Source organism: Atractosteus spatula, chromosome 5 (assembly GCF_055471065.1).
Source record: "Atractosteus spatula isolate fAtrSpa1 chromosome 5, fAtrSpa1.hap1, whole genome shotgun sequence".
Lineage (NCBI taxonomy): Eukaryota > Metazoa > Chordata > Actinopteri > Semionotiformes > Lepisosteidae > Atractosteus > Atractosteus spatula.
Window position 1 is genome coordinate 17543426 of NC_142710.1, and position 144179 is coordinate 17687604.

Genomic DNA, 144179 nt, shown 5'->3' on the forward strand with positions numbered 1-144179 from the left:
GTTTTGTTATCCCCGAGATTTGACCAGCCCCAAAGTTGCCCATGCTTTGGATCAGATTTACGGTGATCCCCCGTATAACAACACGGCAAGGTTTTAGAAAAGTTTGTGAAGTTTCTGCCATTTGTGTTCCCTCAAATACGTACACCTTTTGAAACTTCGTGTTCATGCTCTCTAGAACATTAATTGCCCTGTGCCCATTAAAAGGTTGTAACAGTGCGATCATTAGAGATAGTTTGACTTGTTACATCGCCCACATATTATCACCATGGACTGCGTATAGAAAGCAGTATATGTTGAAAGGCATTTTTAAAGGCTTGCAAATTGGTTTGGCCATATGGTCTAACAGGTTTTTATGGTTGTTGCCTGTTACCCTCCTTAAATTGATTTTTGTCCCATTTTTTTTTCTGCGTCTCAACTAATGGAAGCGAAGGAGTGGAATCAAAAGCACCCGTGAGACCTTTTTTCTAACGAAAAGGAGCAGTTTGAAAATGTGCGGTGGGTCACGGGCTGCATGCTGTACTGCCCCCACCCTCGTTTGCTCCCGCAGACGTCTCTCAGGTACTGCTGGAAGAGCCTACATATGCAATTGACTGTGCGGAGCTCTTGATGACCACATTGGCCGATGTTCGCTTATGATAAAGGTGACGGGGGGGAACTCAGTTTCGCTGCAGCACGCCTTCTTAGACATTCGTGCTTTTCTGGTCCTCGCAGAAGTTGTTAATTTATGCTGGGAAGTTTTATTTTATTTTTGTTAGTCAAAACGATCAGAAGTACTACGGCCAAGATACGTTAAAGTCAAAAGAAACAATTTGATTAGAAAGGAGCGCATGGGTCCTGTTCAGAAGCCCATCTATTATAGGAATATTAGGCTGCTGTAACTAAACACTTCTGGGATGTCACTCGAAGATCTTTTAAACAGGTTTTCATGAACCCAAAACTGGTTTAGTCAATTTCACTCTGAAGACATATTTCGCGTTTTGGAAGGAAACGAAATAGCAATACTATTTCAAATTAGACTCCGTGTTTCTGCTGAAAAGACTAGACTGTCAGCTTCTACTTAGGAAAGACTTCCAAGTGAAGCCGGGTTCAGACCGATCATGCAAGGTAAGACTAATGATTTTGTTTAATGCTGAAGTATTAGTCACAAAATACCATTTGTTAGACTGAAAAAGGAGAGACAAATATACAAGCAACATTCCGATCCTGTCATGCATGTTAAACGTCCGTGCTTTGCAGCCTGCAATTTCTCTTAGGTCCAGTTAGTCTAAATTGAAACGGAGTTAATTTTCCTGTGCAAGAGAGTTATCGATATAAATTAATATATTTTTTTTAAATTACAAGAACTTAACAGCTCCAGCGCTTGTGTCGATTAAAACCCCCAATTTGAGAATGCTCTACCCCGAAAGCGCTATGTAAAAAATGATTGATTCATGGTAAAAAAATACAAATGGTTGAACAGATGCTAATTTCCATGTGGCATTATTGATTTACTCTACGTTCCTTGAGTCTTACTAGAATTTTGCAGGTAAACAACAGTTCTGAAAATGAAATACAGTACTGTATTAGAATTGTGAAAGTATGGGGAAGACAGTATTTTCTCCGAGTACTGGATGTTAAGGTGATAATAATTAGAACAACTCCTTACAATTAAATAGCGATTTTCATTCCAAACTATGACATAGCGACTAAGTGCAGTGCATTGAGCAGTTCTCACACCACGCACCAGAACTGATTTCGTAGATTTTTTAAATGATATGCTTCAGGCGAGCGCTCATTCTGTCCGTCCTCTCGGATTAAACCCCGAACCGATTGTTCTGAAACCTTGAAGAATTTCTCACATCTATGACGTAACACCTTTTTTCAAGGAAAAAAAAGATGTTCCGTTTATATTTAAGCCTCCTCTATATCCATCCCCTCAGTAATAACAATCGTTTCCTTTGCCCCAATACAATAGTGTAACGCAACGGGGGCTCAGGCGGGCGCCCTTGCCGCATTAGGTCGGCCCCGCACCGTCCGGGGCTCGAACCCGGGACTCCCGCGTCACTCAGCAGGGACCCAGCCCGGTGAGCTAAAGAGAGATCTCTCTACAGCCCAGTAGCTGTACTCCTGCTATCACAGGGAAGGGCGGTGACGTCACCTGCTCTGGTACGCCGGCTCTTACACAGTACCTGTCGGCCGTAAGCGTTACAATAGGATTAAAAAAGTTTTACCAAAAGAGAAGAAATACAGACCTCGAGAATAATTGAATTCGTGCGTGTACTTCATCAACAGTTACTATCTGTTTGTGTCGGAACTTTGTAAGGACGCCCCATTTTAACTCCGGGAGCTGTGGAAAGAAACGTTCCAGTTAGTGGGGATGTTCAAAGCACACATTACAGAGTATTGATCCATCCTTTCTCAGAAAGCCAGCTCTGCTGGTGAGGACCAGGGCGGCCATGAGCTCATAGCAATAGCGTACCCTGGTGGACCTACAGTACCAGTCAGTCAGAGGGCACACACACAGAAACACCAATTAACCCAGTTAACGTTTCTCAGGGAGGAAACCAGGACTAGGCATGCAGACTCCACAGAGAAGCCCCCCCCTCCCCACCCAGTATGGAATTGAACCCAGGGTCCAAGAGCTGGGAGGCAGACACCACTGTGCTGCTGCAATAGAGCCCCCAGCAGAAAATAAAAGATAAATGGGACAGCATCATGAGGAGCAGCCATCAAACATCGTACTGCTCACTACCTTACATTGTATTTGTGAACATGTAAACCTTCTGACTACCCTGTGAAAAAAATCCATTCACAGCTATTTTTCTGGCATTAGTAAAAAAAAAATCCACAACAGCTAATTAAACTCTCAACCACATCATGTGTTATTGCAGTGCAGTGTTAAGCACCTTCCTTTAGTGGTCATCATCCTCCCACTTTGTAGAAGACACTGTTATTATGGACTGCTGTGCCGGGTTCTGTTTTGTGTCTGGATGTTCAGAGCATATTGGTGCAAAATGCTGGTCTTGACGTTTGGAACTTCAGCCTCAAGGGAGAAAACTCTGCTTTGCTTCTAATGTATCACACAAAATTTCATAATCCATAGAATGGAAAGTTTTTTAAAAAATCAAAGACCATTATCTTTGGCAGTTTCAGAATGAACAGAACTCAGTGAGATAAAATGTGTATCTTTGGAAAAGCTTCCCGTAAATCCTGACTAATACTTAGTCATTAAGCTGTTAACTATTAAATAACTACCCTGTTTATTTAGTATAATCTGATCTTTTTAATATTTGGTTATTGCCGAGACACTGGTTTAGGCATAGAACAGCTGAAAGGGAAAGTCCAAGACCGGAAAGCGTGGCGAGAGATGGCCTATAGAATCGCCGAGAGTCGGATCCGACTGACCGGATAACATCATCATCATCATTGCCGAGAGGATGTGGACTGGTCGAATTTACAACTTTATTTTTTCTAAGAGTGCAGTCTAGTTCCTGCTAAATTCTAGTCATCAGTAACTATATTCATAGTAATAGCTAATTTCATAGTGGATGTAAATTTGCATTGGCTATGAAAACCTATCGCAACAGGAATGTCAGGTAGCCTGGTGATTTTACTGGAATTCAGACCACATAGTTGTTTATATACAAAATCATCACCTACTTCTTGTAGTTTGAAACTATTTATTTTGCTCACCAGCTCCGATTTAATATTTGTATATAATTTACTCATACAGTCAGCCTTAACTACATGCCTTGCTTCTCAGAGGTGAATTTGAAGCAGGACATTCAAGGCATTAGTGCACCTCTATGCCTTCTGGTACCTTAATAAGAAATGCAGTGCAGACACAACACAAGCAACCAAGGCCATGTATCATGGGAGGTTCTGTGTGCATTGAATCAGTCAAACAAATCTCCAGCTGTCTGAAAGACTCTCTGAAGCGTTATGGCAGGCTGGAATTTTGTTGCGTTTCATATCCCAGAGAATCAATATACAGTAAATGCACTTTGAATAGGGAGAAATTGTTAGCAGTGGATGCTCAGCTTGAAACACAGTGCCTCTTCAAGAACACAGATTTTCAAACCTCTGTGGGTTTATTTGAAATTGGTAATCAATTCTAACCTCCCTTTTGTTTATCCATTCTCTAACATTCCTCTTAATGCAAAACAGTCCTCTTTTAGACAGAGTAATACTTGTACATTTATCCCACCAATACATGAGCTTCCAATGTTCTATAATTGTATATATTTGTAAAAGAACAAGTAATAAGTTCATTCCATGCTGAAAAAAAGAAGAAAGAAAACACAACGTTTCGGCCGTGGAGCCTTCTTCAGGTGTGAGAAAGACAGGGCAGTAAGCAAAGGTAATGTAGTGGGAGAACAAAGGCTGGGAGAGAGGAGGAGTGAGGGGCGGGAGCAGGGGACAGAAAGAGAGGCCAATCAAGAGGTGTGAAGTCAGAATAGGTGTAGAGAGGTATGAAATGAAACTTCCAATGAATGGAGAAAATTTAGATGAGTAGTCTGTCGTTAAGAGAAGGGGGAAGGTGTGATCCTAGCTGCAGGATAATTCTGGTTTTGGTAGTCTTTCTGATGTATGAGTTCGGAAAACCATCTTTGAGAACACAGATGGAGAGATTAGAGTGGTCGTGGCCGTCAGAGGTGAAATGAGAAACAATGGGCTTGGAGAGATCTTTAATCTTCACAGCCCTGACATGTTCTCTGAAGCGGTCTCCGAGTCTCCTTCCTGTTTCTCCAATGTAAATGGCTGGGCATTTACTGCAAGAGATACAGTAAATAAGGTTGCTGGAGGTACAAGATGCTGTCTGGGTGATCCGGAATTGTCCCGACGGGCCTTGAATGAGTGTGGTGTTAGATGTGTACTTGCAGGTGATACAGCGAGCTCTGTTGCAAGGGAAAGTGTCTGGTGTGGATGGTTGCTGAGGGCGGTCAAGGGAGCTGTAAACAAGAAGGTTGTGCAGATTAGGTGGTCAGCGATATGAGATGATGGAGGGATGGAGGGATCATCCTGTAGAGTGGAAAAGTTGTTGTTAATAGTCCTGGGGATAGGAAGTGTGTTGGGGTGGTAAGGAAGCACCAAAGGAATGCAGTTGTTACAGCGGGAGTTCCTGATTGAGTTGATGGTCCGTGGGGTGTTTTTGGCTCGGGCAAGGGCACTGCCAATAACACCACTGGGGTATCCTCTGTTGGTGAAAAAGGAGTACGTTTTGAGGGCTTGGTTCTGGAAGTCAATGTCGTTGCTGCATAATCGTCGTAGCCGAAGGAACTGTGAAAAAGGGAGAGTTTTTAGTGTGTTTGGGGTGAAATGAGCTATACGGGAAATAGCTGTGTGAATCTGTGGGTTTGTAATAAAAAAAACCCTCGCATGCTGACGCAGCTACCCACCTGAACTACTGTATATTTGTAAAATACACCAATATACCCACTATGTATAATCACTACTTATGACCCTTTCTGGAGCACTTGAAAGCATCAGAGCACATAGACTCTAACACACTGGAGATTTAAAGATATTCCATAACAATTTAGACTTTTTATTGTACAGCGGGTTAAGCCATGTAGTAATAATACAATTTTCATCTTCTAAATTATGAGAAATGTTGATTTTAAGAAAAAAAGCTTTTGTGTGGCACTGTGTATTTAATCATTATTAAATTACATTACATTACATTACTACATGCAAGAATTTGTATTTCTTATATTTGCTATAAAACTCATGTTTTTTACATTTGTAACCTGGGACTTTCCTTTCTCACTTGTTGCTGACCTTTTATGTTTCTTAGAGTAAGTCACATGGCAGTCAGTCTATGGTTTTGCAGTAGCTTAAAGTATTTTTAAGGGTGGTCATCTATTGGAGACATTACAATATTTTTTTTCCGACAAATTAATAGCTTATTTTCTGAATAGAAGGCAAGGATGAGTGTGGGTGTTGGATAATTCTGCTCTATTTGTTTGGCTCTTTGTGTCTGTGTGAATTTAGTGGACCACTTAGTGCTACGATGAGTATAGCTGTGGGTTCTTCAGAAATCAATATTTCTGTTTATGGGTGCTTCGTTGAGATGAACTGTTAATCGAATAAAAATAATGTGTTGTAAATGACTTGGTTTTGGTCTGTACAATTTTAATTGGACGTAATTTCCTGTAGAAAACTCAGAGGACAGTACTTTCACTCGCATCGTATTGTATTAAAAGAAACAGACATCTAGGAAGCCCCATTCACGTTAAAAATCATTCAACAGACACATTCTTCTTTAACAAGACAGAAATCTATTTTAATTGATCAAGTGAACCCCTTCTGTCATTGCTAGTATAACTGTGTATGACTGCCAACAAAATGGCCAAGAAAAGTCTGGAAAAACGCATGCGGTCCATCCCCTTGTTTTGATAGATCTGCTGAGACACAAACAGTATATGAATCCAAGCATTTAGATTCATTAACTGACTTTCATCATTTTCACCAAAGAATCAATTACCAATGCTGAACTTTTTATGAATATGAGATGTTTAATCCATCTATTTTATGACAGGGTACAAGAGATTTTAATTTCTTTTATATATATATATTTCTTTCTCCCATTTCTATTAGTTTGAAATGAAACCACAGGAAACAAGCCCAGTGCAATTTTCAGCGGGACAATTTCTAATTTAAAGTATCAGCCAGTCCTAAAGCCATGAAAAGACTTTTACTAGGACCAGTCCACCAGTCACACCCCACATAATTTCCCCAGGTACTGACCTTTAATCCTGATATCAACTGCGATTGTAATTGTGCAATTCCAAATGTAATTTTAATTGTGATTATTTTATGTATTTCGTAAGCTGAATCAGCAGCAGTCCAGTTACATTTTTTTCCAAACCCAGTTGAAGAATCTTGTCATCCGATGAATGTACAAATTCTGCTGTATTTAATATTAATTTAACAGTAGTTATTTGTTTAATATTATAATTAGCATTACAATAAATTTCATCCATCCATTTTCTAACCACCTTATCAAAAACAGAATCCTATCCCGACAATCAGCAGGCCCAAGGCATGATAATACCATGAATGGGATGCCAGTCCATCACGGGGCACACACAGACTGAGACACACTCACACCAGGGGCAGTTAACCCAGAAACCAGTTAGCCTACCAGTATGTCTTTGGACTGTGGGGGGGAAACCCATGTGAACACAGGAAGAACATACAAACTTCAGGCACCCCAGGAATTTAATCCAGGGCTAACCACTGTCCCACTGTGCCACCCCAAAATAAATCAATAACAACTAATACCATAATCAGAGACTTGAGTCTCAGAGTGAATTACAGCTTAATTCAGTAACCTGTGAATTTGTTATTATGAGCTCTGTGTAAGAGCACATCTCAACAGGATTAATCCTTCCTGGTTTCCTCGTGTTTTATTTTCAGATTGAGCTCCAATTATGTCATCATATTCTCATCTCTATCCATGTGTGAGACCCCAGTCTAGACTGGCCACAGTGCCAAACTTCAAGATGAAATCAAGCCTTCCCGAGTTAAAGATATGGAGAAATTTCTGCCTGTTGAGTGCAGGAAATGTCATTAAAACGTTATTGCTTAAATTTGCTGTGAAAGCTTACAATCAATCAAATTCTAATTTGTTGTGTGACATTATCATATATAGAGAAACAAATATAGTTATTAATCCCTGTTTTGAAGTGCCTGTTTGTTGTGTTTTTTTGTGAGTGACTTAAAATACCATCCATTCTTTATCAGAAATGATCTTGTCCTGGGGAGGGTCACAGCAGTTTAGAGCCTGTCCTGGAAGCACCGGGCACGAGGTTGGACTAAGTGCTCATGGCAGCTCTAGCCCTGAAGGGGGCGCCAGTCCATTGCATGGTCACAGAGACAGGAGAAATTTAGAGCAGACGATCAATACTAAGCAGCATGTCTTTGGATAGGGTGGGGGCAGGGCACCTGGAGAAATTCCCATGTGAATATGGGGCGAACATGTAAACTCCACACAGAAGGCACAGAAAAACATGTGAGCTGGGTAGCAGCATTTTTAACCACTCTGTCACTCTGCTGCCCTTACAAAGCCAATCATGCAAAATACAAACAATTTTTGTGGACCATTTTAAAAGAAACTGAATTTTACTCACATTCCAAATTTTATTTATCAAAATAATTCGATGACTACTGTGATCTTTCATAACCATTAGGAGCTATAATCTACTATCATGTCACCAGTCCAGCGAACACACCGTTTAAAGTGTTACTGAAAATTACTCCAAACAGAAACAAAATTAAAGAACTTTCCTATAATCACCAAAAGTACCAATACTTTGCTAAGCTCTCTGCTTGTTATCAAGCACCCTCTTTCTACTGGGTGATAATAAGTGCATTGAATTTTGCTTTTGCCAGGAAATTAGCCCTGTACTCCATAGTGACATGTCTTTAACATCTATTCCCAAGAGCTGTAGTACTCGAAATCATTGGATGATGTAACATTCTCTTTTTACAAGTGTTTTTTTGTACAAATGCTGACAAATATGAAATGAGGAATTGCGTTATGGGATCATTTAATAAGAAAAACAATCTGACTATCAAATGTAACAAGGGCTTCAAGTTTTTTTTGCTGTTGTATCAATAAGTCTATTTTATTTGCCCTTGCAAGAGGGCTCAATAAACACTTAGAGCACTTGTCATAAAAAGGATTTCTGTGCTATGTACCCTTGTCAGAACATGTTTTTTAAATGCTGAAGAAGAAATTCAGTCACAGGCTTTGTAATGTGAAGATCTTGAAAAGAGATCAATGTGAAAGAAAGTTCAACACAAATAACCCATGTCCTGTAAACTAGATGTAAGAATATGAGAGTGTTGTGTCTATGTATTTCCTGATGCAGATAAATTCATATGTAGCCTTTTCCTTTAATGGACTAGAAAGATATTTTAATCTTGTTTTTCTTACAGAAAAACTGTTGCATCCAATCACACTATGCCCACATAAAACATTTTAAATTTAAAAAGATGTATTGGAAATTAATGCAGTATTTCTTTTTTTGTTTCTTGTAGGGTTAACTTTTTCTCCGTCTCCAAACACCAGCTCTCTGGACACCGAAAATGGACACACTAATATTTCTTTGCGGAAGATAGATAATTACACTTATTCATCTTATTACCAGCACTCTCCTCCTGTAGCAACCATATTCATTTTTGCCTATGTCCTCATTTTCTTTCTGTGCATGACGGGCAACAGTCTTGTTTGTTTCATTGTGTTAAAGAGCAAACAGATGAGAACAGTCACTAACATTTTTATCCTGAACCTAGCCATCAGCGATCTGCTGGTGGGAATATTCTGTGTGCCGACTACCCTAGTGGACAACTTGATAACAGGTAGGAATGGCATCAGAGACCTATTCATACTGTATATATATGCAAACTGTTTCAACAATTGAATAGGACAATAAGAAAATAAGCAAGGTTTCAACTGAGAGGTGGCTATTCAGTCTAAATTGCCTATTTGGTTTGCAACGGGCTTATTGCTCGTCAGTCACCTAGATTTTTTTATTATTTTAATAAAATTGAATCATACAGCACAACATAGCTAATGCAATCTGTACACCCAAAATTAAACTCTTTCTACTCTTTAAACCCATCCCCCATCGCACACAGTTCCAACCCTCAAATCCCCCCTTCCAGACTTCTAAAGGACCTCATCAATGCCATCGGTGACCAGTGGTAAAAATGTAGTGTTACACAGTCATAAGTACATCAGCAACATCATTCCATCCATCCAGATGTTTCTTGTAGACTCACTGGATTAGCCTTCAATAATAAGGCTAAGTAACACCCAAATCTCTTTGTGTAAAGTGGACTAAATGCACGGATCCTCATATGTTCGACTTGTCCCTGAGTACTTTTTCAAGTCTAATGAGATTCAGTTCCTTTAACCAGTCTGTATGCAACATTCCTTTGGGGCATTCCTTGTCATTCTTTTTTTAATGAATCAAGAGCAGCCATGTTTTTGTAATAATAATAATAATAATAATAATAATAATAATAATAAAATGCTTACACTTATATAGCGCTTTTCTGGACAGTCCACTAAAAGCGCTTTACAGGTAATGGGGACTCCCCTCTGCCACCACCAATGTTCAGCATCCACCTGGATGATGCGACGGCAGCCATAGTGCACCAGTACGCTCATCAACTATCAGTGGGGAGGAGAGCAGAGTGATGAAGCCAGTTCAGAGATGGGGATTATTAGGAGACCATGATTGATAAAGCCAATGGGAAATTTGACCAGGACACCAGGGTAACACCCCTACTCTTTTTGAGAAACACCCTGGGATTATTAATGACCACAGAGAGTCAGGACCTCGGTTTTACGTCTCATCTGAAGGACGGTGCCTGTTTACAGTATAGTGTCCCTGTCATTATACTGGGGCATTAGGACCCACACAGACCACAGGGTGAGCGCCCCCTGTTGGCCCCACTAACACCATAATATAATAATAATAACAACAACAAAATTTCTGTTGATTTAAATTGATACCAATTTGATGTTTTAAATCTTTTTTTATAAAATCTTGCTCAGAATCAGTTTATGTTTCATTTTTATGTTTTACTTTATTCAGATGAGTATGATACCATTGCGTTAATCACTTAAATACATAAATGGTTTTACCTTCTCCCGCCCTGTGGTGTCTTCATGTATTGCGGCTGGTTTTTAGTGCTGTAAAAATGAAGTGAATTTATACTATAAATCCTATTAAATATTAAGGAGTTTTTTAGTATCTTTGCTTACAGGCCACTTTACAACAGAAGTACAAGTACTATATTGTATTGTATATAGTAAGATGTACGCAGACTTTGCTGTTTTTAAACAATAGCTAAAGAAAGATAAAAGTAAACAAACATACAATGGTAACAAAAAGTTTGTTTAATTCTCACTGTAACTGAGAAAGTAAACACAGTAATGCAATGAAAGGAAAGTAAAGGTACAGAATCTGCTTAAAACGGTGTTTGCACTTGTTCAATATGCAGTGCAGGCATATTGCAGAGTGTGGACAACATGCATGATTCTGTATGCTGGTGCTTACAGAGAGAGTTGGAGCCTTTGTCCTGTAGCCAGTGTCCTGTGAAACATAGTCTTAAAGAAAACAATACCAGACACTGCACATCAAGAACTTTAATTTTAACTGGCATTAAAGCACTTCAAAATGAATTAATGATAAATCTTATGGTAATGAAGGATTAATCTCTAAATAAGTGATGACACAAGGCTGATCTGGCCTGTCTCTGAAGTCCTCCAGGAGTTCAAGGGCTGGAACCAGATTCCTAAAGCCCTGTGTTTGTATAGTATCACACCCTCATTCTCATTCTGGCTCAAATTCTCACTCTTACACTCCCACTGTCGGTTTTTCTCACTCACACACACTCTCACTCAGACTCAGTCACATTCTCACTCTCACACCCTTGACCCCTGCTCACACTTTTAGTTTCACTCTCACTCAGACGCTCTCGCTCTCAATCAGACTCACACCCTCACACTCTCTCTGTCACTCTCTCTTATACACACTCTCACTCTCTCATTCACACTCACACTTACACTCTCACCTCTCACTTAGATTCCCTCACTCTCATTCACTCTCCCTCACACTCTCACTCAGATTCACACTTACACTCTCTCCTCTCACTTAGATTCTCTCACTCTCTCATTCAGACTCTCACTCACATTCACACACTCTCACACTTTCACTCAGATTCTCTCACTCTCTCTCATTCACACTCACGCACATTCACACACTCTCACACTTTCACACTCTCACTCAGATTCTCTCACTCTCTCTCATTCAGACTCTCACTCACATTCACACACTCTCACACTCTCACACTCTCACTCAGATTCTCTCACTCTCTCTCATTCACACTCACGCACATTCACACACTCTCACACTCTCACTCAGATTCTCTCACTCTCTCATTCACACTCACGCACATTCACACACTCTCACACTCTCACTCAGATTCTCTCACTCTCTCTCATTCACACTCACTCACATTCACACACTCTCACACTCTCACACTCTCACTCAGATTCTCTCTCTCTCATTCAGACTCTCACTCATATTCACACTTACTCTCACACTCTCACTCAGATTCTCTCACTCTCTCTCATTCAGACTCTCACTCACATTCACACACTCTCACACTCTCACTCAGATTCTCTCACTCTCTCTCATTCACACTCACGCACATTCACACACTCTCACACTTTCACACTCTCACTCAGATTCTCTCACTCTCTCTCATTCAGACTCTCACTCACATTCACACACTCTCACACTCTCACACTCTCACTCAGATTCTCTCACTCTCTCTCATTCACACTCACACACATTCACACACTCTCACACTCTCACTCAGATTCTCTCACTTTCTCTCATTCACACTCTCACTCACATTCACACACTCTCACACTCTCACTCAGATACTCTCACTCTCTCTCATTCACACTCACGCACATTCACACACTCTCAGACTCTCACTCAGATTCTCTCACTCTCTCTCATTCACACTCACGCACATTCTCACACTCTCACACTCTCACTCAGATTCTCTCACTCTCTCTCATTCACACTCACGCACATTCACACACTCTCACACTCTCACTCAGATTCTCTCACTCTCTCTCATTCACACTCACGCACATTCACACACTCTCACACTCTCACTCAGATTCTCTCACTCTCTCTCATTCACACTCACGCACATTCACACACTCTCACACTCTCACTCAGATTCTCTCACTCTCTCATTCACACTCACGCACATTCACACACTCTCACACTCTCACTCAGATTCTCTCACTCTCATTCACACTCACGCACATTCACACACTCTCACACTCTCACACTCTCACTCAGATTCTCTCACTCAGACTCTCACTCATATTCACACTTACTCTCACACTCTCACTCAGATTCTCTCACTATCTCTCATTCAGACTCTCACTCACATTCACACACTCTCACACTCTCACACTCTCACTCAGATTCTCTCACTCTCTCTCATTCACACTCTCACTCATATTCACACACTCTCACACACTCTCACCTCTCACTTAGATTCTCTCACTCTCTCTCATTCACACTCTCACTCATATTCACACTTACTCTCACACTCTTACACTCTCACTCAGATTCTCTCACTCTCTCTCATTCACACTCTCACTCACATTCACACACTCTCACCTCTCACACTCTCTTACACTCACTCAGATTCTCTCACTCTCTCATTCACACTCTCGCTTCAATCTGACTCTCATTCTCACTCTTACAGTCTCACGCACTCATATACATTCACATGGTCTCTCTCACTCTGTAAATGATTTCTCATTGAAGTAGTGTTTTTTGTTTACTTTGCTGTAAAAGAAAACATACCCGGGTTCTAGTGAACATTTAATTTTAAAATCTCAAATTTTGTTGAAATTTAAAGCTCAAAGGAAAAACAAACTATGTTAGTTAATTTAGTAGTATAGATAATATGGAATTATAGAAATTAAGTTCTATAAGGTTCATTTTAACTCTTGCCTATATTTGTCTTACCAAACATTATTTAGATTATGCTCTTTGATGTGGAAAATCACATTACCAAAGAAACAATGCAGTATATTCAATTCTTGAATCCTTGAGTTACAAAAGGATCATTTTAATTAATTCATTTATGTTCTTTTATAATGGAATTTAATTATTTTGTGTGATTTAGCTGAAAAAGGACTTGGCAAACAAAGAGGGTTAACTTAAGTGACAACACTGTAATTAGTTCTTTTGGGAACCAGACTACAAATGCACATATACAGTATTTTAGAATTAATGAATTGTTGTGGAAGGGAATTTCAATTATAACTGATCTTTTGGAAACAGCATATTAGACTGCTCTCCGTTTGAAAGAAGTCTATTCAGCCGTCACTTGCTTTCAATAACAGTGCAGGTTTAAGAAGAAGAATCTCAAGACTGCCAGTTAAGAATGCAAAAATAAACTGGATATTACTCTTCTAATGCTGTCCAGTCACAGGGATACAATGGCAGGGGTTTGAAAATTAATTTATCCTGGAGATCTCTTTTCAAAGCTGACATATAATCAGTGTACAGAATCACCTCAAGAAGGACATTATCTTTTGCTTAAACAGGAGACACATATGCAATGAAAATCAAATAATGTATGTAATCAGCAGCCACATCACCCTGCAACTCACAACTGGGAACCCACTGAAGCTCAGCAGGTGTGAGCCTGGTCAGTACCTGGATGGGACACCTCCTGGGGAAAGCTAAGGCTGCTGGTGGAAGAGGTGTTAGTGGGGCCAGCAGGGGGTGCTCACCCTGCAGTCTATGTGGGTCCTAATGCCCCAGTATAGTGACGGGGACACTATACTGTAAAAAGGTGCCGTCCTTTGGATGAGATGTAAAACCGAGGTCCTGACTCTCTGTGGTCATTAAAAATCCCAGGGCATTTCTCGAAAAGAGTAGGGGTGTAACCCCGGCGTCCTGGCCAAATTTCCCATTGGTCCTTACCAATCATGGCCTCCTTATAATCCCCATATGAGTTGGCTTCATTACTCTGCTCTCCTCCCCACTGATAGCTGGTGTGTGGTGAGAGTTTTGGCGCACTATGGCTGCCGTCGCATCATCCAGGTGGATGGTGCACATTGGTGGTTGTGGAGGGGAGTCCCCATTACCTGTAAAGCACTTTGAGTGGAGTGTCCAGAAAAAGCGCTATATAAGTGTAAGCAATTATTATTATTAAATACAGACAGGACAGACAGGACTCTGACATAAACATTGTAGACAGGAACACATGATGCAAAGTGCAGATAGTGCAAATCACAAGGTAAATACATAATACAATATATACAACACATTGGAGGGATTTAAACCCTGTTTCTGGAATTGGAGTGGGTGCAAGTAGATTGCAAGGTGTTGAGGAGCCTGACAGTCTGCGGGAAGAAGCTGTTCGAGAGTCTGGGGGAGCTAGCCCGTAGACTGCGATATCTTTTCCCAGATAGTAGGAGGGCAAAGAGTTTAAGGGAGGGGTCATCTACTATACTGGGGCCCTGTGTATGCAGCGTTTGTGAAAGGTGACAGAAATGGAAGGTAGGGAGGCTCCAATGATCTTTTCAGCTGTTTCCACAATTCGTTGCAGGGTTTTGCGGTCTGAAGCGTTGCAATTCCCAAACCAAACAGTGATGCAGCAGGTCAAGGTGCTCTCAATGGTGCTTCTGTAGAAGGTGGTAAGAATGGGCACCCTCCTCAGTCGCCACAGGAAATAGAGATGCTGCCGTGCTTTCTTGGCTAGGGAGTTGGTATTGAGTAACCAAGTGAGGTCGCCTGTAATGTGTACACCAAGAAACTTGGTGCTTCTAACTGTCTCCACAGGGGAGCTGTTGATGTACAGTGGGGAGTGATCAGCGTGGGCCCTCCTGAAGTCAATGATTATCTTTTGTTGTGTTTACATTAAGAGATAGGTTGTTGTTTGTGCACCAGTCCAGTAGTTGCTCCACCTCCTCTCTGTATGGTGACTCATTGTCGTGTCATCGGCAAACTTGATGATGCAGTTGGAACTGTGCTTGGCATGAGTCATCAAGGTGAACAGCACTGGGCTGGGTGGTGCTCAAAGCTGACTAGGCTACACCTCTGTAGTTTTACTGAGCAGAATCTGCTTCGTCCTTTCCCCAGGCTGGCCGTTCAACAACACCGTCTGCAAAATGAGTGGCCTGGTGCAGGGAGCATCAGTGTCCGCTTCGGTCTTCACACTGGTGGCCATTGCGGTGGAACGGTAAATGTCTGCTCCCCTCCTCACCCCAGTAAAACCCTTTACCACTTACAGAGATTGATGCCACCATCAAATCACCCCTTCAGGTCGGGTTATTCAGTGGAAAGTACAGCAAAGTAAAAATGTTCAAATGCAGGAAATGATGATGTAAGTATGAATTCCTTTGCCAGTGATGCCAGTGATCTATAGGCGGTGTAGGAAAGATCAACTTCTAGCAACTTCTGTTCAATCTCTCCTTGCGTGCTTACGGAAAAAGCATTTCTTTGCCGACAACCACCGCTGTATGTATTGTTGTGCATTTGATAAATAAACCTTGATTGATTGAAAATGTCCTCTAATTCCTTTCACCTGTGATATGTGGAAAGACACTGAAAATGAAATGGAGAAGCAGACACAGGAACTGGTAACCAGATAAATATCTGTTTTAGGAGTATGCAGGGATCATATTTATATATAGCAGATTGATTTAAATATAGAGGAATAAACGCCCTCCAAACAACAGATAAAATTGAATGAAATAGTGCTGCTGAACATCAAGCCCACCTGGCTTCTTTGGTTTTCAGTAAGTAACTGATCCCAGGATCTCATCCAACTGTCCTGTGAAAGAAGCCAGAGGATTGGCTAAAACAACATGGCAGAGTCATTTGTTGCAGTCTTCTGTAACCCTTTGTGTAAAAAAGGGGTATCTGGTTGCTTTTCTCTGGACTGCAGAGCAGCAACATGTATGTTTTTGTATCACAGTGATAGGCATGGTACAAAGTTGTAAATGAGTTGCGTAGATGTTTGCAAAGTTTGAAATTATGGAAAGTGTGGAGAAAACCACTGAAACATTAAAGGATTAAGGTGAAGGATTAAGATGAAAAAGGTAGGTTAAAAGCTGCTAATTTGATGGATTTTGTATTGCAGACACATATCCTCTTTGGTGCATAATGAGATGGTGATTAACAACATCTGAATCAATGGAGGAGTCTTCAAAGAGTTTGGGAATCACCATGAGATAATGCGTCTGCCATACAAAGTTTCAATGAACAAACAGAAGACCATCTAGTATTCTGTGTGATCTGCTTTTCTCTGTGGGGACCCAAGCTCCAGAAAGGGAAAATTAAGGCATCTTTGAACATTGATTTGTATAAGAGCGCATAATAACTTTTAACGTGAAACAATCATCTCGTATTAATCATACTCTTCTTTAAAAGTTCTGTATGAAGACTTTTATAAACTGTGCTGCAAGAATATTTTACTTATTCCAGGCTTGTTGCATAAAAATTATTTGCATTTCAATTTAGTATTAAGTTCTATTATACTTTGAACTTGAATGCAAAGTATTCAAATGATAGACACAACATAAGATTAAGCAAAACAGAACGAACAATGGGAGAAAATTAAGAATGCTACTGGACTGCACATTCTGATGTATGATTACTTAAATGTCTTGAAGAAAAAGACAAAGAGCTGCTTTTCAGCATAATGAAGTGGAAGTGCCCTGTAAGTCTTTTGTGTACTCAAATGTATTCATCTCTTTTATTTTCTCTCTTGTAGTTTTCGTTGTATTGTCTACCCTTTCCGTCAGAAACTCACATTGAAGAAAGCCATCGTCACCATTGCAGTCATCTGGGTTCTGGCCGTAATCATAATGTGCCCCTCCGCTGTCACCCTCACCGTCTCCAGAGATGAGTACCACTTCATGGTGGATAACTACAACCACACCTATCCCCTGTACACATGCTGGGAGGCCTGGCCAGACCAGGGCATGCGCAAGATCTACACCACCGTCCTCTTCTCCCACATCTACCTGGCACCGCTCACCTTGATCGTCATCATGTACGCCCGGATCGCCGTTAAGCTCTTCAAGTCCCCAGCCCCCCTCCGGGATGCCCACTCCGAAGACGGCGACGGGCGCAGGGTCTCCAAAAAGAAGATCAGGGTCATCAACATGCTTGTGATCGTGGCCCTGCTTTTCACGCTGTCCTGGCTGCCCCTCTGGTCTCTAATGCTGCTGACTGACTACGGCAACCTGACCGCTCGCCAGCTCAACGTGGTGACCGTGTACATATTCCCCTTCGCGCACTGGCTTGCCTTCTTCAACAGCAGCGTTAACCCCATCATCTACGGCTACTTCAACGAAAACTTCAAGAGGGGATTTCAGGCTGCCGTCAAGTTCCAGCTCTGCTCTCTGGAATCGGAGCACCGGGAGACGTATAAAAGACGAGCCAGTGGCAGGGAGCATAACCGTATCTTTGTTGAGGTTCAGCCCAACAACTCCGACAGCCGGAAGAGGTGGAGGGGGGTGGGGCTATTTGGTCGAAAGATTAGCAGGGTGACCCATCATGGGCTTGTGGTGGAGAATCTGGATCAGGGTTCCTCAAATAATGGTTGCAGTGTTTCTGCATGGGGAATGTAGGAGTCCTCAACTGACTTAAGGGTTTTCTGTTAGACCACCACAGTCTTATCTAAACTATGTCAAGAAACGGAGGCCTTGAAAGGTTTCCAGTTCCATGTGGTGTCGCTCAAGGCCTAAATCACCCTCTTGTCGTGTCAAATGCAGATCCAAACAAAAATGGGCGTGTGTTTCCCGATTTGGTAGTTGAACAGCATTACCTGCCCTGCCAGCTCAGGTGTTGAGCGGGGGAAAATAAACACATTTTTTTTGTTAAAAAGACATGGCAACAGGAGCAAGAAAACAGCTCTCTGACCACGGTTAATAAGTGACTTCTGTGCCTGCTCTCCCATGCATTAATTTTCTTAGCAGATGCTCCTGTCCAGGGTTGTGTTAAATGTACAGAATTTACATTAAATGCAATGGAAATAGTGATTGTGCCAGGACACACTGGAAGAGTAATGCTACGCTAGGGTCACACGAGGAAGAGCAACCATAACCTTCAGAAGGGGAGGGGCTGCCAGGGGATATCCTGATTTCAGGAGGAACAAGAAGGTCAGGAATTAGACTGAGACGCAAAAGCGGAGATGATGTCAGTTTTGCTAGAAGCTGATTGGCAGATCCTGCAATGATCCAGGGCCCGGAAATTGGAGAAGACAGGGGAAGAGGAAAGGAAAACAGGTTTAGGGGGGACTCAGTCAGCAGGGGAGGTGAGTTCCAGAAGAGGATAGGGAGACAGAGGGGATTCGACTTGCCCTGTGGCAGTAACAGTTGTGACAACGTGGCCTGACCTGTCTGTAGACTCTTCTTTTACCATGACTGTGTCAGCCAATCGTAACAGAAATTTGTGCTTGAGAATCCTCAAGTCAGTGCTCAGTAAAACACCATGACAGTCTAACCTGTAACCCTCACCTATGTGCACAAACTTCACAGCAGCACTCTTTAATTTTCCAGGTTGAAAAACCTGTGTGTATAGAAATACACTGTTTCCTTTTACCCACCAATTTCAAAGTTCAAATTGTCCAGTTGTCCAAGGTCCAGTGTGTAACTTGTGAGAGATTTTCCAATTGTCTGCTGATTTTTGCTTGTCCATGATAGAAAACTTCAGTCAAGCCTGAATCAATCTTCTACTGAGTGACAGGTGGGCTGAAACGTAAAAGAATAAGAAGATGGGGGAATGCAGTCCAGGGCACAGGTGACAGATCTCATTTTAGCTACCAATGCTGCCACGTATGCAACACAAACAGTAGTAAAATATGAAAAACACCAGCCTTGTTTTTTATATCAAAGATTGTGGAGGCTGTGGGTTGTTAAGGGGGTTCTTGTCCCAGTGAGGGAAATATTATTAGCTGTCTGTTAATATGAAGGAGTGACTCTGTTATGAAATGTCAACTGTGTGAAATGTCAGAAAATGTGAGATATTGCTTGATTTCCATGAATTACTCCTTAAAGTACACTGACCAGGGTCAGTTTTCCCAGAAGCCTCATGCCTAAACTAATGAGAAATTGATGCAGAGTTCATCCTTCTGAAGTTCTCTGTTGAATTTTACTATGTAGTTGAAAAGAGCTCTAAGAATGTAAGCTGTATTCTGTATATAATTCCATATATTATGCTATTGAAAATCTTGTTATTATATTTTAATGTATGCATCTGTGTAGACTTTGTTTTGTTTTCGTTTGGGAGTTTTCAAGGCACCTAAGAATTTTGTATAGTTGTATAATGTGTATCTACCAGATGCCATTTCTGTGATTTTATTGTTGTTAAAGAGTTTCTTTTAAAACAAATTCACCAAATTATTGTAAATTAATTGTAAATTGTTCATTCTAAATTATTGTAATGTATTCTGTAGTGCAAAACGCTTACACATCTTAGGCACAATCGTAATTTCCGATATATTTATTAGCGTCAACAATTTACTCAAAGACACCACTAATGTTTTCTATTATTATAACACCTTTGGCTGTTATTTAAACAGCATAGTTTAGGTGAGAACAGGCCAAGCCTGTCATTCAACATATTTCATTCACTTTGATCAAAATCTTCTGTAACTTCTTATGATTAGGATTAATCTACATTTAGGATTAGGACTGCTACAATTCCTAAAATTTCAGAATATGATCACCATAGAACTGTTTCTGCATAAAGAATGAAAATGTTGTACAAACAGAGCAGAACATTTCAAAATAAGACTATGTACATTACTGAATCAATCTTTCCTAGGAGTCACCACTAAAAGTGTAATTTCGTTTTCCTATAAAATCATTGCTGATCCCATTACTAAAGAAAGATCTGTTTCTCATTTTATGCTGTTCTAAAAATACGCTGTATATGTTTATCTCCATTATCTACAGAAGGAAGTAAAGACTGCAAACTATATGTTAATAACTTGATTGCTTTTGTTGAATATTGTCCAAAAGCTTGAGACGCGTGAGTCCTGTATTTCTAAAGAGAAGAGCAGTGTAAATCAATGAATTCCGTTGCTAAATTTCTGTGTTTTGTAAATAATGTACTTTGTTTCAATGGACGTGCACAGTAAAACCTAGAAGACTTTGTGTGATTGGTGGTGATTTGTTTCTTTTATTAAGGAATCCGCAGTTCCACTCCTAGTTAGCACCAATAACTACACAATGATGAGAAAGCAACACTTTTAAGAAGGACCGTGGCATCACAAGGGGAAAAAGTCAGAGTGTGGGCATGACTCTTAATCCTGGTCTTAATTGGTTTATTGCTAACACCCGGGAGCCCATCTGTGTGTCTGCAGCACAGACTGTAAACAACAGCAACACGATCTATTATTATCTGTCACCTGAGACGCGTGAAGACGTCAGTGCTAATGTGTACATAGACTCGGACCAAACGGGAGAGCTGGGTCCTGAGGCTATGATTTCTCTGATGTTTCTTAGTATTATTTCGTAGTCACCGTCAAGCTGGAGTCCATGGCATTTCTGAAAATGTTCGCAGTAGTAAACTTATTGTTATGCGTTTTAATTTTTGTGGGAAAGGACTGCAGAATAGCAAATAGGTGCGATTTGTTTGGAAACACTTGTGTAAAACTGGATTCTAATAAAAGCTGTAGTGCGGATACAGTTATATTGAAATAAAAATAAGACAATAAAATAAACGCAGAATGGATGCATTTAGATTTACATGCTTTCTCTTTTTTCCTTATTTGTGTTTATGTTGATCCTTGGTTGTCTTTAATCAATTATCTGAGCCTATAGTCTATGCTGGACCTAAATACGTGCCCAGAAGTTTTCTTACCCACTAACCAGTCCGAATTTGCAATAATACATTAAAAAAAATCATCTTCATAAAGTAAGTCGCAAGTCCCACAGTATAAAATCAATGCTTGGAATATATTACGACTTCAAACGCATTTAACAGATGGTCACCTCAGAGGATACAATTTTGTGACGTGGCAAAACCGTAGATTGCGGCTCCATTTTACTGCGCATGCGTGGTGCACATGCTTTCTGTGTGCTCTTTCTGCAATCTGCCTGGCACAACTTCCAAGTCGCGGTACATTAGCTGTCATATAAGGAAATCAAATACTTTTAACTTATTTATTGAATTATCATGAGCTTCACCATCGAGGAGAGAGGAAATCCCAACACCCTGAGTTACAGGGTGTTTTTAAGTAAGTAAAGCTTTTAAAATAATTAGAGATATCCTACTGAGTGCTGAGTTTGAGTGGTGTGTAGGCTGCTCAGCTAAGTCATTCATTACTGAGCAGGCCTGCGTTCCCCTCATGCACTTCGTTTAATCTTTGTTCAGTACGAAACATTTGTATTAGACGTGACGAGAAATGAGCTACACTTGTAATTCACCGACGTATGTTGTGCAGAGAGGACCTTCGGTGGTTTAAGATCCCTATCCTACCCGCTTGTGCGAGTTCGTTTTTGTAATTAAGAGGTTTTATTTCAGGTTCGTATTCGTATATGAGCCTGTTTTTTGGTTTTACTTTCAATTTCGTGCGCGCACTACCAAAAGTCCTCACACTTTTCTTAGTTCTGATTCCAAGTCTGTATAACACCATTAATCGGAACAGTTGTACAAAAAGTCACCTTATTCATGAAGAGCGCAATAAATATGCTGTTTTTATGCGGTCAATTGTTTTGTAATATGAACATTTTTTCTTAACTCGTAATAATGAAGTTTTATGCTGAACGAATGATGAGCTGGGTGGCATGGGTTCTTCCCAGCTCTGGAATCCTGGGTTGGATTCTGTTGTTACTACCTGCATTGTGGAGTTTGTCTGTTCTGCCAGTGGTGGTGTGGTTTTTCTCTAGCACATGCACATAGGTGTTTGGCTGTGCTAAACTGCATCTTACCAGGGAACGTCATACAACTGAAACAACTTCTCATGCTTGACATTGAGGAGCAGTCTTATGTAACATGTTCCTTAAACCTTTGAGAGATTGTAATTTTTAACTGTTAAAAGGTAATTAGGAGGGATATTACCACTATAGAATTGTAAAATAGCATGGTGCCTAAGGCAATATGCAATGCATTTCAGCTTTTCTTACCACAGAGATCTGTTTAAGTGTTAAATGCCCTTTTCAGTTAAAACTGTAATCTTTTAAATGCCACACCCTGAATTAAGTCTTGTAAACCAGGGATTTCAGCTGAAGCTCCTGGTTGTCCCCAGAAACAAAGGAGTCTCCCCCAGTGTAGTTCAATAAACTGGCTCCGTTCACATCTGTTCACTCACAGTTCCACTTTTAGTCTTTTACATTAGTTATCCATCATAAGAAATGTGGATTTGATTATACAGTATGTTTACTGGCAGGCCTTATTGAGAGGGATTTCTTGGAGAAGTGTTTTCCTGCCACAGACCAATCAACACTCCTAAATTAATTGACATTAATTGAGAATTTTCTCTTCGGAGATTTGTGATTGTGTGGCGATATTTTGTTTTCCTACAGAAGACTCCAAAGGAAAGTACATTTCTCCATTCCATGATATACCGATTTATGCGGATGAAACTCAGGTAAAGTATCTTGTTACATCTAGTGGTTTATTAATATTTCCTAAGATGCTGTACAACTGGATATAAAGGAGAAAAAGCTCGCTTGTTGTTAGTATGGGTTTGCACTATTTCTGAGATATAAAATTTGAATTTGCACTGCTTGATATGCAGTTATCTGCTTAGGATTTAGCAGAATTTTCAGCTATGAAGCGTTGTTGCAAAGGTGTTTTTATATGCTATACATACTCTGTAGCCTTAGACATTGTGTGGAGAGGAAAGGTTGTAGTTTCTGTTTAGCAATCTTAACATTTTATCGTGACAAGTGTTTGTTACTTAATATCCTAAAGTGATAAAGTGGACTTTGCAGTCTTGCAAATCAGACAAAGCCAACGAGACACACCTTCTGTTATATCTTGATTTCTTATGGTATAAACAGTAACCTTACGTGACATCCTTAGCCACACATTTCTGATGCAGTGGAATCTTCTTGCTTTAAGTAAGATTCTACTTGTTATTAAAGCTGAAATAACCACATTACTAGCGATGGTTTTATGTAAGTGACACTGAGTGGGTCATACCTATAATTCTAGAGTTCACTAGTCCATACACAAATTATGTGGATTATGTGGATTATAGGAAATTATAGGAACTTTAAATCTGCAGACAGTAACGCTGGCATGCATAAATATGCCCTTTTGCCGGCTGCAGATTTTAAGATGTATTTGAATTTAATCATTTAGGCTGTTTAAATTTTTAAAGTTGTTTGGGAAAAAATGTTCAGGCATTTTATTATGTATTGAATTTTATCATTACGTGCTTATTATGTCAAACAAAAGTCTGCAGAAGCATACATTAACAGGTTTTACCATTATGTTTTCAGGATTTTGAGATCTATGGTATTTTTAGGGTGCACGGATTTATTACATTGTGCATCTTGAAATCAGTTTAGTCTTGTAAACCATTTGAAAACGTGTACAAATTCCTAAGAAGTGTAGATAGTACTTTCACTGTAAAGCTTTGGCACTAAATATCTGCAGCAAACTTGATTGGATATTCAATCATGGCTGAACAAACTCATTCTTTTGTGATCGCATGGACCTGGATTTTGCTTTGCTTCAGTTCGGGACTAATTCTGCATTGCATTTTAAATCAATAGGACCTCTGGAGGTATTTGGACATCCTCAACCACTTTTAATAAGAAGCTGTCTCAAACAGTGGACAACTATCAGGATGATATTGGGGATATTGTTCTGAGGGAAACAGTAGCAGACAGGTCTAGATTGAAGTGGAGTCAGTGGCCATAAGGAATGTTTCTGCTGAGTTTGCTACATACTGTAATTGCGTAGTTTTGGAAGCACATCTGTCTTGGACTGATTCATCTTCTCGGGCTCTGAGCTGTAAACTACCTGCCAGTCAAGCAGCAGAGATGTAAACTCGTCTCTGTCCTTGAGGGGCCGTTTGATCAGACTTCTAAAAAACACTGTTAGGAGTTTCAGTTTCAGATGAAGTCTTTAAGACCAATTTGATATGGCCTCAGGCAAGAACTGTCAGGTTAAAACAAATTCCCACCAATAAATTCTGCACTGCAAAAACAGATGCAAAGTCTCATTTTTTAAATCAAGAAGGTTCAGCCATTGTGTCTGAGAAGAAACACTTGCTTGGTTAAGTAAATCCATGTTTTTTTATCTTTCTTTTACCCCAGTGGAAAATGCTTCATAGGCCCCATATCTGTGTTTAATTGATGATGAGGATTATGTTAAATGTGGTGTTTATCTGTCTCTCTGAGGTCCCTTCCAGGTGGCCTGTCTGCTAGAGGTTTTGAAAGCTTCTTGAGTGCTGTCTGATGAACCTGTTGCTGCAGTCAAAGAGCTTTTCCCTGTCAGCATGCACACTGTAGAAATACAGCTTTTCACTGAAGATTGCTATTTAGTAAAAATAAATCAAATCCCACACAAAGGTAGAAATTTCAAGCTGCTAGATGTTTGTAAAAGCAATAGTTACTTTCCGAGCCCATGCAGTTATTCTGTCAATGGTACAAAAAAATGAACCAGGTTATATTGTTAGCTGGGAATGTGTACTGATTTATTTAGTAGAAGCTGAATAGTGGATTTACCAGAAAATGGCAGAATACCCAAGAAACATGACAGATGCCTTCTGTTATTAAGATTTTCTTTCAGAGGCTCAGATGTAACTTTTCTTCCCCTCAGGCAAGGGGTGTTCAGCTCTTATAAAACATACACATTTGTTATTGCAGTGAAGGCATTTTTCTCTCTCTTTTGGCCTCATAGAAATGATGCTTTATTTTCTGAAAACATGATGATACTGTCGCCATTTTACCATGTACTTAATTTATAAAGCAAGAATTATTGTTACTGTAGAACAAGGAAAACAATTTGAGAGCAGCAATGGGAAATAGATGTTTATTATTTGGTTGCTTTCAATCTTTGCTGCTCTTGGTTGTTTTTTTTTTTAGCTTTGAAGGCAAGTGCCTTCTCTAGCATTACAGTAATTGAAATTTGCTGTGGAGTACTTCTGTGATTATTAATCTCCTAGCAACCACTAGAGCACTTAAACCCCCTGATACACTGATCTTTTCCTACCTGTTTGGTATGCATTTTAAAAAAGACACTTATCTGTAAAGAGGATAGTAGTTCCAAAATAGCAATATTTCTTTTAGGGCTAATTTTACCTTAACATTTGGGAGCTTAACAAGGGCTTGTTCTGAAGAAGCCAAAAAATCTTAAGGCTGTAAAGAGAAGTTTCAGAGTTGTATGACCAGGCATGATTATTTTTTTATTTTGGCTTTCATCATATTATCAGTTTTTACTGTTTTAAACTATTACATCAAAGGGTCAAAATCCAATCATGCAGTATGTATTTAAAAGTTTCTATTACAAAATAGGTTTTTAGGAGCTGTTAAAGTTGTGACACAGGGTGTTGAGGTAGTTACTGATTTTAGTTTGTGATTTCATCATTTAGAAGGATTACAAAATTAAGGAACAAGGAAAAATGTCAAACTCTTTTAGATGGTAAAATCAGTGTATGAAGGCAGTAAATACGATAAATGAATACAAATCGCAAGAGTGTACTTGATTGTATATGTGCCTTCACTTCTTTAGAAATAGTAAAATTTTGCAAATCCATATTCATAGTGTACATTACAGAAGTTTCTATCAAGAAGAAATATTGTAGCCCTCTTTATCATAGATCTTCATGAATTGGGTTGGAGTTCATCCATGACTCCATCCATCTATTTTCTAGCTGTTTAATCAATTACAGGGTTGTGGGGGAGCTAAACCTATCCTGGCCAGCAGTGGGCACAAGGCAGGGTACACCCTGGATGGGACACCAATCCGTTGCAGGGCGTTGGAGTTAATTTTTGTTCATTTTTCTTAATGTCTTAGAATAATTTAACAACCTGTTGCCCAAGCTTTTCTAAATCGGGATGCACTTGGTAACACCATGTGGCTGTATAACCTAACTGGCATTGTGAAAATGCAATACGAAAACTGGAAAATACGTATTTTATTTTCTAGGTACAAAACAATAGGGAATGTTTAGGAGCAGCTTCCTCAACCTAGTGTATTTCAGTCATAATCCAGATTGCAATTCATTTTTTACATTTGTTATTGATTAAAAAAATCCAGACGGTGATTTTTTTGTGAAATGCTGTGTTAATGTAGACATCAAAGAACCTGGTTTATTGTAAATATCATTAAACATAACTTACCTGGGTATCCAAGCAACAGAGCTTTTATCTGCTAATAGTAAATATAGAGGGCTAGGTTTCATCAGACGGAAGTGCTTATTGGGTACAAAAACATGTGTGAGGTTACAAAAGACAGGAGGTTATTTGGCCCATCTTGCCCTTATGGTAGCTCGTAGATAATTGATTCCAAGATCTCATCCAGCTGTTTCTTGAAACTAGCTTGACGAATATCGGCTTCAGCAACATGGCAGGGTAGCTTGTGTCTCCTGTTCTCTGTTTTAAATGCAATTCCACTAAGTTTCTGCTTCAGACAACTTTTCAAAGAAAATGTTTTAATTTAAGTGGGTAAAGATGAATCCCAAGAAATAAAACCTACCTTGCCTCAGTTCTATCTATTGAAGCCTTATCTCTTAATATTAAGATAAATTTCTGTGCCTGTAAATCTTTGTTTTGCTTAACACTAACAACTTTTTTAACAGGACAAAGTTTGGACTATGTTTTGCTTTTTCTTTGGGTATTTTCAATTTTTCTTTGTTCCATAGGGTGTTATGCTTAGCCTGTACAAACAGTAGGCTGCAAAGTTTGGACTTACAATCATTAGCTTCCAATATTATTTTCTAATTCTGTCTTGAATGTCTTGCTTACAAAGCCAAATTTCATCATTCTCATCTTTGTTTAGAACGGTCTTTGGGCAGGAGAATGTTACTGTAACTGGAGAGCCCACATTATTTAGTGGTTGCAAGACATTTGTTTGCAAATAGACATTGTTGGGCTGTTACAGTTTTTCATATTCCTGAAATATGTGTTTGTCTTTGGCTTAGTTACCCAGTGGAGTAATTCCTGTTGTATTTTTTTTCTTGTCCTCAGAACATCTTCCATATGGTTGTTGAAGTGCCACGATGGACAAATGCAAAGATGGAGGTATACAATTTTATTTTTACCATTTAACATGTTTTTGTGCATGTCAAATACTTAGACAATGTGCTTGAGTTCTTCTGGAAGGATATATTTGTCCATATAAATCATTTGCCCACAATAACTCACAAATGGTTTAGGCAACTGGAAGATGCCACTGTGCTGTACAAGTCTTGACATATTTCGTGCAGCATGTCAGCAAAATGTAACACTCCTTAGGGGCTTAAAATCTTTTGTAGGAAAACTGCTTGGTAGTTAGCAAGCAATGGATCCAAGGATGTCATCCAGCCATTTCTTGGAAGATGTCTAGGTTTTCTTGAAACATGGCTGGATAGCTTATTTTTTAACCCTTTGGGTAAAAAAGTGCCTCCTGATCTCAGTATTAAATGCACTTCCTGGCGTGTCCTGCTCAGATTTTGCTCCTGGTAGCCAGTAAAAAGGCAGGAACTGTGATGTTTTACTGCTGTGGCAGTGAAAGTATCAAAGCTTGGGCTGATTTAAATCAACAGCATGCTGTTATTATGATCAGATTCTCATATTGACCCAACCATTGAAGACTGATATGTAGCTGGTTTTCAGGGTCATAACATCATTTTGAAAAATAGGAACTACACTTTTCTTTAGGCATTTTCAGTTAATCTAACTATGTGGGCTTCCTTTTGTACTGATTAATCTTGTGAGTCTTCCTAGGGTAACTTGGTAATGTCATTGCAGTACCCTGTGTCTCTGCAGACCTCAGCTGGAGCCGCCTTTATGGGTGTAGTTGTTGCTTTGAATTGTAATGAAGGTGGTAAGAAAGGGAACCTTCATGTGCCAGAACAGTTCCAGCAGGAAAAGCTTTTGATCTCTTTCCAGCCGGGAGAAGTATAATCCTGCTTGGTGTCGGCTGTGCTGCCCTTTAAAGAGAAATTGGATTTCAAAAGAAAAAGCCTCCTGACATTTTATTCTGATGTTGAGGTTCTGTCTGTTGTTTTATTAAAGGAGCCTGGAGTTCTTCTGTTCGTTCATTGAGGTTTCAGGAAGAGATTTGAAAGGTTTCTGTGTTCTGACAAGCCATTTAAAATCTGTCCATCATTTCTGAAAGATATAAAATGTCTTTGCTGCTGAAGAGCGTTGGAACTGTGCTTCAGCAATGCATTACTTTACCCAGATAATTTAGCGGCAAGCAGGAACCCCACTGAAGTGTAGAGAAGTGTTTTTTAACCTTTTCCATCCCTCAATGGACTTGCATGAATAGAACAACACAAGCACTTTATTAATTTATTTATCCGTCTTATAAACCATTTTTTCAAGGCTTAATCTAATTTGGCCTTGAAGCCACCTCATCCCAGCGGAAGGAAGCAGTCTTCAAGTATTTGAATTATTAGGACTTTTGTTTTGAATGTATTTGCTGCAATCTGTGATATGAGAGTCTTACTATTACCTCAATCTCCTCCAGATTGCCACAAAAGATGCTCTGAACCCCATCAAGCAAGACGTGAAGAAAGGGAAATTGCGTTATGTTGCCAATGTGTTTCCCCATAAAGGCTACATCTGGAACTATGGAGCAATTCCGCAGGCAAGTTGTGATGGCAACAGGCGGACATAATGACTCAGCAGGCTTTTGCAATAAGTAGTGCTGGGGAATAGTAACGCATGAGAATGATTGGAATAAAAAGACTGGGTTCAGTATAAGAACTGGGTTCCTTATTATTCACTTATATTTTGAAGTCTTAGGACACATGAACGTGAAGAATGGGAATGAGACAAGCTCATCTGGTACTTGCTCGTTTGGTAGTTTCGTAGCTATACGAGACATATTTTGTTCAGCCGTTTGAGCCTCAGCTACCTGACTGGAAAGCTATTTCCAGATATGCATAGTATTTGCATAAAGAGGGGTTTCCTCACCACCATGCTTATTAGCTTTTCGTTTGCAACTGTGACCCTGTTCCCAAGTTTCATTGCCGACTTTGAAATATTCACCTGGGATGACTATTTACGACGGGCCCCTGATACTAGATATTGTTCTTGTTGCTCTAAGGTTATAATATCCGTTTTTTTTATGGTTACCAGAATAGATCAATAGGTGCTACTCTTGCCTCTTGACCAGAATTTCCAAAACCAAACCTGTATCATGACCAGGGATACTGTTAAATAAATACTACTAATCTTACCCGTTTGTATTGTATCTGTCACAAAAATATTTTGTAAATAATTGAAAATGGTAAATGAAAGTTTCCAAAATGTCTTAGGCTTGCGGTTTACATGTTTGTCTTCTTGTAGCTTGTTTTGTGCCTCTCTTGTGTCCATTTATTTGTAGTTTGAAGTAAAACAAATCACTGGGATTCTGCCAGGCTTTATTCTTGTGGCTTTAATAAAGTAAACTGCTCAGGACTGAACCAGGGGGAGGTGCAGTTTTTAATTCTGAGCTACCTAATTACTGAATTGAAAGTACTAGCTGAGCTTTGTAAAGTTTGTAAAATTCCCGTCTCTCTCTGGATGGTGGAGTGGCATGGAACTGCTGTTCCTTTCCTCCTGGCTTTTCTCTCTTTTCCTCTCCCTGTTACCACCTTTTGAGTTTTGTGCCATCAAAGTAAATTCTCCTACTTCTCCTCATTGTTTTTCGCAACTTCCCCTCCCTCCCTCAGTTCACTCGTGTTCTCGGTGAACAAATCTTCCTCCTTTCTTCCCTCTCCCTCTACTTTGTGAACGTGCAAGGGGTCTTCAGCATTCACTGCCTCGCCAATCTCAGCTCCTGGGCTGTGTTACGCCCTTTTCAGCTCCCCTCCTGCTCTCACTCTATCCCTTGACTGCTCCTGTTACTACTTCCATCTTCTTCCCTTGTCCAAGTCCGCCAAATTCCATTGCTACCTTCCTTCACAGACAGTCCTTGCCGTCTCTCTCCACCTTTGTGTCCTCTGTGGTCTCTCACCTTTCCCTTACTGCCTCATTTTCTAAACTTCACGCACACTCTGCTACCTCCACTATCTTCTCTGCTCTAACTCTTTCCCTTTCTTCCTAATGTCCACTCGCGTCTCACCCTGCTCACTCCTCTACTTCCTGTTCCTGGGTCTCCTCTTCTCTGTGCTTGGCCAGAACCAAGCTGCTCTTGATTGAGGGGAAATGCAGGATGTATAAATCTCCTTGTTTTCTGTGGCCATCTGCATTGTCCATCCATCATCCAGTCTTTTTCCCACAATCCTTGTAAGCTCTTCCACACTTTCTCAGGCCTCCACTTTCTCTTCCCCTTTCCTCTGTCTCAAACGAGGACTTTACTTCCCTCTTCTCCTCCAAAATCTCACTCTCCCCCCTTCAGCTTCCTCTCTCCCCACCTTCTCCTATTTCTCCACCAGCTCTTCCTCCTGCTCCTCTGACAGGCTGTTTTCATCACTGCTCGTCTCTTCACTGCTTTAGTTCTTGCTCTTTCATTGTGTTCGCATGGCATGTGATGCTGCAGTGCTCTTCTAGCTTGTGTCTTATTGCTATTTTATCTTAGCGCGTACGAATGAGCATTCCTTGTATTTAAACGTAATGTCAATTTTGTGGATTGCCAGTTGCCCAGGATAATGGTGTCTCTTTAGCAAATGATAAGTGCATGCTTGACAATATTGCTTAACTATCACAAAAACACTAGCATCTTTGGCTGGTGAGGTATTGTAAAGTTAGTGTCCCATTAGAACACTTAAAGACGCTTTTCATATTGTTTGCTTGAAGGATTCCACTCATTTACTTATTTAGAAATGTTCCCATGCATTATGTACAACATTTTCAGAAGTACTTTTTGTTTTAAGGTCATTAGTTCCAACAAAGAATTTGTGTATGTGATTATCTGTGTTTTGTGTTAGAAAATCACAAAAATGAAAGCTTACATTTCCATCTTCTGTGTTAAACTCATTCATCATGACAGCCAGCTGATTTGCTTCTGTAACGGCAGCTATCCCGTTCTATTCATAGTCATTAATTCTTATCTGTTAAGGACGTTTTTCTTAATGGCACAAACATGCCTTTGATTCGGCTGTTTGAATGTGATTGTTGTACTTCTACTCCGGCAGACTTGGGAGGATCCAGGTCATAAAGACGATGACACAGGGTGTTGCGGTGACAACGATCCCATTGACGTCTGTGAAATAGGCAGCAAGGTATTTCATTACTGATATCAGCGGTGGAATATTAATGGCAACAGTGATGTCATCATTCCTATCTAGTTAGGTAACAATTCAGAGATATGGTCTGAAATGGATGCACAATAACAGTAATTAGAAGTATTACTGCCACAATTACATTCTTTTAAAAGTAAACGTGTACTGTTCCCATGTTCCGGCATGGTCACGTAGGTCTAATTGCCTTTTATTTTTGCCATCATTTTAGGTGTGTTCCAGAGGAGAGGTCATTAAAGTGAAGGTTTTGGGCACACTGGCATTGATTGATGAAGGAGAAACAGACTGGAAGGTGATTGCAATCAACATTGATGACCCTGAAGCAAAGGAACTTAACGGTATGAGAACTGAGGCTTTGATGATGTGCAACAGCTGCACCACTAAAGCTAACGTGCATAAGGAAGTGATCTGTCGATTAGAAATGTATGCTTCTGGTATATCACTGTATTTCTTTCAGGAGGCACGGGACTAATAAGATTGTTTTATGTTCCAGTTATGCCATTATGATAGCCTGAAAAATGACTTGGCCAGCCATCTACTGCAGCTTTTTTTTTCTTTCTTCAAAACAGTCTGTTTTGTACAGTGTGGTTTCCGTTACTGAGGAAATAAAAAAAGAACAATCAGGTGCATAAGGGATTGTGGAGTTCAGAGAAAGAGACCCACAGGACTGATTTTCTGAGACCGTTTTCTCTTCTCAGATATTGATGATGTCAGGAGGCTGAAACCAGGCTACCTGGAGGCGACGGTGGACTGGTTCCGCAAGTACAAAGTCCCAGATGGCAAACCTGAAAACCAGTTTGCATTTAACGGCGAGTTAAAAGACAAGGTACTTGACCTGAGCACAAGCACCTGAGTGTTCTGCTCTTTTAAATGACATGAGGAATTAATTCACTTTGTAGAAGCAGTAATGACAAAGATTAGGTTTACTGTTTTTAATAAAAATGTGATGATATGAATTGTTGATTGGAAGAGGCATTAGTGTGTTGTGCTTCAAGGAAATGGATTATATTTGTTCGAGTACAACATAACTGAAATTACTTTAAGACTGATTTAGAAGACATCATTTGACTCCAAAGCCTCTACAAGATGCATTGGAAAAGGCCTGTAGTAAAGAATAAATGACAATTTAGGAGGGATTTCTTTTTTTTGACTATCTCAATTTGGAGTCTGTAATCTACCAAAATATTAAAAGCTGCATAAAGTAACAGCACATGTTCTTCTTGTGCGATTGGTGGGATGATTCAATTTAAAATAAACAAATGCAGATGTTCAATTCTGCATTTCCCAATCCGGGTCCTGGTGACCCATACTCCTGCTCCTTCTTTTAGATGAGTCCTCACTAACACAATCAAATCCTTCATTGACTTAATGATAATAAGATGAATTTGAACTATTTGTTCAACCATTAAATGAAATAAAATCCCAAACTTGTGACTGGAAACAAAATGCTAATATTCAATTGACCCGACCTCTTAGATGTGGAAAGGCTTCAATTTTCTCATGAAGGTGGGAGGGAATGAAATCCAGCAGGTGTGGGTCACCAGGCCAGGCCATCAGGATTGGGAACAGCTGATCTAGAGCAATGGGTCCAAAAGAGATCAGACCAAGTAGACGTTGTCCCCTTTAAAATAAGCAGATTCCTGTTCATTAACCATATCCATGTGCACATATTACCTTGGATTCTTAAGGTTTTAAATGGGAAAATCAATCTTTATGATGGACTTTATAATAAGGCTTTCTGAAAATCTAAATATATGTTCAAAGAACTCCTAGTGAGTTAGACAAGACCTTTCTACTGTAAATCCATGATGGCTTTTTTACAATGCCATGGTTTTCCATCTATTCTCACTATTCTAATTCTCAACTAACTATTCAACTAAGAATTCTGACTATTCTGTCATTTCAATAATTGAAGACACTCCTCCTGTGGCAGTAGTAAGTGATTGGTCAATAGGTAAATAGTGTCCTGGTTCAGTTCTGTTCCCCTTTTTTATAAATTGGTGTTACATCTTCAATTCTACAGTCTTCAGGTACAGTTTCCATTTTGGGTGAGTGCTGAAATGCCTAAGCAAGGGTTCTCTGAATATCATTCCTCATTTCTTTGAGTGTGACTGGGAAGACATCATCAGAATGTGGTGATTTATTGGGCTTTAGCCATCTAATGCCCTGTAGGCCCCCAGCATCAATTATGCTAAAATTACCCAATACCAGTAAAGCTCCTCTTAAAACATGGGGTGTGTTATTGATGTCTTTTACTGTAAAATGGATTGAGATTACTGCTTTAAATACATCAGTGGTCATCTCCTGGGATTATCGACTGCAGTACTTTGATTATACTGCAATGATTTATTTAAAAGGGGTGTTTTGCTGTTAAAGTCTTAGTTATATACAGTTTTGTATTAGCTTGTGGTCAGCATTACTTATACGATAATGACTTGTTTGCAAATGCTTCAGAAATTCATGTGGGCACTAAAATAACTTGTTGTACTATTAGTTGCTCTGATGAAATTGCATTAGTTTCTCTGCTGGATGCCTTCGATTTCTATGTGGTGTTAATTAGGCAATCAGCAATCATGAGCCCTTGCCACGCTCTTCGTACTCAGTGCCACAATTCCACTTCGCCTCGCAGATTCATAGAATTAATCAATTAATCAATGTAGAACTGTGTTAAGTGGGCTGCGAAGCTACAAATTTCAGCCGTGCATTTGGCATGATCAGTATTAGCTCCCGATGGTGGCTTGCTCTTGAAGCAGGGAGCTGATTGGAATCATTTTGTAATTGCAGTAGATCCAGGCATGTGGATGCTAATGCACATAAGGTTCACTTTTACATTCCTTTGTTTGCAGGACTTTGCCATCGAGATCATAAAGAGCACCCATGGTTTTTGGAAAGCTCTGGTGTCTAAAAAGACGAGCAGTGGGGAACTGAGCTGGTGAGTTGCTAACATTTTGAAGTGGCTGAAGTTTAAGGCCCAGGTTCTGCAAGCCCTGTTTACTAAAATGTCAAGAGAATTAAAAATATATATTTGAACTACATCTGTGCAGCAGTCTAGAAATAGACCAGCTGTAGATACCCAGGTTTGTAAAGAGCAGGTATTCATTCTGAAGTCATACACTGCACATATGAGTAATTAGTACTTGTCTTAGTTTCACTTCAGATTGAAGTACGTTATGCATTAAAGATGTAAAAAATGCAGCGGAAAGAAAGCACTTTGCATTGAAATATCTGAAATGTCACCAAGAGAAACGAGGTCACCTAGTACTTACATGATGATAGAAAAACATTGAGTCAGCCGTCTTCATGAGACGACTCAGTCTGGAAGCTGAAGCTTTGCTGGATTTATACTTTCATTTTATTACCAACTGGAAGGTGTTAAAGATCTTAAGTGGGATTTTTTTCTTTCACTACAGTACAAACACTTGCATCTCGGACAGTCCTTTCTGTTGCTCTAAAGAAGAGGCTCAGGCTGTTATTGATGCTGTAAGTTTTCTGCTTGTGTGCTGTTCTGGTCCACACATTCTGTGTTATTGTAGTGGGTATTTTAAATGGTAATTTAATGCATACGGCTGACATTAGAGGTTGTGCGAACCGGCTTACCAGCGCGGTGACTTCGCCGCCCTTCTCTGTGAACAGCAGGGACCGCAGCCGTCGGCCTGATGGGAGATTTCCCTTTAGCTCAACTGGCTGTCCCTGTCGAGTGATGCCGGAGGCCCGGGTTCGACGCATACCCTTGTGAACCCGAAAGCGCTACAGTAATGTTATACCACTGGGTGATCTTATTTCATGATGCAGTTCTTGAAAGATCACTTTGACCAGTTTAGAATGTTTTGTTTATATCTCAATGCTTGTTTTAAAGGAGTTTTTTTTCCTTTCTGAACTTTAAGAAGCAAGTATGAAGTGTAAACGTCAGACTGTCTAATGGCACATCTGTTTCCTTGCTGTTGTAGACCTGTCCTTGTGGAAATCCAGAACCTCTTCCATCAACAGGTGTGTACAGTTCATTAACATTTTTGAGGAATTTTCATATTTTTTTGTTAAAGGATATGACTAAAACTGGCCTCTTACTTGGACACAAAATACCCAGTTGTTGTAAAGGGGAACTTTCACACTTTTATGGTTATACAAACTTCAGATACAATTGTCTGTTTTTTTGTTAACTTTTCAAAGTAGTTCAGGAAACAGAGAGGCTGATATCTATTCCCAGATTTTTTTCACAATTGAGAATAAAGAGATGCAGACCCATATGAAATACTGTGGCTGTCTGTTTCTAATGGCCAGGAATCTCTTCCCTCATGCACTAAGGGAGGATTTGAAATCTTAATAAAAGCTGTATTAAGTTTTTAATTTTATGACTGAGTGAATCAATCAGATTAAATACTCCAACCATGTGATGATTTACAGCAACAAATGCACTTCAAAATTTGGTTTAAAATACTTTTTGTTTTTGCAGTGGACAAGTGGCACTATTTGGGATAGCAGTGACCCGAGAGGAATACCTGAAGGGTGGACCAGAGCTCTTTGTCATCTGCCTAGAAACTGTACTTGAATCAGTCTTTAAATATTAGGTTTTAGGATTTAAGCATATCAAAAAAGTAGACAGTGGTGGAAAATAATATAATCTTCATTTATATCAAAGTTAGGGAGACATGAATAAATCAGTCTCAATAAAACTAGCTTGTGTTTTACTTTATTTATGAAAGCCTTTGAGACTTGAATTCTTTTGCTGTAGATTTCCAATCATTGTAATTAATCTGTTTAAACCCAGGAGCTGCAGCTGCAAGCACTACAATGTTTGCTTTAATAAAACCTTTCCTCTTCGTAAGACATCTGTTTTGTGTGTTCAGACTGTTCTTCTGTATTCATCTGCAGTACTGTTAAAAAAATGCTACCCTTGTAGCAGAAGCGTCACCAGCTTGTAGTCTGATCTCCTAGATCTGTAATGTTAAGATCGGCTGACCCAGTCAGGATGGGGATGGGAGACCTGCTGTAATGACAATGGACCAGCAGGTGGCGCACGTTTCCCCAGACCAGATTTTCCATTTCATCGTGACCAGGAATGTTCGAATAATATAGATAAGATTAGATTTTATTGTCCCCTGAGGGAAATTTTTATGGACACGAAGCACTCCTGTACATTTAAATAGAATAGAATGCAAAAAAAAAAGAGAGAAGAAAAACATTGCACATCATTCTATTGCACAGTATAACACATAACAACATGTAACATTTATAACACATTACAAAAACATATTGCACTCAAGTGGGTTGTAAGAGTCAAAATTGTGTTTATCCTTGACATTTGCGTTACAGCTTTAATGGAAAGTGGGAAAAGGAATGTTTGTATCTGCTTGACTTACATTTGGGAATGGCTGTTGCATGCCACACAGGAGGGTACTGAAGTTCAGTGGTAGATGAGGTGGACCTTTTCTAGGGTGTCAAACACATTAGTCTCCATTGGGATGAGCGGGATTATATAAACATGAATGTTACGCAGTCGTTTGAGGGTTATTGCTGCTCTGGAAGCAGAACAGTTGTCTGAGGTAAACGTAAAACCGAGGTCCTGAGTCTCTGGTCATTAAAAATCCCAGGGCGTTTCTCGAAAAGAGTAGGGGTGTAACCCCAGTGTCCTGGCAAAAATTTCCCATTGGCCCTTACCAATCATGGCCTCCTAATAATCCCCATCTATGAATTGGCTTCATCACTCTGTTCTCCTCCCCACTGATAGGTGATAAGAGTTCTGGCACACTATGGCTGCCATTGCATCATCCAGGTGGCGCTGCACATTGGTGGTGGTGGAGGGGAGTCCCCATTACCTGTAAAGTGCTTTGAGTGGAGTGTCCAGAAAAGCGCTATATAAGTGTAAGCAATTATTATTATTATTAAACGTATGACAGCAGGAGCAGTAGTGTGCCTTGGGGGAATACCACAAATCCAGGTATCTGAGTTAATGTATTATGGTCCAACAGATTCTCTGCTGAATACCCGTTTTCATGAACTCAACATGTTGAGAGAGAGACCATTTTCCTTCTCTGCTAACTGGAGAAGGAAATGCTTTTGTATTTTTTTTTAGAATTTTGCAAAAGAGTTGGTGACAAAGCTGTCTCAGTTTTGAAGCCCAATTATCATATATTTATTGTACAAAGGGGAAAATCACAGTTCAAATCAAGGGCAAATTCTGAAATCAATTGAACTGTCATATCAATCTGGTTTTTGAGTGTCCTAATTTTACTGAACACGTTGTTTGTAAATATACTTCGTTCTTTGCTGCCCTCTAGTGCTTCTAAGAATTACGTAGCCACACAAGAGTCTGCTGCTAGTATGAGCGAATAAAATACGAAATCGAAACTCGATACCAGGAGTTAATGTTTGTATCTCCTTTTTATTTAGAAGGGTCCAGAATTTAACATAAATGGAGCCGTAATACCGCATATAAAAAGGTGGAGCTATTTTCCTCTGTAAATCAGAACTTTCTTATCATTCTAATGGGCGTTTATGTTTTACGGGTCGAGAGGTCGATCTAGAAATTTGGAAATCTAGAAGCACGTTGGCCAAAAACATCCAAGTACAGACTTCCAGTGCTAAATAATTTTAAACAGGATTTCGCGTTAATTAGCGACCAAAAGTCCATCATCCCTGCAGAGTAAATACACATTGCTAGCGTAAGATAAGTACATTCTTAACGCAGGGTCAAGAGTGACATTACACTTAATTTGTTATAGAGGCTGAAGAACCGCATACATGCTATGTACATGTCATGAGACATTTCTGCAGTTTCACATTTCTTGCAAAAAGTATATGATCACTTGTAAGATACGTAGAAATGAGAAGAGATTCGTGAATACCATACACCGCGAGCGCGCAAACATCATCACCGGCCCTTGGCGGAAGTGATGTCATGGTAAGAGGTAACGGAAACTGCGTTTACGCGGTTCCGGTGTTCAGTCGGAGGTAGAAGAGAGTTCGGCGAAAGGAGAAAGCGGTACGGTTCGGTTTTGAACAGACAGCGTTAAAGAGAAACGGGCACGCTGAGGTAAAGAGGTGACTTTAACAAATTTACAAAAGTTTCTGTTCGAAGAAGCTTGTTCGAATATGTTTGGGTGCTAGGCCCGAACCCAAGTGCTGAAGCTGGGGAAAAGTGATTCGGTTCCGATTTCAACTCTCGGCCCGGGCAGTATATCGGTGATGGAGTAGCGAAATGACGCAAAGGAGAAGAGACCTCCTGCTGTCACGTATTTGACGAGAATGGAACTAAAGTCCCCCGGCCCCCACCTTGTTTGAAGGGAAGCGAACTGTCTTTGGTGGTGATCAAATCTAAACTTACGTGGCTTAAATACCTGTAACTGTAAACCGGAGGGTCGAGTGCTGGGAATCGCGCTCGGCCATTCCCGTGTCGCTGGCTCCGCATATTTACACTTCAGTGACAAGCGTAGCTGCCTCTGCACGTCATTTATGGAATTGCATGTCGAGAAGGGCATTTAAGTAGCTCCTGACGCCTTATGTTCCAGACGAACTACACTGGACAGCAGCGGAGTATTAAACGGTTGTAGTCGACTGGCTGCCGGTGTTGTCCTCGCAGATGAAGCGTTCCCTCTGAACAACTTGAAACCTTGTGCCGCTAAGAGACGATTAAGTTAGGATGGTTTTTGGTATTTCAGACGTACAGTACGTTTATCTGTGGGGGAAAAACGCAACATGATCTGTCGTGTAACTGTGAAACAGGTTGCTGTCTTTTCACTTAAAACTTCTGTTTTATTTCAGGTGACAACAACAGAAATGTCATTTATATTTGATTGGATCTATAAAGGTTTTAGCAGCGTGCTACAGTTTCTAGGTAATGTATCACACTTGTTGTTTCCTCCTGTCTATGAGCAAAGTAAACATTATCTGTATTATTGGCCTGAAAAAGCTTGAATTTCTTGATTCCTCAGCTATATTTGTCCTTCCTAGTTTTTAGGCACTTGTGTATATAAATGCAGTAAAACATTATGGGTTGTAAATGGTTGATTGGGGTGAAAAGTGTAGGTGTATATGTAGAATACTTTTCAAAACTCCTATATTGCTTCTATCCTCGTTTTACTTAGAAGATATTAATTTGTCTTTTCAACCAGATGTTTTTTTATGTCTTCTCAGGTTTGTACAAGAAATCTGGGAAGCTAGTTTTCCTTGGCTTAGATAATGCTGGCAAAACAACATTATTACATATGCTTAAAGATGATAGGCTTGGGCAGCATGTTCCTACATTACATCCAAGTAAGTACTTTCCCTCTTTGTCTTTTTTCTTTTAGTAGTATTGGCAGCTTTTAGAATGGATGTTTAATTTAAAAGTTAACTGAATTCATAGTAGAAATGATATTTGGTCTGTGAAACCCTTAACTTCATTTATGCTTTTGTAAATATGATATGAAGACTAAATGTTTTATTCTTCCAAGCATTGCTGTATCTTAGTGTAAACAAAAATCATTTCCATCAGTCTTACTGCTGTAATAAAATGTTCAACTCTTTTTATGATAGCCTCGGAGGAGTTAACAATTGCTGGAATGACATTCACAACATTTGATCTTGGTGGACATGCACAAGGTAAGAAATTCATTTCTGATGCAATTACATTTTTTTGCTTCCCCTTTTAAGTAAAATACCACGTGCCATAAAATTAAGCAATTAGCAATGACTCTGATGCACCTATAGTGCTAGGAGCACCTGTCCTGGTGCACAACTTTAAAGCAGTGAAAAGTGGCCTTGAAATGTGCTTTCAGGATGGTGTTGTTCCAAAATGTGCATAGCAACACATAAGGTGAGCGAAGGTAGAAAATATTGGTGTCTATTACAATGTCATTAGCTGAAGCAGTGTTAATGTTACCAGCAGCTACTACTGGCAGCTGCTTTCTGTAGTTTAGAGATATTTTTTATTGGAATGATTGTATGCTGATTGTCCTGGTACTTTTATGATATATAATGTAAAAATCAGTATATACCATTCTGTAAGAAAAGACAACTCATATTAGTGTGATTTACCTGTGCATTATACCACTTTTGCAACAGTTGTTTGTCATTTCTTTCCTTCTACACAGCGAGAAGAGTCTGGAAGAATTACCTCCCAGCTATAAATGGAATTGTCTTTCTAGTGGACTGTGCAGATCACCCCCGCCTTCAAGAATCAAAAGTAGAGCTTGATGTAAGGTCATAAGTTGTTTGCATAATTGTGATAGTACTGGAATCTTTCGAAGATCATTTTGAAGTGTTTTAATTGGGGGGGAAATCAGATGTTGAGAATTTTTACAAATATTGTATTTTTAAGCCATACAAAATATGAACATTACTGTCTTTTGTAAAACCAGCAGTATTTCTGTTGATACGAAAACACTACACAAGGCATTTGAAACTTAATTCTGTTTTGTAAGCAAGAAAATAACATTCTATGCTTTACAAAGTAGTGTACTTGGCACACTGAAAGATATGACTGAATGTTCGTCTTTGTGAAGATAAGCAGCATGACCTGCCAGCAGAAGTTTTGCATATAAACACTAGATACAAATTAACTAGGGCACGTAATTATCAGCCTGAAGTTATAATGATTTGTGTAACATATTTTTGGTATTGAGTGTGATATTTTGAGCTGTCCTTTCCAACAATGAAAAAGAACATAGTTATAGAACCCATAATGGGAGAGAACATTTTCAAGAAAACCAATAGGATGTTTAAAATATACAAACGTCAGATTAACCTTGTGTGTTTTATCCGTGCTATGTTATAGAGTGCTTTGGTACAGTGGTTAAATAAAGTATTTGTGTTATTTTAAAATGGTTGTAAAAGCTTCTAATTGAGATTTTAGCCCTGTAAAGCAAGTAACAGCACATTTAAAAGAAAGTTAACTTTTGTACAGCAGAATGTAGTTTATAGTTCTGTAGGACATAATGTGTACAAGGTTGTACTGCTCATTCTTCGTTTTAATTAACAGGCACTATTGACAGATGAGACAATCTCCAATGTGCCAGTCCTTATTTTGGGCAACAAAATAGACCGTCCAGAAGCCATCAGTGAAGAGAGACTGCGAGAAATCTTTGGACTTTATGGACAGACAACGGGAAAGGCAAGATTAATTGTTTTATTAACTTTCAGGAGTACACTTTTGTGTGAAGAAAACAATGTTTGCATGTAAATATATAGTCTTGTAAAAATATTCACCCCTTTCATTAATGTCTTTTGTTGAATTACAAACACTGTGCGCTCATTTTTTAAAAGGGATTTTGAATTCAATACTCTTTTAATCAAATTGAACACTCACTTGGCAGCAGTTAAAGCTATGAGTATTTTTAAATAAGTGTCAGTATCGCACACTGGGATGGTTCAATTTTTGGCCAGTTGTTCTATGCGAATCTGTTGTCAGGTTGGTTTGCATTCTTGATGAACAGTAAATTTGAAGCTTTGCCACTGATGGAATCTGATACAATTGTACTGGATTCAGGTCAGGACTAGCCCATTTAAGGACATTTGCTTTCTTCTTGTTATGCAAAGCTCAGGCCTTGTATTTTGTGTCATTGTTCCCCAGGAGAGGTCAAATGTCATCCCAGTTTTCAGTCTTTAGTAGACTGAAAAGGGTTTTCCTCTATGATTTGCCTGTACTGAGTTCCAACTATTTTCCCTCAATCTTGACAAGAGTTACAGTTAATAATAATAATTGCTTACACTTATATAGCGCTTTTCTAGACACTCCTCTCAAAGCGCTTTACAGGTAATGGGGACTCCCCTCCACCACCACCAATGTACAGCCCCACCTGGATGATGCGACAGCAGCCATAGTGCGCCAGAACACTCGCCACACATCAGCTATTAGTGGGGAGGAGAGCAGAGTAATGAAGCCAATTCATAGATGGGGATTATCAGGAGGCCATGATTGATAAAGGCCAAAGGGAAATTTGGCCAGGACACTGGGGTTACACCCCTACTCTTTTGAAGAAACACCCTGGGATTTTTAATGACCACAGAGAGTCAGGACCTCGGTTTTACGTCTCATCTGAAGGACGGTGCTTGTTTACAGTATAGTGTCCCCGTCACTATACTGGGGCATTAGGACCCACATGGACTGCAGGGTGAGCCCCACTGCTGGCCCCACTAACACCTCTTCCAGCAGCAAGCTTAGTTTTTCCCAGGAGGTCTCTCATCCAGGTACTGACCAGGCTCACACCTGCTGAGCTTCAGTGGGCTGCCAGTTGTTCATAGTTGTTCAGCAGTTCATAGTTCCTGCTGATGAGAAACAGCCCCATACCACCATGCTTGACAGTAGTGATTGAGTGATGCAGTGTTAGGTTTTCACCATGTTACACTTTGCATTTAGACTAAAATGTAACAATTTTGTTCCATAAGATCACAACACTATTTGCTACATGTTTGCTGCATTACATAGATGATCTGATACAAATTCCATATGGGGTTTGAAAAAGGTTTGGCAATCTGGCATGGAGTGACCCTGATGAGTAGTATGATACATCTTCCACTTCTTCGTGATAGACTTCACCATGCCTTAAGAGCTTTTCTGCTACTATCCCTAAGTTCTTTTGAAAGCTACTTCGCCTTCACATCTTTTCTTGCACTTCACTACCTGACTGAGGGGAGACGTAGAGTGTAGTATATTGATTCTGAAATCATGTGAACTATTATTATTGCACATGGATTCATTCATCTATTTGTGTGACTTGTCAAAATACTTCTGTGCATCTGAACTAATTTGGGTTTACCATAGCAAGGGAGGTGAATACTTAAGCAACCTACATATTTTAGTTTTTCATCTTTCTTTGCAGTTTTCACCAATAAAAATGTTCAGTTTGAGCATTCCAATTTTGCTTACAATATCCACAGCAATATTCTGGTTAATGCTTGAGCAGTTTGTTACATGTGGGCCACTTTTTGGCGTAATGTGTTGCACTTGTCTTTGTGTATTTAGGGCAGTGTGCCATTGAAGGAGCTGAATGCAAGGCCAATGGAGGTATTCATGTGCAGTGTGCTGAAGAAGCAGGGGTATGGAGAAGGTTTCCGCTGGCTTTCACAGTACATTGACTGATCTCTTCAGGATTGAGCTGTGCGGACTGAGGTGACTCCTAAGTTCCCGACAGTTTTTGTACCTGGACATGGAAAAGACAAAGGACTTACACCTTATACTGGAGAGTTGTCAGCAACCAATGTATTTCCTCACATAAATTACAGTATATAAATGTCCAAATGGCCAAATATTTAGCCCTGTACTGCACAATTTGCTCTGATTTAGAAGGTGTGTTACCCTTAAGTACAGGGTGACGCTTAGAAATGACAGAAGTTTTCTAAATTGGGAATGGATTAAATAAAACACCCTGCCTGTTTTATATGGCTCTTTCCTTTTAAAAGGTATAGTCATTGCAAACAAAAGGTCTTCTAATGTTCCATTAATGTAATCCATTTACTTTTGTGCAATTAATTGTGAATTTATGTAAATATCTCCTTAAATAAACCCAGTTTTCTAGAGCTTAATTTCCAATGATAAAGACTGGGTACATGAAGGGAAAGTGTGTCGGTAAAGAGAGAAGCAATATTCAGATGCACTGGTGTGATGATACTATGATTTGATTTAAACAAAACTACTAGAAATGTGGCTACTGTTGGCTTTCGGAAAGATTACATATGGTTGTAAGATTTTGATGTAAAACTGATTATCAGTTTTAATTAACTCCTTTCTTCTCCTGAAAATTAAACCCTCACTAATGGTAACTAAGTGGTATAAGTGAGTAGACAACCAGAGGTCTAATTGAATTTGAATAAAAAATAAGTAAAACCTTTATAGTACATCTAAATAATATTTTGGCAAATGTCTCATATATCTTTACAGTGGTCCCCAGTGTCACAGATATGCCCATACTGTGACTGAAATAAGTAATATTAATCTCTTTAAAAAACAAGATCATAACTGTTTCTGGGGGGAAAAAGGAATAATTGCACAGAATTGGACAGAATTTGCCAATGCTACTATGTCCAGTATAGACTCATCAAAAATGTGCAGCTCTTTTTAAATTTACAAATGGATGTGTTTTCAGTGCATTGCGATACACTTCAGTTTTTGCTTAAGTAGAATCGAGATGGAATATTTTTTGTGCAGTCCAGTAAAATACTCATGAAAAAGTATTTCACATAGAGCAATAAAATGTGGAGAACAGCAATAGCAAATCTGGTGGAAAAATGTCAAGGGTGATCCATTCTTTAAAAGTATGTGATGATGGAAACTTTGAACACCCCATCCTTACTACAAAAGGTATAATTATGACCTAGCATGCAAGTATAATGCTTTACAACAATACTAGGCAACAGAAGCACTGGATCGGTTCCACTGTTTCTAGTTAAGGCGGAACGGGTTTGTTCAAATGTTCTAAATTTACACTTCACGTTACCTCCTACGGTTTGAAGTGTTTGTTTTTTTTTGGAAATGGGGTATTGACTAACTAGTGCAGTATGGCCATCACTGGTTTGCTTTCTGTTTTATTTACACTACGTTTACAAGCTTTCATGTTTTATTTAACTTTGCATTTAAAATTGGAATGCCTTTATTTAAAGCTTTTGCTGCATACACAAGGTAACACTGAGGCAATTTTACTTTGTATTGTAAAGAGCGGGGGGCAAGGGGGATTCCTTTATGTACTGTACATGTTAATGCAGATAATGACGTTTGTCAGTGTTGTCTACTGTTAGAATTCTTTCACTTATTACGCAGCAGAGGTGGAGTAAGTATTTTTTGAATATCAACAGCTGTACGTACAAGTTACTGTAAGTTGCAGGTTGAATATGAGAGTACTTATTTTGTACCGAAACATAACGTGAGGAATTCAACAGCCTTTGTATGTGTACTAAGAATATCCATCATGCACCACTTTTATTTGCAGCTATTTGTAAATAATGTAAAATAGCTTAGGCTTTTATGCATCTTATTACTATTCATCAACTCCTGGAAATGTCACTGAAGGAAATGAAAATGAGAAGGAGTACAATTTTATTGATTGTATACATTTGGATTGATAATCACAAAAAACATTTTAATCAGTCATATTAGCCATCTGTCACGTTGTCCTTTTTGACCTTTTTATTGATGAGATTGTATGGCTCTAAAGTAGCGATTTTAAAATACTGTCACATAATGAGCATGTTCTTTTATGCAATTTGTACATAATACCCATGCTCTAAAGTCTTTCAACAGCACATGCTTACAGATCAAACTTTTACCTCCCAAATTGTCCCTAATACTTTCTAGCAACATTCTTATTTTTTTCCATTTGGGTCATTTCAATATATAAAAATAAATGTTGTACAAAGTTGTTTTGGCCTTTACAAGTTTTGCGTGTTTTTTGCCATGTTAACACAAATAGAAATGGCAGTTAGCCATTGCTCATCATTTTGAGACCTGTTTGCCACACTTAGCTATTTCATCCCTTGGTTAGCAGGGCATCGTTAGAATTTACAGAGATTCTAGAATTTGTTAGAATGTACAGAGCAAATGTGTTTTGTTTTTTTTTGCTTCATGTTCTGAAAATTAAATGAATTGTAGCGTCTTACATCAGACCCCATAAAGCATTGTGAAGGCAAGATGACACCTTCCTTGGAAGTTGTGTGTTGCGATTGCTTAGCTGTGTTCTGAAACCACGTTGCATTATTCACAGAAAGTGTGGTCCTTCAGTCACAGCACACCACCATCCAAACTGAAAACAATGCAACAACTCACAGAGATGGCAGTGCCTCCATATGTTTCATATAGGGGATATTTTCTCATTTTGGGCAAGCAGAGGCTAATTCCAGGCTGGTTCTGGTGTGTGAGAGAAAGATGCACTAATATGAAGCAATATTGAGCAGATACGGATAATATTATTATAGTTGTTTTGTTCATTGTAAGATACCCTGGACAGAAACCACAACCTGGAGAACACTCAGGTGTGTTGAATCTTCCTCCAATGTGGCACTAGGTGGTATAGTGGTTTAGACCAGGAGTCCCCAATCGTGGTCACAGGAACCCACCCCTGCTGAGCTCTTTGCTCAAGAGAAATCTTCCCTTAATCAGTAAGACATTTGGTTAGAATCTCTGCAGTCGTTTGTCTGCTCAAGGCTCGAAATGTTGAGCACAATTAAGAAATTCCATACTTTAAAAGTAAAAATAAACTCCCAACAGGTTTAGGAACTGAAAACCAATTAAAGAGAGGTAATTAAACCTATTATTAGATCTATTAAGAGTCAAATTGTTTGATTGAGGGCTCAAAATACAAGTGTGTGGGTCCCCACGTTCAGGATTGGCAGTTCCCTGGTATAGGCTTGTCCCCCAAAAGAAAGACAATCTTTTTGCCCAGTGTACAATAAGAAGTGCACACGCGCCTGTTGACCTGCAGCTCGGCTTTTAATATTTAATATTGCAAACAACGATTTTAAAAAACAGAGGTTCTCGTTGAATAAAAGTTTTGAAAAAGAATCCTCACTGCTAAAATTGTTCAGATCTTCTTTCTGCGTTCACCACGCACTCCTCTCGCCTTGCTTTTTCTGGCCAATCGGATTTGGAACCACAAACAACCAATAGAATAATCCTATATCCCATATTTTTCTCGCCACCCAATGAAATTGCACGTTGAAAATCTACGTCACACATTGGAAAGGGGAGCCAATGAAAGCCGATTATTTCATTCGTGATCTTCGTTTTCCGGAAGCGAGTGTGTTACTGATTGCTGTTCGAGGCTGGCCAGTGTGATTGGTAAACTACACGTTTCGGTAACTCAACTGAAACATGGAAAGTTTAAGTTCTAATTTTTGGGGCAGATTGCTGTGTTGTTGATAAAAATGTGAGATCCTTCTGCGTTAGGATTCATTTAATAACGATAGTGTTCCTAATTGTGTACGATGTTTTAATCTATCAAATGGCTAATGAATAACGAAAAATATAGGTTTCCATAAATACACATCTAAAAGCAGCGATACATTGCTTATAAAAATAAACGAAAATTGCTTTTATGGATTTCCAAAATATATTTCGTAACATTAGCACGACGGTGTCACACGAAATACGGTATAAATTACAAGTACTGTAAAATATAGATTTTTAATTTATTATACAAACTGCTTTGTACGTTGAGTGTTTTATCGCTTTCTGTAATTAAGACTAACATCGAATCTCATTTTAGGTGATTAATATGAGAATGTTGCGTCCCTTCTACGTGCCTAGAGTAATCTGAGAAGCTTTAAAGGGCGTATGTCAGACATGAGAGCATTCGAGGACTGGGGTTGCACGGTGTCGGTTTTTGAGATAAGTGAGGAGTCTTTACATATAAATATAACCAGCAATGGGGAGGTTTCGAATCCTTCTGTATCCGAGGGTCCGCAGCGCGGTTTAGCCGAGCCTTTAAGCTGCAGTGGGACTCTTTTGGACAGTCGGTCTGGGATTGTGCTGTGTCACAGCCTCGTCTTCTCCCCTTTCCTCAATAAAAGCATCAATATCTCCGATTATCGGGTCCTGTTTCCAGACAGCTTCAGCAGTAGGCTGCACGTCTACGTGCAGCGCCCCGAAGAACTTAGAAGTGTAGATAACACGAAGCAGCAAAGCCATGTAATGCGCCAGTGCCTCGGAAAAGCCAAGAAAACCGTGTCCAAGCCGTCCCCTCAGAAGGCAGAGCTCCTCATGCTAGTCTCCAATCCGCAATTCCAAGAAACGTTCACGAGGTTATTTAATAAACCAGATGAGTGGAGATTTTGCAGCAACACAGGGGATATAGACCTGGATGACCTAAAAAAGGACACAGAGTTTCTAAGTTGGTTTGCCGTGCTTAAGGTTCCAGGCCTTTTGGGTAGAGGGGAGAGAGCTCTGCCTTGGGTGTCCAGTTCTAGTCTAAAAAAGGGGGATGTCGTTTTCGCCTGTGGCTCCCCGTTTGGCTCCTTCTGTCCTGACCTATTCATGAACACCCTCAGCAAAGGGATAGTGAGCAACGTTGCTGGAGAGAGCAGGGCCTTGATCCTCACGGATGCCCGCTGCCTGCCTGGCACAGAAGGAGGGGGACTCTTCTTGGACAAAGGAGGCCGCTTCTGCCTTGCTGGGCTGATAGTGTCCCCGTTATGTTGGAGGGCAGGCGAATGGATTGGCCTGACGCTGGTGTGTTCCCTGGAATCCATTCTCAGGAACATTTGGTTTGTGACTAAAGGGGACCCTTGCCTGAAAGGGATACTGTCCGACACCCCGGTGCACTTCGTAGAAGATCTGCCAGTCACAGATGAAGCCAGAAGTGTTAGACGGCACCCCACCATAGCATTAGTACAGAGTGGCGAGCTCTGGGGCTCTGGAGTCCTGATGAACTCAAGAATGATGCTGACATGCAGACACGTTGTGAACGGAGCTTCAAGGGTGGTTGTGAAGATCAACAATAAAGAGAGGTATTTCTAGCTTTGTCACTCTTGAACTAGTTTTGCCAAGGGACTTGTAGGTGTATCTCAGGATTTTGAAAAGGGGTTTGCAGTGCTTTGCCGGTGATTTACAAGGGGACAAAGTTACATGATCACAAAACATATACCAGTGCCTTGCAAAAGTATTCAGACCTTTTAAAAGTTTTCCAAAGTTACTGGATTCCAAATCATGCTCGCACATCTTTTTCACAATCAGTATTTTTATTGCCAACTCACATGCTCAATCAAAATGTTCAAAGCCAAAATTAGTTATTTGTCAGCCTATAGCTTAAAGAAAGTCAAAAACTGAAATAGTTCAAGTAGGGCGCTGCGTCAGCATGTGTAGGCTGCAAAGGAACAAGTAAAAGGTTTATTCCATTCTGAGAAGAAAAGAAACACGTTTCTGCTTGCATAAGTATTCAGAACCTGCACATTTGTATTTGGTAGAGCCACCTTTTGCCACAATAACAGATTTAAGTCTTTGGGGGTAGGCGTCTACTAGCTCTGCACACTAGAAAGGAGTGATGTTCGCCCATTCCTCTGGCAGATTTGCACCAGCTCATTCAAGTTTGGAGGGGCCTGAATACTTTTGTTAGGCAGTATATACAGTATAAAAAACAATTTCAGAATTCTTCTGAAAAAGTAATGTATTTTGTCCAAGTCCCTGATGTCTATAGGATTTCATTATGTTTAGGTTTGAATTCAACTTCACAGAGGTGTTTGATGTAAAAAAATATAAATATCTGGTAGAATAAGTGTACAGTTAGCTTGCTCATCTCTCTGTATCCCAGATTGCTTACTGCGGTGGGGGACGTGGTTTACTCCACTAAGGACTCTTCACCCTACGATGTAGCAGTAGTGCTCCTGACAGAGCCCCTTCCCAGCACTACTGTTCCTGCTGTGGCCAGGGACGTCAGAGCAGGTAGAGTGGTCAGTTGCACTTCCTTTGCTCAGGGTAAGGTGTCTGTTCAAGGTCAGTACACGTTCAAACATTGTAGCATTTGGAATAAAATAATGCTGACACACACTGTCACAAACGTTTGACTTGAATTAGAACAAAGAGCAACTCACAATTTCTAAATACCGAGGCATTTGGTCAGATAGTGCTAGAATTTTCAAAATTAATATTAATAAATTCCTGGTGAAGTCTAGACATGGTTTCCTTTATCATTATAATCTGATTTTGCATGTTCCCCTAGTTATACAGTAATTCAAATGTCCATACTCTTGAACCGCCCTGGGCTGTGGTGACAAGGTTTACACAATTGTCTCTGAAAGTATTTTTGGGAAACCTGAGGGCTTCTACCATTCTGCCATAAGATCTGTCACTTGCGTCCCATATTGCACTTATCATTGTGTCCTTCATTCTTTGATTAATTTGTGTCATTTTGCCCCTACGAATGACTGGCTTCCCATCCAGGGTGTACCCTGCCTTGCACCCATTGCTTGTAGAGATAGGCTCCAGCTCCCCCTGCGACCTGAATTAGATGAAGCAGTTAGAAAATGGATGGATGGGCGCATTCTAGTCAGAATCTCTGGTTTAGGGTAGTTTAACAATCTGCAGAGTGAGCTGAAATTCCCCAACTTCAAATCTGAGGGCAGTCTTAGTCATATGAGTGAGTGTTTTATGCCTGACACCTGCACTTGTCAACTCTGCCCCATTCCACTGTTTTAAATCCAACCAGTTATTTTACATAAAACCTCACTCTTTTATATTGTTCCTTTTGGGGAAATTGATTTTTTGGTATCTGTTGATTTTTTTAGAGGTGGCACTTTTCAAGAACCTGTAACGAACATATACCAGGTCATGACTGTATTCTGCATGTTGCATACCCTAGCTTCTAATTCCATTTAATTTACTGTTTTAAACTATGTACACCTGTCTCTTTTGTATTTGATTATTTTATTGTACAGGAGCCTGAGATTCTGAAAGGCACTATATAACATATCGAGTAGGTTATTACTACTGTATCCCAGCTCCCTCACAACCAGTAGAGCGGTTTGAAGATGGATGGATTATTGTGTCCCATTGTGCTATTTACATTGTACCAATTTTTCTTCTGTACATCTGCAATGTGAACCTCTTGGCCAGAATATCACCACAAATTAGAATTTATCAACTGACCTATTTGGGTAATTAATTCTGCAGCTGCTATTATTGAAAAATGAGGAGTTGGTACTAGTTACTTCAGGAAAATATTGTATAAATTACACAGGGTGTGTTAGGGTATGCTCTCTAACTTCGGCAACAGGCTGACCCAACGAGACAGCTGATTAATTCTGCAGCTGCTAACAAGTCATCATGACAACAGTCTTCTGATTTAAGGGTCATCTGATGAATATGAGGTTTTTGCAGTCAAGAATAACTGCAGTGAAGGGAGATGCTCTGTTTGGAGTTGTCTTCGAATGCATGCTTTTTATTCTGTTGAATTCTGTCGCACCCTTTCCTTTCTGTGCAGGCGAAGATGTGTATGTCACAGGGTATGGTGTGTTCGGCCAGAGCTGTGGGCCCTCGGTGACCTCTGGGATCCTCTCCAGAATAATCTCTTGTGATTTCCAGCCTGCAATGCTGCAGACAACATGCGCAGTTCAGGCCGGCGCCAGCGGGGGCGCTGTGATTCGAGCAGCCACAGGAGAGCTCCTAGGTGACTACTCCTTTATTTAAAACTATAAAAAAAAACAGTAATTGCTGCGTTAAAAATTACTTTAATCAGCCTATTTAGTACAGTATGTGCATTTTAAGCAGCATTTTTAACTGACGTCTTAAGGGATGCTTATGGTAATGGAAATCAGTTGGCTAGCAGTATGGATCTGCTTCACAGAGTGTTGGATTCCTCATTTCTAATGTTTTTCTTTAAGTGGTCAGTGCAGTCTGTGGCTGACTTTACTGTGATGCTAAATGTTCTCTTCTATCAGTAACTAGTGCTACTAGCAGTTCTTCTGTTGTAAGCAAAACATCTACCTTTTCAAGAGGTTTGTAACACCAAGATGCATCTCTCCACCCCCCACGTGTGAATCTGACTCAGTTCTGGATAGATCAGAAATGTTTATTTTAACAGGAACCGGAATCTTAAAGTGATTGATTTGAAATGATTCTCTTGTGTGTAGTACATATAGGTAGAACAGACTGGGAGTATTTTCTGCTTGATGTGAGATTTCTAATTGGAATAAATGAAGTGTGAAGCACTGGTGTGCTCTACAGAGATGCGTGCTGTCAGTGCAGGAGATGAAGATAAAGATATCATAAAGAGGGAAATTCTATTTTGTACCTGCCTCTAATTGAAGCAACAGGCGGCAAGCATTGCTTGTCTAGCCTGTTTTCCCAGCTCTGACACTTTTTAACATCTTTACTCTTCCAGCCCACAGTGCTTACCTCTTGCTGAGGCAGTGATCAAAGGCAGTGAAGAGGCCTTAATCTGAAATGTGTAGCACCTCTGTTCCGTTTAAATATCCGGGAAGACAATGACAGTCTGTGTTGGTATTGAAATAATATAAAATGCTGGGTACCACTTGTTCTCCAAGATGACACTGTTCGTTCATGTTTTGTTTTTCTGCATGTATTCACACAATTGTTTTTGGTTATTTAAAAACAAATCATATACTGAAGGGAGGCAGTACCATATTTGAACAGTAGGTGACAGTAGTGGGCTTTCGCGAAGTGCTGTCACTAGTGAAATGAATCGCTGAGAAGAGGCAGCACTAGATACACAAAAGCTCTAGTCTTTAATCTTAAATTTCAAAGAGAAAATACCTTATTTTCTAAATTTTTGCATGCTTTATCCTTTTGTATAACTTGTGTGGTGCAACTGCTTAGGTCTCATCGTATATGTCTGTAAATTGGGTGTCTATAAATGTCTGTAAAGGTTTTCTTGAATAGTAACTGCTGGCTAGGTCTCAAGCAGTACCAAGCAGCTGAGGGATGGTAGTTAATAAGGATAAAATGCATTGGTATGATTATATTGCTGGCTTTGAATAACAGTCAGCTTTAGGAATCTGCTCACCTCAGAGACTTAAAGCTGTGTAGCCAATACTCGTGGTAGTGTTTTATAAAAGCCTGTGTGCTTCTGGATAATTCTCAGACTGAAAATGTTGTAGTTAGTGCTTTCAGTGGATATTAACAATCAGATCCTTTCCTTGCCCGGATTACCTGCAATCCCTGCATTAGGAATTAAATTATTCATGGCTTGACATGACCTTTTTGGAGTCAAACATGAAAGACTTCATTTTATTGTTTCTTGCTGTGGCCATTAGATGATAATCAGCTCTGTACAGTTATCTTAATGAATGCATCTTAGGTACCTCTGGGTGCTGGGTTTCATTTTCCTTTTGGGGCACTGGAAGCATTCCATTAAAAAGCTAGAGAAGCCAATTGCTTTTGAATATTATAGCTACTAGCAGTTGTATTTCTGAACTCCCCTGCTGGGCATCATAAAAATGTGCTTTTGTCCTGTTGCCATGCAGTTCCAGTCTTGTTGTGCTGTACCCATGCAGGCCTGCAAGGCTGTGATTTCTCCTCTGCTGCAGCTGTGTGGTTAAGAGTCCCAGGCAGGTGACCGGTCTCCCCTGGGGTCTCCTCTCTGCAGAGCTCGAGGGGAGAAACTAGGCCACACCACCTCGTTTAACTGAGCCAGCGAGAGGTGCACATCCGCGCCACAGGAGTGAAGGAAGGACGCAGGAGGGACATATCTGCTGTACTTGTTTGCACTAAAAATGGTGACGCAGTTAACACTCTCACTGTTCTTCAAGCCTACAGGCCCCACAGTGTTACCAGAGTTGATAAGAGGATATTCTGGACTTGGCATGCTTCATAATCGGGAAAACCCGTGCCATAAAGTAAAAAGTTTTACATATGAAATACTTTTGGCATTCTGCCAATACATTCTGCTCGCACCTCACATGAACACCTAAGTGGCAAATACAAGAATAATGTGTTCATCTGTTACATTTCTATTAGAGGCATTGGCTTTGTTCGGACTTACACCTTTAATAAATGCTGGTCAAGCTTTGTTCAAAGTGTGGGTTTTAGTGCAGCAAGAGGCCTATAAAGGGAAAAGCAACCTTGGCATTTCAGTCACGTGAAAAATTACTTTCTACTCACAACTTTGCTTAGACTGGAGGTGAGTCAGGCAATCATAATCTTACTGTTCCTGTATCAGTAAGACATCAACAGTGCGGTTACTAACGGTGTCCACAGTCCTGTACTGTGGGATTTGCAAGTAATTTCCATTGTGATGCAAGTGCCTGCATCGGGAGAATGTTTTCTGAGCACTAAACTGTTCCTCTTTAACCACTGACAAATTTCAGCTTCCTGTGGCGTTTTTTAAATACATTTGTTCTAAATCTCAAGGCAAGTATTATCTTTAATGTTGTCAGGATGCTCTCTCAAATGGAAAGCGCAAGCTGGGCGATACTGGTCGTGGGAGTCTCATTTACATGGAAATAGTTGTTTTAAGACCTATTAGCCTCTTAACTGGTGGGATACAACAGTCAAGCTTGTTTTTGCAGCCCGTAGAAACTGCAGTTTAGTTTGAGCCTCAAAGCATTACTTACTGCTTAAAGCAAAACCGCACTATAATCGAGTCTAGGGAAAGATCACTGAACTTGTTTGTCTTCACATACAGTTATCGTGCTGACTTAAAGAAAGCTTTGAAAAACGTCTTTATTAAGTCCACTTTCATGCTTACTGTTCTTCCAGATGATTAAAAAGGTGGTAACCTTGTTTTGTTTGTTGTCATAGGTAGCTTTCTTGGTTGAATGGCATTTGATTCATATGCCTGGAAGTGTACCATTTTATTTGGTTAGTAAATTTGGTTATTGAAGTTTGTGCAGGAGAATGCTGCTGTTCAGATATTGACTGCCAAGCTTCAGAATCGGTTGTTTCATGTGCACTTTTTATTAATTGTGATTGTAAAATGGCTTCGATAGTTTTGGGTTCTCTGATTTTACTCTCTACTTTTGAAGTTGGTTGGGGTCCTGTTCCTTACTTTAAACATACAAAATGCAATTTTGTTTAAAACACTCTTATCACCTTAAAAAAGTCCTTACCAGGACATGGTACATTTATGTGGTCACTTTCAAAGTTGCAAAGACTTAATTTGCATCCACCTGAAACATTTTCTATTATTAATGACAGAGAAGAACCAAATAAGAACTCTAATATAAATATAGAATTCTGTAATTGATCTCCACTTAGATGTTTCGTTTCTATTTGCAAATTTATTTCAAAGTGCATGTTGATAGAATTACGGTTTGATATGTTAAACATTAATTCAGGTCAGAAAGATTCCAGCCCTTGTTTTTTTGTATTGAGGCTGCTTACACTGCTATGTCTGAATAAATAGAAGGCATATTTATTGCTGTTGAAACATTTAATCTCACAGGTAAACATTTTGTGACTATTTGAAAGGAGTGGACAGTTGAGGTGATGAGTGTGGTGCTGAAACCCCCAGGGTCTGAGGTTCAATCCATGTATGATCTGTGAGCTAAGCTGCTAATAGGACTGTAGATACTGTGCACACACTGCTTGATCTAATGAAATAAATAAATCCTTTAGTAATTCTTTAGTAGATCATTTTAATCCCTTTTTTACTCTTTTGTTGGGATTTGCTAGATGGTTAGGAAGTGCCAGGATGGTTTTTTCAGAAGCAAACAGTACTTTGAAGGAGAGTCACCTGTGGAGTGGTGTCATTAGTGAGGCACTATATCAGGTTATAGATAAATAATCAATAACAGTCTCCTAGACTCAGGTATTGCGGGTAAACTTGTCAGATTCACTAGACTAGATGGCATTGCTAAGAGTTTTAACAACAGCACAAGCAGTACAGGAGGATTTAGACACTATGAATCTAGCCGATTTTGATGCCAGGCACATTTATTGTGGATACATGCAAAGTAATACATCCAGGACGTGAGAAAATGGAATTGAAATTTCACATCTCACTTACTGAAACAGAAGATGCAATATACAAGAAAGCTTTAAGGGCTTATGTAGACTCACTTTCTTCAACCAGGTAGAGTGAGGAAGCAATAAAGAAAGGCCAACAAAATGCTTGGGTTTATAGGAGTGTAGAATTTAAATCAAGGGAATTCATGTTCAACGTACACAATGCTTTCGTCGCTAGATGCGACCTGGAAAAATTGTAGTTGGCGCACTAAGAGAAACATGTGGCTGCTTTTTTAGAGGCAGCACACAGCAGAACAATAAGACTTGTTCCCATCATGAAGGGAATGTTGAAACTGGACTGAGGGAACTGAATCTTTTTAGCCGTTTTCAGCCTGGGTCAGGAAGCATTATGTCAGGACCAGATTCAGGGGTTCAAAATCCTGAAAAGCTTTGATTAAATCAGCTCATTGTGCATCTTCAAAATAGCAGCAACATAAGAGCCTATGAACAAAGGAGGGAATTAGATTTAGGGGCCATTTAAGAACAATAACAGGAGACACTTGTTTACACAGAGGACATGGGAGTCTGGGAGCAATGTCCTGTACATATGCATGAAGCTGACACCGTGGACCCTGTGTAATGCCAAATGCATTGCAAATGTTTAATTTAATTGACCTGTTTTATTGTAATTGTTGTTTGTATTATTATTATTATTATTAGTGGTGATGTTAATAATATGTTAGTGTGTAAATCGACCGCATATTTACTAAATGGCCAGCAATAAGCACAAGCAAGGCCAAGCACGTGAACCTTATTTAAAAATAATACATTTTAACAAAAAAACAGTTGCACAGTGGTGAACCGCAGAAACGCAAACCAATATTCTTTGTGAATTTACCTAAACCCTAAATAAATGTGTTGTACCTGGATGGATACTTGGTTTCATTCCTGAAGTGCAACTAATATTTCTAATATGCTATTGATCAACTAGCCACCAAACATGCACTTTCCCTTCCTTCCTGTCAGCCTTTTCTGTTCCTCTGATGTATTATTTTCGTGCCCAGGCCTGGTATCCAGCAACACTCGGGACTGCGCTGCTGGAGTGACGTACTCCCATCTGAACTTCAGTATTCCAGTCACAGTGCTGTCCCCCCTGCTGCGCCGGTATGCCCTGACTGGAGACGCGGGGGTGTTTGAGGAGCTGGACCGAGCCAGTGACGCTGTCAGAGCTGCGTGGAGACTACAGGGCAGCCACAGTCTAATTCCCCGGAGCAAGCTCTGACTCCCTCTGCCAGCCACAGGCAGGGAGAGAGACTCCTCTGACTGACCTGCAGGGGCTACAGATGTGTCTTTGCTTAAATCAGATGCTGATAATCTGTCATTGAGGCTGATCACATGAAGAGATTCTAAATGAGAAGTTCATAGGGAGCTCATAAGGAGGACATGATTAACAAATCAGAAAATTAAAAACTGATTTTGTATCAAGAGTGTGAAAGAAGCCAAATATTTAACCTTACCTAAACAAGAGTGCTCATAATTTTGTTCGTTTCGATTAAAAGGTAGTTTTAGCGCACTAATGTGTTGTTTTGCCTCCTTGATTTTGATTATTTTTGGTAGTGTGTACTGGCATGATGCAATAGTAGCAGCTCAGAATGAAAATCAACAGAAAAGGTAGATTTGAGCAATATGACTCAACGCGTTTCCAGGGCTTCCTGCTAGCTAGACTGTCATGAATATGAATTTTCAGAAGAAGGAATGTATTTATGATAGCCTGGACAATGTTTGGGAGAAAACAGTAATTTAAATTTGATGTTGCAATATGGCAATAGGGTATTATTTTACAGTTTATCTTAATTGCAGAAAAAAGGTGCAATATCAAAATATCTGTATACGTAAGAAGTACGTTTAAAATTCTGGCTAGTGTCCAAGCCACGTTTGATCAATTAATTCCTGTTTACCATGCCTGTGGCAGAAAGCAGAGTCAAATGTTATGTAGTTTCTCTCCAGTGCTGCTATGAATCAGCCACTTCTGTATATAACTGTGAAGGTGAAGCTTTAGTCATGCCAGTGATCACATGTAGTGTTTGGATTTCTCAAGACCTCAAAGGTGCAAAAAGGAGAAAAGAAGGCAAAGGTAATATCTTCTCTCTTCCAGTCTCTTACTGAAAAAGACCAGAAACAAAGCAAAGGTTAGAGTACTATTTTATTATCAAACACAGTGTAAATATTATGTTTAATATACGGTATTAAGCGTAGGTAACAATAACATGAGCACACAGCATTTACTTTCCATTCTATGAATAGTATTGATGGTAGAAGTGAACAGTTTTTTTTTAAAGCAGATCTAGACTATTGAACCAGAAAAACATGTTTGCACATGAACAAGGCAGTACAGTACATTGCTTGTGTAACTGTTGTGTAATTTTTTTTCTGCACCCTTACCTGATATAGAATAGGTGTCTCTTGGCCTATTCCAGTTCATTCTTCTCAAATGGTGGTGACAGAATGATCACTAAGGTTGCCTTCTTTGTCTTGTGTGATTTACAACTCCTTCTCTCCTCACAGCAAAACAAGACTATATGCAATTTTCTTTCAACCAATTTTTCTTTGTAACATCTGAGGCATTGGATTATCCCCAGATGTCATATACTGTATGTATAGATAAATGAATTGAATTAATCGATTCTACCTGATTAAATATATTTCATGAGAAATAACGACACACAAGAATCAGATGTGCTTGAGGATGTTTATTGAGTAATAATGTGAGGTAAGAGTTGGTTTGAGGGCTTGTCTGAGGGCCAGAACCAGTTGGGGAACCCCTACAGAGAGAGCGACGAGAAGCAGGAGAGGTGGAGACAAAATGAGAAAAGGGATTTGTTCGTGACATCTATAACTTGTGAGAAATGACATCTGGAATGAATATGATTTAGAACATCAAGGAATTGGCTGAAAAGTGTCTTGGTTGTCGTCATCCTTCCCAAACGTCAGTTAAAAATCTCCGTGTGGTTTTGTGTGGAGGGCTAGCGTAAGATATTCTTTTTTGGGCAACAGGCTTTAAGAAATGAATTGTGGGTTTCAAAAACATAAAGCAAGAAGTAAAATTGCAAGTATCCAGTTACCTTAATTCTGCTTTAGAATTGTTTTTACATACTAGACTTGCAGGAAACAGACTAACAAACCATAGGTTTTCTGAACATTCTCTTGCAGTTGTCTTTCAAGTATAATTTATTCTATAAAAATTCAATTCCTTTGAAAAAAGAAATGGCTCATGTTGTTGTCATTTATAGGCTTCTCACATTCATTCCGTTTTGCATTAAAACAGGTCTCTGTTAGCATAAAGATCATGTAAGAAGTTTGAAGTGGTGCAGTCAGATACTCATGTGGGCAACGCGATGGGGGAATATTGCCTTGGAAAGCAGATGTGTTTTAATTACCAAACATAGGCTGTTCTGATTAGCCAATTCAAAAGACTAGTCATTTAATATAGTATGTATAAAAAGTAAATGCACTGAATGACTTAAAGCCACATACTGTATATAGTAACATATACGAACAACTCCACAACAAAACTATTTCATTTAGAAATACCTGTTCTTCAAAGTCTCATTGCCTTTTCAAAACAGTTTGAAATCCACATATTGTCATATATTTAAAATAACGTAGAAATACAAGGAGTCTGAGGCCCACCGCCTTTAATATTAAAGTGCTCAGCCATTGAAAATTACATACTGTACTTTTCACTAACATGCATTACTAGAAACAATCTAATGTATATACCTTAATTTAATGGCAGGCATAAACAAGTACCAGTTTACTCATGGAAAAAATATGCTAATAGTGAATATTCAAGTATACACAAAACTTCAAGTAACATACAATTTTAATTAAAATTCAAGTAGCATAATCAGAATAGAGCTTCAAGTGGCACATTCTTTTAAGTGTAGTATTTGCAGTATTTCAGGACCTCTCATTTGAAAACTCACATTATAAAAGGGTGCATTTAGTGGCTTTTGTTGTGTTCTGCTGCAAATAAAGAGTGTAAAAAAAAAAAGCAACTCCTGTAATCCAGTGGCCGTTAATCTAGATTAGTATCTCACTAACAGTGTGACTCGCTTCATAAAATTGAACAGCAGAGTCTGCTAGCATCCACAGGCTCTTGAGAGAAACACTCCATCAGTGAAGCACAATTACAGTATACTGGCAAGAAATGCAAGCAAATCAAAAAGTACTAATTAAAAAAGTGTTCTAATAATATCTTATAGTTACTGTATGTACATATGTATGTGTACATTATCATCTCAGAAGTAGCACAAAATCATACTAAATAACCCTGCTTTTTACAAACCGGGTGACTATGTCTGGTTCGCACTGTCTTGTGTCATCACATAAGCAACGTGGCTATGTCTATTTTCATTTTAAGCACTACAGTACTACATTGCATCTTATTTTCCTCTTACTACAATGAATGATATCCGTTAGTCTCTGGCATCCTTTTTGACTCGAGCTGTTTGGATTATCAGCAAAGTTACAATCTGCTCATATCCACCGTTTGCCATCAATGGGGAAATCTTGTGACACCCGACACACACATCTGTCTGCTTTAATTAAAGCATTCCGGCTCTTGATACGCTTAGTGATTTCCGGATTTAGACATCGTAAGACTCTTTTTTTCCCTTTTCTGCAGTAAGTATTAACATTTTGGCGCTGCAGTGCCTCGCTCACCAACTCGGCGTCTCAAATCTATCTCCTCTCCACGCACAGCACAGCATCCCAGGCTAGACTCTTCATCGGTCTTGTCACGTCCTTCGGTAAGAGCTGCTGAAATGGCCAGTAGAGGCCTTCTGGAGAGATCATTGTCTCAGTTTAAAAAGCTGCTTTCAGACGCGATAGGTATGATAGTCAATGGAAACAGTAGCAGCTTTTCGGTCGTGTCAATGGGAACCGACTGTGGGTTTCAGAGATGCTGCATTACAAAGGCGTTGAAAACGCACAGATCACAATTGCAGTGAATCCTGTGCGTCTTCCATTTTTTGAAGTGGTTTCATTTATTAGGAGCTTCATGATCATCTCCTCGCTTTAAATAGACTTGGAGCTGGGGCAGGGGCCAGGCGCTGTACTGCATGTGGACTGTACTGGGAAGCAGGAGAGAAAAGGAAAAGACCCAGGAGTGAAGATAATCCTGCTGTGGCCTGCCATCCGCAGCCAGGACAAGTAGAGTACATGAGGAGCAAGTGTAAGTGGAAAGCAAACATGAAAGTTGTCAATCACTTCCTCTTCTGTTGACATAGCTATCCAGCGCTTCATTTAATAGAGGGATGAGTCTTTAAACACCATCTCAGTTGTTGAACTATTTCTTTAATTTTGTAAAGGCTCGTTCTCTGTTCTTACTAAATAGGGGATCCTTCCATAAAATGAGGCTCGAGTTAAACTAGACAAATGGTGATTAGAGCAGAAAATGTAATGCCATTGTGTTCACAGCACACAGGAGACAGCCCAAGTTATATATATATATGCAGATACAAGCTTATCTGGCATGCATTATTTTGTGGCAAACTCATATCTTTTTTATAGATACCACACCTTTTCCAATTTGTCAGCTGTCTGAAACATTTGCTGTGGTAGCATGAAGCATCTGTTAATCCAAATGCAGAATAATTTTAGCGAGACATTAATCACACAGCCTGTGCACACACACACACATACTTTGCTCTTATTTTAAATTCAAATACTTAGTAAAATGTCTTCTTTAAAAACATATATATGTGACGGGTATATATAGCCTAGTTTATATATAAATAACTATGGTAAATTAATTTGGTATTGATTTTGCAATGATGGCAGATTTACGTGAAAAATAAGAGTTACATGAAGGATACTTGTTACATTTTGATGATGGAAAAAGAGCTTCAGTTTCCAACTGCTGCTTCAATGCTTTGTAAAATGCTACAGCACTGCATTGATTACCAAACAAGGCTTGAGGCATGGAACAGAGGTTTTCAATTGTTTCAATTAAGTCACTCTTCATGAAACACAGCTGCTGTGTTCTACAATCTACAGCTGCAGATTTACCATTTGTCGAGTTTACCCACCCTAAATGATAAAATAAAGTCTGATCTAAGTAACACTCCAGTTAGGTTCAGTTAAGTTCAGTTAAGATAAGTGGTGTGTTTCCAGAAGTGACGTTTGTACGAGCTCATCTGTGTGATCCGCTTGTCACCATGATCACAATGTGCCATTCATCACATGAGATGCCATAATACTACTATGTGGGAAGCGAAAGAGATTTTAAAAAATGTCTACCAGAATGCTTTTGTCTTCGATATTTCTCCTAAAGATGTGGGTTATAGAACTGAAAATTCACATTCACCCTTTTTTTCTTAGTCTTGGCAATGATCAACTCATACTCTCTGATCCCATGATTTCTGCATGTTTAGTGTAAAAGCTATAGAAATTGTCAAGTGTTTAAGCTGCATGTAAAGCATATTATTCATGACCAGCACAGTCCTGTCTGGCTGGACACATTCTCAGTCTCGCAAGGACTTTCACAAATGAGAAAAAAACAACTCAATAGGTAACAAGTTGTCACATAATTAATTCAAGGCATTATGGGACTCCATTATCTTTGGAATGTGAAAATGGAAAAAATAGCCTTTTGGGGCAGTATCAAATTGATTACCATCAATCTCAAACAATACAATATGTCATTATAAATGGAGCTAAAGGCAACAAATAATTTCTGTATTATTTTCCAACTGTATTCAGCACTTCCATCATGCCATGATTCAAGAGCTAAGCTAAGTTCCTCAAAAATACAATAAGACTACAGGAAATGGTGTGCCGGTTTCTGGAATGCATGAAGTAGAGATTTTCTCAGTATTCGGTTTTCCTAAGACCTGAGACACAGCTGATCAGTGGGAGACAGTTTCAAATCGTCCAGGTATAAACGGCAACGTTGAAGCTGCTCGTTGTGAGCTTGTATCCATTACTGACATGACAGTGCTGTGATAGACACCTACTTCTCTAACGTCACCACCCTAATGAAGGCCACTCAGAGACCAAGTGCCACAGAGCTCTCACTTCCATTGTGCCTATTTAGCTGGCTCTCCCTGTGGAAGGCAGTGTGTATCTTGATATTAACAAGCAGCTGCTTCAGCTGAGGCAACTCTGTGATCCCTGTGGGGCTCATGGGTCTGTGACAAGCAAACAAATAACTGAAACTCCCAGATTTCTCCAAGCCCATCTAAAAGCAGAGACAATATCTTTAGAAGGAGTCAGGCGGCCAAAGTGAGCCTACACACTGCCTGCTTTTATTTTTGCATCTGTGGATGTTGGAGTCACAAAGGTGTTGTTGTATGCAATACATATTAATCTGTAAACAACAGGATCACATTTATCCTGGATGGCCATGTCTTCAGGTACAAGGGAAGAGGAATGTGCTACTTTAATGAATCAAAGCATTCAATAATAGAACTGGTCTGTAAAAAGGGTATGTTGTATTGTGGGAATTGACATAGCTTGTTTATTAGATATTTTGACAACAATCCTTCAACAGCTAATGGCATATGATGTTAGCTATTCTGCTAAGCTGAATGACAGTTTTCTTTGCTCTGCGGTACATACTCTTTCCCCTGAGCTCTGTACCGGTGATGCGCTAAAGCGTATGGCACAGGGATTCTCTAGGTTCCTAGCGTGAGCGCTGTTCTGCAGCGTACCAAAGGTCATACCCAGGTGAGCGTGGCTGTGGCTTCAGATGCTAAGTACTGCTTAACAGAAATCTCTCTTGCAAACACACACAAAGAATGAAGCTTCACACATATTTAAGACAAAGCCTGATCATCCCCAGAGTCAATGCTGTGCTGAATGTGGTTTAGTTTCTGCCCTTTAGTTCCCAGGATCCTTTCTGTCAGAGTGAGAGCTGCCTCCCAGCCTGGCCAGAACACTACAGCCGAGCGAACTGGACTTTTCTACCAGATGTAACCCCCATCGTCGACCTCTCCTGCCTCCCCCTCCTCTTCCTCTGCCTCTTCGGCATTCTCTTCCGCCTCCTTCTCCTCTTCATCCTCCCATCCTACCCCACTGCCGAAATCTCCCGAATATCCCACCAGCTCATCTGGAAATGAGAGAGAGAGAGGCATGACCTGTCACATTGAATACTGCCGTCCATCAACTGTTTTTATTAACGGGTTAATCAATTAACTCCCAATATTGTTTTCTGCTTCAGTTTAGTTTAATTATAAAAAATGTGATGTGTAGAATCTGGAAAAAGTATTAAGATACAATTTATTTACTCACTGGGAGTGTTGAGATCAAATAGAACATGAATGGTGTTAAAAAATACAACACTTGCATTTTTAAATGGTTATGTTCAAAAAGCTATTTTTAGCTGCCTTACCATTTTTAAATATAACTCCAGAATGTCTTGAAAAGATTTTTGCAATCTGACCAGTTCTGAGTGGAATTAAATATTTCAGTATGTTACCCACACAGACTTGGGCGCCTTTAATTATTTTATGTAATGACGTCTTATTAAGACGACACCTGGCGAGGGCACAGGGCCAAAGAAGGGTTTTTAAAGTCTGTGAAGAGAGGGGAAAAAAACAGACTCCTCAGTTTTTGTTTAAGCTGCTGTGTTTTTCTCGAGCTTCCCCGGGGCAAGGAGATAGAGGCCGAGCGACTCTCTTGACACGCAATACATCGCATCTCGCCATACACAGCAAAGGGCGAATTTCACTGGCTGCTACAGTTACTGTGGTGACACTCTTTCAGAGGCATTCAGACCTTTGGAATGATGATGACAGCAGGACGTGGGTGATGTAGGGATGTATGAGGACATACTGGCCCTGCTCTGATCCCACTCTGCCTTACCACAGTCTGGGTTCCCATGGACTCGGGATCCCACCAGCTCCCCTCCATGTTGGTCCACACACCAGCACTCCCCCCGGCTCTGGTCGCACTGCAGCTTCCTGTAGTAGCCGTCTTCATCGCAGCTGGGAATGTACATCCCTAGCAAACACAACAGATGCAGGTCACGACTGGAGAGCCGCAGACCCTTCCCAAAATCAAACTGGTTCTCAGTTCCTGACCTGACCTACAGCTGACTAACCTGTAAGTTTACTGGCCCAGGACCCTGGAGTATCAAAGATTGTGTACTTCCTGGGAAAGGCAGAGCACATGGCTTATCCGACTGGCCCCTTACCAAGAGGATGCAGTAGGCGACAGGTGCTGACTTCCATCCCTTTCCCAGAGGACTAGGGAGGCCTGGCAGACTGCAACACTGCTTTGCAACGCTGATTTACTACGCAAGGGGATTTACAACTGATTGGTTTTTAGCAGAGGAAAAGAATGCAATGGAAAACCTTGTCAGAAAAAAAGAGCAATTGCACATTGTAAAATGTGTCAGAAGAGGGGCTTTTTAATGATGAATGTGAGGTGGTAGCTGCGAGAGCAGACAGTCTTGTTCACCCCAGTCCATGCTTCCCACAATGCACCTGTGCAGTGCCCTTGGGGAGTCCCGAAGTGTATGGTGCCAAATCCAAAGCCTTCTCCCAGATGCCAGTTCTGCTCTCTAATCCTCGCACTGATTACGAGGTAATCCCTGCCTCGCGCTTGTGATCTGTTTAATGAATCGCGCCGGATCCTGCCGAGAGTGCTGTGTCGCACAAACATCCCGCAAAGGCCCCACAGGTCACACACCTGGCCCCTGTGTTTTTACTGAGTCTGGCCCCTGACGGTCACTTACCCGGCTTTTTTTTGGCCACCTCTTGCACTTGAATTCTCTCGAGTTCAGCAAGGCAAGGAGGCTCTGAGAAAGAAAAGAGAAGCCGCAGTTCTGTGACTCCAGCGCACTAGAATATGTGCTGTGTTTCCAGATCACTTCTTATCATCCACCTGTCTGTTTGTTTTTCACTAATTCTACAGCACTGTCCTTGAGTGTCTGGGACATTTTGTGCATGAAGACTTAGTTTCATGGGAAATGGGAAAAACCCAACCACAGTATAAGGACATCTTCACAGCAACTCTCACTCAATGAGAAACAATGTAGCACAGTCTTTGGCAGCCTTGCTGGAGTCTTGAACATCGGCCGTTTCTGCATCGCTGCCCAGCTGAATGTTGCATTTTCAGCGTCCTGGGAGCCAGGAACAACACAGACGATGCAGTACAGCTCTGCCACGGAAACTTCCAGTGCCTGTTTGTTCCCTTGTAACAACGAGGAGACAAGCTGTGTCAGGCCCGATTGAGCCAGCAGAGCTCCAGTGAGACTTGTCTGCCATTGATCAAACGTGAGCAGTGTTAGTTCAACTATGAGTCACGTCAGCAGCCCATTGGAGTCTGCTCTGAACCACAGTGTAGGGGGAACTCAGTCATCTGCAGAGTCATTGTGAATGTCGGTCTGTAATAACAGAGTCAAGGATAACGACTCGTTCCAGGACAGTCACGTTCAAAATAAAAATCTAAGATAATATCACTTTATTGGCCATATACAATTTCCTGAATTAGGAATTTGTCTTTTCGCATACTCCAACTTTCTCTCCATGAGACAGCGAGAGAAGCTTGGGGTCAGAGCACAGGGTTAGCCATTTTATACGGCACCCCTGGAGCACTCGGGGTTAAGGGCCTTGCTCAGGGGCCCACTGGAGTAGGATTCCTTTGCCGGCCATGGGATATGAACTGGCAACCTTCCAGCCGCAGGTGCAGATCCTTAGCCACAGAGCCACCGCACAAGTTCTAAATCTTATTAATGGGAATCAGACTGAGAGGCCGGATCGCTTTTGGCAGCAGGCCACTCTTTGTATTTTGCAAAGTCTGTAAAACTACAGTCACAGTCTCTGATTTCCAATTTTAGCACACAACTTCAGCAAAGCCCTATGAGATTCTTTGTTCTGATGTCTTTAGTAGGCTATTAATATCTTTGATTTTCATGAGAACTACACTGCTAAGCACTTTGAGATGAAAGTACCTCTTTTATTCCGAAGACACCGCATGGACCAAATGTGCAGAGAAACTACTTTGTTAAATATTTCCCAGCATCTAGAATTAATCCATTGTTGATATAAAAACTGTCTTTAATTTTTTAACAGTGAGTCACGATTGCGTAAAACTAGTTATTGTTACCTACACCTTTGAGTGGAGAGATGTGTCAGTGTGTGCTGGCTGCAAAGGAACAAGTAAAGGTTCATTCCATGCTGAAAAACAGAGAAACAAAATATTTGGGCTGTCCAACCTTCTTCAGGTTTGAGACTCACAGCCCAGATGTTGTGCTTCTTCTTTTTCAGTATTGAATTAACCTCGGCTTGTTCCATTGTCAACTAGACGCCCACTAACACAGCTTTATTGCTTGTCTGGATTCTGTCTCTGACTTGACAGAAACTTACTTTCCCTCCAGAAGCAGAAGCACCACTCTGCGGTGGAAACCTGCCCGTCTTTGTAAGTGTCGCAGGAGTTGAAAAAGGGCCGGATGCAGATCTCGTACTTGTCCAGGTTAATGGCTGCCAGCTCGGACTGGTCCAAGTAGAGGTCGCTGTTGGTGTCAAGTCTCGAAAACATCCAGCCGATGGAATCCTTACAGCTGGCCACAAGGCTCTTATCCAGAACTGCAGATGAATAATAAAATGTTACTGCACCAGGTATCAACTGAGAACAATTTCCCAATTACACATGATGACCCAGGAGGTGACCATTTAAACAACAGGGCTTTTAGCCAGATCCGAGTAACGTACCTTGCGCAGGACTACGACAAGTGTGCCACCCCCTGCAATCTGATCTCACAAGCATCCAGGTGCCAGTCCAGAGTCCTCACCTCTCCTCCTCATTCCTGAGCACTGCAGCTGCACGTTGTTAAATCACTCGCTGCCATCCTGTGGGTATCTTTTCACCCCCTCCTATGTTCAAGAGGTTCTGAAATTTCCATTCCTTCTCCTGCTGCCAGCTAATGTCCCCAAGGTGTGCATGTGTAAAGAGTCAGTAGTTACCCTATCGATGGGGCGGGGGATTTAGAAAAGCGTCTGTCCCCTGTCTGTAATAACTTCTTGCCTCACTTCATTCTGAAATTGCTTCAAAGAGCTGGGAGACACTAGAACTGAGCCAATTTAGATTGGTTGGCATGAAATGATCTTTACTCCTGCTATTAACTCTTTTTTAAAAAATATTTCTCCTTAAAACGGATTGGATACAGACAGCTCTGTCAAGCTGAAATAATACATGATATTTCTGCAGGACGTTAACTGCGAAGGACGGATTTCGGCTCAGTGGCCCCCCTTACCTGAGGCCGTGCTGGCTCCTGGCCTCCCCGAGCTGTTCTGCTTGGCGTTTCCGTGAAGCAACTGGAACCAGTCCCTGAGGCGATCGCCCAGGTCAGCCAGGTCCTGCCCAGTGCAGCTCTCTGAGGGACAAAGACACCAACCGAGTCGGGGAATCAGCCCGGCAGCAAAGAGGCAATTTCCAGAGCAGCATCTACACTACACTGTACTGGGAGGCCTGTCATCTCCATCCTCCCGATGGAGGCCAGTATCTGGAGTGGGGTAGTCCCAGACCACTGTTGCTCATGGTACTGTAGGTGTTCACATTGCCTGGTGGGCACCTGACAGTGGTCTTGAGGGTTTTACAACGCAATACTTAGAGGAAGTTATTAACTGAAGTTCAGGAGCAATATCAATGACAGGTCAATCTGACAGCTGCACCTAGTCAACATCATTCCAAAACTAGCTACAAACTGTATACTGAGCTCAAACGCCTCCCTTTGCATTTTGTCTCAAGCATCCCTCCTCCACCCCATCTCTTCATTGCAACTTCCCCTTGGTCCACTCACTCCGAATGGGGTTCGAGCTTCTTCATCTTATGGCCAGGACGATACCCATGGAACAAGCAGGTTAAGCCAAACGTTTCTCACTAAGTATTCCAAACATTTACAAAGCATTCAATCCTTGGATGCTGTCGTCCATAGTGAACGCAGTATTAAAAAGAACAATTGGGCAATTGCTCTTGTTAGCAACATTTAGGCCTGTTGCAACACAGGAATTCATATTGGTGGAGACGGAGATGCAGCCCAAATTTCAGGGCGGGCAGCTCTGTCGTGCTGCACTGCTCAGCCGTACTCACCCTGCTTGCTTTCGGAGTCGGATGTCAGGGAGGTGTCTGTGGCACACGGACACTGTCCAGTGCATTTCACAGTCAGCTCTTTCCCAGTCAGACAGCCCTGCTGCTCCAGTTTACACTGCAAGCACACAAACAAGCGGGCGAGGCCCTCAGTAACTGGCAGCAAGTGCCTGGGGCTTCTGCAGGGCAGTGATGCTGTCCATTTTCAGACCGTCGTCTGCACAATGAACTGGCAGCAACAGTCTCATCAATCAGCTTGCAGCAGACAGGGCAATGATGTGCAGCTTCTATCCAGATCAAATATTTATTGTAGTGACTGGGGAAAAACTGCTCATTCAAATGACTCAATTTTTGAGTGCAGATTATACATTAGTTTGGTTGATGCTTTTACCCAAAGCAACTTATATCTGTATCGATTTACACATTGTTTTACTTAAGCCATCTGAGCCGCAGAAGAGGTGAACAATCATTGTGCTTTCTCTTTTTAACAAGGCTGAAATTACAGACGGAAATAAGTAAAAATGAATTCTACAGTCATTCTTTTAATTTTTTAAAAAATATGCCCATACTACGCCGAATGCCTATTCCATGCACAGTGCAAGTCTCTTCATGCACAGAAATGTCTAAATCAAAAAAATGTGCTGTGCAGTGAAAATTATCATTCTACATGTGGCTGGCTTTTAGAATTTTGTGACTTTGATTATTTAATAGGAACAAGAAAAATTCTGTAAGACATCAAGCCATGTTTTGCTTTCAGTTCATAACTTAAAGCATAGTGAACAGCGTTTATGCTAGGTCAAAATCCATCCTGACTAGTCCCACTTGAAGATTAGTTTGCAATATACAATGTGAATATACAGTATGCCGCAGTATAAAGTAGCATCATGAGATATGTTTCCTTTACCTGAGAGGCGTAGTTGTGCCCGTCGGAGCCACACACTGGAGTAGACGCAGACACTGGACACGGCTTGCAGCTGTTGTCTTGCAACTTAACTGCAGGCTGTTTGATTCTAAGTGCAAGACCCAGGGCAAAAGAAAAATCAATTTGGAATGTGCTGTGAAAACAGGCTACGATTTTCTGTTGAGCTGTGTTGAGCTAACAGATTTTTTTTTTATTGAGAAACATCAGGTATGCACAGAGTGGCCCTGTCTTCATAGGCCTATCAGTCCGCTTATCAATAAAGGCAGTTTTCAGAAGGAAGGCAATTATGCAATTGTACAATTTCCCAATCCCTGTCATTTCATTGTGTATCTTCAGAGCTTCATAATCCTCTTCTGTTTAAAAATACCAACACACCATCTGGAATTAATTTTCAAAATGTTGTGCCCTTTGAACATCTACAGTTTTAAAGATTTGTTGCCCATTTTGGTGACCTGACATTCATGGCTTGTATTTAATGACAAATTTATCTTCAGGTATCATATCTTTAGGTATGATTAACTCTCATGCAGATTTCCCATTTTCCCACACTTGTAAAGAAACAGACTTGCACACCTCATGGGCAATTTCCCAGATGAGGTTCTATTTTGAAAAAGATTAATGTCTGTCACTGCAGATAGAACTTGCACATAATAATGTTTCACTCCACTACGTTTTCTGATTATTCTCCCTGCTTATTGAGCACTAGCTAATCTTTCCTGTTTTATGTCAGAAAGCTAAATATATTTTTGGGGTTTGGACAGTGAAAACCTGCAGGTCAGACAAAGGATTAAATGGTCAATGTCTGACCTCTTATGTCAAAATAAAGGTATTAAGTATCCACTCACTTGGATTATGTTTCTCACACTGTTTCAAAATATATTAATACACCAATATCAACAGGAAATAAACCAGTGCAACAGCAGTATTTTCCAAGCAATATGACTCATTCTTGCCATATGTGATCCATTAATGGATCCACAATAGTCAAGGGCAATGCTGTCAAAGACACTATCATAAATTACCTTCAGTTATCTGTGAATCTATGGAACAGCTACAGGTGATGTGGCCTGTAGTTATCATCTCCATATTACCTAATGTTGTGTCCTAAACCTCTAAAAAAATTCAGCGCATAAAGCAAGCCTGAATAAACTTGGAGGCTGCTGCGCCTTTTGTCCGGGCATGATGTTAGACGCCCCAGGCCCGTTGCTCACCTCTGCTCCAGCTTCTTGCGGTTGATGCACATGGCCCGCTGGTAGCCCTGGGCTATGCAGACTTTGTGCCGGCTGCACTTTACCTTCTGGCACGGGTCCTTGGTGGTGTCCACAGCTGCAGACACAAAGTGATTCAGCACGGCAGCACAGGGAAACAAGCTGCTCCGCGCTGGCTGTCTCCCAGAGATCAATCACAGAGCAGGGCACCTCTCCCCCACGTGTCAGTGCGGAGGAGGCACTAATATTTTATTGCCATCTTCCTGAACAAAGGCAGTGTCTCATTCAAATGCATCTGCCTTTAACCCGCTTTCTCCTCTACTTTCTTCGGAGCCTCTCACGTGGCTATGGAGCAACTGTGAATCTTTCAAATCGTAGTAAACACTGATTCTCTATTCCTATACACTAGTTAATAAATCGATTCATATTTCAGTCATTTTCATCATTTGAGATTGGAATATCGTGGATGAGTTGAATGGATAGCAGCCCCGTCGCAGTAAAGCCCAAATATTGTGAGCCAGTTCTCATCAATAGAAGGGGACACCACAGTATATTGTACATTCAGACTGCTTTCTGTGAATTTCTGTCAACGTCTTGACAAACAAAGACAAAGTCATTCCAAAAAGAGATTAATCATAAATGTTCAGAGGAAGAACCAGCTGTTCAAGGTCAAATGACAAATGCATTGCTTTCTAAATCTCCCTGATCATTTAGACTATTTCCATTGTTTGTTTGTTTTGAAATCACAGCACAAAGCACTTGCAGACAGCTCTTTTTATATCAGAAGAAAGGTTTGCTTTCTATAGAGCAGTGGTTCTCAAACTTTTTGGACCAAGTACCACCCCTAATCCAACCAAAGCATCCAAGTACCACCTACAAGTCATCATCTCATAGGAACCCCAGAAATTCTCAATGACCAACATGAGTGTGCGTGCACACACACTCACACATACATATAATAAATATTATAATAATAAACTTTATTTGATATAGCGCCTTTAAAGGTGGCTTCTCAAAGTGTTTTACAGAAAAAAAACATTAACAACAACTAATAAAAAAGCACCATTTCAGTGAGAGTGGTGAGCCTGTTTAGTTGAGCAAAGCAGATGTGAATTAATTTTTCGAGCCTTGATACAATTCACAACAGAGTCTAACAGATTTTAAATCGTCAGGCATTTTCTTGACGGCAAAGGTCACGCGGTGGATGTTGTAATGCGTACATTAATTTCTGGAGTAACCTATCTAATTCGTGCAACTACACCGTTATGTCGGCTTGTCATTGGTCTAGCACCGTCTGTACAAACTCAGACGCATTTTATCCAGTCGAGGCCATTCTCTACGATAAATTCATTCAGAAGCTGAAATATGTGCTCTCCTGTAGTTCCTGTTGGTAGCGGTTTACAGAACAGAAAGTCTTCATGGGACATGCCCTCAAACTCGTATCTAACGTTAATGAGCAAATTGGCCAAATCTACTACAGACTCATCTAATTGCAGTGAAAAACATCTGCTCATCTTAACGCGCTCTATCAGTGTACTTTTAATATAATCCTTCATTTCAATAATTCTATGAATGACTGTGTCTTTCAGGGGGGGGCAGCAGGTCGAGCTGTTTAGCAGCTTTTTCTCTACACATAATACGTATCAGCTCTTTTGCCAACGGTAAATAAGGTTCTTCAAAAATAGTGTAGCTTACCTGCTTTAGCAATACGCAAGCTGGCATTTTTCCGCGTTTCCGTTTTTATTTCCGTATTTATTTCAAGTTTTTATTTCATGCGCATGGGAGCGAAACACAGAGACGCTCGGTGTATTTTTCTCAAATTAGAACAGTTCTTAAATATTTTTCTGTTATCACGCTTTCGTGTGCTCACAAGATTACCTGCGTTCGTAGCACGTATTTCTATGCATTCCTGTGTTTACAACGTTGGCATTGTTCCAAAATCACGCACATTCTCCTTTCTCCCTATTTGCTGGAGATACAGTAGCTTTTCTTAAATACAGTTGGTCACTTGCATCCGTAGCACGCATTCCTATAGAGTGGTATAGAATTACAGAGTATCTCTTGTGTCCACTGAAGTATTAGCGCGCACTGTATCGTAGTACGTAGGCTGCGTATTCGACACGTATGAAAATACAAAATATGAAAACCTGTCCCGATTTTTCAGCGCACACGACACAGTTCCAGGGTCATTTGGCGTACCACTTGGCGGCACTCCACGTACCACTGCCGGTACGCGTACCACAGTTTGAGAACCACTGCTATAGAGTGTTGGAAAGCACAGGAAAAATGAGAACGTAAGGACATTAAAATAGTGCAAAACAGACAGCCATTCTAGCTTGTTTGGTAGTTAGTAGCTAAGGCAATCCAAGGATGTTATCCAGCCATTTCTTGTAAGAAGCAAAAGCATCACTTTTTTCAACACCGCTGTGTAGCTTGTTTCTTACTTCATACATGTTCCATATTTGCAGCTCTTTGTGTAAAAAATGCATATAGTTAAATCATCCCCACAGTTTCTAATTGTGTTATTTGTGTTCCAGCTGACTTTGTCCATACCTTTGAGAATCTTGAATACGCAAATCTGTTCAGCTCAGGAATGTATCTATTTGTTCTTTTCTGGACTAATTCCAGAGCAGAAATGTATGTGGTGACTGAAACTGTACTCCAAATGAAAGTTTACCATTGTGTCATACAATATTAACATTACATCTTTCAATTTTAATTCAACACTTTTATCTAGATATTCTAAAATTGTTAGCCTCTTTATATTGCTTTCCCATGTTTTCCAGAAGAAAAAAAAGAATGTGTGATATCACATCTGACTTAAGTGACTGCTGGAAGTGTTTTGTTAACAGTCTATGAATAACATCTCTTGTTTCTTTAGTGCAATTTCTGGAGATGAGTTTATGTTGTAGTGCTTCTAACACCTGTACACTTCTGCCTCTTCCATGATAACACTGCCTAATATATTAAAAACCTTTGTCTTTAGGTCTTTAATATATTAGGCAGTGTTATCATTGTCATCAATATTAGTGCAGCCTGTTTTCAGTTTATGCCTTAATAAAAACTTGTGCAAAATACTTGTTTATATTATATTAGCCGTTTAACTCAAAACGTTTTTATTTATTATCTCTGGGACACATTTCTTCATCCTCTACTGTTTCATTGTAATTTTTAAAAGGGCATTTATTATTCAGCCTAGATTGCAATAATCTTTTCTATTTGTGTTTTTTCTTATACATTTTATAAAGCACCGCCTTACTCCTTTAATCTGATAGAAATTCCACCAGATTATGCTTCTGCGTTAAAAGAAGTACACTGGGTCCTAACTGGTATGTTGTTTAAGATTAAGATGTTTAAGAATGGATTTACCTGTCTTAGCAGTGTGTTGTAGTACTATTTATAAGGAGTTATAGAAGCTTCACTACACCTCAGAAATGCACACTTAGTGGCTCATCATAGTATGAGATAGGAGTCAAATCTTGGTCCTTTGGGGTTACATATTGACATATTTAAAGGAATTTGCTGGGCACATATAGCACTCCATCCCTCATAAATGACAAATAAAGCTCCCGGGCAAAGAGCTTTCACATTCATCCTTAACTAATGGATCTTAACAACTTCAAATCCAGATACAAAAAAGTAATTGTGAGCCAGGTACGAGATTCTGAAACTTCTACAAAATACAAAACAAAACTTGTGATGTGTACACACAGTAAGCTGTCAATGTGCTTCCACTTGGCCACAAAACTTTTAGATCTTATAATAGTAAGAAGCTTTTCAATTAATGATAAAGAATTTGACAGCCTGGAACAAAAAGAAAATCCATATTTAAAATCTGATGCTAGAAACTGCAATATTTTTCACTATAAAAATAATATCGTACAGTATGTATACTGTGTTATCGTGGGTACTGTATTTCAATACCGCTTCAGCACATCAGTCATTACCGTTTTTTTAAAACGCCAGTGACTTTAACAATATATCTTTTCTTCCTCCGCCCACCTCCCCCCCTTCCTGGCTGGATCAATGGTTCAACCTGAGTTAATTTACACTGATGTATCAGTGTAATGGAGGCAGTAATAGCTCAGTGTCGTCTCAGTTTGGCGGACACCTGTCAGGGTGTGAAAGATCTTTACTTTAACAGTCACTGTCTCATCGATTTCCTCCAAGAGAAAAAAGCACAGAGGGCAATATACAAGGAGTAACTGCTCGGACTGCACCCACAGAGCCATTTATTCATTGTCCCGTCTGCCAGGGAAATTATGGCGGTTTAGTTTACCAATCCTTAAACAGCCACTGTCTTCATCAAACCCATTTGAGTTTGATCTTGAGTAAACTCAGTGTTATAAAACACAGCCACTGTTTCACAAACCTTGAGGCATGCTGGAAAATCTTGCTTTAGCCAGAATGAAAGGAATCCCTGAAGAGGTGAGGAACAAGATAAGGAGCAATTCAACATGCGTAAAACACTTCCTTTCCATTACCAGTAGGGATAGGTATAAACTGAAACTTCAATTTCTATTTCACACTGTATGTTAGTCATGTAATCATTTTGAGCAAAAACAAACCTTGTAAAGAATACAAATAAATTACAGTCAGAGTAATATTACAGAACTGATTTCATTGCTTCTCTTTCTCTTCCACTATGTTTCAGCTCCTTATCACCTAGGAAAGAAGAATACTACCAATTGTTACTTCTCAAAGTATTTAGAGAAACTAACCGGGTAAATCCGCGAAACGATGTGAAAACATACAGTACATAAAAGCATAGCTGCACTTCCTCCTGATATTTCACTTTGTACTTTCACTTAACAAATCTTGGCAGCTTAAAGCAAATATGAATAGAATGATGTTTCCATGGAAACTGGCACACTGTGTTGATACTGGCATTTACTGAACTGTGATTTGCTGCTCACAAATAGAACATGGAGGCCCTACTGCTGCCTTTCTAAAGCTAAGGAGCAAAATGTGTTTCACAGCATGGCTATACTAAGCTTACAAATCTAAAACACAGAATTAGTCTCCCGTTTTGTAATCTGCCCAAATCCTGCTTAGCAGGGGAAAAAAGCCAGACAGAGTAGATTTAATGTATCTTGAGGCTGGTACAATTTGTACACTGTCATCTCTTCCATCCTTTGTTTGTGCTTGGTAGCTTTCAACAGAGATACCCTCCTCGCCAAACACTAATTCTAATGCCAATAATGAAGCCATATCTGGGGATAACGTGCTGAGCAAAAGACAGACTAGAACAACTCAGAGCTGTAAAGAAACTGAACACTGTTTGCTGTCCTCCCTTCTATCTTAGATACCTCCATTTATTTGCTTTAATGTTGTATATTGTAATGTATAATGTATCAAATTATGTCCATTTTACTTCTATATTGTTCTGCTGCTCCATGTATCCTTTGCACTAAGGATGATGTCATGTAATGTACTGGTCAGTAAGGGTTTTTAATGCAGGTCAACCTGAATGAAGGGCTGAGCAAAGCCAATCTTCCAAACGGCTAAGAGTGACACCACCTCACTGCTGACATTTGTCTCGTTTCAAGCTGCGTTTCACAAGCTCTCTTTTGTAAAGCAATGACCTAAATTACTTTGTCCAAAAACTGTTTTCAAACTGCCTTTCATTGGAGGAAGATGGGTGTAGAGACTCTATGCATCCCGATGAAAGAAACTGACGAGATTCAATTTCATATGAATTCGGCAGACATTCATATTTTGGTTTTTTAAAATGTTCTAAATAAGAGGAAACATGAGCCTCCCTCTTAGGTGAGGTAAGTACAAAGGTATTTCATGCTGTGATGTTTAATTAGCAGTCTCTTATTAAATCAATAAGAGGTGGCTTGTGAACATGACACTCTTTTAGGTTGGTGCACTGCTGCTGTCTTTCCCATGTGCATTAGATTATATTCTTGTGCTCTCTCTCATGGGAGGTGCAGTGACTCAGCAGCACCTCAGAAACAACCCAGTGAGACCTGGCATTGTGACACAGCAACACTGCGACCATGAACCTGGAGACACAAACATCAATATAGACATTTCCTATGAATAAAAAAGTATTTTGTTCACAATACTGATAATTTTGGCGCTTATTCAGAGGGGGTTGGGATTGAAGGAAAAGCAGTTGGGCACACAGACTTGCCAGAAACAAACATTTAAACTGACCCACAAGAAGGTGATAGTGGAAGCCTTGTAAAATCACAGCAATTTTGCAACCCAAGGAGTGATGTAACGTCAAAAAATGTCCAGAATTATTGATTTAAAAAAAATATTCTTTTTTGTAGAAATTTCTCTTTTTGTTTGATTATATGGCCTTAGTAGCAGATTTACTTGAATACTCTCTGCTCATTGGCCTTGTCAGCCAAAACCCACATGCATCTACATCGTTTATACAGCCCTATAATATATAGTTCAGGTGGGTAGCTGCGTCAGCATGCATAGGCTGCAAAGGAACAGGTAATAGTTTAAACCTATTACTTGTTCCTATAATATATAGTATACATTATGTATATAAAATGTATATAGCCCTATAACAGATGGAAGAAATTTAGAAAGTTGCAGCACCTTTACAAATAGTGCAGTGTTTTAATTTTTTGCCACATTTATCCAGCTCTTCAGCACCGAGAACGTCCATGGTATCTTGCTAGCTAAGGAAAATTCTAGCAGGGCCAGGGCCTTGGATTAAACACATCTGGAGATATTTCGGGAATATCCCTAGGTGGATCTAGTTGACAGACCATTTTACAGTTAATGTATATCTATGTAGAATGATCATTTGACAGCAGAGTAATCACCTTGTAGCCTGTTCTGCTCAGGTCTCAGAAGCTAGGCAAGGCCGGGCCTGGTCCGTTCCGAGAGGAAAGGCCTTAGAGTTTTTTTTGCTTCAAATGGTGCCGGTGCACATGTAGGCGGCGCTCTTCTCTCTGGACTATAATCTGCATGCCAGTGCCCCAGTACAGTGACCAGGGACATAGTGCTGTAGGAGGCCCTCTCCTTCAGATAGGACGTTAAAATACATTCCCGACAATATGGTCATTATGTTAACCCCTAGCTACGTTCCACATCTCTCCCTGCTTTGCCTGCCCTGCTGTGCAGTGGGGCTGCTGACTCATAACTGCTGCCACCCATCTCCCAGGTGTGGGCTGCACCTCAGTGACTGGGCAACGTACTTCCAGTCCAAAGTGCTTTGGGACGAATAAAGATATAAAGATGCCAGTAATTATAATCGTTATTTGAATTGTTGAATTTTGTCTGTGGTTTGTCTGTGGTTGTGGTTCCAAACATTCTTCTGGTTCGTAGCAGGGAGGCATGCCTCTGGCTACCCAGCTGGATTACACTAAATCAGGCGTTTGAAGCATAAATATCAATAAATGCACCAACACTGATGTCTATATCTTTAAATCCTTAAAGGAAAGATATCACACTGATTTTGTAATGCCTGAATGTGACAAATCTCTGGAGCTCCACTTTTCTACTGCCTTATTAATTCAGTTTTAGAAAGAGGCAGATCAATGAGGCCCGTTGAATTAGTCCCTTTGGGAGCAAGATCAATGCTATTAAAATGAATATTGCCCCACGCAGCTGAGAACAACGCCCTTTAAGATGCTCACGTTGGACAGGAGGATGAGGCACATTACTTTAGAATAGTAATCACGCCCTCCTTGGCTTTCAGCAGAAATTCCCACACCACCTCACAGTGAAGCGCAGTGGGCGGACTGGGGATAAGGAACTTTTTGTTTTTCCAGCCTGTCCATCTTATCTGCAGAATACAAAAATCCTTCTGGAACACGCCAGCTCACTGTGGGATGAAAAGGCAGAACACAGGCTCTTCTGTAGCTCTGTTTTGCCTCCTTATCTATTCCCTTTTTCTCAAAAGAAACGAGGGAAGGGAGTAAAAACACGAGACAGGAAGCACAGGTTGATTTATATCAAAGTTGATGTTTCTTAACACTTTAGGTGGTCTCTGTAACTACTCTTTATTAATGTCAGAGCTTTGACGATTGCACAATTCCACACTGACATTCAAGCTCCAGAACATTTCAGTTATTTTAAGGGCTTTGATGACCCTGGTACAAACAGGTAGCTCAGAAAAAAACTCACCACAAAAGACTACAAGCTACCTTAGGGGCTGTGTGGTTTCAGATGTGGTAATTTACAGTGAGTCATTACACTTAACATAGACTGTTATTTGACTCTATACCTGATGGAAGAACACAAAGAGAAAAGAAAAAGAATTAGGTGCATCATCCTATGTCCACTACTTTGATTCTTGTCAGAGGAGAAAAATATTTGGTTTATGCAAACATTAAAAGGCTTCTACAGGACAGGACTGCTCGATGGGAATCAGAACCTGGTTCTGAGTTGCAACTTGGCTGTCAGAACCAGAGTCCCCTGCCTCTTGCAGCCAGTCCTGTAAATCAGTCAATTTCCACTAAGAAGAAACAGCAGTCACACTGACTGCTAAATAAGCCCCTTTTAGCTTCCACTGTTATACTTCCACAGTTGTAATTACAGAATGTTTTACCTTTCTTGAGGCATTAGCTAATGGACTGCTCACTTTTGAAAGCTTACTTTTTACATACAATCAATTGAAAATGTTTTATTGTAAGAGGCCCTTTAACGAATCCATATTCACAAGTTGGGAATGACTTCACCACGTTCGAGGGCAATTAAATGTAGTTTGAAGGGCAAAAGCACCCTACCGAGAAAACAAGTGAAAGATTTATAATGGGAATTTTCACATGCAAATGTATTTTGATCACACGCATTAAGAACACTGAAATGTGCTGGTCATTCTGAAGATTTAAAGCTTTTTTTTCAAGAAAGCAGTTCAAGAAAGCTAAACTATTTCAATAAAACATCCACCGTTTTGAAATATGCATTTACTTTGGTCTGACCTTCACATGTGGTTCTTGTGTCAAAGCTAGATTTCTGAAACCAACATTATGATGGTGATAATAAACAGTATTTTTATTTTTCATTGTGATGGCATTGCATCTATTTTAGAGTATGTACAGTAATCTAGCATTACATTAAACACTTACTTTAATACACACTGAACCTTCTTCCTAATAGCAGTGTCACATAGTGCAATGAGTCAGAATACACTAAGTGGTTGTACCACAGTAGATGAACTTATTAGAAATAACAATGGTGAAATGTTTACTAAATAAGGAAGGTTTTTATACACCTTCTATAGAAACATTTATACACTGTCAATCTCTGGACAAAAAAAGACAGAGGAAGCGAACAGATCAGATCAATTTCTATTGTTCAGGATGAATAAGCTATTTTATAGCTATGCTGATGTTGAGTATTTCTTTCTGCATATAGAAATATCCACAGAAACCCCATTACAAGATACAGAGAACTCTCTCAAGTTTACAGTTAAAATATAAAAAAGAACCTGCTGAGATTTAATTGTTAATTTTGTAAAATAAAAATGCTCAACCTGGACTGGTTTCCTACTGTATGTATGTAAGACTATTGTTTTGACTCATATGATACCACTAATTTCATGTGTAATCAAACATTTTACCGCAAATGTGAATAACATATAATATTGTCCAGCATTGTTATAAAGGTTTAATCCTTTATACTTACTCTCATCTGATCCTTGGTTTTCATCCCAGGTTCGGATATAATCATCCTACAGAGAAATAAAAATGTTTTTATTTTTCAAAAAGAGCTTATAAAATACTACACAAAATAAAACACACTCTGTTTCCTTAAAGTTATGAATTGAATTTCTACAATCTTCCCAAAAACCTGTTCTCTTACAGATGGTTATGAATTTGCTGTATGTATTACGTATATATTATTTACTTTTAGATTATTTTGAAATACATATAATTAAAAATGTATGAAAAGCTGTTTACACATTCTAGTATCCTTATAAATTGTATTAAAATATGTGTATTTAATTTAAAAAATGTAAAATTATAGTGAAAAATAATGATCAACTTTGAGGATAGTCACTGAATGATACACATTATTATTGCATCATTTCCTCTCAGGTACATTTAATTTAATTTGACCCCACAGAAATTATAAAATGCAAAAATAAATGATTGTTAATGAAGCATAACTCACACAACAGATGAGAATTTGTGACAAAAACAAATGTTCTCATGAAAAAACATCTACTAATTAGATATTTATCTCTTTGAGAACTGCAGTTTAGTCAGCACTTTTAAAACGCTAACAGATTTCTAATTGTTTGAAAAAAAAAAACCCCAGGAAAAATACTTCATTGTACAACAGCAGCAAAACGACAAGGGGAGTTTACTGGTCATGTCAGAACATTCCAGTCTGTTACCAGGCCTGTGTGTCTCACAAGACAGTTTTAATTTTAATAGATCCAAGAAGCAGGCTTTATGCTACGATATACAAAACAACCCAGCTGAGGATTGAAGGTTCCCACAACGGGCAGGGAACATAACAGGTTTTGAGAGCAGTGGTCTTCCTTATCTATTTATCTTCCTGACTGGGAATATTTCCTTAGGACCACCGTCTTCAAAGTGTTCCTCCCATGTACGCGCCATTGAGACATCAGATGATTTATTAATCAGACACGCAGTACAAACAGCGTTTGATCCTGACAACATGGCACTTGTTTTGTCTTGAACTTTTTAAAAATATTCAAATGAGTATAGACATCATTGTTAGTAAATCAATGCATAACTGGAAAGCCACGCATTAAGAGACAGAACTGGAAGGCTCATAAGGCAGGAATTCACCATGGATGGGATGTCAGTCCATTGCAAGGATTTCCTCTTTAAATAGAAATTCATTTCAAACTTTCTCCATGAGTAGATGAGGGACCATATGCCTCAGTAGTGTGAAATACTTATAATTAAAATCTTCAGTTTGCCCATTCCTTGGGCTGAGTAGCTATAATTAGACTAGGCACATCTAGACAAGTGCCGATACTCCTTGTATTTGACTCCATCAAGACGGGAGCAATTTTTATAAGCTTCCTCAGAAATTCAGCTTAAGAACTGACAATATTTAATGGTTGGGATACTGTAACTCTTTCACATCGCAGGCAGTGATTAATGAAAGACAAGCCCATTGAGCAGTTGCAGTTCAGTCCACTTCAGTGTTTTCACACCTTAAAATCTGATTAAATATAAGCTGCAATAAAAATGAGGAAGACCGTTATCATTGTTATCCCAAAGTTGACATGCCCTTTTGGTATCTTTCACAAATTTAATGCATACAGATTCAGGACTGGTTGCATTCTCATCATCGAAGAGGAATTTCACAATTGACATTCTGTGCAAGTTAAAAAGCAGCCAGGCCTCTGGCACTACAGCTGTCATCTTCTTTCAGCAGGGAATACAGTTGAAATGGATAGGCCCGTTTTTCATTGTGAAAATACTACTATTTTTTTTTGTGTCCATAGAGAAGAAGGTCAAAGTTTAGGCAACCATGCCTCAGTTCAGAAGAAGAGTGCTCTCCTTCCCTCCAGTGCTGTCATCTGTCATTTCACAAACGCTTCTGAAGAAGGTATAATTACTGTTATGGTATGATTCTTTCATGTCATCTGGGATGTTTTCTAAATAATCTATAAAGTCTGGATGAAAAGATTTTGTTTTACATTTGCTACAGTATTTTGTTTTGACTTTGAGCCTGATTTATTTATTGAAATCTGATTTATAACTTGCAAGAATACAATATCATTAAAAATCATTAGATACTTGGCAGGCATTCACAGTCTCCTTCTTTAAAAAAAAAAGATCATGACTGAAACTCTCTGCCCGATTTTCAATTAGATTGTAATACCGGTAACATTAGTTTTCTCACCGTTTGAAGCACAGGTGAAAGAACAAAATGCATACTGCGCAACGGGCATTTCGAGAAAAACATGTACATTTGAGTAAGCTTGTCTGACAAAAGCAGAGTTCTTGCACAGATCCAAGAGATGTTCAGAGCCCAGTCCAGACGCTGCATTCTTGGCAAATCAGATAAAGGTAGCTCAGAACTTAGTTCTTCAAGAGGATGGTCCTGTGTCTTAATAATTCTTATTCAGCGTGATTCTCAGAAGTCTCCATCGGGAATGTCATGACTTTTTTATTTCATGGTTATAGCTACACTTACCTTACTCTTATCAAGCTCTGTTTAGCTCTGTTCCAAAAAGTTAGAGCTCTCACGTCCATCTTCCCTTACAATTGTGACACTAACTGCATATAAAAAGCTTTTTCCTTCAATGTCACCCCTTGCCTCCCTTCTAGTATTTTACCCAATGGAGATATTAATGGGCCTAATTAATGTGGGCAGGTAACACCTGTAAGTTCAGGAAACATTCTCTGGGGTTAAAAAAAGACATCAGACAAAAGCGGCACAAGCAATATACAGACTTAGAAACAGCTACTAACCTCCACTTCCTGGGGTAAAGAAGGCAGGGCAAGCAGAAGGGACAGAAAAAGAGAGAAAAGTCATTAGAAACAAATTATCATCTACCACTCTTTAAGTCAACAGCACAGACAGGTCTTTTAGAACAGTTTTAGAAATGGCCATCCCATAGTTAAACCTGCCATCAGTTTTATTGTGTCTCTTTACAAATACCAGTCTAACATTTTTAAGTCAGTATCAAATTTCATTAAAAATGTAAAGTGGACTGCACTGTGCTTTAAGCCAAGGACCATCAGTAAGGACTCCTCTGAGCTGGAGAAGTGGTGGACTTGATTGTGGTGGACTGTATAAGGATTGCCTCAAACCAACATCATCAAGTGATTCACAGAGCTGAGAAACTGGGATGTGCCTGAACAAACAGAACTAGAAAAGGCCTTTTAAAGCTTTTTGGAATCATGAACACAATAGTGAAGATTAAAAATGCTTGTTATTCACCATTGTTATTGCATACAAAACAGACCGACACACAGTTACTTCAATCAATCCTTTAATGTGTATTCAGCTGACACATCTATTTAAAAAATTTCTGGATTCCAGACTTCTGGTTTCATTACTGCACCACTAACTGAAACCTAAAACAAAGGCAATGTCAAGATATACAGTGCTTACCGAAAGTCTACACATCCTTTCCAAGGTTAACTCACAAGAAATTTGTAGTTCAAGCAAAAGGTTCTTGCACCAAGGACAAACTCAGGGGTGTGTACACTTAACTTAAAAAATTTGTATAGGTTTTCAAGCATTTCACGTGGGGCTTGTGTCACAACATGTAAATAAAGATAAAATAAATTCTGATTTAAGGGTACGTAGATTTTCTATAGGCACTGTACTGTGCATCAGTTCACTGTTTACATCCATCTGCTGTCACAAAGCTGCTTAATCCTGGAAACCCAGGACCTATAAAGGGGTCCATCCCAGGAGAACGGGGTGTATAAAATGTACTGTAGCTTCACCATGGACTGGACACCAGTCCCCTGCAGGGCACACACACAACCTGGACTGGACACCAGTCCCCTGCAGGGCACACACACAACCTGGACAGGACACCAGTTCACTGCATATAGGACATAGACCTAGGAGAAAACTCATGCAAATACAGGAGGGACATGCAGAAACAGAAGAAACTACAGTCCAAGAGTTGCACTACAAACCCTGCCCACTTCCAGTAATATATATTGAAACTGTACATATTCATTTTGGAACTCTGAACCAATGCTTTTTACAGAACATTTGAAGAAAAATGCACCTTTTTAAATGTGCTCTGGAATGATTCTTTGTGCATTTAATGCTATAGAATGCTTTTAAAAGCTTTTTCACATTTGTTTTCCCTTTTTAAGTCTCAATAAATTTGGAGGAGTTATGAGTGCAATAGGCTCCTTTCTGCAACTCATACATTAAATACAGACCCATTTGAGAAATTTATACCTGTCTCTTTAGCATGGCTCTAGCCTCACGTAAAATATATCACTATAAAGATTTACGGCACATACTCTGGGTGCCAAAAAGGCATTCGAAAGCTATAAACCGTGACACCTAAAATAAGTGCTTCTTCATGGAGAAAAACTGGGCCAAGCATTTACATATCGGCACCATAGTCACAGCAGTATATGTTATCTTAATTGAATAGAATTAAAGTGAAATTATATCTCAGACACTGGTGCTATAGTGCCTGCTACACTGCAAATGGATGCCTGCTGTGTCCTAATTCTTCTGGTGAGTCTGTTGACTGTTGAAGGGGAATTTGCTGATGCCATATAGAATATTTATCAGTGGTAGAACTCTGTGCTGCTTTGCAGAGTGAATTATAGTTCCTAATGTAGAATAACCTTGTCCGACCTACTGAAGTTCCACATTAGTGGGACTTGATCACTAAACTTTATATCCCCTGCATTAATCTGCTGCCTTTGATGTGCACGTTCCTGATGCTGCCACTTCTGCATAATTTAACATGCTATTTATATTAATGCCAAACAGTACTGGAAAATATCTTGTCAGGGACCCGCATTTCAAATCGATCATTATACAGGGAATGATAAAAAAAATCTGTGTTGAAGGTATATAAAGCCAGCTGGAAAATAAATCCTAAATATCTACTGTAAATAGTGGTCTCAAATCTTCAAACTATGCCAAACCGAAGGGTTGTCCTTGATTTAACATATAGGCCTCTTTCAGGTCAGCACAAGGCATTTTATCATAAGTTGGGTGCTAGCAAAAAAATTCTAAGGAAAGAAATCCCCCTCTTTCTAATTGCTTTTCAGCATCAAATGAAACTTTACTTGTTCCTCTGGAGCAAAGGCACGCTGACACAGCCTGCACCTCATGACTTTACTATGCTGCCTCTGAAGGAGACTGGCCATCCACACAGCTCAAATGCAGCAGATTCCATCAGGACTGTAGTGCTGAAGTAGCTGAAAGTAGTGCCGAAGCAGACAGTGAGCTCTCAGTAGTGTGCGTTCTACGTGCTCTTCAAGTTGCTCTTCAAGCTTTCAAAAGCTTTTCAAAACAAAATATCATAAGATTCCCAAACGTCTTACACATTTTCTAATGCACTTATTTCAGTGGTCATCGCTATTTACTAAGATTTATTCACGGAAAATGCAGACACAAACTCCACACAGACACATCTTTTGGTATTGGTCATGTTCAGAGGAGTCGTCCGTGATACACACAAGGTTCAATACACCAAACATATCTGGCTATGAAGAAAATTACCTGCTACTGTCATCAGCGCTATAGCAGACATCCTACATAAATTAGTCATTGGTATGGATTATTCTTATCCTTATTTCCCTTTTAAGAACTATGCTATTCCATCCATCCACTTCCACCCTGGACAGGATGCCAGTCCATCGTAGGGTAGCTATGCTATTCCCTAAATTAGAAATTTAATTTTAATGTATATCGCTGCACATGCACATCACGTTAGAGCGCATTAAATGTGTAATGGGATTGTGAAAGCTTTCACTCCTAATATTCTAATCATGCCGCTTAGTATATTTCAGGTAAGTCGCCAGACAGTGCTTTTTCAACACAGCAGTGAATTCAGTCATTGAACCAGTGGTGGTAGTTTATTTCACTCTGCAGATACACAGCTTTCATTTGTGTTCGCACCAGCTGTGTTTCCTTGTATATCTTTATCTCCTTTCCCTCCAATGCCTTCATTAACTTCATAGTTCAGCACAGGATTTCTTATCAAGTTTGACATTCAAGAGCAGTAACAGATCTCGGGCTAAAAAAGGCCTGTTGTCACTCTTCCCAGACTGGTTACCTTTCTGTCATTTTGTGAGGCCGAGGGAACACGATGCCACCTCATCAGCTGCAGAGGCTGGTCTCGAGAGGGAGACCTATTCTAGAGCCACTTTCTAGCATCAAGACCAGCTTGATCTTCCATGACGTCAACCAAAGACTCGACAAAAAAAAGCAGCCAATAGAACTCCAGAAAAAAAAAATCATATGACTCTGCAAAACCTGTGCTGTGGGAAAAAAACCCAATACTGAACTGTATACATTGATTTCTGAGTCATTTTCCATGTTGATATTGCACAGTGTTCACTTATGTGCGTTAACGCAGGGTCGATCTTTAATTTATTCAGCATTCAAGAAAAGAAACGGCTTAGATTTCTTTGCTAAACTTACATGTGCTTACTTACTGCTGTAAACTTTTGTGCCTTCAAATATAAAATACAACAGGAATGATTTTAAAACGAAAGAATTTGGACATTCAATTTAAAACATATTTCACATATGCAACAAGTATTCCCCAGTCGTCCCTAGTTTGCTGTGCAGGGGCTTAAAACCCAGTTTCCTGAAATGTTTCCTTTCCAAATCCAAGAAGTGGCATCACTCATCCTCAGGCTCTAGCAATCAGCAATTTGCAGCAATTAGTCCCTAAGGTCTGTGTGTTTCTTTAAGTGGTGTTGAAGCATCACTTACACTGTGTACATGGACCTAGATATTGAAGAGCTCCAGCTGAGAAATCTGTGCCTCCTAGCTGCCCTCAATCCATCATGTGCAGTGCAGTATTATACTAAGAGGGCTGCAGTTGAATTGTCGTTCTGACTGACTTGCTGCCGAGATCAAACAGGAACAGAATGTCTGGATTAGAAGAGAGACGTGTAAAGACAACAATTTAAATGTTTGTCTCAGTTTTGTGACTGGAATAACCTAGAGAAGCCAAACACTGTAGCAGAAACTCAGCAGAGAAAATCCTGCAGTGTCAAAGCTTAGAGAAATGCAGGTGCTGGGCAGAAAAGAGCTGCACTCCTTCATTTTTCATAAGAATATTCTTCCTTAATCTTTATTCTCACAGTATAAATACATCTGACCACAGCCTGAGGATGGATAATCTGCTTGCTCTATTTGTTCACTCTTTCCTTTGAACGCTTACATATCAGCCATTCTTGAGGTTTTGGAAAAGTGTGGCGAGTTCAATGTCCATTTTTGACAGGGTTTCATCGGTGCTGAAATGCATATTGATCATATTTACATTCTTGTTATTAACAAGATTCTGGGAGACAACGCAGGAACTTTAAATAGGAACTATAGGGTGTTTTACTTTTTTTTTACTTTCAAAGACCCTTTAAATAATAATAGGAAGTTCAAAACATCTTGTCGCAATCGAATTCAGAGAAAATATGTACAGATGCACAAAAAACAGGACTAATTTTTACATTAAATTCATATATCGATTTATTGAGGTAGAAGATCTCATTATTTTTTACTATATTCACCATCAAACAGCAGACTTCTCCATAGGTAACAGGTAATAGGTAATTAGACCACAATGTTGTTTCTTTTGTACATCAATATAAGTATCTTACAGACAAAAAGTCATGATAATTGACCCAATTAAACCTGCACTTCATGCTGAATTATGATTGCCTGATTCTTCATCTGTTTTGAAACTCTTAGTTTGTCAGCAATTTGTTACAATTTGCCTTTTGCAAAAATTACGACACTTAAGTACATTACAGTAATTACCCTACCAGGGTGACTAGAATAAGGCTGATTGATCTATTGATTGTACACGTCCTTAATCCTAATAAAGGTAGTAAAAAAACAAGGAAAACAACTACTGTACCGTAAATAGCACAGTGTAGGGGGCTTTAACTGAAAGCGAATTTTCTAAAGCAACAAAACGTTCTCTTCCGAGAAGAAGCTGAATCGCACCAATTTATATAGATTTTTTTAACGTTTGTCTTCAGCAGCATAAAGATGGTTAAGTGTCCACAGGACGCATAATAGTAGGCTTGTCTGTACATTTATCTGCTTGTTTGCAGTCGCTGTGGGGTCGTCACAGGCAGAGATTTCAGCGCCTCGCTGGAGGGCCGCAGTGGCTATTTCTAAGGCAGCTGTTCAGCGGTTGCCAAGCAGCTAACAGACCAGCAACATACTGGATTTGCTCACACCACCAATTTGCAGCACGCTTGCGAGTCATTCATCACCATCTTCTCATGTGCATCACGGCCGCCCTGTCTTACAGGAGGGCTGTCATGTGTAAGAGGCCGAGTTCTATTTCCTTTTGTGTGCTTCTGTCGCTGGCGCTTGTATCAGCATTTTGATCTCGGGCTTCATCCTATTGTAATTCAACTGGTGTTTTAAATTTCTTCAGCTACAGAGAATCGGTGTACCCAATAACCACATCAGATAAGACCGAACTGCAAGACTGACAGTTTTTTCTTTTTTAAATTTATGATTTTTCTTATACCCACCCGATTTGGGTTTTTCATGTGTCAGCTCACAGCTGTGAATGCTGCGACCGCACAAGGGGGAGAATGAGGAGGTATAGGCAGACCCCTCCGACCCTCCCTAGCTTTGATCATCTTTCAGTACGTCACAGGCAGCACAGCTCCATACTGAAGGATCAGCGCTAATTGGAGGAGAGGCGCATCAGAGCACCACATGCCTGCAAGGGGTCAGGAGGCCACAGGGGTGCAGTGTCACTGGGAGATGAGAGCCCAGGCCAACTAATTGCACCCCCATTCTCAGCGGTGAACAGCTACAGTAACAGTGGGTCACTGCTTGGGGAATCCACTTGACTTGGGGAGTCACAGTCTTTTAGTCACCTGACCCAGCCTCGAACCCAAGACAATAGAGCTTAACCTGCACTTGGGCAAATGGCTGTACTTGTAAAGCCACTCAGGAGGTGATCATTCCAAACATCCCTATAACAAAAATACCAGCAGCAGCCTAGTTTATTCCCGTAACTGAATAGCCATTGTGTAGAGCCCATACATCAGCTAGCAAGCAGGACCTTTTGTCCGCTCCACACAATTACACAAGCTGGTAATAAAACAAGCTCTAAATGTCATCAGAAATATTGGAAACTGTTTCTTATTGCTTCATAGTGCATTAAATCTAGCCTGAAATTAGAAACAAACACAGACAAGAGATCAAAAGCTTACTAACCTTAAAAGAACAGCTTTTAATAAGTGTGTCAATGAATGTACAGCCAATCAAACTGATTTAGAATACTTAAGTACAATGGACGCTGCATTCTCACAAACAATATGTGCTTGGGATGAGATGAGAAATCACTACCTATTTTGTTTGGCATCCATCTACCTGTACAATGGGTCTGACGATACTCTATAATATGATGTGCTTTGAAATCTCATGAATGTCCTCTGCAAAATTATTCTGGAGATGAAAAATTTGATTTAAAAAAACCTGGTTAAGACAAATGCCTTCATATGAAAATAATGGTGCCACACTAAAAAAATAACAATAACACCTCAGAATCACAATTCTTTACATCACAAAAACAAAAGTTATAAAAATGTTATGACACAGCTCTCACATAAAGACACACAAAAATTAAATTAAATTAAATTCAGTGTGCACGATACAGCTGGAAGATGCTTATCTGTGTCTTGTAATTGCTGTGCATGCCTATGGAGAATGTCAGAATATCAGTTCATTTTAGAGTATGCCCAGGAATGACTCCAGTAAATTTGTTTCATGAGCCAAAGATTCAGAGTATTATTTAGTTTTGCATGTCCTTCAGGGATCTACAGTTTTTTCTGTAATGATAAAAAATACACACAGGTGGCAATGCCCAGGGTAAGTATGCATTTAATTAAATTTGCAATGGGACAAATTGAGGTTTTTTAACATCCTGTATTTTAGCCATAATCCAGATGAAATGTTATATGACCTGAAAGCACTGAACAGCTCTCAGTTTCCACGGCTGCTTTAAGGTCCCTTACACATGTTGAAGTGTGATGAAAAGAAGAATAATGTTTATTTCATGGCAGAGAGAAGACAATCCTGAGCTGGTGATGAAGCAGCACCACCATTATACAGGGCAGGTGTCTGCAATGCGGTGTGTACTCTGGTGGTACTCTGGTGTACTCTGGTGGTGTACTCTGGAATCCCCCCCCCCCACCTAGAGGAAGAAAGCTCTTCTTTTCTTTTTTTTCTTCAAACAAAGGACACTGCTTTCCTGGGATCTGCAAGCTCTCCATCAATAAAGCAAAAATTGGGGTGAGGGGTTAGAAGTACTATCACCTTGGAAAATCAAATAGCTGGAGGAGTAACTGTACACTCTCCTTCAGCTCTACAAAGCCGAGTAATTTCAATTTCTCGAACTGCTGATTCTCCCTCTCCCCCTGCAGTGGCCTATCTCATTTCATTTGATATCAAATGGCAGCTAGCAAATAAACTAGCTAACGTGTGAACTCAGTCTTCATTCTGAGCCTGTCGTTTTTTTCCACTTGCTCGCTCGCTTTGTGAATGAAGCGGCGAGCCTTCATTTCACGACCTCATATTAGAGCTTCCAACAGAAAGTGAACGCCCGGCAGCACAAACCTACACATCCACCTCACGGGAAAAAAAAAGAGAGAGAGCCGGGCTTTTCCACTGAGATTCCTATGAAAGTGACTGTAAAAAAGTCATTTAAGCTGGGAAGAAGCTGTTTCATTGTAAAAAAAATAAACATCTTCCCACTGTTATCTCCAGACGTTTCAGCAAGGAGATACTGTACATTCAGCTTTGGCCAAGGTAGATATGCTTGCAGTGCAAGGAGTTACATCACAAAGCGAGCCTCCTACATGATTCACGCAGGAAGCCTTCCAGCTGGGGTTTTCTAATTACTAGCACAGCAGCTCCTCGAAAGGGCTTCTCTTTGCCCATTCCTTTGACTTGAAGGATGGCGCCCTCGCAGACCCTTCTTCATGTATAAATGCACACCCAGGCAGGAGAAGTGCTTGGGAAAGCTTTCAGACTGCCCAGAGTAATCCAACACCTGGGGGGGACTTAGCTAAAAATGAACAGGAAAAAAATTCCTCAAATCAATCCAGCAGCAAAAACAGAGCACAGTAGTGGATCACCTTCTCAAGAACAGAGCAGTGCAAAGAAAGAACATCACTTTCATCCAGCTCATGAAATGGAAATAAATGCACTTTTAAAGGCTGGGTGGTACAGTGAAATCTCTTTTATTTTTACATTTACAGACTTCCTTAATGCTCTTTTTTTTACTTTTGCAAACACCAATCATTAATCAGCTCCAAGCAACTGCTACAACTCCCAAACCAGCAGAGGAGAGATCAAATCAATAAGGACAGGCCCTACAGAAGGTGACGCTTGCCAGACCGTCAACATGTCTGCAGCAGAGATTAAGGCATCACACTATGAACGGGTGCAGCTTTGACTTGTCACACTCCCCACCACAGGTACTAGACATGCATAGGGGTTTCTATTGTGTGACATTAGGACACCCAGTTCAACTCCAGCAGCTGTGTTCCATCTACTGAAGATTCCCAGTATCAGCTGGGCCAGCACACCTAACCCAGGTGTGACGCAGCAATCTCTGGATTACATGAGATCTTGTCTGCACTCCACATGGGAGCTTTTCTGGTGCCATATGGAACCCAGAGTCTCTACGAATCTGTGAATGAAATCAAGGTTTCACAAGGTTTTTGAAAAATTACAACAGACATGGAGTTTAGGACAACCAGAAGAGGGCCCACAGTCCTGCTACTACCCACCACATGCACCTGACTGCATGAAAATAAGTTCCTAACACTCTGCTTTAGAAAAGGACATTGTGTTGTACTGTTCTGAATCCTTGCTTTTGCACCTAGAAATCACCATGCAAGAAAGGGGATCATTCCCTGTTTAGATTATATCTTCTAACATGAATAGGCTTGAAACCGAGCAAGGCTCTGTAGCTGAATTGCAAACCTTTTGTCACACAATACTTCTAACTGAAATGACTACATACTGTACTGCAACTAAGCACAGACACTTTAACATCATGGCACGGACTGTCATACAAATTAACCAGGCTTCCTTTCAGAATTGCTAGTATCTCTTCAGGCACTGGCAAATTCTACTGAGTTTAAAATTAGTGTGGTTCAGGACTCCTAATTCCTGTAGGTATTTACACTTTGATTCAATCTAGGACTATATTAAGAAACCTGCAATAGAGAAAATCTGATACCTTTGTTTGCACAACTCCGTGATGGTCTCAATGAGTATCCAAACTGCCAGGTAAGGTGAAGGTCACAAAACAAAGACATATCTATGTAACAGGACTCATTGTACCAAGAGAGTTGCAGAAGTGATGTCAACCCTTTCTGAAACCTAGACTGCAATAAGAGACCCAGTGTTTAGGCATGGAGGAGTTACTTCCTGTCTAATGAGTTGTGCTGGGCGTGCTCAGAGCTCACAGGCAACCCCAATTGAATTCAAGCTGGAGCAAGGGGAGTCGTCCTTGTTTCTGAATAATCCTGCAAATGTCTTATACTCCTGAGATTCAAAAAATTATATTTTGAGGGGTGACATGAACCCTAGTAGAAAATGCATGGATAAAGTTCAGATCATTTTATTTTCTTTCAGTACTGTGAGTTATACTTCATTTTACAGGAAGCATTACCATAGTTTGCATGGAACTATTCAATGTTTTCAAAAAATCTAATGTACAGAAATCAAACTTGGTCTGCTTACCTGGATTAACTGCATGTTCACTCTTGAAAGTAAAGCGTCAGACACTACCAGCTCCAGTCAGAGGAAAAATCAATACCAGTAATAGTGCTTCAGAGGTGCAGATACGTTTGGTGATTTGCTTGAACAAATTAAATTGATAACCATCTTGTAGAAACTGAATTAGGCTGACTTGATGCTATGATTCAATGAATACAAGGCAGGCTGCATTTATAACTGTAAAAATCAAGTTATTAGAAATCTCACGCAGTGAAACACTGCTTTGAATACGATGCAATTAAACAGTGTTATGTGAATTCACTTCTTTGCTTAACACTGGTACCATATTAAAAAAAAATTACATTTCCTAGAAAAGGTTAGCGTATAAGAGGAAATAAGACACAGGACAAACTATTCATGTAGCTCCAGTCCAATTACCTTTCTTTTTAAATAATTATTACCAATGTTTAAGGGTATTTGAACAAAATAATTACTGTAAGCAGTGCTACAAGGCAAAGGGCAGTAAGTAAATATCTGTGGCAGGTTTCTTCTTAGTAATTGTAGTAGTAATAGTCATTTACTGTTAATTATTATTGAAAGAGTAATGAATAAAAATACTGATATAAAAATAAAATGAATACCAACAGTATAGCTGAACACATCAGTGCCCTGGATGGTTAAATTAAATTGATCTCATATCTGTCTGGGGAATGAACACAAATTGCCTTGCACTGCCTGCTCACGGAGGTTTTCCTTCTTCCTCTCAGTGTGCATGTAAATCCTAATGTCGTCGATTGCCTGAATATGAATTAAAACCAGTGGATGTCTCTTTGGTGCCTCACACATCTCTTGAAGTATATCAACAATAAATGAGATTCTGATGCACTCCTTCAGCTGAAGAAAAGCTATTAACCATTCCGCTCGGCAGCCTGTTCCCGCTGTGGCGCGCTTTGCTTGATTAAGGTCATCTCAATATGCCTGTGTTCTGCATATCTATTACAGCCCGCAATCTGGCAGATTAGCAGGGACACGAACACATTGACTAAAACATGCAAGGTACAGTAGGCCCCGTCATTCCTCATCGATCCAGCTCACGTCCCTCCCCGCATCTCCGCCCTGCTGTTGAGGTGGGAGACACCCAGAGAGGCCCGAGCAACACTGACGCTCCAGGAAACCCAGTAGTGTGTGTGTGGGGGAGGGCTGGCCTTTAATTCTACAACAATCAAGTGCAGAGGGGCTCTGAGCACATAAGGAGCAGCATTCACACCGGGGATATACCCCCTGCATGTTAGCCGCCACACTGGCAAACACTTAACACGGCATGAACACTTTCCCTGTTGGCAAGCCCTTGAAAAACAGAACGTTCATGCTCTCAGCTAAGGTTCTCTCCAGAGGCCCTTAGAATATTTTGGAGGGAAAGAAATGAAAAGGTCTCCGCGGGGAAAACTACAGGACTGCTTCCCTACCTGCATCGCTCCAGCTCCAGCTGCGGCACAGATTAAGGACTGGATTACCAGCTTTGCCTGTTGACCTTTAACACAACGACCTCACTTACTTCAGCCCTCTGTTAGGATTCTAACAGCGGAGGGATAAAAATTAAGTCATTTCCATCCTCACTTTCATTTAGATCAACGTTCTGCTTCATTGTGATACATGGAAAATGTATAGAATGTTATAAGCCAAGCAAAAGCCTTTGAGAGGGCTAATATTTTAGAATAACCTAGTATGTGGAAAAACTGAATTAGAATTAAAATTGCACCTAAATGGGAGTAGTGGTTTGCTTTTCTGCATGAGCAGATCTTTCGGGATTGTGCCTCATTGTCTTGTCAGTAATGTACAACTCACATCTTTTTGCAGGGTTCCAAGAGGCCTTGCTACCTTCTTATTTGCACTGAACACCTCTCGGTTGTTATTTCTAGCTGGACTTACTGCTCAAGTTACCTATTTCACCAGGGAAATTATCTCAGGTCTTTCTGCCAGGTCACGTAAAGAAGCAAATTACCCTTCATGTTTGACTCTTGGGAACCTTCTCTGTACAACAGATCTGCTGCTGCCACTTCCTTCCACTGGTCTTTGGGAATCCTTGTTCTGATGGTCTCTTTCAGCAGCTCAGGTGTCCGAGGATGTCAAACACTAATCGATTCACAAACAACAACCTACACTTCCACAGAGAGACACGTAATAGGATGTGCCACAACAAAACAAAGTGAAAAAAATGACATCCATAACAACAAAATACCCAGGCGAGAACAATCAAATCTGAGATGCATAAGGTTTTCACTTTGCTTTGGGATATGTATGACTATATTTCAACTACCCAGAAGATCCAAATTTGCAGGGACTCAAAGACTTTTATTAATCATCTACCAGATCAACACTGATGTTGCCATATGTTGGCTGGATGAAAGCCAAGACCATAAGCATTTCTTCTAAACATACAGTATTTGTTTTTGCTTCATACTGTATGTTTCATATGTATGATCTACATCAGAAAACAATAACAGGGTGCTCCCAAGAGGCTGTACCAGCAAAGGCTTGTTCAGAGTCTACGTTGAGGCCTATGGCCTGGATCAGGGGTCTCCAGTCATATGACCTGGAACAGCTCATTAATGACTTATTCGAACCTGCAGCTTTACAGGGACCTGGAAAACCAGTAGAGACACTGGCCCGTCCAGGAGCGGGACTGGGGACACCTGACACCAGCCAGTGACAAGTCGTGTCTTCAGCCAGCCGTAACCAGGCTTGGCGCCCAGCAGTGGGGCACATGTGTCTGAGCAGCCCTGGTGTTGGCTGGACTTGAGCTGGTTAGATTATCCTCAGCTTGCTCTGCAATAGTGACCCATGGCATGCCAATCCTCTTAGGCCAGCAGTGTCACCAGCAGAAGATCCATCAATCAATGATGACTGATGAAAGTAACTGTCCGGTAGGGTCTGTGGGACTTGGAGCATGAAGACGTATGTGGGAATCTGGAACATGCCGCCCACTCATGAATTCAGTGCCAATCTGGCTTCTCTGAAACAATGTCTGGATGAGAACTGCTTGCTGAGCTGGGTGGGTTGAAGGGCCTCAGCGTGTTCACAAACGGCACATGCAAGCTTCAGCTGATCCCGCCATGTCCCAGGTTCAAATCACAGCGATGAAACGCAACTGATTTACAAACCGTGATTTCAAACTGGAGGGTTTAAGTAGAAAATGTACTGGAAATTTATCACCAAAACAAGCATTCTATGCACGCTCTCTAATTTAGCAGACAGAAAGTGATGTGACTCAGGGCATGACCCCTTGGTAACCTTTCAACCATTAGCCCACAGCTAATGAAATTTAGATTCAGACACTTTCCAATAGAATTAACCCACTGAAAAGCATTGAAGTGAAACGTGACCTGGTGTCACAGTATCTCAAGAGTGCCTTCAGCTGTGGTGACCTTCCACAGTACCAAAACAAGCCAGACCACCGCAGTCTGACTGGCATAGACAACATTATGACATGCAGTTATTGTTCCCACATTTTCAAGAAAAGGAACTTTCATTCTGCAGGAAGCACTCTTCCAAAGACCAGAAGATGACCAACATGCCCTCCTAGAGACCTCAGGTTTCCCTTAGATCAGGCTGACTCATTCTGGACTGCCCGCCAAATCAGTGACCTCTAATTTAAAGTGACCTGTGCTTTTAATAAAGCAATGTAGTTTTATCCAATGTCTACAGTGCCAATGCCTTGATACTTACTATCTAGATCTGATAAGTTACCATGCTGTAGAACCCACAGATGGTAGTGTTGATGGTCTGACCCTGGAATCTGTCTCTTTCATAAAAATTAAAATGCATCATTTTGCTATTGGTTTTGTTTGTGAGACTTAAGCTCTTAATTGAAAACCCGTGTATGGAGTATAAGTGATCTTAAAGATTTATTTGCCTTGAACCTAACATTAAAATTTAGATTTTTCAAAACTCTTGCTATTTTCATAGACTGTAACAATGATGAGAAATATGGTGAGGGCCACAAGATGCATTGCTTCCATAATTTAAAGAGACAAAGACTTTCAGCTCGAATGAAGACAGGCTGCAGAGAAAGCAATCATTGGACTATAAGAGTTTTTTCATGAATGTTAAAAGTCATATCCCAGGAGTAGGCAGTGTTGTAGCAAGCCGTCGTACAAGACCCTTCTTAATACTTAATACTTCCGCAACCTAAGAGAACCTTTGGTACTGTCTGGCACCAACTAAACCATAAGAACTCCTTCAAAGGGCTCCTTGCGTTTGTCTGATCCACTCATACACGCGTTCTTATTCAGAAGCATCACCAAATCATATTTTTGGAAAGATATGTTAGTTAATTAGGCACTTAAACAGTAATTAAATAGCAAATGCTCACACTCTGAAGTGGGTGAGACTCATGTTTTTATAACGCCCCTATTTGCACGCTTTCTCAACCTGTTTTTGCCTCTGCCTCACAATCATTAGGCATTTCACCCTACTGGAACAGTTCATAACGTTCCTCTATGGTTTTATTAAATTGGTATGAGATGTGGTTTTTTTCTCATATTTAATAACAACAAAGGTTATTTGTTATTTGTGCACTAACTGCTAACCCGATATGTGACCGGGGCTGTCTCTTCCTAACGCCATGGAAAATGGGCTTGGCATTTTGGGTCAAAATCTTGCTTAAACGAGAATTTAAATCTGATATAAAAAGGTTTCCACCAGGAGTACTTTCTTCGCATGGGCTGAATATATTTTTAAAGCATTAGTCATAGTATGCAACCACTACAATTCTTTCTCCCTTGACAGGATTTGACTACTGTAGTTTTCTCAGGGCAAGATACAGATCCTCAATGGTGCTGGCCTTCCTAAGAGCATGTTTCTCAGCCTCGTGCCCAGCGCCTGCTCTGCCGAAGGGCTAGCTTCCTGCATCGCACACAAAGAGGTCCCAGTATCCATCATCCCAGGCATCAGTCACAAACTAGAACCAGCGAGCACAGGAAATAAAAAGTCTTCCATGAGCGAAGCCTCGATGTGCTATTCATACACCACGGACAAAAACAAAAGAACTGAGGGACCATTTTCTACGAAGGAAGAAGCAATTTTCACTCATTAAAAATTCAGCGGGTGGCAGAGCAGGTGCAGCTCCATGTGGCTCCTTCCAGACTGAGAGCTGTCGTGCACTTTAACAAGCACCGCAGAGAGGAGACTGTCCGCGACTATTCTGGGTGCAGCATTTACTGTCATATATTTCAGTCTGCCACATAATGGAATCAAGTGCAAAGGTGTAATGTAAGAGTGAAGACAGTCCGTTGCAGGGCTCTGGAAATGACCACAGCAGGCTTTTGCACTAATGCGGGAGTTTTCATGTTGTAAGAGGGGGCTATGAATGGATGCTGAGACAGTCTGTTTTGTCTTCATCGTGTGTCCTTTTTTTTTAATAACAGCGCGTGGCTGAACAAGGAGTTTTTTACTCCACGCACAGGCCACTGCCAAAATTCATACAAGAGAATTTTAGGACACATTAATAATTTCTGGAGGTCATCAGTCCATATTAAATCTACGGAGTGAATTACATATAGTACTTAAAAATTAATAAATCAAAGGATGATCAAAGTATTTTTATAATTAGGAGTTGTCTAATTTTTGAAGATGGAAGATGCTGAACCACATACAATTAAAATTGCTTATTTTGAAATCTACTCTCTGGCCTCAGGCCTAATAACCAGCAATGAACAGTTCATAACTGGATGCCGGAAATGAAGCTCAGCAATCAATGCTACTTCATAAGGAAACACATATTCTAGGCATCTTATGCTCTTAAAGTCTGTACAGAAGCTGACACAAAAAATATTTTATTTTGGAGTTCTCAGGACCTATTTTTTTTCTTTTTGGTACGGTTTGCTTTTTTTTTAGGAATTGTATACAGTACATGTGTGCACTGAGAGAAAATTTAACAGACTAGGCAAAAGCACAGCAAACAGTGAACAGATGGAAAAGTATGTTCAGAAGGAAATCTGGAGTGGCAGAAGGAAAAAAGAAAGATAAAATGACATGCCAGGGAGAAATGCAGCCATGAAAACCATCAGTTCTAAACCTTGCTTGACCTGAATGAATTCAAAGCAACATTATACAGCAGGTTTGATTAGTGTGTGCAGACAGACCCATATATATATAATCACTGCCAAAGGTAGTTCTGAACATGGCTATAGCTTTATTATTTCCTAACTGATGTATATGATATTGGAAAGTCACCAAATGCCCTTCTGAAAATAAAGCAGCTGCCCAGCTGATTACTTTAAAAACTTTTCTCAGCTCCATAATCCTGGAATGTTCTAGGATTTAAAAAATGAATATTTTAAAACAAACTGTCTTTTTACTACAGATTAACATTTTTGTAGCAGTTTCTGAAATTTCAGCTGTAACTCACATGAAGCTCTATAAATTCGCACGTAAAAGCTTTTGATCTCCTTTTATTAAGAAATGAAAAGGTGACAAAATTCATATCGAGGATGTAGATCTGGAGTTACAGTGGGAAAAAAAACCTCCTATGAGACATTGCTCCCCTTACCGACATGTGTGGGATACTGTGGTTGAAGAAGCAGGCAACCAAGGATGGCTTTAATGGTCTCCTGAGCTCAACACATCTACACACAATTTTCAAGTTTCTATGGATTGCAACAGTACAAAATTCTTCACGTGAAATTTCTGAAAATGTTATTTGACCACTGAGTTGAAGTGATGACAATCTGGAAACCTATTTAAACAACAGGGGGTTTGCTGGAACAATGAGACTGAGATATCCCACCCAAGATTAGAACCCACAACCCCCAGCTCCTAGTCGCTACTACACTCCCAAAATCTGCAAATCAAAGCCCGGTACATCTTCCTCAGCCAAGTAAATCCCTCACTGGAGAACACAAAAGCATCTCTGTTCATGTAACTCTCCACTTTCATGCAGCATCAGAACATTACATTTTTTCTATCAAACAAGGGGCTCTCAGTCCTGGCAACCCCAACCCCCCACCCCCCTTAACACACACACCTCTCTGGTATTAATCTACCTGAACACTCATTCAGATAAACAAACTCTTAAGAGATCTAAGACTTTAGATGTTTTAACATGTAGGACATCTGCCTTTGAACTACTGCATTCTTAAGTAACAAAATCTCCTATCTCTGAGTGGGAAAAAAAAACTTATAAAGGCTGTAACCGAGCAGCTTGCTGATTCAGTTACGGATTCATTTGAGTAAAGAACCCAGCTGCAATAAAAACCAGTAGGTATGGGGGACTGGAAATTCCTGTTCAATACTATGTATTGGGAGAATGATGGAACAAAGCCAACTGCAGGATGGCAGGTCACTGATATTCCCCTGGTCCTGGAGGGTCACTGTGTTACCACCCTGGACTCTTAATGACTGGATTCATATCATATCTGTTCATTTAACTGGTCTATAGTACCACTGTGTCCAGGCTGTTACTCATTGAGGACATTAATCAGGAGGACTGTAAATCCTGACAGACTGTGGCCCTCCAGGAATGAATATCGGCGACAATACGTTCTTCAGAATGAAAAGGACCTCAGTCTTGTCACTACTGCATGCATTCTGGTTGGCATCCCTGAGGCAGAGATGAAAGGATGAATGAGGTGCAAGCTTTACAAGATATCCTCCCCCTATAATACTTCCACTGCAATGTGCAGGTTTTCCATTGAACTCAGTTTCATAGAACGGCACACCAAACAAAGCCTTAAAACACACCCTCTTCACCTTTGCATCGTCTACATATTAAAAACAAAGACCTCCGCTGTCGTGATTAGAATTAGCCCTACCTACTGTATGTAACCACTGTCAGAAACAAGCTGAGCTCCACAGTAATTTGGATCATTGCAAGTAGGGACCAGTAAAGCAATGTATGGTAATCAGCTTTGTTCTATTACAGTCAACAGCGCCGCATCGACTGAAGCACTGTTTTAATTGTGTTGTGGGTTTCTGATCAATAAAAGCTTAAGTGGTCACTCAAAAGTAGTCACTCGACCAAATTTCCAAATGTTTTCCTATGCATACTACGATAAGCCCTAGGAGAGCTGATAATACAATTCTGCTGTGTCACTGATTGTTTGATTGCCTTCTGCTGGATGAAAAAAATACATTTATTGGCTAAGTAACACATTTTAATTCTACGGCAATGGACGGTACATGCTGAACGGAAAGAAACCCATTAAACAACTATGAAGGGGCTACAATAAATATCAAAATATCATATCAAAAGTAAATTACAACAACAAAACTTTCTTACTAATCAATAGAATATTGCATATCTTCAGATGAAGCTCATAAAGAAAATAGGAAAAGTCCAGTCGACTGGCAACTTATGCGCCCTCAACTTACGTATTCGGAAAATAAAAAGTGTTGAAAAATGCTTTATCATCCGAAAAATTCGGCAAGCACGCCTACAAGAGCTGGTTAGTGAGCCTATACAGTCATGTTATTTACTCTTATTATACTTATATTTAATATCTTAAATTACCATAAGAGGTTGGTAAGGCGTTTTTATTAGGGTTATTTGGTAAAATTTGACTACCGCGGATTTTGGCTTTACACGCTACTCAACATTTTATTTACGCGCAAGTTCCGAGTCGACTCATTTCTGTTATCATTTAACTAGAGACTAATACAAAGTCTAAGAAAACACTGTGCATCATCTACATGTAGTTGACAGAGCAGGACCACGCAGGTGGAGCAAGGCAAACATCAAAACCTCCACCTCCACTAACACAAAGAAGAAGAGACAGTGGGTCACGGAGGGGCTGACTGTAGGAGGAGGCTCTTTCTCAGCAGCCTTCCGTTGTAATGACAAGTAGCACATACTGTACCTGTACAGTACATGCCTTCATTTTGTGTGTGTGTTGAGCTCACGGAAATACAGTTCAGCTCTGGCAATCTCTGTGGGCATCTACACCACATGGATTGCTTCAGGACAGTGAAAACAAATTGATCCAGGATGATACTCTCTTCCCAGCCCCCTGTTAACGCACTGCGGCCTTGTTTAAAACCAGAGGCAAGTAAAAGCAAGAGGAGGGGCAGGAGGTATAGCACAGCACAGATTTAATCATTGCAGATTCCGTGTTGCATCTTAAACCAAAGGTCCTGGCTAATTAGGCCGTATCCCACTGAGAGCAGCTTGCTGGTTTTTAATCTATTATTAAGTTTCACTCCTAGAAATTAGAATTTTAATTGCTTTTTATCTCACTTATTCTGAAAATGAAAAAAAACAATAAAACATTGCTCTTGTACTAGAGTGCTATAAAATGAGAAACCGGTTAATAAAAATATCCAACCTTTGTAATCTTTGTAAAATTACTATTTACATGTCATTTGTCTTCAAAAGCAAGCAGCAAACCCTTTCAAGTGATACACTGACCCCTCTCTTCAAAAACATGAATTCTAACTTTTCTGCCCATAAAAGAAGGAGGAAACTAATTTGGACATAAAACTATTAAACACAAATCATGACCATATAGGAAAAATAATGTATTTCCTTATTTTTGCTGGTTTCACTCTATGTATGTACTCAAAGACAAAATTACTAATAGTAAAGCATTAAATAAACATGAAATATATTTGTTTCAAGACAGACAAACCAGTAAGAGTTTTTTTTTTTGCTCCCTGTCCAAAGAGGGGAAAAATGATTGAGTAGTCAAGGAAGATAATAAAACATATTAAACTGAACTCCAGTGTTTCAATTAACTCCAATTAATAATAATTCCTTACACTTATATAGACCTATTCTGGACACTCCACTTACAAAGGACTTTAAAGGTAATGGGGACTCTCCTTCATGACCACCAATGTGTAGCCCCACCTGGGTGATGTGATGGCCAGAGTTCAGCAGTACACTTGCCACAAATCAGCTATCAGGGACCAGGAAAAGAGTAATGAAACCAATTAATTGGGGATTATTAGGATTGGTAAAGGCCAGGGGGAGCTTTGGCCAGGATAACAGAGTTATCCCCCTACTCTTTTTGAGAAACACCCTGGGATTTATAATCCAAGAGTCAGGACCTCTAGTTTTACTCTCATCCAAAGGACGGTGCCTTTTATACAGTATAGTGTCCCTGTCACAATTTTGGGGCATTAGGACCTACACAGACCACAGGGTGAGCATTCCCTACTGGTTCCACTATCACCACTTCCAACAGCAACCTTAGCTTTTCCCAGGAGGTCTCCCATCCAGGTACTGAACCTGCTTAGCTTTAGTGGGCTGCTAGTTGTGTATTGCAGGGTGGTATAGCTGCTGGCAAATACACAATTAGGCACCAACAGCTGGAAATTAAAGTCCACAGAATCAGCATCATCATTATGAGGGGTTAATGTATTTAAAATAATACTATCTGCAATACTCACGGTCTATCATTATTGTATGTCACAGACATTTATACTCTAATTAAATCTAATTTACATACAAAACTGTAATTTCTGAAGTACTTAAAGCAAACAATTGTACAGCATGGCAACTACACTTCATAAATTGTAATAAGTGCTGTTCAACATGTAACCCTTACATTTCTTAAATATACAGTGTTAATACTGATCCAGAAAAGATCTGCTTCAGCTCTGTACACCATTAATTTTCTTGCATAGCATATATCTAAACATAGCTTTGTAATGCTCTAAAATTTCCAACTAATCCTATTTGATAACAAATAACCTAATGTTCATTCCAGATAAGATTAGATACTGGTCAGATCATGGTTTTATTGGGGACTGTGATCTGGTTGCAGCCATGAGAAGCTGGTTCAGATAAGAAGCTGGATGAGACAAATCAGCTTTTATCATTAATCATCACTTGGCAGCTGTATTGCACAACAATGACTTTTGTCTTTATTTTGCCCTGGAAGTAGTTTTGTAAGAAGCATGTTTGCAGTTGGTGCACATTTAATTCATTTCCTCACAAACAACACTCTATAAACCCTGAGTAACATTAAATAGGGTGAACAGTGGTTTGCACTTTCACCGTGTGGAGTGAGAGCAGAACACTGACAGCCAAATGTCAGGACAATAAATACAGGAGAATAAAGAAGCTTTGTATTCCAGTGTACAGTCTCTGGTGACACTGCCATCCATCAATAAATCGAGAGAATACTGATGCAGGGCGGCACAGAGGCTACAGAGGAATAATACACTGGCCTTTCACCTCCTCAGGTCCAGACGAGGGCTCACTCAGGCCACAAATTAAATGAGCACAGTGGCCTCAATTTGGACAGCATTCCACATCGCGGGGTCATATTCTTCCAATCCCGAGCCTCAGATAAAGATACTTGTACAGAAAAGACCATTTTGGTCCATTAAGGAAGTCAGCCATTGGCAACATTTGTTTAAAGTGAATTAACCCTTTTGGTAGAAGGCATCTATTTAGGCCATGTGAAGGATTTCTGAAAGCCTTTGGAATGTACTAAAAGCCTCCTTCCAATATTGCAATCCATGCCATATTTTCAACGCTTTAGGACATTTTGGTTTTACGATTCACAGGACTTTCTTTTGGAAAGCATTGCTCACATTACAAATGGGCATTGATTGCGTTCCAATACATATTTTTAAAATGTGGGAAATTTGGTTTTACGTATAATTCTAGAACGTTAGGTAAGTTAGCATGATCTTATTTCTCTAAATAGGTATTAACATAGTATAGCAGTGCTTTCTTTCTGTGTCTGACACTCTCATACATCTATATGATGGAACACATATATTGGCAACAATCTGTAAGGAATAAAAACTGAAGGATACAGTGTAGTATACAGTGAAGGATACAGTGTAGCTTTTCTCATTGTGGTTGGATTTTTATTATATAGACATACCATGACAGCAACAAAAGCTCACTGTGAGCTGTAACATTAAGCAAGAAATACAGGAATGACCCTGGATATTTTTTATTTTTTAAAGAATTAAAAACAAATAATCGTGCTGAACGTAATTCAAAATAAACACCTTCAAAATTAATTTCATATCTGACTTCTTCTGACTGGATATGCTAAGCTTGTAGAAAAGAAGTGAGGAAAAGCAGGCTTTGAAAAGACTTCTAATTAGCTTTCTGCTTCATGAAACACTCCTGTACACATTTGCATTGTGAAATATGGTAATTGATCATCAATCTTATCTCTGTACTCCATGCTAAATGGAGAGAGGGGGAAAATAGAGCCATTGAACTGAACAGGAGATGGATTTCATTACAATCTCCAAACACTGCGCTGTGTTGTCAAGGCAGCTCCTGTTGCCACTGCCGTTCCCCCGTGAGGATTCTGGGCTCTCTTTTCTAAAACACTTCCTCCTTCTTCTTCAAAAGGTAGACCACTGAACAAACAGCACCACACCCCTGCAGAGCGTCGTATCACAGGGAGCCCTCCTCCGTCCTCACCTGTGTCCTGATAGAGGATGCCTGGGAGTTCTGCAGGGAGCAGAATATCCGGTCTTTACATCTCGGCTTCCAACGGAGAAGTGGCTAATGCTACCGTCTACTAATCAGGCACATCCTGCAATTTATAACTCAGCTGGACTGCAAATCCATAGAGAGCACAACACGTTGCTGTTTTAAAATATTTTGATTGAGATACAAAAAAAAAATGTCCAGCAGCACACTCCTGAATGCCTTCTCAATGCTGCGCTGCTGTAAAACACATTTATATGCAGGACGTGGCGTGAGGCAATCAATACGTATTGATCAGTGAATTCAGAACGTGCTCAAGGCCTGGTTTGAATATCAAAGTCACACATGTAAAGCTGCAAAAACCTATCCATTTATAATCCTGTTGTAATTTACACTTAATCCTTCTGTGGTTGCCATTTTCCTAATTCCCCCAACAGTTACGCAAAATGTACATCTTCAATCAACAACTCGAGAGGTTTTTTTTTTAAAATCCCATTCAGAGAAGTTAGAATCATTAGCATGAAACATCACTGTGTGAACTTGCATGTGGGAGCCACACTTAAATCTACTGGAAAATTACAAAAGCATGCTGAATACTTTTAATGTCTATATATAACCACCCTGCATTTTCATAATAGACATATATTGGTGGATGGGGTCTTAAAATACTTGTATCTTTAATTACAAATTACAACACAGATCCCACGAAAACAATTCAAATGAAATACACTGGCATACCTGACTAAATAAAACCTCTTTAATGGTACTAACTAAATATCCTTTCAGAGTAAACAAAACCCTTTCCTAACCTGTAATGAGTACTGAATAACTAAATTAAACCAGATTGCTACACCTGGAGCGAGTTTCCAGACGTGCTGAAAGGAATGATACTTCCTACAGGACAGGCCTCTGGTGGGAGGAAACAATGTTCAGTTTCATGCAGTATGCATCTACTTTCTAATTTAAGCAATTTTCCAATACTATTTAATCAACTTTAGTTTAAAAAAAACCATTGGGTCAAGAAATCACCCGGCTATCAGGTTTCAAAGGGTAGCGAGTAGCAGAGTAGTGGTTAAAGCTCCAGACTAGAGAGTTGTGGGTTCAAGTCCTGCTGTTGTAACCCTAATTAAGGCAGTTCTCTCAGTAAATGCCCTGCTGTATGAACAGGTGCTCAGCAGGCCATTATTGCAAATCATAACTTAGATTATTAGAAATTCATTTCAATATAACTTTGGAAAGAAAATACAAGCATTTTTTAATGAAACTGGGATTAAACTACATTGTAAACTGGGGGAACACATACACTGCTGAATGTTTTGCATAAAATGCTGCTGTTATTACTATTACTAATATACGGTTCAAGATATAGTCAGTTATAACCCTTCATACAGTATAATGAGGATATATATGCATCATCATGCCTGACCCATTCACTGGTATCCGAAATAAAGATCATACTTAATAGTGGTGTCTGCTCACTTCCCATTTACTGCCAGGTTAAGCAAATTAAAACAATTATTTTCTTCAAAAAACCTTTATATGATAAACACTTCAGATGGAAACTCCAGATTTATCCAGTTAATTGCGCAAGTGACTTTTTAAATTACGGATGATCACTGATTTGCTAAATGTATGTCAAATTTGTGGTGGGGAAAATACGCAAAATATTTCTATCCCAGCAATGCTCTCCTTACTATATATAAAATACTTAAACCCCCTGCTTCCTGCATCTTTATTGATTCGTTTTTGGATGCTAATGCATTTTTTTTTAAAAGATCACAATTTTTATAAGATCTTATCCTTTAGTAAACCGATTATTGTTAGAAATACTTAATTTTAATCTAATTACTCTTGCAAATCATCCAAACTTCGGTGTTTTACGTTTTTAACAACTTTTTAACCCTCTAACATTTTCTGTACATGTCGGCTTTCTCCATTGATTACAGGTAATTCCATGCGGTGCTGAGATCGGTAATGTGGTGCACAAATTCAAAGATGTTTCGTAACGGTCGCTAAGGCTAGCGTTTAGCTACCTGTGCAACTTCTAATAATTAAGAGCAGCGATCCAGCGTTCACTTTACAACTTAAGAAATCTATTAAGTCATCTCGGTCTAAAACGAGATAACCGAGATCCAGCTGTTGTGATATCTCTTCTATATACAGCGCATATATAATTGCCGGTCTTTTTTTATTTTTTTATTTCCCTGCGAACCTGTCGCCTTCCACGGAAAGGCGTTTATTCCGCTAACGGTGCATTCCCACAACCGTGCTGGAATAATTTGCTTTTCAGACTCACATCTCTGAAGCGATTCCAGTGTTTGATCTTGCGGCTGTACTGAGAAATGGTGGACAGCCATTGCTCATCTTCCATGAAATTCGCCGCATTCTCTGCTTCTTTGCCACTCTTCACGTCTCCTTGCGCCGAGGACCCCACCAGCACCAAGACTGGGACCAGAAGACGCCCCAGATCCCTCATCCCGACCATGGCTCTCCCGACCGTTCCCGCTGTAGGGAGGATGCGATTGTTTCTTGTCGCTCGCCGACTTCCCTTCCTCTCGGGGAGAGATAGATGGAGGATCTACACCGAAATGTGACCTGATTGAGATTCTCCTTACAGGCGCACAGCTAACGAGAGAGAGAGAGCGAGAGAGAGAGAGAGAGAGTCTGCGCCAACACGGACTGACAGGTTGTGAAAACTGTAACACTTCGATCGTTCAAATGCTCAACATTTATATATCATTTTATTTTGTAATGCAGAAAGCAGTGACATTGCTGTGCTTCCACAACAGTTTAGAGCTTTTAGCAACCGTACCCTCAATAATCGTAAGAGTAAAGGTAATAATATAGACCTGTGATACACCTGAGCGTTACTCTGGGCTCTAGTGGGCGCTATAGTTAAGCTTCGCACCGGTGCGTTCTAACAGCTCGATACTCTTTCCAAACCATATAAACCGTATGTTTTTCATTCGAATATACTCCCCTTCATAAACCTAAAACCGTCTACCCGGAAGAAAAAAATTGACTGGCAGTGGTTTAAAGTGCAAGGGAATTAAAAACTAGAAACCAGATTAGGTAACAATGTCAATTACCGGGGTGCCAGGTAAAAACCACACCTAGGACTATCGCAACAAGTTTTAAGTATGTTAGCAACTGACGGAACACCAGTCATCAGCTCTGTTCCTTAAAAACTGTCTGAAGACTACCACCATCAAGATTAAAGCTACTGCATTGAGTGATTAACAGATACAGAGTAGGTGAAGAAATAAAAACAGTGGATAGGCTAAAGCGCATCTGGGAAAAATGTTCTCATGTGCCTTTATTGATACAGGCATTCCTCAAACATTTACGGGGAAAAAAATCAATTTTCCTCAATTTGAAAACAAGTCACTTTCTCTTGCTTTCTAAACCTGTATTTCTGGAAACATACTGGCAGATGGAAGGTATACAGTGAGACCTAAGTGGTCACCAAAACCCCAATATTTGAATTGATTACACCAACTAGCAGTTGTACAACACAAGTACAAGAAAACATCATTACATTTATTCAGACCGAGAGGGGAAATACCCTACCAAATGTCTAAACGTAAGTACAGTAGTCCTTTCCTGTTCAGTGACTGAGAATCCTGGACCTCGCAATTATCTCATCTTTAAATAGAGTTCATTAGGGACATCCAAGGATTAAAGGTTTGGAATACTTAGTGATAAACGTTGGACTTAACCTGCTTGGTTAATGGGCAGCCTCCTGGCCATAGCATGAGGAGGCTTGAACCCCATTCAGAATGGGTGGACCGAGGGGTAGTTGCAAGGTGGAGATGGGAGGGATGCTTGAGGAGAACGTGAAGGGAGGCGTTGGACTTTGGTCTATGTAGCTAGTTTGGTGGTGATGGTGTTGAGGTGCAGCTGAGTGAGATGGACTTCTTGTTGTTATCCCTCCCGAACTTCAGTTCATAACTTCCATTGTGATTTGCTGTGACAAAACAAAAAAACCTGATTGAGAGAAGCACGCTTAATCAAAGAGCTTCTAGTACTATAAAGGAATATAGGGTAGAAATTCAAATACATATTCATTATGAAGGTTCCTTTTTACCCCATTACATCATACCAGGAAAAGTTCTGGACACTCGGCCTTCATCTAGCCAATTCAATTAAGGTAACACATTTCTTTCTTTAAATGCATATTGACAGCTGTGTGCATTTCACATCTCCATGTCTCCTTGTGGATCAATGTCTCCATGCCTTAATATTCTTAAGGAATCATATTCCCGGTGCAGTGTTTTTCCCTATATATTGCCATGAACAGTCTGATATTCAATGGCTAAATCATCAGCATGTTTTAAATTCCTGAAAGCAGCAGAGATATAAATACAACATTAGCATAAATAGGTCACTGATGGCAATGGATTATCTTTTATATAATTATATAGAAGTACAGTTTACCGTATGTGTTATATTATTATCTTCGAATTGCATAAGGTAATCATCATTCTCAAACAATCACTAATCTACTTTAGCCCAAAATCCTAAATATTATGGCTGCTTTTCCAGGAGAAGTCCTTGGATTTATAGGTAGATATTGTTAGGCAGGATGCTTGGTTTCTGAAGACTTCTGATTTCTCAAATGGCACAGCCATCACATAATGAGAACTGGAAACAGGAAACAAGCAGAAATGGAAAACCTCTGTTAATCTGCCTCACTACAAAGGACCAGTTTCCAACAGACAACTAGCCATCCACAGTATAGTACCAAATCTGAATTATACTGTATCATATGAAGATTAGTCAAAGTACAGTGTGTTGTATACCAAATGTAAAGCCTATTAAGTACCAAATGTAAACCTTAAGGACTTCCTTACCCTTTCCCAGATTTAAAACTAACAATAAAAAGCACATTATTAATTTTTATAAATTTAATGATGGTCCAGATAAGTGTTAAACTCATCTGTTTAAAATGTCAGAAAAGAACAAGACGTATTACACATGCTACACAGGCTGTAAGAATGTTTGAATTGAATCTCACTTAATTTGCAACAGCATCTGGTTTGTTAAGGCTGGTTTCTAAACCTGTATCTTAAATTTATATTCCTCCCTCTAATCTTCTTAACATTTTTGTCTAATTTATTTTTATTGCCTGGAGTTGTTTCAGGGAATGCTTAGTCTATTAAATCAAGCCCCGCGGTGCTGTAAGGCAGGGATTGTTCACAGCAAGCCTCAGAATTCCTGTATGCCTGAGCTCTGACCGGATTAACAGTGCTGTCCTCATCTTCTTTGTCTCAAACCTGCTCTCAGTTCAGGTGGATTTATTCCTGGTCATCATTGTCTAGAAGGATTTGCACGTAGTTAAGTTTAAGGTTGCTGTAATACTTGCTCTTGGATCGTAAAATGTCCTCGTTTCCCAGCTGCCTGGATGGAAACATTCGTGGACAGAAAAACTGCCCCTGTCCACAGTTTGAGCCAAGCCCCGCTTTTGCTGATGCACAAATTGAGATTAAGAAGCAGAATCATCTGCACTGTCACCTGGATTCATCAGCATAAGATAACTGGCGAGACAGAGAAATGAATGATCATCAAGTCATCTATCACATCATGATCTTGATCCTGCCAAGTCACATGAACACCATAGGACTTCACTGGATACTGTCCTTATGGATAGGCTGGTGTTCCATAAAATCTAATATCAGCAGGAATTTAAACACATACTCATATAGAAATTGATAATAAATATGTTTTAATGGTCATTTCAATGATGTAGTACTTACTAAAACACATTTTGGTTCCCAGATGAACTGTGTAATAAATTCAAGGAATTATGATATGCATTTCTTCTTCTTTTGTTGAAACACTCTTGTTTTTTACACTTTGTAGGTAGATGAATAAAATTAAAAAACTATTCCAGGCAGTTTTTTTAAAGGGGTATCATTGGGCCTTGGATCTGAAAAGGGTTTAGTATGAGCCTCTATCTGTCCTGTTCTGAGGAGAAAGTGTTTGTATCAGTGCTCATACACTACTGGGAATTGTTGTATTATCCCTATCATTTTCAAACACAAGGCACTCCGAGACGTATATTGTGGAAGAGTGATCTTAATTGAACCACTGGATTAACTGATGTCATCTTTTCTTTCCTGTGAATCTTTTGTCCTGTTTTTCGAAGAGCAGCACACTCTGTAGCTCTATAGCTCATTTAATCTGCATATGTAATTACTTAACATAAAAGAGGGAGAAAAAAACTAAATTGAAAATACATACATGGGTGCACAGAACTAAATTAATTTTCACAAGCTTTGTGACTGTATCTATGCAGTGACATGAAACACTGCCTTATCCAGTTCAGATTAATTCCCTGGTGCAGTGTCCATGATTTCTAACAAGTGGAACTATAGCAGCTCCCCATGTCATAACACACAGTAGGCTTGGAACCACTGCTTTACATCTGAACACTTCCATCTGATAAAAAAAACAAATAAAATGTTACCATTTGCTTTTTTAACGCAAGGTCAGACATAGTGTCCAGATGTACAGGAATGTGTGAATTTAATCTGTACAAATATTCTGAAGTCATTTTGGAAAGATTTCTTTTAAAATCTTTGAAAGCAGAACGTGCAGCAGAGTCTTCCCACACGACCCGAGATAAATAACAAACCACCTCAGACATGTTTACCAATAGGCATAATAACTAGTGCCCCTTCCACAAAAATATGGTTATCATAACATGCAGTTATCATAACAACGCCAATATCTTTGCTGTGATTGGTGCACTGACATTTTTTTTGGATACGCGTGACACACTTAAGTTCATTATGTTGATTAACATTTGTCATCACCAGGGTTGATTAACTGGGGGCCTGCTGTGAAAGTCTCAGGCTTTCCAAGGTCTGTGGTCACTGTCAGGAGTAATTTAAGCTGTATGTCTGTGACACTTGCTTTGCACGAGGTTGTAGATGCTGTCTTCTGGAGTTCTGTCCCATTCCTCCCATAGAATTTGGATAAACAGGTCTTTGAGTCCTTGATCTCTCAAGAAGCTGTTGTACGCAAACAGCATGAGGATCTGTGTTGTCCTACTGGAATGCTGTTACATCCAGATGAGCCCACAGGAAGGGCAGCAAGTAGGGTCCCAGGACTTGATCAGTGTACATCAGCATCGTGCAGTCAGGCTGCTATCAATCACTACAGGTGGAGTTCTGTAGAGACCAGATGCTCCTGCCCTGACCAGCTCTCCTGGATCTCCCCTTTGGCCTGTTGTAGACATCAAGTAGTTTATCATTCTGAACGTCTGTGCCACACTGGCTGATATCAAGGTGGTCAACATAAAGCTTGATTCATCCCTTTCCAGGATTTGGCTCCACTACTGGCAAGGCCACTGCATGATGTTCTTCCAGTTTACCAAGGTCTTGAAGTTGCTGTCATCTTGATAAGTGGGGCATATGGCTTTCTTTCTGTCCTCTTTCTTTTTTCAACAGGTTATATCCCCTCATCAATCTCAAACTCATCAATTTGTTCAATCAAATCTCTCTCTAAAGACATGATTTGCAAGCAACAGTCAAAGTCACTTAATATAACATAGTCGGTATTGAGAGATCAATTAAATAAAATTAAGATAAAACATTCATTTTAATCCAAAATTGTATACTTTATTCTCCTAAAAACAAAAATGCATAGAGTGGTAAGTTTCTTTGGGGGGTTAATATATCATGATTGCCATCATTTTGACAGTCCGATTGATTATTATAGAGGCAGATAGACAGGCTTGTTGTTCATGATTCAGGTGCCAGAGAGTAAAAGAAACTTTGTGCAACTGTGTTTTCTAAAACAGAAAATGCTTTCGACACTGCCATAACATCGTTGTCTGTCTTCCCACAGTTCCCACAGGCTCTATATTAACTGTGCGAATAAATTGGCTCATATAAAACTGGACATACTATATGACATCGACAGCCATTATTCATAGCCTTAATCTCTGATTCAGCTATTATGCTGTGTGTGTGGCATCATCATGATGAGAGAATATTGTGATTATTATTTTTTCCTGATTATAAATTGGGATCAAAGTGCTTTGGGCGTGTAATCTTATGGATAATTCTACATAATTCTACAGTTTCCTTAATAGTGGCGCCTGGGGTTTGCAGAGGCCTCTGAATGGGATTTAGTGTAAATTCTATTGGCCATTGTGCCATTTTGCTTTCAGTGACCTACGGATTTGATCTCAGCCTCTTGTTCCATCGCCGATTAAAATGAGTCTGAGGGATTAAAAACTATTAGGTGTTTTTCGTGGAAAGAAACCCCCCTGATCGGGGGTGGGGGTGGGATTTCCAAACTGGCAAAGTGGGAGAAAAGCGATTTTGGAATAGTAATATAAGAAACATACTTAAGAATGTTCTGCACTTATCCATTTTAATCAAATGAACACTATTCAAAGTAAATATCTTTAAGTAGTTATAAAGTAAAATACAGCAATAACAGCAGTATAGTCATTATATGACTATAATTAAGAAAACAGAATAGCTGATTTCATCATACTGTACTAATCCTGTTGTTGCTTGGTATTTGATAGAAAATCATTCTGCTGGGTCCATTTATCTGCTGAATTGCCCTGAAGACGCCCTGAAGAGTTTGATTAATATTTGACAGGGCATCTCAACTCCCAGCACAGCTACAACAGGGATGTGCTGGGTAGTACACCTTTTCATATTGCATACACACATATAAGACCAATATTGTGCTAAAATTTAACATGCCCTCATGCTGACTAGACTATTCAGTTGCAATGACCTACTGTATTATTAGTAAAAAAAAGTCCTATTTTGGCAAAGAACGCATTTGCTTGAGTGTCTACCCTTTCAAATTGAAGAAAACAATACCTATATCTGATACACTTCTTGTATCAATGTATCAAACACGAAGATGCAGAATATAGAGGATCTGATGTAACAGACAGGCTAAAGTAAGGAAAAATTTGTGTATTATGATGATGGTTCCAGCTTTCACATTAAGGAGCCCTCTGCTGGATGTCTTTGGAAAATGATGAAAATCTCACAAAAAAAGAAAAGCAAGTGTTCTGCTTTGATTTTTGATTACAGAAATGCAGATTATTGCATTTTTAAGGCCTGCTATTGTTGACAATTACATACCCTCTGTATGTTTTGTGTGAATCTGAACAGGAATGGGAAATGGCTTCCTGTGTGTTATCCCCACACAGTTAAAACAGATGCAAAAAATTCTTGCTGCTTTTTATAGTTTGAAAGACTGAGACTGCAGGCTGTTTTGCCTGTCAATGGCTGTTTACTGTGTGATGATTCAAGGGAGATAAAAGAGATGACTTATCGAAGACATAAATTAATTCTGTCAGCCACATACAGGAAGAAAAAAATGACAAAAACTCAGTTTATGCCTTGAGAGTGAAAAGATTATTAATGTATTAATTAAAATTAATATTTTATGAGCACATGAAACATTTCAAAATGTTACTTAAACTACTATAAATTAATATTGCTAGAGATAGCAGCTATTAATTCTTCAGTAATATGCTAGTAATGGATTAAACCTTCCATGCTTTTTTAACCCACGTTTTCACTTTGTTGTAATATCTTTGATACACACATTCTCTTTCCTTCTCATAGTGTTTGTAGTCGGTTATGCCACTCCATTAGAATGGTGCAGTTAAGTGTGAGAAGGGCAAAGTGCCAGTCATAACTTAAACACATTCTGTAACATCAGGACAACAGAGAAACATGACAAGGCTGTTCGTTAATGTAGACATAATATTCACCACCACCTCATTTGTTGCTTTTCTGTGAAATACTTGGATTCAGTCCATTTTCTTTCATGAAGATTAGCTCATAAATGTAATTACTGAACTGACTCATTTCCACAAAAGCTCCTCAATGACCACAGGGGGAATGATAAAGATTTCCTAATTCTGGTCTGTGCACACGCAAACACACAAAAAACAGATACACATACAATTGTGTAATTGAACAAGTAATAGCTTAATTCCATGCTGAAAAGAGAAGAAAGAAAACACAACGTTCCGGCCGTGGAGCCTTCTTCAGGTGTCTAGAAGAACTGAAAATTGTACATTTGTTCTCACAAAAGAAACACAGAACAATATTTAGTACTGCTTTACAGGACACAAATATGGCGTCAGTTTCAAATTCCCCAGGTAAGTGAGGAGTGACACAATTCCTGGTTCATGAACATAATGTGCACTTTCTGCAAAGGAGGGTAGCCCTTGGCTGTGGACAGTTAGAGCTGTCATTTCCAGAAGGAGAATCTAAACAATGCTTTGGGCCCACTGAATGAAACCCATACAGAATGTAAAAATACCCAAATACTACATTTCTAACAGGTTTGTGATGACAGTCTGTGATGTATTACACATATGCCTCACTGATCTTCCATGAAACAGCTATGACTCATAGATCTAGTCAGCTGAATGCTTCTCATGTTTGGTCTTACAATGTAGCAGAGGTGGACTGAACTAGTTCTGCAGAAAAAGGAGGGAAACCTATTGTTCAAAAGAATGATGTGCAGCTCTGTACAGAGATGAGATGTATTCACATGTAAAAGTCACTTCTTCTAAAAGCTGGTATGCTGTGACATTTAACTGCCCTGAAATGCTAAAAAGTAAACTGCTACAGTGTGCTTAATGAACGCTAAGCCATGAACAGACAAAAAGAGAGAACAGTTAATAGGCAGAACCTACCATGACCTTAAAAAAGCAATTAACAGCCTCATCAATTTCCTGAAGACTCGCATCACTTAAGACTGGTAAATCATTTCTTTCTGCTGAGTTCTTGAAGGTCAAGTATTTTTTAAATATACTGTTTGAAGTTTGAAAACCCATCCAACAGCTGCATGTAATTCTACAATGAAAAGAATCTCCACGTAAAAGTCGGATTTCTGAGATTCAGCTAAAATTAGTTCGGGTTTCTTGCAACAGTTTACATCTAACGCATATTAAGCAATTCTGAGAAGTGTATTTTTCAGTTACATTTATTTTCAAAAGCACACAGAAAAGAATTTATCAAAGCTTTGATAAATGAGTCAAGCAGTCAAATGCAAAATCGTAAGTTTGACTGAGTTTATCAAAGCCAATGGAACAAAAGACTAAGACTGAGAACACAGCAAAAATCACAAGACATCAATGAGATTTTTACCACTTTTCATTATAGTTTGTTCCACGTGACTCTTAGAATTTATCATTAGAGAACAATATTCCTGTGTTCAGCCCTGTGTCATGTTACTAATGACTGCAATCAGTTTCTGAAGCTCAAGCAGGGCTCTCTAAGTTCCCAGAGAAACAGTAGCCAGACCCCTCTGACTACATGGGGCACTTAGATTAATAGCAAAGAATGAGACAATGATATCACATTGGGCAGCACTAACTCCCATGTAGGTCAATCTGGGGGCTCTGAATTACACTGGGAAGCAGGAATGTCCTACACTGTCATGCTACAAGAACTGAACCTTCTTAGTCTTGAACAGAGAAGAAGACAATGGAACCAGGTCCACTTACTGTATCCAGATTGTCAGAGGCATCAACAAAGTCAACTCAGTGGGCACCTTTAGAGTGGTCAGTGAATCACAAACCAAAGGCCACAAGTTGAAACTACAGGGAAGTGCATTCCAAACCAAGAACAGGTGGCTCTTCTTTCTCCAACAGGTTGTGGAAGTGTGGAATGAGCTACCCAGCCATGTAGTTGAAGCCGATATTGTGACTTCCTTCAAGAAACAACCAGAATGAGATCCTTGGATCAATTACATATTAGCCACCAAAACAACTTGAATGATCCAATGGCCTAATCTCGGTTGTAACCTTTCTGCTGCTTTTATGTACCCGTTCTTTCACACTGCTGTCTAAAGTTATGGTGACAGTGAAATGTATCTTGATGTTTGTCAGAATGTAATTCTCACATGAATAAGCCCAACAAAAGGGAAACCTTTGCATCTGTCAGTTGAAGAAATTGTGAAATAAATGGTGCAAAGAAATAAGATGATTACACTGTTCAGATGCCAGCATGATAGCTGATAAGGCAGCTAAGCCGAAGACCTTGGTGCCTTACTGTCTGAAATAAATTATTAAGTAACGCTTACTTTTCAACATAGGTTCTAAGTGCAAACAACTTGCTCTTTTCTCTCCCTTAAACAAAACAGATGGATACATACAGTATGATGGTTCTTAAAAAAATGACCTTGCCTGTTATCGTGTATGTAAGATCAGAAGATGCTGTGAATTGCGGGATATGTGAATATTAATTAGTAGTAATAAGGAATAAGGGCTGGTTGTGATTGCTTACATTGACCAAATGTACATGAAGGAAAAGTAACAATGTGAAATGGTCACAGCTAAGTAATAGTCACGTTTAACCTTTAATCTAATTAACAGGTATATGTAGCTAGATGGACAACTATTCTTGGCATACACAGGCTCCACAAATGGCATCTATTAACCTGAATTATGGGAAGGGGTTGAGATCACTGCAGAGCATGAAGCCTCTGTGAGTGGCTCAAGGGGAGGGCAGGTTAGAGGACCCAGTCTGCAAAGTCTCACTCTCCCTGTCTCAGTACAGAGGTCTGTCTTCTAATGTAAACCAATTTCTAATTTAATTTGAAATTTACTCATTCAGATAAGTCAATTGAGAACCGATTCTCATTTACAACCTGATCCACTTACTGACAAACTGGAGAGGCAGCCTTTTATACAGCGAGTATTTTTACTGGAGCGATCTGAGTGACGCTCACTGTCAGAATTTAACCCTTCCACCCCGCTCACGCTCCACGCTGCCATCCCGGGCTGTACCGCCTCCTGGTCCACAGCCAGAACCAGCGCTCCACACTGCCCTCCCGGGCAGTACTGCACAGCCAGAACCAGCGCTCCACGCCACTGTTCTGGGCTGGACCGCCTCCTGGTCCACAGCCAGAACCAGCCCTCCACAGCCAGAACCAGCGCTCCACACTGCCCTCCCGGGCTGTACTGCACAGCCAGAACCAGCGCTCCACGCCGCTGTCCCGGGCTGGACCACCTACCGGTCCACAGCCAGAACCAGCGCTCCACGCTGCCATCCTGGACAGTCAAAAAACTAGTGGTTCTAAATTGGGGATTGTAATGCGCAGTACTTATAATAAGGGTAGACAAAGTCCAAGGTTGAAGTAAGCAGGCAAGGGTCGAATCCGTAAAACTCCAAATCAAGGTGCTGAAGGAGAATCAAGTAAGAAGTAAAGTTCAAAAGCCAGTGCAAAGACAAGCAACAAGCCAGAGGGAAATCCAAATGGAAAAGTCCAAAAGCCAAACACAGCCAAAACGAGGAAGCTCATGGAAAAATGCCAAGACCGGGCGAAAAACACACTTAAACTAAGAGCCTCAGTATCGCCAGGGCAGGTCTTAAATACCATGTATTAAGGATGTCAGGTGGGACTGATTTCCGTCCATACCTCATTGTTACGGCAACAGCCTGTTTGACAGGTCTGTCAATTGCAGTGTTTTCAGTGCAGTTGGTGATCCTATGGCGAAAGTGCACATGATAGGTATATAATAACAAAAAATAGCCATTTTTGTTATTTTTAATAAAATTTAAAAAACAAAATGAAACCTTCCAGTGAAATCTGATCTTTAACTGTAACTGGGTAGCATACTGTACAATATTTGTATATCTGTACATAGTATTGCTCAAGTTTTATACAACTAAAGTAGTTTTTCCATTCTTTACTCTTGATGATATATTACTATTATATTACATTACGCATCAATATGGAAGAGGTAAGAATTACTTGAAGAAGGACTGAGATCATCGAAACCTAATATGGCCACAAATATTTACATAGCAATTTAATTATTTACTTACATTTTGAATTCCTATTTTGGCAAAGCGCTTTCCATTTCTATTCATATAAATGTTTCATTCTATCATCTCTTAAAACCACATTACTCTGTGTTTCTCATGACACTGTCTTAAAAGTGATATCGGCTCTGCCTCAGCTTGCTCAGTTTCTGCTTTCCTCAGCAAACGGGAACCGTCGAAGTCTACAAGTTCTACTGCACCACACAGCCAAAGAGGGTGATTGCTTACTATTGCAGTATCAGCAATTCTGCGGATTTCACTCAGGTGAACCACAGTGCCAACAATGCTATAGTAGAGCTTCAGAGTGGAGAGTTACCCACTGAAATAGAGAATAGTTTAGGCACTGATTCTGTAGATGACTTTTACATCATGCCTGAGAATATCATAGTAGACACTTTATGCTTCCTTTATAAGTTCTTTTGCATCTATGCCTCTGTATTGAACAGTTTCCTTGAAAAACTACATATAGTGTTGTTGTCTATATTTTATACTATAGGAGCTGAGGAAGGCAAAGATTAATAGGATGGGACAAATGTTGGTAAGTTGTTGCCCTGAAGCTACCAAAACTAAACAATAGATCATACATATTTTTTTAATTTGTTGCAGCTTTAAACCAGGAATCCACAATATTACTCCAGTTAGTTTGCCCCATGTCAATAAATCAATCTAAAAATATAATGTGAAGATCAGATAAATCTGTATGGATGAGGACCCAGATATGTGCTTTAGAACTAGTAGATTTATTAAGGTTCAGTATATGTAAGATCCTCTGAAAGGGACATTTGAGTAGACTTAAACCTTTAGGGCTATTATCAGCACGGTTCACTGCAGGAAGACAACAGATAATTAAGTAGGGGAAAAAACTTCAATATTACAGAAGAAGCAATGCCTCAGCTATATCACCACTGGAACTGCACAACTCTCAGACACTGTTTCCTAAAGAACTCAGAATAACATAAATCCCAAAATAATTACGGCAAAGGGAGGTTGTATTTTACTAAGAAAAATTACATGAAAGCCTCTGAAAACAAAAATGACCTCTGGCCTTTCCTGATTTGTGAACTAATTAAGCTTTTTTATTTCTATGTATTTCATTCTCTGAATGGTATTAATCTATTGGTACTGGTTAAGACTAGGATATCTACCTAAAGAAATCATATTTCTGGTCCCTAGCTGAAAGAGGTTCAGCTCTTTCAGCCTGCCACTGTATGTTATTCCCTTAAGCTCCAGAATGTATATGGTTGCTCTGATCTCACTGAATTCCAGAGCAACAATAACTTTTATAGTGTTGTCAAAACATTATAATTAAGGCCTTACTAATGCATTGTGCAATTTTTATATAACAACCCTTAATTTATAGAACTACAGTATATATCCCAATATTCTGTTTTTGCGTTTTAGTTACTTCACCACATCAACCAGAAGATACAAATGATGAATCAAGATAAAGTATTTTGCATAACTATTCTAGCTCAGAATTTCCCATTTTGTATCAATTTTTTCCACCTGCACTTGTTTACATTAAATGTCATCTCCTAGATGTTTGCCAAATCTTGAATTTTATTGTCTTTATTATATTAAGTCTTTCTGAATTTAATTTGCATCTCCTATTAAGCAATCCTCCTAATTTGGTATTAACTGGGTCTGAGCAGTTTACTGTATATTTAGAGGAATCTAGGAAGACTTGGAAGAGCAGTGATCATATTACAGATCACTGATACTCCACTAATTACATCACCCCAATTTGAGCATTCACCCCTTAACTCTAATTTTCTTTCTATTCATAAGCCAATTCTCAACCTAAACACACATTTCCCTGAATACCTAGAGCCTGTAATTTGATAATTCATATTGTATATGTCCATTTCTGCCTGCACACATACAAAGACGTCACAAAGAAATTAAGGATTTTCCTTCTATAGTGGAATAGCTGCCGACTCTCTCCCACCTGAAGTCAGCCGCTGCATCACAAACAGCTCAAGTCCCCAAGTAATTCTTCAAGGATGAATTTTTAGCAGATGGCTCGCCGAGCAAGGCTGCAACAGCATGATGCGATGCTACAGAGCCTTCATAAAACTGCATTAATTCAGAGCTGACAAGCTGAAAAAAGGTCAGCAGCTTATACCACATTATTCCTAAAAGCTAATTTTACAAGCAAATGCACCGCTTTAATTAGCCTCTGCTTGCAGTTTATAGAAATACTACACTAAATTAAGTGCAGTCTTTGTAAATCTGAAAACTCCCTACAGCTCTTACTTAAAAGTTTGCGAAATACAGTGAAATGATGATGATGATTGCTTTTACTGGCACTATAAAAAATACAGTTTATTATAATAAAATGATGTTGAGTGGTATCATAACTATTGAATCTGTTATTCCTGCGTTTGTTTTCAGATAACACATGGAATTTGATAACATATTACAATGTTTAATTAAAATAAGTCTGAATTACACATTAAAAAGGAAATGTTATAATTAGATCGTTCCACAGTCTTGAATATCTAAATATAAGACAGTAAAAGCTTGTACAGTTTTATATTTTCATCTTTATTTTTGTGCAAAGATTACACTCACAAAAACATGTCCCCCTCTGGCTTTTCTAGCAAGAACCAGCTTAAATTCAAAATAGTCCTGGGGGAGCTTAGCATTCAGTACCGGGTGTTCATACTTATACTTAATACACTCCCTGGTCAACATACTAGGAACCCCCACCAAATATTACACTGGAGCTCCGCGCACGCAGGCTGTGTCATGTGTCCCATAAATTCATAATTTGCACTCCCATCTGATCATGTTTTCCTAGCAGGACTGCCTTTGGGAATGGTGTTTGGGATTTCCTAGCCTATTCCTCTGGTTCTGTCAGCTTCAAAGGGCTGAGACCTGGGGGCTGTTCTGGACAGGGAAGGTGAGTGGAGACACTGTCACTGAAAGAGGCTATGTGTTCATTTCACTGGGGGTCCCTAATATTGTGGCCAGTCCGCGCACTGAATTACATTTTACATTCCAGCAGCATTCATATCAAATCAAAGCGGCTTTGCTCTTTAAACAAGTCTCACTTTTTAATCAGCCAGTTTTAAATCTTTCTCAGACTATTTAGTTGGCACCCAAGCTGGATCTGTGATCCAAGTACCGTGCGTCTTTTTGTAACTCGCTGTCAAACACATGGTGTTTGCATTAATTCCATCTCGTCTATTTATAGTTTTAAGCACATTAAGTCATTTTAGAAATGCACGATAAAAACTATTTTCATAAAATTGTTGAAAATAGCTTTTAAGTGTTACTTCCACCCCATTACGAAGTAAAACGGTCTAACAGAGTTAAAGACCACTACCTCCGAGCAAGGCTTAGTATTTTAGAACTACAAAATTTTATAAAGTACTAGAGGCAACTCAGACTCTTTTTCTGTATCCTCCAGCAATAAATCAAACCATTTCCAATTTTAAATTGAACAGCTTTTATCTGTAAATGGAGTTCTTCCAAGAACTTTCGATTTGAGTTGCGAGTAGTGCACACCACAGCAGAGAAAGTCAATTTCAAACGCCACAGCAGCTCAGACACTTTTTTTTAATCTTAGGCTGAACTAGGACACCTTGTCATTCCAGTGATTTTATCAGACTTGAGCTATTCCTCGCTCTTCATTTCCCTTCATTCCCACATTCCTATCAAATAGTACTCTCTGGCGACACCTGCTGGGTGATCAGTATAGCATCCTAGCCCAGGAAAGATGCAGAAGCAAGAACACAGGAAAGAAAAAGATTTAATGACAAAATTGCGACCTCAGAGGTCATCTCTAAATGAATGACCATCCGACGATAAAAAGCACCCTCATTTAGAACTGAAAAAAACAGGCTTTGGTTTTTCAGCAAAACATTCAAGAAGACTACTAAACTTGTGGAACCAGTTAACCTTCTGAACGGGTCAACCATGAATCGCTGTGCTTTCTCATGAATCCTTGATTGTTCCCAACTCCTGTGTTTCAGTCAGAATGAAGCCCAGCCGAGAAGACGTCTTCATGAGAATGTCACAACCCCCGAAGAGGTGTAGTACCCAGAGCCATCTGTTGAATATCTCTGGGAGATGTGGACTGAATTCAGGTCAAATTCCCCAAAGTAATATGTTCCAAACTTCTGAAAAGCAGAAAGCACTTGGATTGAAAGCTAGCAACCAAGAATTACTACTGCATTTTAAAATAACTTACAGTCAACATTTGTCTTCAGGACCTCTAATTTGCACCCATTGGAGCTACAAATGTCATTCACTTCTCAATAAAACCTAAGATGTTCTGCTAGTAAATACAAATCAATTTTGCTAAAGACAGGACTCAACTTGTCCACAGAAGAAAGAAATAAAATGGTTATTAACAAAGGTCAGAATTCAACCTGTTTGTCTGTGACAAAGGACTTTCCACACATGGAGGATTGCACAGTGAAGAAAAACTTTGCAGCAGAATGTATGTCATATATTTATTTGAACATATTTCAGAAGCCTAATCAAACCTTTTATCTTTCTATATATTTTTTAGTTTTGCCATTTTGATCTAAAACATTCACATACCTGAAGTAATTATTTGACAAAGCCCATTAATTACTACTTCAAAAGAAAGTAAGCACCTCTAAAAATAACCCAGATATTGGGTCCTTGGTTGTTCAGATCTGTCACTCCCTCAGACAGCTCCAGCAGGGCCTAAGAATGGCACGCAGGACATCGTTTCTCACAAAGCACAAAGATGTTACTATGGTTACTGTGTGCTGAGCACTGTCCAGACACTCTCCCGTTTCTCTGATCCTCAGTGCAAGATAGCAGTGGGCTAGCTTTAGTTTTTCAGCAGGCTCACAGCAATGACAACACTTACCTCAAGATTATTAGCATTATTAATATTGGTAGTGCCAACACTGAATAAGGAAAAGCACAGCATTACTTCTGTGGCTAGTAATTTCCTGTCACTATAATGTGCAAAGGCACACTCCTGACTTTAAATAAAAAATCGTTAGATTCAGTACAGTGCTACTCTGTTTAAAAAATAGGTTTGAAGAGGAAAAGATTTTGTAAATTTGTACAAATATACAGCCAATAAAGCAAGGTATTTAAAATGCAAACTTATCAAAATATGTTAGGTGCCTTACTGCACCTACTCCAAATCTGGTTCTTTTTTGCCTAATGTCAGGCATACTGTCTGATGTATTCTTTGCACAATCCTGTAAAGTAAATTGCACTATGCACACTGCACTTTATGTACCCTGTACCCTGTCAGAAATGTCTCTCTACATTGTCTATAGCATTGTCTTGTCAGTGCCTTGTCTGTATTCGCACCATAGAGCTGCAGAACGATATCCCGCTCCTTTGTATACTTGTATATGGCTGGAATGACAAATAAACTTGAATTTGAAAATAAAAAGACATTGCCATTGGCTTTTGAGTTCTGTACGTCTTTAAAACATACAATGGAATTATTTCTTGCTTTATTTACTCACGGGAACCAAAGCCATATGAGACTGTGAGGTGCTGCAGTTTTTTTTTCTTTGGAAGGTCATCTGTAACCCACAATTACTGATGCACAGACATTCATGGAAAGCATAAATGCTTCGTGTGCTGCTGGAGACTTGCGTGCTGTGGTAATAATTAATAACTGCCACTAGGGGGCAGCCACAAAGCACAAACAATAGCTAAAACATCCCAAGAACTTGGCAACTACATAAAGCATTGAGAACAGTATTTGAATTATAATTTCTGACCTTTAAAATGTTTCGTGCATCAAATGACTCCCGATCCCTCATATTCTGCCTTCCTGCAGCAGGACCCCCTTTGTCCTCAGCTACAAGGCAAAAACATATTCAGCACACAGGCATCACTTCCTCCCTCAGCTATGCTGAGGTACACTGTGAACTTACATCGACGTGCAATAAGAAGTTAGAGAAAAAGGAAATATTTTATTAAAGTACATTTTCTATGCTGTACTGCAATTGGGCACAAATAACTCATCTTTCTCCAGAAGGATGGGAGGTTTCTGATGGTTTGAAAGAGGGAAGGCCTTTATTTTCCATTTTTGTGATAGAGAGACGCGCAAAATATGTGTTGTTGACAAACATGAAAAAGGACACGAACAAAGGCGCGATGAAACCAGTGTCCATCCTTGGAAAACAGAGCTCCTGTCAGACCAGGGCTTTGTGATCTGCAGACAGCTTTGTGTGAACTCATGTTGGGGAGCCAAATGCCAGTCCTCTGGGTTGGATGTGATCCATTTCCTACTGAAAGAGCCCATTGTTGGCCCTGTTCAAAACATGCTGCTCTCACAGTGACACACAGGGCTGGCAAGGCAAGCGGGGACCGCGCTCTCCGAGATGCCCACTTCTCGCTGCTGGCCAGAGCGCAACATTTTTATTAGAGTGTCTTGCCGCTCGTCATCAGGGCTGGGATCCCATTCCAGATCAATTCCAAGGCAATCCGTGCTGAAGCACAAAAGAGTCTGGGCTGGCAAACACATACTGATCTCAAGAATCAATATGCCAAACTAAAAAAACAGCCAATTTACTAAGAGGGGCACTGTATAACACTGGAATACTAAAACATGCAGCAGTGCTATCAAGCAGTGCGATCATGCAGAGTGCAAAGTGTTCCTATTGGGCAACAAGTCTTTTCCATATTAAAGAAGTGACAGGTTGGCCCACTATCAGCAGTACAACAGAGTTGTTATGTCTAATTCCTCCACTGAACTCTCAGCTACACATAAGGAAATCTGGTGATCTTTCCTTTGGACAGGTACACCTGAAGTCCTGTAAGTGCCCCTAAATATTTTCTGACAGGTGTGCCCATGGTAACATGCAGGTATTTCTCCTCTGATGTTGTCAGTAAGGATGTGCACATGGGCAGCTGGAGCGTTACCATTTTCTAAACATGAATCTGGCACCACAATGAAAACCAAAGACACTTCACTCTCAGATGTGGAAGTCTGCAGTCAGCAAAACCCTTACTGACGTGGGCATCAGGTCTTCCATAGCAACCAGATCATAGCAATACCTGGTCCACATGCTTATCAATCACAAGGAATCACTGCAGGGAGATGATATCTTTTTCCAACAGAACTATCTCCTGTCTCACAAGAACACTGAGGGAGATAAATGGATCACTGTCATTTCAAAATTCTGTTTAGAAACCACAAAGACAGACAATATACAGTGCCTTCAGAAAGTATTCACCCCCCATTGATTGTTTCTCGTTCTGCTGTGTTGCAAAGTCAAATTAAAGCATATTTAAATGGGATTTTTTCCACTCCTGTAGAAGTAATTCTCTATAATGTTGAAATGAAATAAAGCATTTAGATGTCTTCAGAATTATATAAAAAATTAAAATATGAAGATTACTTAATTGATACGTATTCACCCCCTTTGTTTTAACAACCTAAGTTGGGTGAGGTATTCAATTATTTTGAGAGGTATCACACTAAATACATTAACAAGGTTAATAATAAATATCACTGACTGTGAGGTCTCACAACTAAAACAGCAGATCAGATCAAGACCTGCTGTCATGAAGACCAAGGAGCTGCCTGTGAAACTTCGAGAAGTTGTTAGGAGGAAAAAAGCTGGAGAAGGATATAAAAAGAACCTTCCAACGAGCACCGTGAAGTCCACTGTAACAAAATGGAAAAAACATGGCACAACCCAGACACTACTAAGATCAGGCTGTCCTACCAAATTGAGCAACCGGACAAGAAGGGCAATTCTCAGAGAAGAGACCAAGAGGCCAGCTACAACACTGACAAGAACCAACTCTTTTGGCTGAAACTGGAGAAACTGTCCAGACATCAACAATCTCTTCAGCACTTCGGCCTCTTTGGGAGAGTGGCTAGAAGGAAGCCACTTCTGAGAAAGGCCAACATTAAGTCACACCTGGAGTTTGCTAGAAGCCATGTGACAAAACCTGAAACCTTTTGGAAGAAAATGTTGTAGTCTGATGAGACTAAAGCTGAGCTCTTTGGCCTGAAAGCAAAGCGCTATGTTTGGCGCAAACCAAATACAGCCCAACACCCAGGTAACACCATCCCTACTGTCAAGCATGGTGGTGGCAGCATCATGCTCCGGGGTTTCTTTTCAGCAGGAGGAACTGGAAAGCTTGTTGCCATCAAAGGCAACATGGATGAAGCCAAAGAAAGGCAAGTCCTTGAGGAGAACCTGTTTCAGTCAGCCAGAGATCTGCATTTAGGGCGAAGATTAATTTTCCAGCAGGACAATGACCCAAAGCACATGGCAAAAACTATCAAGGAATGGCTTGAAAAAAAGAAGGTTAGTATTCTGGAATGGCCAGAGCCCAGACTTGAATCCAATTGAAAATCTCTGGTATGACCTGAAAATTGCTGTGCACTGACACTCTCCATCTAATTTGGCAGAGTTGGAGCAAATTTGCATTGAAGAATGGGTAAATATCCCACAATCTGAATGTGCAAAGCTCATACAGATATACCCAAGAAGACTCACGGCTGTAATTGCTAAGTATTGTACTATGTACAAAGTATTGACTGGGGGGGGGGGGTGAATCCTTTTGTAAACGAGAAATGAAAGTCTTTCATTCTGGAGAAACGGGAGAAACGAATGTTCTTGAATAGAAAATATTTGTTTGACTCATAAATGTGTTGAATTAATTGTGTTATTTAAAGGAGAAAAAAAATATTTCAATGTGTTACAATTTGGAGGTGTACCAGGAACAAAATGTGGAAAAATTCAAGGGGGTGAATACTTTCTGAAGGCACTGTACATGCAAAAGCCCAAGCGCATCCAGTCTTTATCTGAAAACTAGACCCCAACTCTCGCTTCATTAAGAATCCGGCACAGAACCTCACTGAACCTCCTTTGCATGAGACTGTAAACTGAGGCCTTGACTGCCAGTTCATTAAAGAGGCCGTGGCCCTGGTCGTAAGAGTGGGGATGTTAACCTCATTGACCTGTTCTAAATTCCATTCTGGGCTAGTACAGTCTGGCCTCCCTAAGGTTCAATTCAATTAGTGAAGCAATTTCTCACTTCTCCGGTTGATCTGCTGACTCAAGGGGTTGCTGGCACAAAAGGCTGCCTTGCATAAACCAGGAGGGTGTTGTATTTCAGAGGTGGAAGAAGTAGGTCTCTTCCTATATGTGAAACACTTTTGGGATCAAACTGATTATTTATATGTGCAATACATTTATTAATTATTATTATTATTATTATTATAGATACACCTGTAGAGCTATCAGGAAATAAAAATGCCGTGCCTTTCAGCAGATTTGTTGGTCTACGATGCTGAAATACATTACCAGAGGGGTCCTTTCTGAACAGCGTGTTCATGACAGTGGCATGAAGCTTGACTCTGTCCCATTCTTTAATCATCAGGCCGGATGACACAAAGTGCTCCACCAGCCTGTCTGAAATGGCTTGCAGCCTGCAGGGAAGAGAGATACAGAAAATACTCATGCTTGCAGGCAGCCAAGACACCACATCATGAATGTAATACACTACATGAATAGTTCTTCGAGCCACCCTACCGAGACTTTTTTGCTGTGCACAACGATCAGTCTCAGAGCAGCACTGAAAGGCGTCCTACGAGAAGTGTAACAGTGTGGGAGTGGGCGGAGACGCGTCGAGCACCGGTAAAAAGTCAACGCCCCTAACTGAGGGACAGAAGCACCGGTGTGAGGTTAGCAACAACTGAAAATAACACAGAAAAGGGGTGAAAACGACCCAAAATCAAAAAGAAAGGTGTTCCGCTGTGCATCGCGACCTCCAGGCTGGGCTTACCCTATGTAACGGGATCCAGCCTGGGGAAAAAGAAGTACCGCCAGCACAGCGGCGACCCGACTGGACTTCTTCTATTCAGCGGGGTCCTGTCTGGTGGAGCGAAGCAGGGCGCGTAAGGCAAAAACAAAACAAGAACTCAGTGTGTGAAAAAGGTCTGCCTGTCCTGGTGAAGATATGTGACGGGAAAAAAAAAAGACCAAGAAAAAGAACGCCTTATGCAGGTACAATCCCCTCCGGCACTGCTGGTGAAAAGATCCTCCCCTTCCGGGGGGTCTGCCCCACTCGTCCCTTCGGGGGGGGGGTCCAGTGGGCCTGTATAGAGCCTTCACAGCCGCGGCTCATCCTCTAGTAGCTGGAACAGCCGTGACGACAAAGGCGAGGAGTCGCCCTCCCTCCAGGGCTCCACCTCCACGCTGGGCACGCCCCCGCGGACTGCCACAGAAGGGAAAGACATAGGCTTTGGCAACTGGAAAGACCTACTTGTCAGACCCATCTTTCGGCTGGACTTTGGCGTACAGAACGTCCACCATGGCAGGATCGTCGTTCATGTATTCAATCCCCACCACCTCCAGGGGAAGGGGCTGTCCTCCAGTGACATCCCTGTAAAAGCAGAACAGCAGCCAGTGTGGATACAATCACTTCTCTCGCCTGGTTAACACAAAAAACGAAGCAAGACGGACCGGCGCTTGTCACTTCAGAACAGATCCTGAAACCATACTTTTCCCAAAACCAGAGATGCAGAGTTCTTAAATGTAAAAGGTTTTAATAGCTGTTGATCCACTATGTAGTTTATTTCCATTTACTATATTCACACACAGGAACTGCAGTTCTTACAGGCTTGTCAAAACTGCTAGAAGGTGTGCTGGGACACCGTGGACCACAACTAGCCCAGAGATGTGCCAACCACAGTGCAGTGCAACACAAAGGCACACAGGACAGAACCATTGTCACATTGCTGCAGCTACCAAACATCTTCACACGAGAAGACTGACACCCACTTGATAAAGCCCTGCCACTGCTGTGCCAAGTCGCATGCCTTGGTCACTTCCATGTCACTGAGCAGAGCCAGTGTGCCAATAGTCAGGTGCAGCTTGGCTGGGTTCTGAAAGATGCTGCTGTCCACTCCGCGGTCCTTAAAATAAAACGGGAAGAAATACCTAAATACAAGCTTGACAGCAACCTCCTGCATCTACCTGACATGCCACCTACATATAAAACAGAAATCCATTTTTCCTCCAAAATCATTCATCAAAGTTTAGACTTTGTAACGTATGCAACAAGCACTAAGGGAGATTTATTTAATTTCTTAAATTAAAACCACAAAACAGTATTATGTACTAACAATTTAATGATTTTCAATTAACACTTTGCGCTTTGTAGCGAAACAGTTCTGACCCCATCAAGTGAGAGAAGAAAGATCACACCTTTTAGAACATTAGAAGAATCCGCGTTCAAGCCTTCGGTTTATCACAAACCTTTTGTTCCACTAATCCAGTTCTCTATTTCTAATCAGCCCCCAGACCCCTTATCTTCTCAGAAATGATCACAGGGGTTAATATATTTCTTTATTGTAACTCTACCTGGGAACACTGCTCCAGGACCTCCTCTTTAAACTGCAGAAATCGCTCCTGGATGCTGGAGTGGTTCAGAGGGAAGGACAGGAAGTGAGTGAACGGCTGCTTCCTGCGAAAGCTCTCGATCAGAACCTCAATGCGGGTGAAAGCAGAAATCACCGCAGCCCGCTGCTGACCAGTGATCACTGGACAAGGACAGAAGAAACAGCAAGAGGCAAAACTCAATAAGACACAAGTAAAAATCAAGACAACTTCTACTACTAAAAGCCGTTAATGACAAAACAGGCATAGAGAAGCACACTACCTTAATAAATGCAACCCTAATCAAGACATTACAGATTAAGATTCCTTGTGGGACAGGGCTTGGGGTGTAAACCCTATACAGCCTGTACTTTTCATAATAATAATTGCTTACACTTATGTAGCGCTTTGCTGGACACTCCACTCAAAGCGCTTTACAAGTAATGGGGACTCCCCTCCACCAACACCAATGTGCAGCAAAACCTGAATGATGCGACGGTAGCCATAGTGCGCCAGAATGCTCACCACACATCAGCTATCAGTGGGGAGGAGAGCAGAGTGATGAAGCCAGTTCAGAGATGGGGATTACTAGGAGGCCCTGATTGATAAAGGCCAATGGGAAATTTGGCCAGGACGCCGGGGTAACACCCCTACTCTTTTTGAGAAACGCCCGGGGAGTTATAATGACCACAGAGAGTCAGGACCTTGGTTTTACGTCTCATCTGAAGGACGGAGCCTTTTTACAATATAGTGATCCTGGCACTGTACTGAGGCATTAGGATCCACACAGACCACAGGGTGAGCGCCCCCTACTGGCCCCACTAACACCTCTTCCAGCAGCAGCCTTAGCCTTTTTTAATGAGTTTCATATGTAGTTACTACATTCATACTGTAATTGATTAAACAGCTGTAACACACACTGCAAGAACAATGGCGCAATCCTCTGTATCTCCAAAGCTATCAGAGCTAGTCAGGATGGCCAGGTCAGCAGTACTGTACAAATGAGCTACAGACATTACCTTGACACTGTTTCACAAAGAAGAAGACGTGCCTGTAGCCAGGTGCATAGTGCCCATGTCAAACTCACCTATCTGTCCCTCGACCCCCTGTTTCGGAATGGTGATTGAAGTCTGGGTTTCAGACTCCAGCCTCTTCCTGGTCTCTCCTTTTCTTCCTATAATATACCTTTGAAAATCACAGAGGGCAAAAAGGTCATTTTTTTGGTTTCTGGTCTCCTATATATCACCTTTGGTAAAACACCTGTCAGTTACGTACAGGCATACTCAAATACTCTATATCTCTTAGGGCCTAAGACTCCAATTGATCATCTATTGCAATCTTTGGGCACAGTGGTGGAACACAAATATTACTAAACAGTGCATAGTGCATTCCATCCTTTCAAAGGTCACTTATTTTGTATTTTCTGCAAACCGTCAGCAAATGTAAGAAATTTCTATACAGAAATCAAGCTCCTTAGTGGACTTCTTGATACAGAAATGTATTTTTTCCCAGAGTACATACAGACGGTACGTCATGAATATTTTCGTTCGGAAAACTCAGAGATCAAACACTGTTAGTAAATGTCACGAATTCTGAAGGATTCCAATCTAATGCACCAACTTGTACAGGACACTGGGAACATCTATGGCACAGCGAAACCCCTTTTCTGTCTGTTCCACGCTGACAGAGTCGCAGGGCTCGTCAGCACAGTCGATCCTGGCTGAAAAGGGAAAGAGACACAGCCGAGTCCAGAGGAGGATTGAGAGCACATTTCCAGCAAATCTGCCTTTGGCATACGCAACTATACAAATTAAAGCATAAACATAAGAAAACGAAAAAGAACAGCGTATTTAATTTATGCAACACTACAGCAGAAAAGAAAACATTTCCAAAGATAATGCTAACTATGAATTCAAAACTCTCACAGATTATAGATCTGATGGTCAATCTGCATTGTACTGTTTTACAAAATGGACCAAGAGAGATAGGCTATAATATACTTAGATTCAATAAATAAAATTTGGAATTGTCCCCCTGCAATAAAGATACACAGTATACCTCTGAAAAGCTACAAATGTTGAATATTTTGTTCTCCGTTACAGAAGCTGATACATTGGCTCCTGAGCAGATCAACAGGCAAAGACTCTCACCCGGGCTGAGCTCGCGGGTTTTAGCTTCTATCATCTGACTTGATAATTTTCCGAAACTGGGATTGGGATTCACGGGACCGTAGTGCGCAATTCCCGTAGCTCAACTACAACTCACCGCCCCAGACTCTCTCAGCGACACAGCGACCCCTGCGGCCTCCCGAGCGCATGCAGGCGCGCTGTGCTGTCCGCGAGGGACGCGCCTCTCCTCCAATCAGCGCTGAACCTCCGGCGCAAGGCTGCGGTGCCCGTGACGTAATAAAGACCCCCGCGCAAAAATTAGGCGATATCAGAGGAGTCTGTTCACACTTCGCGGGGGAAAAAAACTCACCAAATGGCTATTCCAAATCGGGTGGGTATGACAAAAATAACCGACGATTCTAAATGTAGACTTATAAAGTTGCTGATAAGGTGCGAACTTACCCGAGTATGAAATGTCTTCTTCTTCATCACCTTCGTAATGAAAAGTCTGTTCCTTGACAGCAGTTTTTCTGTAAATTCTCCCATTAATGCTAATCAGAGTAGGTCGTAAAACCTCCATCTAAAAAATGGGAATTTAAAATGAGATAAACATAAAGGATATATGAGCACTCCAAATAAATTACTTGTTTTCATTTATAAACCACTATGAAATTATTAGTTTAACATCGATTGTTACCACTGGACAATACATGTTCTATAAAGTGGAGGTTTTACCAAAAAATAACTTTTAGATACTGAAAGTAATAGAAGCATAACCCTAACTATGAAACCTTTTGAAAGCGAAATTATTAAATTAAAACACGAGTTATGCTACATGTAATGATTAATAACGAAAATAAAAAACAACGTCTTGCTTGTGGAACTTTATTCCGATGTGGCAAAAAGCAATTTCAAAAATCCTTATTCTTACAATTACTAAATTTACTTATTGTTCTTAATAAATGCCACATAGTGCCATCATTTGAAATAGCTACACAATCTTAGATATCGTAAACCGAATGAAGTGCACGAAACAAACATAATTCTGAAACAGGAGCCTTTTTAATTTAAAAGACTGCACTGACCCGTATCGGTCAGGCCCTGTGTTAAGAGACATGACTTAATTTGTCAAATGCTTATCACTTTCCAAGACGCACAAAACTCTCAAAAGTACTAATTCACGGAAGACGGGTAGAAAATGTCATATCAGGATACTGCCCAAACACACACACACACAAAAACAACGATTTACCACTAGAAAAACTTACAATTCGACTATTTCAAATTGGAGGAATTTTAGCAACTGAAGCCACCAAGCATCGAATTCCCGAACAATTCTCGAGTCTCTAGAATTCTAGACCGCCGGCATATTCCAACCTGGATCAGCTGGAACTGCGGCGCCAGGTGGCAATTCTGCCCCCCCTGAGGTGCAGTACACTTAACTAGAATATTAGCGATATATCTCGGTAGGCTATAGAAAATAAATGTTAGGTCATTGCCACCAAGATTATCCCCTTTTCGGGGTTTTGAAATTATTTTGTATGGAAGTACCTTGACTACAATTCTCGCGACGTTTGCGATTAAACCGCTTCAACTCAAACATGGGGGGGGGGTACAGCACACAACAACGCCCCGCACGGAAACAATCACCTCAACTTTGCGTTCCTATCACAAAACCACTTCATTCTCATCTTTTTTTCTTTTTCTTTTTTTATTAAACGTATAAAGAATTTACAAATACAACTACAACCAGAGGATCAAAAACAGGTACATGAGAAAAAACACAAACAGAAAAAAAAACATTTAACCGCCAAAGGTAATGAGGTAAATTATGTGATCAAATTGTATTTTTTACATATATCATATGTTTTCCTTGCTTTATTATTTCTCAAATTGTTTATAGAATTTAAATAGTGTTTCAGCTCCACCTCAAAAGTACTAAAAAGAGGAGTATTATTAGACCATTTTAATGAGAAGATGAGAACTTCATTCTCATCTTGTCTCTGCCTCCTACGTTCACAGTGTCATATACAGTGTATGAATTGACATCTTTGATTTGCCAGCTTGAGGACAGCACTCAAAACTAAACACAAAATAGTTCCAGACTGGACAGATAAATCTAGATAGGAAGCTTGATTCACGAAACTTGATCACGATCAAGTATTGTATTACAGTTTATTCTGATTTATGTTAATTACAAATGTATTCATGAAGTCTTTAATTTTTGGTAATAAATTTTTAAAAAAAAGCTTTTTATTCAGCATGCCTACAGTTCAAGCATGTTTTGTTAATTACAAATACATTATTTGTCAATATTTTTTTTAAATGCAGGAAAATGTGATATGATCCTGGAATAGAAACAAAAGTAATTAAATCGAAACATGACTCATAATAATAACTTAAATTTGTGGTTTTATTTACGCAGTAAAAGTAACTTCCTGCTTATGACTCAAGACGCCGAAACGCTCACTTGGAAGACCACGTCAGAACATTGAGCTCCAGAATAAATTATACTTATTTTTCACAACAAATCATTAAAACCCACATAACTAGCAGTCAGTTTTAATCATATCGTTTATATTATGTACGCACTAATTAACCTGAACTATAATTTTAACTACTACAAACATAACTGCTTTGCTAATGATGATGGAAAGTCAAAGAAAAATACCCTGACCAGGCAGCGAGAGAAACCAGTATCAAACGGCACACTGTCGTAAAGACCCTGTACCGTAAAGCAGTTTGAACACTGCTCTAGACTTGGTGTGTGAATATCCGTTTAAAAAGAGTAAAGGTAAATAATGTCATTTTTCAATTTCAATAAATTTCTTGGAGAAAAAAATAAAACGTATATCAAGTTTTCTTTTCTAAAACGTGACGATTTGTTCTGCAACGTTCTTACTGTGTCCGGTAAAAACCTAAAGCGTGTTTTCTATACAAAATTTGAATTTACGAATAGAGACGTTATGCGAGATTAGTGTAGGTATGCACCTTTGAACCATGAAACGTATATTTACTTAGAGCGTGTCCTTCTGAAACTTGTCAGTTGTGCAATAAACAGAAACTGACAGTCGTTTTCCGATGTAGGTCTATGTGATTTGAGGGTCTCTAGATCTAAAAAAGGTGACTCTGGAAACGGAAAGACGGTTTACTCCTCTTACAGTTTGATCTCAGACGAATTGGAAGAAGCTCTTATGTCCGGATACCTGGCGATGTGTTCTTATATTCCTGACGTACAACCTTGTGAAGATTGTGAAAGGGAGATATGTATAAAAAAAAATCTCGTTATGTAGCCGAGATCCTAAACATGAAAACTGCGAAATCTTTAGGGCGGTAACACGAAGCGGACATTAAGTGCCTGTGTGTTGGTATTGACGGATGTAATTATTATTTGGAAAGAGGACGCTGAGCTAAATGAACTTGATGATTTTGTTCGGTGGCAGTGATGCTTGGAGATCACTACAGTTTGACCACAAAGGCCCTTCAAAACAGCTTGGTTGGCGCCTGCTCGGCACGCAGAACACGTCACAGCCGAACTGCACACCGTGTTTCAGTGCCAGCTAGTGCGTGTGGAGGCGATAAGGATCAGATATCTGCTCACTGTCACGTCTCGTATTGAAGTTTTCAGCTCAGGCTAAATTTCGTGGTATGTAGCCTATACGTTGAAGTGCAATCTTCGGTTCTAAAGATTTGATTAGCCTGGGATATCTTGGATATTTTTGCGTGTCTTGGAAGCTTTTCAAAACCTTTAATTGTTCTAGGATGCTAGTCTTACACTTACACCGACGTTGTGCCTAAAAGCCTGTGCTTTTTTCTCACCTTAATTAATTATATTGAAACATCTTAATGGAACGGTAATTATTCAGATGACACCGCATTTTCTTTTTCATTTAAAATTTAATGAACTAATTTAAATGGTTTCAGATGCTGATTTTGAAATGGTGGGGAGTGAGTTTTCCTGAAGGATTTCATGTTTCATATCCCTGTTTATTCAAACGCTCAATCCTAAAAATGAATAACCTGCTGTATGTTTTGTGTGAACACAGTCCGTACTAATTTTTAAAGAATAACCACTTATCAGTTTTCTTGTGATAACATGCCATTCCCTCCTCTTCAGTGCTTCTGGATTTGTCATAGATGTTGCTAGAAGTTTCCAGTTCAGTAAGTTCGCAGTTGTTCACGTCACACTCATCATATAATTAAAGCTGGCTTTAAATGAGCTCGAATATAAGTGTATAAGAAAGGTAAAGTGAGGAGGCCATTCTTTATGATCATATAAACTTTTCATTCAGATTAAACCTTCAAGCCCTCTGCCCTCTGGTTTGTGTTTCACTGTTCCTTCTGGGTTGGCTTTATCGATGCCTTGGAGGATTTTGAATGCTTACTACAAGCGAAGCTTCCTTTGACATCGCTGTCCAGAAAGCTGAGAAAGATGAGCCTGGTAATTTTAAGAACAGAATTGCCCCCTTTTTAAAGCGAGTTTTCTGCTGCAACCTAACTTTCTGCAGTGGACCTCGCCTGCGCAGTCGAAATGCTGTCGCCAACTTTGATATTTATGCTTCCGTTTGAAACCTTTTTTTGTCACAGGAACCCATGTCATTCATTTGTAATAAACTGTCCAAGTTTCTAATGGTTACCTTACAATCCTTCGCCATCTGTGGAGGAGAAAACAAAACTTTAGTCAAATAATTGGCATTTATACTTGTCGACAACATTTTGACTAACCCCGTAGTTAATGCATATTCTGCTGAAGGTTTACAGCTTCACAGGCCAGTAACATCCAGGTGCCTTACATGTCAGTACTCAAGCTGTGTTGCTCTGAGGCTGTGGTTTTGGTGTTCTTTAACAAAGGCCTGCCATTTCCTCTTGTTGGACTGTGGGTCGTGCAGGTGTGGAGGAAGAGAATGGCGGCCTCCTCTTCCTCGTCCTCTGCGGGGGGTGTCAGCGCAAGCTCCGTCACCGGCTCGGGGTTCAGCGCCTCCGAGCTGATCCCGCCCCGAAAGGTCCTCTACACCTACCCCAAAGGTGCCGGGGAAATGATGGAAGGTCAGTACGGCTCTCGGAAAACCAACACGCCACTGTGAGGGATATGGCCGGTGAAGACGTTCTGAATAGTATTAAAAATCCCGTAAATGGCAGCTACTTGTACACCATTATCCCCACGCTTTTTTCTTGAAAGCTGAGTGAAAAAAATATACGAACAGTGATTTAAAGTAAAAGGATAAAAATAATTTGCATTCATTTCAAAACAATCTTATTTAGGTTTCATGTTGGTTTTGGAAGATGGGGGTTTTGTTAATGCAGTGAAAATGGAAGAGGTCAGAGCCGGCTACAGCTACTGCTGTGTTGTACCTTTTATTCTTTTATCTCAAACGGTGCAGTAATTTGAGGACTTCAGTGGAATGATAATCTGATGACAGAAAAGTAAATATATTCCACTTGAAAGTCATAATACCTTCTGCAGCCTCACTCAGTTTTCATTTCCTGTATTGTCCGTTTATGGTGGATGCCACAGGGCGTTTCAGAATGGCAGGACACAACAGGGAACAGTGATCAAACAACTGCCAGGAAAGATGTAGGCTCTGTAGGAAGTTAGATCGTAATTGATTAATGCAAGTAGCAGTAACCGCAGATGTGTGTAATGGAGGTAACAAAATGTACCTCATTGATTATGGAAAATTCAGCAACTTTAGGTAAATCCCAAAAAGACAGAAACATCTGACCATTAAGTTTCAGAACGTCACTCCTGCAACAGAAGTTTGTGATGTAGGTAGAAAAATTCTTGATAGTGCCTACAGTTCACATTTATCTCATAAACAAGACTGTGTAGCATGTGCAAGGCATTTACGTAAGCTTAATGGTTTCTTCTATGAGTCATACATTATGTTCGCCCTCTTGTTGTTGATTGGAAAGCATCATAGCGCTGAGCAAATGCTGCCTCCAAAGTTTTGGTCTTAATAGAATGCAGTGCATTTTCTTTTTTTTATTTTGAATTGGATAGGCTGCATGTAGAGCTAATAACCATGTAGAATATGTCTCGCGAATTTGGTGTTCCTTGCTAGTTTTTGGAACATGTTTCAAAGGTCTTAAACACTTGTCAGGTTAGTAGGTTCTGTAAAAGTCATTGTAGATTTTGAATACAAGTGCTTGTGCTTTTTTTTAGATGGCTCTGACCGATTTCTGTGCGAGTCAGTATTCAGCTATCAAGTTGCATCAACTCTGAAGCAGGTGAAGCATGGTAAGGCAATTGTAATGCTGAATGTTAGCACTGGATTTTAGAGAAATAGCTGTAAGTGCATGGTATTTATTTTACTATTGTAAAGAGCCCTCTGATGTGCAAATAGCACTTTATAAGTGCAAGTTTTATTGTGTTTCTGATAAAGCTAAATTCCTTAGTGTTTGTAGTGTGTTCCCTCATTTAAAACTAATCTGCATAATTGTTTTTCTGACAGCGGTGAGAAAACGGTGAGCAATTGTGTAATAGATATCTTAGTAAGGCTCTGTAGGAATCAAATTATAAATTGCAAATGTAGAAATCCATGTAGAAGGAAATGCCTACAGATATCTGAGGATTCTCTTGCTTGAATACAAAGTTATCTATATGCAAAACAGAACTTCTCTGCTGTTCCATATCAAAGGCAAACAACCTGAGAGATTAGTCTCTTAAAGAACTAACTTCATTTATAATACCTCTTTCATTTATATATTTATCAGTAGTAAATTTGACTTTATTTAATTAATAAACAAGTTTACCAGTTGTTGACCCATTCTTAGGGGAACTCTTATGCATGTACCTTGGTTTACATGAAATAATGTATTTTCCAAACTTAACAATTATTTTGGCTTTAAATTTTGAAGTTTTTCTTCAATAAAATCATGTCCCATGTTTTGTTTTAAAGCATCAGAGAGCCCTGCCATTGATTGGGAGGAATTACATGTACCAAGTATCATTCTTTTTGTGCATGAATATTTTTGGAACTGTAGCAGTGCATGGATATCAAAAGTTTTTAGCATCATTTTGATTAATAATTCATGACTAAGCGTGATACACCTAGTTATGAATTTTGGAAAATGGATCGTAAATGAAAGATACAGTAACTATGAAAAAAGAATCAATATGCCCCACTTATCACATGAACAACATCTTTCTGCCATTAGTATGTTGGAGGCAAAGGTTTGCCAGGCTCTCTGTGATAGGAGGTTAAAATATGATAGTGTACTGTAGGCAGGAGTGTGTCATCACTACAGAACTCTACTCGTAGTGGTTGATGATACTACATTGATTGAGTCCCAGCACGTCACTTACTGCCCTTCCTGTGGGCTCATCCTGACATGACAGCACGTGTTCTCATGCTGCTTGTCACAAGGACTTCCTCACAAGATGAGAATGTGGCCGCTGTGCTTTGGATGTATTACTTGCCTGATGTTAATATTTACGGGATGAGCTGGGACTGTGTGTGATGACCAGTGCAGGCACATTCTTGTCCAGGCTTTCTAAGAGGAATGGTGTGAAATCTCCTGGAAAAAGCACCTGAAACCTGGCGCAAAGCATGCGTCACAGATGTATGGCTTGTGCTGCTTCCAGGGGTGGCCACGCACACTGCTAGTCTGGCTTTAAAGATACACTCTCTTCTGTCCAAACCAGTTGATGACAAAATGCTAAACAGCATGATGACTCATGTTTGTTCAAGGATATACCAGCAGACCTGAAGCAAAATATTTTTTCCCTGACAACTGCAACAAATCCACAAAGTTACAATATGTTTTTTATGTAATTATATAAATATCATCATAAATCAAATCTGCTAAGACACTATGCTGGCTGTAGCCTTTTATTTACAGAGACTGATGAGTTTGCAGATAAAGCTTTTTTGTGTCTCCTAAGATCAACAGGTGTCTCGCATGGAGAAGCTGTCCAGCCTTGTAGAAGACCTTGAAGCAGATGAGTGGCGATACAAACCAATTGAACAGCTTTTGGGTTTTACACCCTCCTAAGAACACAGTTAAACAGGAATTTGAAGGGAAGCGTTCTCTGAATCACAGACTGTTGAATAATCTGGTGAGCATTTGGAAATCTAGCTACCAGATTGGGAAAAAAAATGATTGTAGTGTTTTGTGTTTTATGTCTGTTTGTTTTTTTAAACATCCCCTGACATCCCCTACAAAAAAAAAATCAGATTTCATTTTGATTGATATACAAACTAAAAAGTAGTATGGTACCATTTTTATACAATGTCATCTGTACATTTCAACCTGTATTTTAAAAATAAAAACTTTTCTGTGATTTAACTTCTGGAGATTTGGAACCTATGCTGGTCATTTTATTCATTCCCCTTGTTTTAAATATACCCTCCTTAACAATAAGTGGTTATAAACTCAGTATCTATCCAGCAGATGTGTTATGTATTAGAATAAATAGCTAAACAAAGTTAATCACTGTGGGGAAAGCTGTGTTTTAATAGCATGTTCTTCTATTAGCTGGTGTTTGGTCCACATCTTTGTAACAATTTCCCTGTGATCCCAGATTAGCTTTTGGCCCTCCAATAACTTCATTTCAGTAGTGTATGTTTGGTGTATGTTGGGAAGTTCTTGATGGCACTGAGAAGGTGTGCAACAATACATATTAAATATTTCATCTGCTGTTAAAGAATTGAATCCTTGCATGGGCAAAGAGAATATGGTCATTGAAACCTGAAGTAATGTTCTGCTGTTTGCAAACCTGTAAAATAAAATGATGTTTAAAATCACTAGAACTAATTTAGAAATAGAAGTCTCTTCAAATCTAATTAATACATTTTCCAACAGATGTCTTGGACGGTAATATTGGTTTCTTGAGTGTTATTTGATGTCAATTGATCAGATCAAGGGTAGCTGATTTTAACTTTTACTGACATTTTTTTAACTGTATGTTACATTAATAAAACCTTGCATGTGGTTATGTTTTCTGTGTCACTGATTTTCTTAAAATGAGTTGCTTATGACCCAAAGGTGTAGCATCTCTAGTGATCAAGTATTGGTTTAATTCCCACACTACAAAAAAAAAATCATGATTTCTACTTTCAGCATTGAATTAACCTCCACTTCTTTTTGTATCTTGCAGGCTGATACAGATCCCTGCTCTTACCTCTTCACCAGTGGTTTATCTACAGTGCAAACACTGTAATGTGGTTTTGGGGTGACCTCCTTTGTGGCAGAGCCATAAAAATAGTCTAGAAAGGATCCTTGACCTTTTATAGCCTCCTTGTTTCAACATAGGTTTCCTACAACAAGAACGCAAAAATGAATCATTTCTGCATCAGTCCATAACAATCCAAGAAAATGTAGAAGAATGAGACTTTTCCTGCATTTATGTTTTGAACAAAGCCTAAAAATGTTAAAATTTCTAACTTGCCCCTTTACTGATTCACTGCAAAAAAGAAACTAATTTTGATAGAACTATCCAATTTGAAAAAGGCCACTTGTGTAATTCTTTTAAAATATAATTAAATTACATAACCATAATTTAAATTTTGTTACTAATCACCCCAGACCACTGTTACATTTGTGGTTTAAACGTGTATTCTCTTTTGGTTAATGCTTTTATCCCAAGCAATGGACACTGGAGACATTAGACACTGCCTGGTGTTTTTGTGACATGCAAAAAGGATCAAGCACATTCATACTGAGTATAGCTGCAGTGTCCTGAGCTTAGATCTAATCACTACTCGCCAACACAAATGCATGTAGCAATATCCCTTCACCCAGAAGCTTTACATTTTTATGACCAGCATTACACAAAGAACAGATGCTGTGGAAGCCGTAATGCACAAATAAAATGATATTCTTCTGCCATTAATTAATCATTGTGTTTGGAATACACCTCAGTACACCCTCAATGAATAAACAATACAAAATCTTTTTGAGAACAGCTCTGATCCCTTGAAATTGCAGTACACCACTCATTACACACTTGAAGGTTTAATCTGAATGAAAGGTTTATATGATCAGAACGTGACTGATGAATGTGTGCACACTTTATTTTCTAATTTCCAGGTTTAAATCAAAGATCATCCATTATTGTTGCACTCAAGGTCACAAATTCCCCAAATCCTCCCATCTCCTAATAGACTCAAAGATGTACCTGAATTTGCAGAAACACTACTCTTCAAAGCTAATTCCACCCTCATCCACAGTACGCTTGAAGAGCAGGGTGAAATTTTCCCAAATCCATCTTGAGATACTTGGATGTAAGGTCTATTGTGAGATGCAAGCTGTAGTTGAGCTCCTACCATCAGGCTGCCAATTTAGACTAGATTTAAGAGCAAAAACTAGGTTATCTTTTATTCCCATGGCCATTAACCTGCTCAATGTAGTTTAAATGATTTATATTGTTTTCATCATGTGTGTATTTACTCTTTGTATCTGATTCACTCACTTATGACCCAACTATGACATCTACAGTACATTTGCATGGTGAGAATGATGAAAATCTGACTTTAGTTTTATGCATGTATGTTTTTATTGTCTCGTTTTTCTGTTAAAAGATTCATGTTGTGTTAAATGTACTGTGAATTGTGTTACTGTACAGTTTGTCTTTTACCTGCCTGCAAAGTAAATTTCCCAGGTGGGACCATAAAAGAAGTATAATTGTTGTTATTCCTTAATAGCAATAGTCCTTTATTTAACCAGCAGAGCCAGCAGAGAACTCATTTACAATCTGGACAAGAGGTTTACACAACT

General features: G+C 39.9%; 7 protein-coding genes across 13 annotated transcripts; 5 read left to right on the forward strand and 2 right to left on the reverse strand.

The window, feature by feature from the left end:
• The first annotated feature begins 1097 nt into the window (after window positions 1-1097).
• Window positions 1098-20716, forward strand: npffr1 (neuropeptide FF receptor 1). Its single transcript, XM_088915768.1, has 4 exons — window positions 1098-1104; window positions 9004-9348; window positions 15693-15792; window positions 17329-20716. The coding sequence occupies exons 1-4, from the start codon at window positions 1098-1100 to the stop codon at window positions 18188-18190; spliced, it is 1314 nt and encodes a 437-aa protein (XP_088771894.1). The 3' UTR covers window positions 18191-20716.
• Window positions 20717-21635: 919 nt separating this feature from the next.
• LOC148834638 (inorganic pyrophosphatase-like) lies at window positions 21636-36726 on the forward strand. Its single transcript, XM_088916515.1, has 11 exons — window positions 21636-21804; window positions 23093-23157; window positions 27713-27766; window positions 29199-29318; window positions 31792-31878; window positions 32108-32234; window positions 32595-32722; window positions 34743-34828; window positions 35307-35376; window positions 35844-35883; window positions 36347-36726. Exons 1-11 carry the CDS (start codon window positions 21744-21746, stop codon window positions 36370-36372), a joined length of 864 nt encoding a protein of 287 aa, XP_088772641.1. The 5' UTR covers window positions 21636-21743; the 3' UTR covers window positions 36373-36726.
• Window positions 36727-38803: 2077 nt separating this feature from the next.
• On the forward strand, window positions 38804-46236 carry LOC148834639 (small COPII coat GTPase SAR1A). The gene is made up of 7 exons (XM_088916516.1): window positions 38804-38926; window positions 39655-39727; window positions 40027-40146; window positions 40408-40473; window positions 40965-41068; window positions 41852-41983; window positions 43835-46236. Exons 2-7 carry the CDS (start codon window positions 39670-39672, stop codon window positions 43949-43951), a joined length of 597 nt encoding a protein of 198 aa, XP_088772642.1. The 5' UTR covers window positions 38804-38926; window positions 39655-39669; the 3' UTR covers window positions 43952-46236.
• A 1368-nt stretch (window positions 46237-47604) lies between these two features.
• Window positions 47605-58917, forward strand: tysnd1 (trypsin like peroxisomal matrix peptidase 1). The gene is made up of 4 exons (XM_088916517.1): window positions 47605-49305; window positions 50106-50236; window positions 51774-51959; window positions 57262-58917. Exons 1-4 carry the CDS (start codon window positions 48134-48136, stop codon window positions 57477-57479), a joined length of 1707 nt encoding a protein of 568 aa, XP_088772643.1. The 5' UTR covers window positions 47605-48133; the 3' UTR covers window positions 57480-58917.
• A 958-nt stretch (window positions 58918-59875) lies between these two features.
• Window positions 59876-108639, reverse strand: LOC148834641 (testican-2-like). The gene is made up of 10 exons (XM_088915770.1): window positions 108460-108639; window positions 81026-81071; window positions 71426-71540; window positions 70197-70302; window positions 69296-69410; window positions 68460-68579; window positions 67573-67791; window positions 65940-66002; window positions 65066-65203; window positions 59876-64310 (listed from the first exon to the last, which is right to left on the reverse strand). Exons 1-10 carry the CDS (start codon window positions 108637-108639, stop codon window positions 64165-64167), a joined length of 1248 nt encoding a protein of 415 aa, XP_088771896.1. The 3' UTR covers window positions 59876-64164.
• A 13882-nt stretch (window positions 108640-122521) lies between these two features.
• Window positions 122522-136695, reverse strand: ascc1 (activating signal cointegrator 1 complex subunit 1). 4 transcript variants are annotated; one of them, XM_088916554.1, is made up of 10 exons: window positions 136622-136695; window positions 133923-134040; window positions 132973-133072; window positions 132440-132537; window positions 131338-131516; window positions 130756-130889; window positions 130238-130357; window positions 129277-129401; window positions 125728-125807; window positions 122522-124122 (listed from the first exon to the last, which is right to left on the reverse strand). In XM_088916554.1, exons 2-10 carry the CDS (start codon window positions 134038-134040, stop codon window positions 124006-124008), a joined length of 1071 nt encoding a protein of 356 aa, XP_088772680.1. In that variant the 5' UTR covers window positions 136622-136695; the 3' UTR covers window positions 122522-124005. The 4 variants fall into 4 exon arrangements, with proteins under 4 accessions (XP_088772680.1, XP_088772676.1, XP_088772677.1 ...); XM_088916550.1 differs by lacking the exon at window positions 136622-136695 and adding an exon at window positions 134729-135072; XM_088916551.1 differs by lacking the exon at window positions 136622-136695 and adding an exon at window positions 135012-135061.
• On the forward strand, window positions 133794-142697 carry anapc16 (anaphase promoting complex subunit 16). 4 transcript variants are annotated; one of them, XR_016091068.1, is made up of 5 exons: window positions 133794-133851; window positions 138350-138506; window positions 139624-139698; window positions 141346-141519; window positions 142561-142697. XR_016091068.1 is itself a non-coding variant. In XM_088916555.1 (4 exons), exons 1-4 carry the CDS (start codon window positions 133834-133836, stop codon window positions 141453-141455), a joined length of 360 nt encoding a protein of 119 aa, XP_088772681.1. In that variant the 5' UTR covers window positions 133794-133833; the 3' UTR covers window positions 141456-142394. The 4 variants fall into 4 exon arrangements, 3 of the variants coding, with proteins under 3 accessions (XP_088772681.1, XP_088772682.1, XP_088772683.1); XM_088916555.1 differs by lacking the exon at window positions 142561-142697 and having other exon boundaries at window positions 141346-142394; XM_088916556.1 differs by lacking the exons at window positions 133794-133851; window positions 142561-142697 and adding an exon at window positions 136176-136254 and having other exon boundaries at window positions 141346-142394.
• The last annotated feature ends 1482 nt before the right edge of the window (window positions 142698-144179 follow it).

Excerpts from the sequence above, each read along its gene's own strand:
- npffr1 (XM_088915768.1), top strand. Across the intron at positions 9,349-15,692 it reads AGTGGACAACTTGATAACAG|GCTGGCCGTTCAACAACACC; the intron begins GTAGGAATGGCA and ends TCCTTTCCCCAG. Across the intron at positions 15,793-17,328 it reads GTGGCCATTGCGGTGGAACG|TTTTCGTTGTATTGTCTACC; the intron begins GTAAATGTCTGC and ends TCTCTCTTGTAG.
- LOC148834638 (XM_088916515.1), top strand. The coding sequence starts at position 21,744 with ATGAGCTTCACCATCGAGGAGAGAGGAAATCCCAACACCCTGAGTTAC. Across the intron at positions 23,158-27,712 it reads TTTATGCGGATGAAACTCAG|AACATCTTCCATATGGTTGT; the intron begins GTAAAGTATCTT and ends TCTTGTCCTCAG. Across the intron at positions 32,723-34,742 it reads ACGGCGAGTTAAAAGACAAG|GACTTTGCCATCGAGATCAT; the intron begins GTACTTGACCTG and ends CTTTGTTTGCAG.
- LOC148834639 (XM_088916516.1), top strand. The coding sequence starts at position 39,670 with ATGTCATTTATATTTGATTGGATCTATAAAGGTTTTAGCAGCGTGCTA. Across the intron at positions 39,728-40,026 it reads CAGCGTGCTACAGTTTCTAG|GTTTGTACAAGAAATCTGGG; the intron begins GTAATGTATCAC and ends ATGTCTTCTCAG. Across the intron at positions 40,474-40,964 it reads TCTTGGTGGACATGCACAAG|CGAGAAGAGTCTGGAAGAAT; the intron begins GTAAGAAATTCA and ends CCTTCTACACAG.
- tysnd1 (XM_088916517.1), top strand. The coding sequence starts at position 48,134 with ATGTCAGACATGAGAGCATTCGAGGACTGGGGTTGCACGGTGTCGGTT. Across the intron at positions 50,237-51,773 it reads GGCCAGGGACGTCAGAGCAG|GCGAAGATGTGTATGTCACA; the intron begins GTAGAGTGGTCA and ends CTTTCTGTGCAG. Across the intron at positions 51,960-57,261 it reads AGCCACAGGAGAGCTCCTAG|GCCTGGTATCCAGCAACACT; the intron begins GTGACTACTCCT and ends TTTCGTGCCCAG.
- LOC148834641 (XM_088915770.1), bottom strand. The coding sequence starts at position 108,639 with ATGAGGGATCTGGGGCGTCTTCTGGTCCCAGTCTTGGTGCTGGTGGGG. Across the intron at positions 67,792-68,459 it reads AGGAGCCAGCACGGCCTCAG|TTCTGGATAAGAGCCTTGTG; the intron begins GTAAGGGGGGCC and ends ATTCATCTGCAG. Across the intron at positions 64,311-65,065 it reads CCATGGGAACCCAGACTGTG|ATGAGCTGGTGGGATATTCG; the intron begins GTAAGGCAGAGT and ends TCTCATTTCCAG.
- anapc16 (XM_088916555.1), top strand. Across the intron at positions 138,507-139,623 it reads TGCCGGGGAAATGATGGAAG|ATGGCTCTGACCGATTTCTG; the intron begins GTCAGTACGGCT and ends GCTTTTTTTTAG. Across the intron at positions 139,699-141,345 it reads TCTGAAGCAGGTGAAGCATG|ATCAACAGGTGTCTCGCATG; the intron begins GTAAGGCAATTG and ends GTGTCTCCTAAG.
- ascc1 (XM_088916554.1), bottom strand. The coding sequence starts at position 134,040 with ATGGAGGTTTTACGACCTACTCTGATTAGCATTAATGGGAGAATTTAC. Across the intron at positions 130,890-131,337 it reads TCCTGGAGCAGTGTTCCCAG|GACCGCGGAGTGGACAGCAG; the intron begins GTAGAGTTACAA and ends TTTTATTTTAAG. Across the intron at positions 129,402-130,237 it reads CCGAAAGATGGGTCTGACAA|GCTGCAAGCCATTTCAGACA; the intron begins GTAGGTCTTTCC and ends TCTTCCCTGCAG.